The following is a 144179-nucleotide window of genomic DNA, read 5'->3' as shown; positions in this document are numbered from 1 at the left end:
ATGTGGGAGGACAAGAGCCCCTTGCAGTTTATTTGAGAAGACAAATTGCTTTTTCACAGAAGATGAAAGATTACCAGAAAACAGCATTCACTGCTAAACACACTTCAATGTTAGGATGGTTACAAAGGAATTGGCATACCATTGGAAAAACAAATTCCAGAAGGACTACAGAGGGAGACAAGTGGCTACAGCCTGTCAACCTGTGCTATGATTTTCTCCTTGCTGTGAAAGCAATAACAAAGTCCTGAGCTATTCAACTAGATCTTAGAGAACTGAGAAACATACATAGGCTTGAAAAAAGAAAAAGAGCTAGAGTTTCAACCTAGTTTTCCTCTCCCATAGCCAGTTTTCCCTTAAGGATCCTTACAAAGGATGGCTTATCCTTATAGTCAGCAAATGAGGCATTCAGGTCCAATAACATACTTCTAATGGGCAGCTCCTTAAAATAGAAGGATGATACTTTTGTGTGTCTCTCATAGAATGAAGTTAGAATAATGAATTGTTTCCCCACAGAGACTCAGTTAATAACTCTAGATTATATTTCCCAAATAGAGGGTCTTTCCGAGTATTTAAACTGGGTAACAAAAGACCAGACTGACAATCTTACATATTTAAGTCTTCAGTTATTTTTCATTAGACTTCATGGAAGCTGCAGAAGATACTACAGATTGGTACACTCAACACCCACCTCAGGTTCTTTCTAGTATGCGCCTTCATGTGCTAAAAAGCTAATATCTACATCAGCCAGGTTCTCTTGTAGAAATTTACAAGGTTCTCTTATAGAAATATATTTCAAAGACTTAAAATATATAACAAATTTTTTGGTACCAATTTTAAATACAGTTTTATTTAAGGCATTGCATTTTCCACTTATAAAACAGTGCTTATGAAGTGCAATGTTATTTCCTTTCCCGGTGCACATTTTCCATATTCAAGTATCAAGAATGCCCCGTTATTTACTATAGCAGCTGAAATTTAAAACTGCCATGGAATTTGCTACAAATTTGGGTCCTGCAATGTTCTGTGTGGAACAATGCTAAATCTATGCTCAGGTTGGCTTATTCAACCTCTTCAATGGTGGGCCTAGAGGAGGCATCACCAGATGGAGAAGCTCCACCACCAGGGAAACCCCAAGGCATTCCTCCTAGCATGCCTCCTGCACTCTGGTACAGCTTGGTAATGATGGGGTTGCAGACTTTTTCCAGCTCTTTCTGCTGATGTTCAAATTCCTCCTTCTCTGCAGTCTAGTTCTTATCAAGCCAGCTGATGATTTCACACTTGTCAAGAATCTTCTATTTGTCCTTATTGTTGATCTTGCCTTGAAGTTTTTCACCTTCAACAGTTGTTTTCATGTTGAATACATAGGATTCAAGTAAATTCTTGGAAGATACCTTGTCCTGCTTCTTGAAGAAGAAAATGTTACAACATTCTCTTGTAGAAATACCTTTTAGAGACTTGTAATGCATAACCAATGGTAGGTGGCAGCCCCAAAGGGAGATCAGAACTTTTGACAAGAAGAGGCATTTGGCTTTCCTGCAGTAACTGTGGCTGAGGTTCTACTCTCATGCCACTAATATCATAAATGTCAAGGAGCATGCAACAGCAACAGGAAAGTTTCCATTAAAACAATCCCAAGGTGGTTTAGAGTTTCTCTACACTTATGTTTTTCCTGATTGTACAGTATATCCAAACTTAGCTCCCTGGCCCTCCTACAAATGTGGCATGTTACATAATGCTCTAAAATTAATCACTTTCTGCATAAACAACTTAAAGTAGATTCTGTTGTCTGCAACTAATAATACTGGTCCATATGGGAATTCGTACTGGAAATGCTTACAAAAAGTGCATCCTTTAAGGAAATGGGAATTTAGTGTTGGTTATTGTGTTAGCCTGCTTCGATTGCCATAATAAAATAACAAAAACTGGGTGTTTAAACAACAGATTTATGTTCTCCAAGTTCTAGAATTTGGAGGGTCCAAGATCAAGGTGCCAGCCAATTTGGTTCCTTGGTGAAGGCCCTCTTCCTGGCTTGCAGAGAGCTTCTGTCTCACTGTGTCCTCACATGGCAGAGAGAGAGAGAGACAGCGAGAGAGAAAGATCTGGTCCCTCTTCTTATAAGAACACTAATCCCATCATGGCAACTCCACCCTCATGACCTCACCTAAAACTAATTACGGTCCAAAAACCCCACCTCCAAATAACATCCACACTGGGATTAGGGCTTCAACACATGAGTTTGTTTGTTTGTTTGTTTGTTTGTTTGAGAGGGAGGAAGGGAGGGAATATAAACATTCAGTCCATATCAGTTATCTATTCTAATTAGGTGTGAAGTCAGTCAGTGCTGGTTAGCATTAGAGGTTGGAGCACTAATTATCTAATGAGTTTCCATGGAATTCAGGGTCAAATTGTCACTGTGGTCCCCATGAATGAAGAAACTACTAAAGGCTTTCATAGGCCAGGTTAGTGCTATGAAAAGCTATTCTGAAGAACATCGTGCATACAATGATCATGTTGGAAGTAGGCTAGCTATTTCTAACTGTGCTGGAGAGCTTTAACAAAGAAAATGACATGCTTGGGCTTTTAAATTCTTGGCCAAAGGCACAGTCAGAGAAACATGACTTCCCTAATACGGACATTACCTCTTGCAGCTGCTGGGCAGATGTAGCCCAGAAACTACAAGGTCTGATTCTATTGATTACTAAATTATAATATAAGGTCAATTCCAACCTCACTCAAAAGTCTTATATGAGAGTTAGGGCACTAATTTGCAAAGAGTAAGACCTCAAAAATAGAAAGAGGGAAATGGGAGGAATTTGCAAGACTTCAAGTTACCCATTCTCTTAAACCGCACTGAGTCTCTCTTATCAGCAAAAGTAGCCTTTATTGCATAAGACTTCTGCTGCCTCACTTGAAGACTTTATCATGTTACTTTAAAAGGAGTTGTCTGAAGTCAGGGAGCATGATTCCTTCAGCTCCGTCTTCTTTTTCAAGACTGTTTTGGCTATTCAGGGTCTTTTGTGTTTCCAAACAAATTTTAGAATTTTGTTCTCTGTACTACAAAGCTACAGTAATCAAAACAATATGGTACTGCCACAGAAACAGACATATAGATCAATGAAACAGAAGAGAAAACCCAGAAATAAACCCACACACTTATGATCAATCTACAGTTAATCAACAACAAAGGAGGCAAGAATATACAATGGAGAAAAGACAGTCTTTTCAAATAAGTGGTGCTGGGAAAACTGGACAGCTACACGTAAAAGAAAGACAAATACCATATGCTAACACATATACATGGAATTTAAGAACAAAAAATGTCATGAAGAACCTAGGGGTAAGACAGGAATAAAGATACAGACCTACTAGAGAATGGACTTCAGGATATGGGGAGGGGGAAGGGTAAGCTGTGACAAAGCAAGAGAGTGGCATGGACATATATACACTACCAAACGTAAAACAGATAGCTAGTGGGAAGCAGCCGCATGGCACAGGGAGATCAGCTCGGTGCTTTGTGACCACCTAGAGGGGTGGGATAGGGAGGGTGGGAGGGAGGGAGACGCAAGAGGGAAGAGATATGGGAACATATGTATAACTGATTCACTTTGTTATAAAGCAGAAACTAACACACCATTGTAAACCAATTATACTCCAATAAAGATGTAAAAAAAAAAAAGGAATTGACAGAAAAAAAAAGAATGAAATTAGAATTCTCTAACACCATGTACAAAAATAAACTCAAAATGGATTAAAGACCTAAAGTTCAAACCCATGTCATTCAAGGGTCAACTATAGTTGTAGGGCAAAGAATTCTGCCAACTGACTCTTGGAGGGCTCATGCCAAGGAGTACTTCCCAGAACTTCTGCTGCCAGTATCCTTGTCCCACGGTGAGCCACAGGAGACCCTCTAACACTAGCAGACATGTGTATGACATAATCTTCGTGCTCCAGCCTAGTGTCAGGCCTGAGGCTCTGAGGTGGGAGAGCCAAGTTCAGGACATTGGACCACCAGAGACCTCCCAGCCCCATCTAATATTAATCAGCAAGAGCTCTCCCAGAGATCTCCATCTCAACACTAAGACCCAGCTCCACGCAATGGCCAGCAAGCTCCAGTGCTGGACGCCCCATGCCAAACAACTAGCAAGACAGGAACACAACCCCACCCATCAGCAGACAGGCTGCCTAAAATCATAATAAGCTCACAGACACCCCAAAACACACCACCGGACGCAGCCCTGCCCACCAGAGACACAAGATCCGGCCCCACCCACCAGAACACAGACACCAGTCCCCTCCACCATGAAGCCAACACAAGCCACTGAACCAACCTCACCACCCGGGAAGACAACAAAACCAATGCGAACTATGAACCTGCAGCCTGCGAAAAAGAGACCTCCAAAAACAGTAAGTTAAACAAAATGAGAAGACAGAGAAATATGCAGCAGATGAAGGAGCAAGGTAAAAACCTACCAGACCAAACAAATGAAGAAGAGATGGGCTGTCTACCTGAAAAAGATTTCAGAGTAATGATAGTAAAGATGATCCAAAATCTTGTAAATAGATAGGAGAAAATACAAGAAATGTTTAACAAGGACTTAGAAGAACTAAACAGCAAACAAACAATGATGAACACCACAATAAATGAAATTAAAAGTTCTCTAGAAGGAATCAATAGCAGAATAACTGAGACAGAAGAACGGATAGGTGACCTGGAAGATAAAATAGTGGAAATAATGACTACAGAGCAGAAAAAAGAAAAAAGAATGAAAAAAACTGAGGACAGTCTCACAGACCTCTAGGATAACATTAAATGCACCAACATTACAATTATAGGGGACCCAGAAGAAGAAGAGAAAAAGAAAGGGTCTGAGAAAATATTTTAAGAGATTATAGTTTAAAAATTCCCTAATATGGGAAAGGAAATAGTCAATCAAGTCCAGGAAGCGCAGAGAGTCCCATACAGGATAAATCCAAGGAGAAACATGCCAAGACATATATTAATCAAGCTATAAAAATTAGATACAAAGAACAAATATTAAAAGCAGCAAGGGAAAAGCAACAAATAACACACAAGGGACTTCTCATAGGTTAACAGCTGATCTTTAAGCAGAAACTCTGCAAGCCAGAAGGGAGTGGCAGCACATATTTAAAGTGATGAAAGGGAAAAACCTACAATGAAGTTTACTCTACCCAGCAAGGATCTCATTCAGATTCAACTGCGGAGTTAAAACCTTTACAGACAAGAAAAAGTTAGAACTCAGCACCACCAAACCAGCTTTACAACAAATGCTAAAGGAACTTCTCTAGGCAGGAAACACAAGAGAAGGAAAAGACCTGCAAAAACAAACCCGAAACAATTAAGAAAATGGGAATAGGAACACACATATCGATAATTACCTTAAATGTAAATGGATTAAATGCTCCAACCAAAAGACACAGACTGGCTGAATGGATACAAAAACAGGACCCCTATATATGCTGTCTACAAGAGACCCACTTCAAACCTAGGGACACATACAGACTGAAAGTGAAGGGATGGAAAAAGATATTCCAGGCAAATGGAAATCAAAAGAAAGCTGGAGTAGCAATTCTCATATCAGACAAAAGAGACTTTAAAATAAAGACTATTACAAGAGACAAAGAAGGACACTACATAATGATCAAGGGATCAATCCTAGAAGAAGATATAACAATTGTAAATATTTATGCACCGAGCATAGGAGCACCTCAATACTTGAGGCAAATGCTAACAGCCATAAAAGGGGAAATTGACAGTAACACAATAATAGTAGGGAACTTTAACACCCCACTTTCACCAACAGACAGATCATACAAAATGAAAATAAATAAGGAAACACAAGCTTTAAATGACACATTAAACAACATGGACTTGATTGATATTTATAGGACATTCCATCCAAAAACAACAGAATACACTCTCTTCTCGAGTGCTCATGGAACATTCTCCAGGATAGATCATATCTTGGGTCACAAATCAAGCCTTGGTAAATTAAGATAATTGAAATCATATCAAGTATCCTTTCCAACCACAAGGCTATAAGACTAGATATCAATTACAGGATAGAACTGTAAAAAATACAAACACTTGGAAGCTAAATAATATGCTACTAAATAACCAAGAGATCACTGAAGAAATCAAAGAGGAAATCAAAAAATATGTAGAAACAAATGATAATGAAAACACGACAAGCCAAAACCTATGGGATGCAACAAAAGCAGTTCTAAGATGAAAGTTTATAGCAATACAATCCTACCTCAAGAAACAAGAAAAATCTCAAATAAACAACCTAATCTTACACCTATAGCAACAAGAAAAAGAAGAATAAAAAAAAAAACAAAGTTAGCAGAAGGAAAGAAATCATGAAGATCAGAAATAAATGAAAAAGAAATAAAGGAAACAATAGCAAAGATCAATAAAACTAAAAGCTGCTTCTTTGAGAAGATAAACAAAATTGATAAACCATTAGCCAGACTCATCAAGAAACAAAGGGAGAAGACTCAAATCAACAAAATAAGAAATGAAAAAGGAGAACTAACAACTGACACTGCAGAAATACAAACGATCATGAGAGCTTACTACAAGCAACTATATGCCAATAAAATGGACAACCTGGAAAAAATGGACAAATTCTTAGAAAAGCACAACCTTCTGAGACTGAACCAGGAAGAAATAGAAAATATACAATCACAGGCACTGAAACTGAAACTGTGAATAAAAATCTTCCAACAAACAAAAGCTCAAGACCAGGTGGCTTCACAGGCGAATTCTATCAAACATTTAGAGAAGAGCTAACACCTATCCTTCTCAAACTCTTCCAAAATATAGCAGAGGGAGGAACACTCCCAAACTCATTCTACGAGGCCACCATCACCCTGATACCAAAGCCAGACAAAGATGTCACAAAAAGAGAAAACTACAGGCCAATATCATTGATGAACAAAGACGCAAAAATCCTCAACAAAATACTAGCAAACAGAATCCAACAGCACATTAAAAGGATCATACACCATGATCAAGTGGGGTTTATCCCAGGAATGCAATGATTCTTCAATATATGTAAATCAATCAATGTGATATACCATATTCACAAATTGAAGGACAAAAGCCATATGATAATCTCAATAGATGCAGAAAATGCTTCCGACAAAATTCAACACCCAATTATGATAAAAACTCTCCAGAAAGTAAGCATAGAGGGAAACTACCTCAACATAATAAAGACCATATATGACAAAACCACAGCCAACATCATTCTCAATGGTGAAAAACTGAAACCATTTCCTCTAAGATCAGGAACAAGACAAGGTTGCCCACTCTCACTGTTATTATTCAAAACAGTTTTGGAAGTTTTAGCCACAGCAGTCAGAGAAGAAAAAGAAATAAAAGGATTCCAAATTGGAAGAAAAGAAGTAAAACTGTCACTGTTTGCAGATGACATGTTACTATACACAGAGAATCCTAAAGATGCTACCACAAAACTACTAGAGCTAATCAATGAATTTGGTAAAGTAGCAGGATACAAAATTAATGCACAGAAATCTCTTGCATTCCTATACACTAAAGACAAAAATCTGAAAGAGAAATTAAGGAAACACTCCCATTTACCACTGCAACAAAAAGAGTAAAATACCTAGGAATAAACCTACCTAGGGAGACAAAAGACCTGTATGCAGAAAACTATAAGACACTGATGAAAGAAATTAAAGACGACACAAACAGATGGAGAGGTATACCATGTCTCAGATTGGAAGAATCAACACTGTGAAAATGACTATACTACCCAAAGCAATCTAGAGATTCAATGCAATCTCTATCAAACTATCACTTGGCATTTTTCACAGAACTAGTACAAAAAATTTCACAATTGTATGGAAACACAAAAGACCCTGAATAGCCCAAGCAATCTTGGGAAAGAAAAAGAGCTGGAGGAATCAGGCTGCCTAACTTCAGACTATACTGTAAAGCTACATTAATCAAGACAGTATGGTACTGACACAAAAACAGAAATATAGATCAGTGGAACAGGATAGAAAGCCCAGAGATAAACCCACACACATATGGTCACCTTATCTTTGATAAAGGAGGCAAGAATATACAATGGAGAAAAGACAGCCTCTTCAATAAGTGGTGCTAGGAAAACTGGGCAGATATATGTATAAGAATGAAATTAGAACACTCCCTAACACCATACACAAAAATAAACTCAAAACGGATTAAAGACCTAAATGTAAGGCCAGACACTATAAAACTCTTACAGGAAAACGTAGGCAGAACACTCTATGACATAAATCACAGCAAGATCCTTTTTGACCCACCTCCTAGAGAAATGGCAATAAAAACAAAAATAAACAAATGGAACCTAATGAAACTTAAAAGCTTTTGCACAGCAAAGGAAACCATAAACAAGACGAAAGGACAACCCTCAGAATGGGAGAAAATATTTGCAAACGAATTAATCAACAAAGAATTAATCTCCAAAATATACAAGCAGCTCATGCAGCTCAGTATGAAAAAAACAAACAACCCAATCCAGAAATGGGCAGAAGACCTAACACACATTTCTCCAAAGAAGACATACAGACTGCCAACAAACATGAAAGGATGCTCAACATCACTAATCATTAGAGAAATGCAAATCAAAACTACAGTGAGGTATCACCTCATACCAGTCAGAATGGCCATCATCAAAAAATCTACAAACAATAAATGCTGGAGAGGGTGTGGAGAAAAGGGAACCCTCTTGCACTGTTGGTGGGAATGTAAATTGATATAGCCACTATGGAGAACGGTATGGCAGTTCCTTAAAAAACTAAAAATAGAATTACCATATGACCCAGCAATCCCACTACTGGGCATATACCCGGAGAAAACCATAATTCAAAAAGAGTCATGTACCACAATGTTCATTGCAGCACTATTTACAACAGCCAGGACATGGAAGCAACCTAAGTGTCTATCAACAGATGAATGGATAAAGAAGATGTGGTATATATACAATGGAATATTACTCAAGCATAAAAAGAAATGAAACTGAGTTATTTGTACTGAGGTGGATGGACCTAGAGTCTGTCATACAGAGTGAAGTAAGTCAGAAAGAGAAAAACAAATACCATATGCTAACACATAAATATGGAATCGAAAAAAAAAAATGGTTTTGATGAACCTAGGGGCAGCTAGGGGCAGGATAGGAATAAAGACGCATAGGTAGGACGTCCCTGGTGGCGCAGTGGTTGAGAGTCTGCCTGCCGATGCAGGGGACGCGGGTTCGTGCCCCGGTCCAGGGGGATTCCGCGTGCTGCGGAGCGGCTGGGCCCGTGAGCCATGGCTGCCGGGGCTGCACGTCTGGAGCCTGTGCTCCGCCACGGGGGAGTCCGCGGCAGTGGGAGGCCCACGTACCACCAAAAAAAAAAAAAAAAGACGCAGATGTAGAGAATGGACCTGAAGACACAGGGAGGGGGAAGGATAAGCTGGGACAAAGTGAGAGAGTGGCATGGAGATATATACACTACCAAATGTAAAATAGCTAGCTAGTGGGAAGCAGCTACATCGCACAGGGAGATCAGCTCAGTGCTCTATGACCACCTAGAGGGGTGAGATAGGGAGGGTGGGAGGGAGACGCAGAGGGAGGGGATATGGGGATATATGTATACATATAGCTGATTCACTTTGTCATACAGCAGAAATAACACAACACTGTAAAGCAATTATACTCCAATAAAGATGTTAAAAAAAAAAAGAGCCAAAAAAAAAAAAACCACAAGCAAAGAATTCTGCCAATTGGCCTGTATGAACCAACAAATTCAAAGATGCTTAAAACATCTATCATAAACCAGGATGTTTTGTGGTAATTGAAGCAAGTTTAAAAAGAAGGATCACAGTATAAGCTTTTTGGAATTTGGAAAAAAAACATGAACTTTTTAGCAAATTACTATTTTCCTTCTAAAATAAAATTTCTGACTTGGTCCTGGACACTGAGAACATGGATAATGAAACACAAAGTAACCATGAGATCTGAAATACATATGATGAATTGGGGTTATTGATCCACCAAGCCATAAACTTGAGCGTGCCCAGCATCACCTCATAATCAATGAAGTTTTATATTTAATATCAGGCTCAAGTATGTCATGAAAGCACAAATAAGTTGCATGAACATATATTTTTATATAAATACTTCTTATATGCCTACTTCTCCTATACTGCCACATATATGACCTGGTGGGAAGCTGCCTTTCAGAAGTTTATCAAGGAGGGGGAAAAAAATATATTAGCTTGACTCACAAATGGTCTTGTTCAATATACTGGCATCAGCCGTAAATGGACTACCGCATAATCACAGCCTTAATCAGGCCTGGCCCTAAGGACAGCAGATGGAAAATGCCTAGAGGACAAATGCCTGGGGACTCAGATCTACAATAATTCACAGAAGGTTGTGGCTAATGGTTTGTCTGGATGGTCATGGACTTAAATTAATGACTAGGTATCAGGAAATAAGTATATATATGATATTTTCAGAATGAACCCAGTATTATTACATATATATATAGCAATACTCATCCAAAATCCCCTCCTTATAGCATTGAACAATAATTACGTGGACAAGATGACTTACTCTGTGGATGTCAGTTGGCATCTTTATCCAGACACTTTTCAATAGGCTCATCTATCAAGTAACAATAGTGGCAAGAATGGAAAGCATGCACTGGTATAACAACACCAAGGTTTATCTGGCTAATACCATTGATGACTATCCAAAATTCCAATCACAGAAACCAGCTGCTAGCACCGTACCTCTGGGAGATCAGCCAGGCACCTGGTGGAGTGGAGGAAGTAATTTGTCTTCTCTGAAATAGACATTTATCCTGGATATGGATTTGCCTTCCCTGCCACCCATGCTTATGCCAACATCACCACCCTTGGACTCTCTCATTAAAGGAGACCACAAAATATTGCTTCTGACTAATGAATTCAATCTTATAGCAAAAGAACTAAAGCAATGGGTGCCACTCACAGGAGTCACTGATCTTATGATGTCCTCCATCACTCAAAAGCAACTGATTTTATTAAGTAGTGGAACTGCCTACTAAAGAGTCACAACATTAGCTGGGAGTTTGGGTTGCTCTTCTACAGTTTGTTCTAAACAAGTAAATAATATATGGCACTGTTTCACCCATAGCCAAAATATATGGGCTGCTATCATAATGTAACATAGACTGGGTGGCTTAAACAACAGAAATTTATTTTCTTGTAGTGCTGGAGGTTAGAAGTCTGAGATCAAGGTGTCTCTGATCTGAGACACCTGAGAAGTCTGAGATCAAGGATCTGTTCCAGATCTCTATCACTGACTTGTAGATGGCTGTTTTATCCCCGTGTCATCACATCATCTTCCTTCTATATGTGACTGTGTCCAAATTTCCTCTTCTTATAAGGACACCCATCATCTTGGATTAATGCACACCTTAATGAATTCATTTTAACTTGATTTCCTCTGTAAAGATCCTCTTTCCAAATACAGTCACATTCTGAGGTACTAGGGGTTAGGATTTCAACATATAAATGTTTGAGGGGACACAATTCAGCCCATAACAAGGGTTAGAGGGGTAAATGTTTGAATGGAATTTCTCAACATTACCTCTAATAAACTGACAAAATTTTTGTTTTCCATTCTTGTGTCTTTGGGCTCAGTTTGTGTAGCCATCTTAGCACCTAAGGGAAGGACAACTTTTGCTGGCAAATAGTTCCACTGATCAAGAAGGTAAGAACGCTACCTGATCATTTTGAGCTCCTCAGTCTCCAAAATGTGTTGGAGAAAGGGCTGGGGGAATACTTTGTTGGTTGAGGTAACAAACCCTAATAATCAAAAGGGAAGAAGGTTGTTTCTCTACAATGTAAACAAAGAAGCACATGTCTAGAAGCCAATGATTCCTTTGGATCCTCCTAGTACTGCCACGTTCAGTAGTAATAGTCAATGAGCAACTACAACAACTGCATAGAGACAGGACCACTGACGTGCAGACCCTTAAAAATGAAAGCATGGGTTATTCTGCCAGGGGTATTATACCCTCACTGAGGGTAAAAGAATGGGAAGTGAGAAAAAGAAATTGTTAATGTGTTGTAGAAATGATGACCATAGCATACACTCATATTGCTCAAATATGTTAACTAAGCTTTTCTTTTTCAAAAAATTTCCCTTTCCCCTTTTATTTCATATATGGTACATTCATGGTAATTACTTTAACAATTTAGTTATGGGATATCAAGACAGGATTACAATTAGCTAGAATAGGGGTCAGCAAACTTTTTCTGTAAAGACTCCAACAGTGAATATTTCAGGCTCTGCAAGTCATACTATATCAACAGCAATTACTCAACTCGGCTATTGGAGCACAAAAGCAGCCACAGACAATATTTAAACAAATGAGTATGGCTGTGTTCCAATAAAATTTTATTTACAAAAAAAAATGAGTGGTGGCTGAATTTAACCTGGAAGCTGTAGTTTGCCAAATCCTGAACTAAAGGATAAATGTACATCAAAATATTTGCATTAGGGACTTCCCTAGTGGTGCAGTGGTTAAGAATCCGCCTGCCAACGCGGGGGTGACAGTTTTGATCCCTGGTCAGGGAAGATCCCGCATGCTGCAGAGCAACTAAGCCCATGTGCCACAATTAATGAGCCTGCACTCTAGAGCCCACGAGCCACAACTACTGAGCCTGCGTGCCACAACTACTGAAGCTCATGCACCTAGAGCCCGTGCTCCACAACAAGAGAAGCCACTGCAATGAGAAGCCCATGCACCGCAACGAACAGTAGCCCCCGCTCACCACAACTAGAGAAAGCCCGCACGCAGCAACAAAGACCAAATGCAGCCAAAAGATTAGTTAATTAATTTTTAAAAAGGTATTAAAAAAGATATTTGCATTAAACTGGTGAGACTTTGATTCCCCCCTTTGGGAGGAGGGTAAGAAATAGTTGCATTATGTTTTTCAAGAAAGTGTTCTTGTTGCCTTTATTGTTTTGAAGTTTAATTATAGGTCTTTGTGGACCTAGCCAAAGAGGTAGACTGTGGAAGGTATTACAAACTTGCTCACTAAATTCCTAATGCCAATCCCTTTATCATGCTTTTCTGTATAACACAGGGTGGAAAGCTAACACTTCATTTCTATGAATCCCTTTTACCTGGGGCTTTACATGTGACCTAAGTTCTACCAAGAAGACACATTCATTCAAGATCTGGAGTAGAAATGAGTAAAGGTAAGTACACAGTACTCAAGAAGATTAGATATTCAGACAAGCACAGCAGCAGGACTGTTTGGTTCTCTTAGGGCTAAAATGGTGAAGATTTTACTGTGTGGTCCCAGAATCACTGGAATTGAGCAGAAAGCAGCAGTGGAGGAAAACTCTACTAGAATAGTTTTTGGCAGGATCTGAGGTTTCTTTAGACTGCATTCTTTCCAACTGTTAGCATCCAAGGTTACTTTACTGCCTTCCAGGAAAGAAGAATACTAAAAAATAATAGTTGTTATATGAATCTCTCCTCTTCTGAATCAGAACTCTGTTTTAATAAGTTTTTATTTCCCAGAAATTTGTATAATGACTAACACATAGTTGGCATATATTAAATTGTAGTGAATTGAAATTAGTGCCTCATTTTTTACTTTTTATTTTTTTGCAGTACGCAGGCCTCTCACTGTTGTGGCCTCTCCCGTTGCGGAGCACAGGCTCGGGACGCGCAGGCTCAGCGGCCATGGCTCACAGGCCCAGCCACTCCGTGGCATGTGGGATCTTCCCGGACCGGGGCACAAACCCACGTCCCCTGCATCGGCAGGCGGACTCCCAACCACTGCGCCACCAGGGAAGCCCTAGTGCCTCATTATTATCCTAAATAGAAGGGATTCTTGCCTGAAGCATGTAGGGCTGAAGAACACTGTAGTGGTATGCCAACTTTCTTCTCCCCATATCAACCAACTTCTGGGACTTTGGCAAGGGACACTAATGACACAAAAACTTTTGAAATAAGGCTCAAAAGTGGAAGGCACAGATTTTGTTAGGTTAAAACTCCACCTTTCACAAACAAAACAGATCTCTAGAGGTAGCAGTGGATATCCACACAACAGCACAGAGCCTGATACACAGTAGGCCCTCAGTAACTATTTCTTGAATGAATGAATGAATGAATGAATGAATGAATGGATAGATGCATGAATGACTACCCTGTGCCAGGAATATTGCTAAACACTTTACCTTAATTATCTCATTCAATCCTCACAACAAACCTATGAGTTATGTCCCTATTTTTAATCCCCATTTTGCAAATAAGGAAGCTGAAGCGCAGAAATATAATAACTTGCCAAGGTTTACATACATAGTGAGTGACAGAGCTGAGATCAAAGTCTGGTAACTTTCCACTTCACCATATTGCTATTACTATGTATTTCAATTAGCATCTTCAGATAGATTTTTATTACCCTTCACATGAAAGTGAAGAATAGGCACTTTAAGACAAGCAAACAATCACAAACATCATTTTATCACATGTGAAGGCTGCTACAGATGGATAAAAACATAGTATCAGGGTCAGACTTGAGACTGTTTTCACACTTTTATGATAGGAGGCAAAATCTGGGTATTGCAGAAAACAAACTTTGCACTGTTTGAACTTTAGAAATAGCTCAATAAATCCTACCGTATACACTGAACTTCTATAACACCATAATTTAAAAGAGTGGTCATTTTACGCTTTTGCAAAAAAAAAAAAAAAAAGTCACTAAATAAAAAGCTATAAATAGATGAGTGTTTTCCACAGAGTTTTGCTTTTCTGGGAAATTATCTTCACAAATTCCATCATCTGGATTACTTACTTGTAAATTAACTTTTATTTATGAATATGTATATATTCAGACAGGATTTTATGTAAATGCATAAATGTAGGATGTTTTTGTTGTTGTTTGACTTTTTCAAGCTTTTATCTTCCCTCTATACATACCAGCCCTTGTTCCCACCCCAAGGGAATTCACTTTTAAAACTTAGTCCATATCCTTTCATATATTATTTATGCTCACATAATTCTACTTAATCATATATATATTTATACATACACATCTATACATCATAATGACAAGTTTGGGGGGCATTGTTTTACAAGAGGGAGTGCACATTATTTATGTTTTGCAAGCTGCTTTTCTCCCTCAGCTCCTCATGGAAATCCCTCCAAGTCGACTGGGATTGCTCTAATTCATTTGTACATAGTGAAGTAAGTCAGAAAGAGAAAAACAAATACCATATGCTAACACATATATACGAAATCTAAAAAAAAAGAAAAAAATGGCTCTGAAGAACCTAGAGGCAGGATGGAATAAAGATGCAGACGTACAGAATGGACTTGAGGACACAGGGAGGAGAAGGGGAAGAGAGAGTGGCACTGACATATATACACTACCAAATGTAAAATAGATAGCTAGTGGGAAGCAGCCGCATAGCACAGGGAGATCAGCTCAGTTCTCTGTGACCACCTAGAGGGGTGGGATAGGGAGGGTGGGAGGGAGATGCAAGAAGGAGGGGATATGGGGATATATGTATGCATACAGCTGATTCACTTTGTTATACAGAAGCAACTAACACAACACTGTAAAGCAGTTATACTCCAATAAAGATGTTTAAAAAATAATAATAGAAAAATAAAATTAAATGGCTGCATCGTATTCCACGGTCTGCATATATTGTATAATGTATTCAGTCCCACTCCTATTGATAAGAAATGTTCTTTTCCTACTGGCCACTAGAGAGCACCAGTGAAGCAGTGTCAAGTTCGGCAGTCTAGTTTGGGGTGGAGATTTGGGGAGAGACTTGTTATTAAATTTGCCTCTTTATTCTCACTGTCCTGATCAAGGTTTTATTCATCCTCAGCTCAGGGAGGGAACCCAGAACTCTCTGGCTGTCTTCAAGTAGTATCTTACCATTCCACCCCAGGGGATGTAACAAATTCACCAGGATTCTTTTTCAGATTCCGTGCAGTTGTTCACAGGCCCAGAGCGAAAACATTGCAGAAATACTATAATCGGCATAACCAACAAAAATAGCCACTATCACTGTTGTCACTGCAATTACTACAATTTATGGAAAGCAAATAATTGGCAATAATCAGTCTAAGACCTTGACACATTATCTCACTTTATCTTCACAGCAATCCTATGAAGTAAGCACAACTGTTATCCCATTATACAGATGAAGGGTGGGTATAGAGATAACGCACATATCCAGACCCTTCAGAGGACCCAGGGATTTTCCTCATGCCTGTGTATTCAGTCTGTCACTGGGTGGCCCCTCCTGTATCTCTGTCTTCAACTGCTGGCACCAACCATCTCAAACCAAATCCAATCCAAATTACCTACAGTTTTCCAAAGACTGCAGCATTCCTTTGAATTTGCATTTGCTCTTACTGCTGTCCTGTAAGCCTTCCTCAGCTTCGCAAGGGGCATCACCGGACCCCAGTCAACCCCTTATCTTCAATGCAAACTCCTCCTCCTAAAAAGGAGCCAGACTACATTTTGCCCTGTCTGGGGAGCTTCCCCAGGTAGACTTAAAAAGGTTCCTTGTACCTCAAGATAACGGAAAAAGTTACTTATCTAATTCCCCTTCTAGAAAGAAAGTTCTAAAGCCGAGTTTTACTGTTCTTAGTAACCCTGTGCCTGGCACATTGGCTGGCACGTAGCAGGTGTTCAGTATATGTTCATAAATGAATAAATGAATAAATGAATGATCTGTAAGGGTTCTCTCTTAAAAAACTAGAGTCAAGCCCAATTCTTAGCAGCATTAAATAAATAAATAAAAGCCAACAGACTTGGGTCACTTCCTTTCAGGGAGGATTTCTGTGACAAATCCATTTACCAAGCCAATCAGTATCAAATAAAGAGCCCCAGGCTTTTGTTCTGCAGCTGAGCTTGCAATGCTTCTTTGCCTGTGGATCTTGACAGTTAAAACTGAAGAAAGAGTGTGTCAGGCTATTCACATATGCCGAGGGTCTACTATTAGTTGCTGCTGAGAGATAAGGTGCAATTTTTATTAGAACAGAAGCACTTCAAGCTCCAGAATTACAAAGCAGTTGTTGGGAGTGGGGGGCAGAGAGAAAATTCATCTTTCATCAGAAAAATTTGTGGTCAAAGTGGGTATTATTTTTCTCTTAAGAACACATGCAGAAACTGGCTTGGTTACTCTATTTCCTCTTGCAAAAGACTTACCAGTCCTCCTGGGGAAAGAAATGAAGATCTAGCAATGTGAAAGTCACTGGGACCGCTATTAGAAATGTTCCTTTTCATCCTTTTCACCCAATTATTACATCTATTGACCAGGGGCAGTACTCTTTGCTGCCCAATAATACAACCTTCTCTGGCAGCTCATTCTAATGAGAAACTGGGTTATTGCAGGATTCTTTACCCAGGAATACAGTTGGGAAGTTACAGTCTAAGTTGAACTTGCAGCCACAAATGCATACATTCAGAAGTATTACAAGGAAACGTTTAGAGTTTTTTGCATGTTTCAAGTCAAATCAAGTAGAAATACATATACAGTGTTTTTCCTTTTTGTACCTCCAACTTTTAAATGCATTTTTAATATCACAGAATCAGAGATTTGGAATAGGAGCTCTAAACTTTATCTGCCCCCCACATGCAAAACTCTACTTAACTCATCAATGGAAGAAAACCACCCACCCTTTCCTCAGGAATATCTCAAAGGGACATCATACACTGGTGCATCCTGCTATCTCTTGGCACAATTTGCTTCCTTGAGGCTCAAATACCATTGTCTTCATTTCCTCTATAGCTCAAGTAGGAGCTTATCTTTTCCACTGCTTTCATTTCCTCTTCTGCTCAAGTAGAAGCTTTGTTTTTTTCATCGCCTCCAGAGTCACTGTGGGCTTTTAGACTGTAGAGAGAGCTGTCTATTCCTTGTACACTTTGTGCTGTTTTATGTCTCTGTGTCTTTGTATATACTGTGCCATCTGCCTGGAAATCCTCTCTTTACTTACGATTCACCCTCTCCCACATTAAGCGCTCCTATTGAACTTGCAAGACCCAGGTCCTTTGTGAAGAGCCTCCTCGTATGCATGTTATGCCACTACCCAGTCTAGGATATTAATTACTAGTTCTGATGCTGAAAACTTGGCCTCTGTGCACCAGTGCTGAATCGAATCTCAGAGACAGAGTTTTGGGTGACGTAGGAAAGAACAGCTTTTATTGCTTTGCCAGGCAAAGGGGGACACAGCAGGCTCCTGCCCTCAAAAACTGTGTGTCCCCAACCCGGGAGGATTTGGTGAGGAATTTTATAGCAGTGGTTCAAGGCCGGAATTGCTAAAAAGGATTAGGGTGTGTGAAGGGCTTGCACTCCTTTAATCTGGCTTCAGGCAGTCTCTTGAAGAGCTTCCCTGGTTCCTTTAATCTGAAATTAAGAATGCTAACATCTTCCATTTTGGGGGGGTTTTAGTTCTGTAAAGAGTTCAAAGATATTGTTATGTGTATCCCTTGAGGCAGAACCAGGACCTGCCCCAAGGCTGCACTCTTGTTTCTTGGCTGCTCCTCTCTTGTCTCTGCATCCCCTCCCTTCCCTGATTAGCAACTGTTTGAACCTGCCCTTTTGGGACTCAGGGAAGGTCATGGAGGCTGGAATCTATTCCCTACAAATAAGAAACGAAGGACACAGAAAGGCTTCTGTGCCCAGGAGCCGCATAGGGTCCTGCTCAATTTCAGTTCCTGGGTGCTACCAACAGCTCTTCTAAAACTGTGCTATTCAAAATGTGGTCCTTAGACCAGTGGGAATAGCATCACTTGGGAGATTATTAAAACCAAGCCTTCATAGGCCCCACTTCTGACCTACTGAATCATTATATCTAGAGCTGGGTGCTGGGAATCTGGGTTTCGACAAGCTTGCTTAAATTTAAGAAGCACTATTCTACAGTAGTTTAATCTCAGATAAACTTTGGCAATTGTGGATTTAATATTCTTGATCGACCAGAAGAAGGTCCGTGACATAGAATTATCATTTTACTGAACAAAACTGGAACAGAAGCCTGTGGAGGTCATTTAGTGAAAAGGAATCTATAAAAGCCCAGGCTCTATGTCTCGCTGAAATTGTTGCTCTTCACTCTCGATTACAAACATATTTCGGGGGTGGGGGGATTATATGGAAAATTTGGAAAGCCACAGATACCTCTCTTGAGAATTCCAAGGGGCAACACTTTTGCCCTTTTGACATTATATTGGGATTATTCCTTTGCACATTTGTATATTGGGATTATTCCTTTGCACATTTGTCTCATTTCAGCCATAAAGTCTAGATCCATCTCTCATTCATTTCAGAATGAATATGCACAGGCCCTGACACATATATAACATTTAAGACATTAATTCAAACAGTGAATGGATGAATGTCCTCATGAAGCATTTCTTTCTGAAACTTCACTGCCTATTTTGGAAAACACAGCCGCCAAACTCAGTTTTGGTTTGGTGGCTGCAAATAGTTTTGGATTATGCTACTGTTTTTCAAACTGAGGTTCCTGGACTGACCAGCTGCATCAGCATATGGGATGTATATCCTGTGCAGATTACTAGACCCACCCTATAATACTGTATCTGAATCTCCAGTTTGTGGGATCTAAAATCCCGGGTGATTCTTATGTAGACAAAGTTAGAGAACCAATGGATTATGTGGTTACCCTAACTTGTAGCACTCTAATATTGGTCACTAACCATGAAATAAGGAAAACACATCCCTAACCAGAAAGTTCATTATCTAAATTCAGCATAGGAGGAGTCCTAATGGGATAGGGAAGAAAGCAAAAATCCCACAGAGAAACTTCATTATGCAAAGATTCCAAACAGTCCCATGAGTTCCACTGTATGTTTGGATTGAAATCCATACCTTTGTCAACAGTTGCTTTGGGAAGTGGGAAAAGAGTTTAAGAAGTTTCTTTTGCTAAGCCACCTCTTACATAAAAAAAAAAAACAGTGAAATATACTCCCATGAATTCAAATCAAGGAAGGAAAACAAGTGGAGGAAGTAGGGGAATTGTTTAAAAAAGAAGAAAGAAAAGAAAAAAAACTAAACATAGAATTATATATATTCTTCCCAAGCCCCCTTTCTCAAAAGAGTCTGATGCACAGGCCCAATAAATACCAATTTACCATGGTATGATTTCAAGGGGTTGAAAACTCGATACCTGCTCCCTGAGAGCTCTGGAGATGTGTTTTCCTGTTCTGTAATTTGAGATAATACCTAAAACATAAATATCCTGAAAAATAATACACTGGCTTAAATTCAAAATAGAATATAGGAAGATAGTGGTGAGAGAGTATAGTTTTTTAATCTCCCTGAATCACCCCATAAAAATAGAGCCAAACCAAAAAGCCACAGACAATACCTATAAGTTAAGGAATAAATTATTCTCATGAACCCAAAATAGGAATAAGTGTGAACAAATCACAGACCCATATAGTATCAGCATCTATACAGGAAGAAGCCAAGGAAAGTAAGGAGGCATCTATTCTCATGAATGCAAAATAGGAATAAGTGCGACAAGTCACAGACCCATACAGTATCAGCATCTATACCGGAAGAAGCCAAGGAAAGTAAGAAGGCATCTAACAGATCTGAGAACAAAATAACTCCAAAATTGCCAACATATATTGACTGGAAAGCATGGGTAGCCAATTTGAGGACTGCAGCTGAATTGGAAGGGGTGTTTGCAGGTAAGTGCGCTGGGATGGCAGTAAGAGTTTAAGAGGCTGGATTAATCTGAGACTTAAAAACTGTGGAACTGAATTTGCCAAAGTGTTCTTCCAGAGCAAAGCTCTACACGAGGAAGAAACTACTGGGAATAGAACGTAAATTGACCAAGAGAGGGAAGAAAAGAGCAAGTCCAAAGAAAGTGGAGATGAGGAACAAAACCAGGAGGTATCCAAAAGTATGCGACCATGTTTTTGAACAAAAACAATAATTAACAGAAAGACAGAACTCCACAGCAACGGAGCTAGAAAAGTTATCCTAACTCATCCCTTCTTCCTAAAAGTTGAGGCAAACTAATCTCATGTAAAAAATAAGCAACAGAAAAGAATCATAGTTGAATTCTATACAATATTTTTATAAGAAATAGAAAATGAGGTGCAAGAAAACATCCCTATAGATGATTAAAGCACTCCAGAAAATTGACCACAGAACAGATGAAAGCTGTAACTTAATATTTTTCAAATTAACTAATGGAAATTTTTTAATGATAAATTATATGAAATAACAGCAAAAATCAGAATTAGAAAAACTCAGAAATTCAGTGATAGAACTAAGGACAAAATAAGAAATTTTTTTTAAAAATCATTTCAAAATATAACATGAATCACATCACAAAAGATATCCAAATGGCCAATAATAATATGAAAAAAAGCTCAGTGTCACTCGTCATCAGAGAGGCAAATTTAAACCACGAACTATCCCTACATACCCATTAGAATGCTTAAAATTGAAAAGACTGATAATACCAAGTTCTAGCAAGGATGCAGAGCAACTGGAACTCTTATACACTGCTGGTGGGAATATAAACTGTTACAGCTGCTTTAGAAAACTGTTTTGACAATTTCTAATACAGGTAAAAATGCATCTGCCCTATGATCCAACAATTTGGATCCTAGACATTTTCCAAGATAAATGAACGCATATGTTCTCTCAAGGGTTGATATAAGAATGTTCATCACAGCTATAATTTATAACAGGCAAAATCTGGAAACAACACAATGTCTATCAACAGAAGAAAGAATAAATTATGGTACATATATATATGAACTGCTGATGTACACTACAATAGATATTCTATTGGATATTTTGGATATATTCGATTTTTTAATGCATTTCAAAAAACATTACCTTGAATGAAAGAAGTCAAACATGAGAATCATACTATTATGGTTCCATTGATTTGAAATTCAAGAACAGGCAAAAGCAATCTATGGCAATAGAAGTCAGAAAAATGGTTAGCTCTTTTTGGAAGTAATAATGGTTAGCTCTTTTTGGAAGTAAGGGTTTTTACTGCAAAGAAGCATGAGGAAACTTTTTGGAATGATAGGAATGTTCTATATCTTGATCTGATTGATAGTTACACAGGTGTAAACATATGTGAGTCAGGGGACCACAAGACCACTCGCAGTTCAATGATTTGCCAGGAGGACTCGGAGGACTCAGCATAAAGTTAGACTCATGCCTGTCACTTATCACAGAAAAAAAAGATGAAAAGTAAAAGCAGAGAAAAAGCACATGAAGCAAAGTTCAGAGTAAACCAGGAGCAAGCTTCTAAGAGTCCTCTCCCAGTAATGTCACACAGGATGTTCATTCCTGCAGCAATGAACTATGAAATTCATTTCATAGGCTATGTTGTCGCCCAGGAAAACCCATTAGAGATTCAGTGCCAGGGTTTTTACTGGGAGCTAGTCAGAGAGGCAGCTTCTGCAGAGCATGTACCAAAACTTCAGACTCCCAGAAAAAAAGTCAAGTGTTCAGCACAAATCTGAACATACACACACAGTGAACCATTCTCATCAGGGAAACAACACAAACCTTCCTGAAATTGAAGTTCCTAGATGCCAGATGAGGGCCAACCTTACAAGCAGGGCTTTCTAAGGATAGAATTCAGGCCTACTATGTTAACTCTTTACTGCACAATATGTAGGAAAAAAACGTCAAGCTGTACATTTAAGATTTTGGCGTTTTACTGCATGTAGATTATGTATCAATTTTCTTAATTTAAAAATACAGATAATATGAATGAGGGGTCCACAGATTCTCTTCTACGAGCAGGTTGTCATGAGTAGTTAAAGTAGTTAAAGTTAAACCACAGCAACTTTTGAGGCCTTCAAACAGGGTGAAGTAAAGAGGCACAACCTCCCCCAACTTGTTACAGCTCAACCCTCTACGGGGCATAATGAGTAGTTCCTGTTCCTGTTCTTAAGCTGGACAATGTTAACAGAAAGAACATGGACTTTAGCATCAGACCAAACTGGTTTTAAAATCTGTCTCCATCATTTGCTACCTGGGAGATAACAGTTAAGATAGTTCACTTCTCTGAGCTCCAGTCTGTTCATCAGCAAGATGACAATGTTCATATTTATCATGGAAACGTTTTAAGGATTAAATGAAATAGCACACACAGCTAGCACTCAGAAAACATCAAGTTCCTTACAACAAGAGCTAAACCTCTAGAAGATATATATATATATATATATATATATATATATATATATATATGAAAAATTATAAGAGAAAAATGCGTAAGAGCCATGAGGGTTGTTCAAAGGTTCAACATCTATAGGAGGCCAGATGGAGAAGTTCCTGATGGCCTGAAATAGAAATTTATGAAAAAGGCAGAATCTGAACTGGTCGTTAGATATTTGGTAGGATTTCGATATTCAGAGATGAAGAGGAGGGCATTTTAGTACCAAGGAAGGGTACATTCAAATTAGCAAGTTGGATTTGTCTTGGGCTTTTGCCATCTCAAAATTTGCTGAAAGAACTAGTATTTATTTTATTTACCTACATGACTTGCCAGGACCAGGCCATTATGGGTATCAAATAATGCCATGCTGAATGGGGTGACACAATGGGATCTTCCAGTCTGGATCTAAGGCAGATGCTACTTTTTGCCTCTTGACACACAGCAACATGGAGCATGAGTATGACCTCAAGAAGGAACACTATTGAATCCACAAAGCAAAATGATGTCTTCTAGAGAAACATCAAATACATGCACAATTGTCCCTTTGTTTGTTACAGTCTGGTCAGACTCTACCTTTTTTTTTTTTTTTTTTTCAATTACTCAATAGATATTTATTGAATGTGTAGTCTGTTCTAGGCATTGTGTTACACCCCAAGGATGAAATATATGGGTCCCAGCCCCAAGAACTTCACAGACTGGTCAGAAAAGCTACATGCAAATGCATGGATTTCACTACAGAACAGTAGGAGCTTTAGGTGAGAGATGAACAAAGGACTTCGGGATCACACAGGATAGGACTAAGCCCTAGTTTGATGCATCTGGTTTCTACTTTGACAATATACTCACTGCTGACTGTTAAACTGAAGAATGTACATGATAAGCTAGCTCTTTTCCAAAACTGGGCAAATGAAAAAAACACTGGGCTCTAGGTAAGGTCAGAGTGCCCTCTGCTGAAACAGAAAGCTGGAATTAGAAGACAAACTATTCTGAGTTGGTCTATGTAAAAACACTCTCCATACCATTTTATTTGAAGAAATGAATAAATACCTTCCTCTCCTAACAGTAATCCATCTTGAGCCTTGTTGGATTCTTATGTTTATTGAGTTGGGAGGTAATAAAAGAGAACCACACAACATCAAACAGTTCTGAACATCCCAATGGCAAAAACAGACAGGCAAACAGGAATACAAAAACTTTCCAGGTTGACTGGTGGGTTATCAAAATCCAAGGTGTGTTAGCCTAAGGTGTTTTCACAGAATGACCACAACACTGGAGGCCCAACTCCTGGAAAGCTACCATGTGTTTTCATTCTCCCCACCCCAACACAAACAAAAAGAAATGTTTACATGAATAAAAAGAAATTCAGCCAGGAAAGACATGAAGGAAAATTAACTTCAAATTACTAAGTGATAGAAGCCAATGTGAAAAGGCTACATACCATTTTACATTCTGAAAAAGGTAAAATCATGGAGACAGTAAAAAGGTCAGTGGTTGCCAGGGATTGGGGGAGAGGGAGAGATGAATAGGTGGAACACAGAGAAATGTTAGGGCAGTGAACACTACTTTGTGTGACATTATAATGATGGATACATTTGTCCAAACCCATAGAATGTACAACACCAATAGTGAACCCTAGTGTAAACTACAGACTCTGGGTGATAATGATGTGTCAATGTCGGTTCACTGACTGTAACAAATGTACCACTCCAGTGCAGGATGTTGATAGTCAGGGAGGAGGCTACGTGGCAGTAGGCCTAGGGGTATGTACATGGGAACTCTGTGCTTTCTGCTAAATTTTGTTGTGAATATTGCTCTAAAAGAAAATCTATTAAAAAATTAATTCTGGCTAAATTCATTCTAAAGGCAGGTCTCAGAAGGCAAAAGAGGTAATCTGTCTTGCCGTATAAAGGGGCTGTAGACAGGGAGAGAGGATGTGTGTGTGTGATGGAATGTATGGTAGTATGAGCTTCGAAGCAAGCCACCTTACCTCTTTCCTCTTGCCCAACCTCCCTACAAAGCAGCAAGTCCCAGAGATAATGACCATCATTACATGTGGTTTAAATTCCAACTCATTTAGTAGAAATGGAAGCATTCGCTCCAAAGTCACAAGGATTATAATCTTAACTTTCATTTTTAACATACATCTCAAACTGTAGAACTCAAACCAACATTCAGATTAAAATGTGACACCAAAAGAAAAGAGACTTGTTTAAGAACCCACCTCCAACAACCTGGGAGTGCCTGGGAGGCCCCAGTGATTGGCATGTGCTAAGTATACAACATCCACGTAACAGAAAAGAAGGGGCAATCCTGTGCTTCATAAAAGTAGAAGATCTACAATAAGTGACTCTTCAGCAAATGAGTTACCTTATAGCAGCAACAGGGGCTACTAAATGTCAATATCTTTCCTTTGGGTTGGATTATTTGGTCTGAAGTCCTTTTTCTACTCTAAATTAACTTGCTAAAGTGGATCTCATATTTTGAAACAGTGTGATTAATAACTCTTCAAAAATATCCCAGGAGGAGCTCTATAGTCATTTACTTAACTGGCATTTAGAGTAAAGTAATTAACAGTTTTAGAAATTTTCGTAGCCTCTTTAATTATGTTGTGAGACTAAATATTTCGTCTCTCCTGCATGATTAACATGCTAGAGCACATGAAAAGGTAAGGGGGTGGGGAGGTCTCTTTGGACAGGTGTTGAATACCTTACTTGCAATAAACATCTCCAGCCAGTTTGGATATCTGGTTGAGATTCTGTAGTGCTGAAAATCTAGAATTCAATTTGCTACATGTAATAGAAACTCCTTCCGTGAAAAAAAAACAAAACAAATCAAACAAACAAAAAAAAACTCTTCTTTATTCAAAGTAATTTGCAATCTCTTAAAATCCACTCACACCCCCAACCCAGCACCTTGGAAAAAAAAAGTCTCCACAATGCCTGTTGTTGAAAACCCTAGGAATTTCTTGGCTTTGCAAAATGGTAACTTAATGCAGTTCAAGCAAGGTTATTCCAGTTCTTCCTCCCTCACTTCAAGCCACTGATGAGCTCTGGCTTTATAATTAAAGTGATCCCTTACAACACTTCAGCTTCATTAGTCGATGCTGTCATCTATTCCATAGCCTGTGGATTCAACAATACGTATGACGACGTGTTAAGAGGTGTGGGGAAGAAAGGCAGCAGGGAGTTTATTTGTGTTTACTGCATACAATGTTCTTCTTCCTGTGGAAAGGGGGTTTTGTGACTGTTCTTTTCATATAGTTCATTAGACTGCTTGCTCCACTGCAAATGACTGCTACCAATAAACACCCTTACTTTCATTTATGAGACCCAACCACCATTTCCGGAGATAAAGATGGCTTAGATTTCAGCACAGTGTAAAACATATTCCAAGACATTTCTTGAATGGAGTCAGGATATTTAAAGAAAACCTAACAGACAGACCTTAGATAAGATGGCTCTTCCTCTTTTATTTTTTGCCATCCTCAAATGCAGGGCAAACACACCTCCAGAAATCAAGAAGGAGCCTTGACATAACGTCAGCCTCTTCTTCAATCTCAAGGGTGACAGGTTGCCCTACAGGATGAAAGGCTAGAAGCTGACATTTAGATCCTGATTGTGTCTTTCCCAATCCTTTCTAAACTTGGCCTATGGGCAGTTTCATTTGCAATATAAGCCAAAAAGTACTTCTCAGGATGATTTCCTCCTCCATTGAAACAGATCCCAAAAGGAAACGTTAACTCTGACTCTTCCCTCAATTATTCATATTCAACATTTCATTTCCTACCATCACTAACACCCATCTCATTAAATGGGAACTGTCCTCAGTTACGGCTGTTACAAAAATTTTATGTTCCATTCTTTCATCTATTTCTCCTTATAACAAATTTTCTCTTTAGAGCTAAAATATCAGATTCAATCTGTGAAAGCTCTTATTATTTTTTAAATAATTGAAACATGAATTAATTGCCTGTGAAAAACATGTTCAATCCAGAAAAACACAACCCTGTAATTGGAACCTTTTGAAATGGAAAGTCATATGGGAAATATACAATATGGGAACATTTCTCTAAGTCGGTACCAGATGAGCTTCCTGTAGTCTTTAGCTTTAACACAAAATGAAACCTTTACTCAGTCCTTGGCTGAGTAAAGGAGGACTTGTGGTGGTGGGCTTTGTATATATATTAGATTGGGAACATATGTTTTTAAGGAAAAGAACCCTGACACGGTGAAACCTTTTCACATGACAAAGGAAGGAAATCGATCTGAGTGTCTTGTCTGTAACGTGCCATTTGCTGTGATCAGTCTCTCATCCAACCCTGATCTCTGGTGTCCCTGTTTGTATTGGAGCCATTTCCTGAGTGATAGTACATTCCTGTTTGACACACCATGCCTGGGAAAAGGCAGTATCACTTACCCCCACCCAGCAAGCACAAGCTGTAAGACGTCATCAACCCTCTCTGTTTCCGTTGCTGGGCGTGGGTTATTCTGCAGGGTTTGCATCTTTCTCTATTTACTTCCTGCTCAGTTAAGGGAAAACTATAGAAGTGTCCAAAACTTGGTTTCAAAATGAATTGACAAAGCTCAGAAAAGGAAGGTGAGAAGGAGGAGGAAATATATTTCAAGGTTCGAGATTTTATAATCAGAATTTTTAAGCCTATAGAATTTATCTCTTCCTTGCTACTCAAATATGATCCATGGACCAGCAACATCAGAATCACATGGCTGCTTATTACAAATGCAAAACCTCAGACCCCACCGAAGACCTGCTAAACCAGAACCTGCCTTTTAACAAGATACTCAAGTAATTCATGTGCACGCTAAAGTTTGAGATGCATTGATCTAGTTCAACCTTTTTATTTACAGATAAAGAAACTGAGTCTCAAGTAAGCAGCTTGTGCCAAACCACACAAATGTACATCAGAGTGGCTAGGACTAAAACCTTAATATGAATGTTCTGTCTAGTCTATTTTCATTGTTTATGAAAAGACGACATGCAGATCAAATGCCCAGGGATAACATTCCTTCAAACTGGTCATCATCTTTCAACCCACAGGCCAAACCAATTTCTCCTTACCCATCAGAGCCTCCTCACTTCTCTCCTCATCCATCTCAGATTCCACTACAATCCTTCTCCTGTAAACTCCTAGACCTCCCTAGGACCCTTGTCTCAAAGTACCCACCCTGAGTGAGTTCAACCACCCACTTGCCCCATTCCTGCACCCAAAGAGCTGAGCAAAGCTAGAGAAAAATCATTCAGCTTTATAGATTGCTATCACTTTACATTTATAATCAGCAACATCAACTGAGCCCTCAACAGTGCCCATTAATCTTATTATTTTTCTCTAGTAGTAGCTTTTCTATTTTATACCTTTTCAATTTCCTCAAACTCCCACACCCATTCTCAAGTGATGACTTGTCTCCAACTTCCCTGAGATAATAAAAGTAATTAGCTATCAAACCCCTCAACTTCCTATCACTGATTCTAAATATACATACCATCCTGCATCTACCTGCACCCACCTTCTCCTTTTTCCCCCTTTTACAATAAATCACCTACCTCCTAATAAAGGCTAGTTCCAAATGGGCTGTGAAACTCCTTAACTCTCCTCTTCTCTGGAAGGGACCTTGATCCATAGATCATCTCCCTACATATGCCACATGCACACATCCTTGCTTCTAAATCCATTTCATCTACATTCAGATATATTCTAGTACCTCTCTTGTTAAACAATAAGCAAACTAGCAAAGTTTTAGAGAAAACCTCCCTGGTTTCATTATATTTCAATTCTCACCTTCATAGTTAGCTTCTTGGGAGAGCATGTTCTCTACACGTGTAGTATGCACTTTTTCATCTCCCATTTATTATTTTTCAGAATGACTTCATTTTCCATGATTTTTTTTTTTATGTGAGCAACAGGGGAAACGAATAAAGAAAAAATCACCAGAACTCTCACAACCCCAAAATAATCATCTCTTTTCTCTTTATAACATTTTTTCTATTACTATATACCAACAAGAGGGTGGATACATAGGGGGAAAAGAATGTAAAATAGAATTGTATTCTAAATGCTGTTTTTTAAGTAAAATTTAATTGTTCTTGAATTTAACAGAAGAAATGTTTAGACTGAATGAACTTAAAAGACTGACTCTATACTTTGAACAATAAGGAAGTTATTAGCTTTTTATAATTCCCTTCACATTCTTAGTTTTATGAGTTATATTGTGGTTTTAATGTTGTCAAGATTTTTAATACTTAAAATTTCTTTTGTAATTATAATCCTCCAAGTGTTTACCCTTAGTTTTCTATTTAAATGTACTTGATCCTCAACACTGATCATTTTTACCATAGGTTTTCCATTCCTGAGTATATTCAACAAATATATTTGAGGCCTCTAGACACTGGGGAGATAAGACTGAAAAACAGGTAAGATTCTTACACTCATGGAGCTTACCTTCTAAAGGAGGAGAGAAAAAATAAAATACGTAAGAAAAAAGCCCAAGATAGTTTTCAGATTGTGTGTGATTGGTGCTATGTACATAAGGACACATGGTAAATAAGTGGAGAAAAGGCTATTTTAGCCAAGAAAGACCTCTCTTTAGATGTGACATGTGAGCTGAGTCCTTGAATGATTAAAAAAAGTCAGAAAACTTCTTTAAGGGGTAACATTCTGCATAGAAGGAACAGAAGATGCCTCAGGCAAATATATGTGTAGCATGTTTGAGTATCAGAAAGAAGGCCAATGTTGCTAGAGTTTACTGGAGATTAGGAGAGGACAGTATATGGCTAGAGAGGTAGACAGAGTCATTTCACACAGGGAATTTTAGGCCAACATATGAGACTGAGACTTCATTCAAAATATAATGTAAAGACTTTAGAAGGTATAAGCAAGAGGAGGAGAGAAGGACATGAACTAGTTTAGTTTACATTTTTAGAAGACCAAATTTTGATTCCTGTGTACAGAATGAATTGAAAGAGATGGTGGAGTGAAGAAGTAGAAGTAGGAAGTCCAGTTAGGAGATTACTGTAGTAATCCAGGCAAGAGATGATGATGGCTTGGACTAGAGCAATAGCAGCGAAGACAAAGAAGAGTAGCAGATTTGAGATACACGTTACAAGCAGAGAAGAAGGGACTTCCTAGTGAGATGGAATTCGAGGTGGAGGAATGAGAAAACTGGAACCAAGGACAAATTCTAGTGTGTGTTTGGTTGGTTGGTTGGTTTTGTTTTACTTGAGCAACAAGTTAAAATTAGTGCCCCTTTTTTTTTTAGCATCTTTATTGGAGTATAATTGCTTTACAATGGTGTGTTAGTTTCTGCTTTATAACAAAGTGAATCAGTTATACATATACATATGTCCCCATATCTCTTCCCTATTGCGTCTCCCTCCCTCCCACCCTCCCTATCCCACCCCTCTAGGTGGTCACAAAGCACCGAGCTGATCTCCCTGTGCTATGCGGCTGCTTCCCACTAGCCATCTATTTACATTTGGTAGTGTCTATATGTCAATAGTGCCACTTATTGAGAGAGGGGAAAGGCTGGAGAAGTAATAGGTTGGATTGGGAACAGGAGTTTAGGAATGTCTCATTTGAGATATCTATTAGAAATCCAGTAGACAGAGCTATCGATATCTAGAGTTCAGCGGAGAAAGAAATTTAGGAATAGTCAACATATGGATGGAATTAATACCAAGGGGGAAATCACCTTGGGTAGAGAGTGGTCCTTAGTCCTCACTCTGCAACAAAACCACCTGAGATGCTTTAAGAAATACTTGTGCCCAGTTCCCTACCCCCAAATACATCAGCACATGTGAGGATGGGATGTGGCATCAGTGTAGGTAGAGAAGTGGACCCAGGACCAAGCCTTTGAATACACTCACATCTGAAGTGGAAGGAGGAGAATCCAGTAAAGAAGACTGAGAGAGAGTAGCAGGGAGGGATGAGGAGAACTAGCAAAGCCCTAGAACAGAAAGTGTTTCACGAAGGATGGAGAGGCCACTCTGCTGCTGAGACACTGAGAAAGATAAGGACTGTGCAAATATGAAGGAGGAAGTCAAGTCACCATCTGCTTGCTTTTATCGGTCATGTAAAGAGAAAACATCAGCTAAGAGAGTGCAGAAAGAGAGGGATACTGAAGGTTGGAGGAGAGGAAGTGTGTAAAGGTTATTTTGAAGAATCAGAGAGTAAAAAGAACACACAAGAAAAGCCAGGAAGTATCAAGTGCTCTTTTGAAAATTATGAGCACAAATTTATAGTGAGACTAGTCATTCCATTTGTATTAGTAATTCCAACACCATTCAAGTGCTCAAAGTAGAAGATAGCTGGGTTTAATCATGCAGGGCTTTTGTTTTGAGTTTTAATTTTTGTTTGTTTATTCGTTTTGCCAAATGAATATAATGAAGGGAGAAGAGGGGAAAGAGAGTGAAACTCCTGGTTTCCCAGGGGTTGACTGCAGCAACAGACCATAAAATCAAAGCTTTCAATATGTGAAATCTTTTGCTCTAAACCAAGCACCATCCATAACAGAAGGGCTGTCATTCCAGTGGGAATATGCCAAAAAACAAAATAAAAAGCATTATTCAGATTTTCAAGGAATGTGTTTTTAAGTAAATCTAATCTGGATAAAGAGGAAATAAGGCTAGAGAGCTTGACAAATAATGAAAAGTGGTAGGATCAATGGACTGGGGATCCCAATGGGGTAGAATTCGTAGAGTGTGAACATGAGCATGAGGAGAGGACCAGTGGCAGTGAGACTCTTTGTTCTAATTGCTTTCAACTCTTGCATTTTTCCTCTATGCTCACTATGACTTCCTCCAGCTTTTTCTCTGTGTAAATAATGTGATTTTCAGCTGTGTGTACTCTGTTCTTTGTTGTCTCTAATTTACGTATAAGTTTGGTAATGACGTTTCGGTTCTTAATTTGTTCCCTTAGCTCTGAAATCTTCCGCACTTCAGGCTGTTGTTTTGTACCATTCTATCCTTGAATTCTTATTTCTTATAACCCTGTTCTTAATAAGGAATTCCTGTTCTTAATTCTTTTATGACCCATACCACTCACAGAAATATGGACTGAACTATTCATCTGTTTTGCCCAGTATGTTCCCACTTCCTTCCCTCCTTCACCCTCTTCTTTCCTTCCTTTTCTTCTAGTCTGCCTTTTCCTTCCGTCCCCCCTCCCTTGCTCTTTCCTGCTCTTCCTCCTTCCCCTTCCTTCCCTCCCTCCTCTCTTCCTTTCTTCCCCTTTCCTTCTTTCTTTCCCTATTATCAATCTATCTAACACCGCGGATTTTTTTTTTTTTTTTTTTTTTTACACAAGCTTAAGGTAGACAACTCTAACCAAAGCTCTCTTTGCTCTGACAGAACACAAGTCAATTCTTGGTGACACTATTTGCAGCTCATCTGAACCTGCATGGTTTTCTCCTCTGAGCTACAGGTTAAAGAGTGATTATTGTATTAGATTCGTTTTCTATAGTCTGTGGTGCAAGGGGAAGGGGGAAGCTCTGCTGGGGCTCTGGGCCATAGCCCAGAACTCACGGGCTATTGAGTGAGTTCTATTTCTTCAGAGATTCTCTTAATATCTTATCTGAGAATTCACATCACATAGTTGTGGGTGCCATTCCTCTAAAAATATTCCCATGGGTCAAGGGTGCCCAGAGTCTTCAGATTATTGCTCAATTTATTTGAAGCCCTGGAAAATGTAAAGTTCTCGGAGCCCTTCTTTTCTCTACTGAAACCCTGTAATGATAGTTAAGGGTTTCTCTTGACTTTTTCCAAAGCTGCCTACTGCAGCTTTGCTACTACCTTTGCTAGCCTACTGCTAGCTGCCTACATGCTAGAATCTTCTGATTTTTCTTTGGCTACCAGGTTTTCACAGTTAGAGAGTGAGACTGTAACTATTTCCTTGTTTGACTGCTGGTGGTGAACTTATTGCTGGTTTCAACTATATTTGCTGTTTGAGAGACAGATTTTTGTGATCCTCTTTCACACTACGGTCTAACCAGGGAGCACCAAAAATGAAGTGTCTGTCTTCATGGAGCTCACATTCTAGTGGAGGGAGACAGACATTAAATAAATACGTAAACAGGAAAGTTTCCAAATATTTCAACAGAAATAAAATGCAGAGAAAATAGCACTCTTTAGAATCCTCTCACTAATTTTAACCTCTGTTACTCCCTGGATCTATACTTCATAGGGATCTAGCCCTACAAAGAGCATATTAAAGGCAGTTCCTTTGGCTGGATGCACTGAAGCTTTAAGTGAGGCTGCTCTTAAGTGAGTTGTGATGTAACATTTAATTGAAACTTTGTTATTTGGGATAATCAATGGGAGCAATGACAGGTCAGACACACTAAACCAGTTCTGTAAACTGGCTCTCCACAGGTGGAGGGAGCCCTCACTTACAGTGTTTGCAGATTCCTGTGATAAAAGTACTTAACACCATGCAATTTCAAACTACTAACAACTTAATAATCAGCTTGGAAAGTCCTGAATATTTAACAATGGGCTCTTGAGAGCCAATACAAAACAGGAAAAGGCAAATCTTTCAACTTGTGACCACGAGGGCTGCTGCTCCCCAACCCAAGCTCCAGTCCTTATTTTCCCAGTGGCCTTGAACAAGTTATTTAGTCTTGTTCAAAGTGTCCATACTTTCATCTTTATTAAAGGATCAATGATTTTTAACTGATGGGAATTTGTGAAGGTTAAATCAGATAATGTTTAGTCCATAAAATCTTCCTAATTCATCAAGCACATACATTGGGGGTCTACTGTGAGCTGAGCTCTGAACCAGACATTTTGAGAAACCTCATAACAACTGAAGACAAGTTTCTGCACTCAGTCTCTATATAACTCAGTGGCGAGGGTGCATTCCCTTCTCTTGGGCCCTCTTTCTCATACACATAAATATCTAGTTTAAGCCTCCTGAATGTCCAGTGGTAGAAACTCAGCTTTTAGTGCTGACTTCCTTGGGGACTTTGGACAAGTTATTCTGGCTCTTGGCCCTACCACTTCCCCACGTGTAAGGGGAAGCTCATTCTCAGCACTCATACCCACAGACTCACACAGAAACTTTCCATGGTATGTGGTATTAAATAAAAAGGTTTACCTCCCTCCATAGCCTCTGGTCCATTATTATATGTGACCCTGTGAATCCTCTTCCTCAAAAACTCCCTAATAGGGAAATCTGCAAAAGGCAACCAAGAGGACAGGAGGGAAATGCGTCTTGGCTGTTGTGGCCCAATGGAGGACAAGCCCTGTCTGTGCATACCTAGAGAGCCAAGCTCTGTCCCTCGAGGCAATAAACCTCCTTCCTGGAAGAGAGAAAGCACTAGGTTTGGATCCAGCAGATCTGGCTTTTAAAAAGGGCTTGGTTTTTCTCATCAGTAACCTGGGCATAATAATTATATAGACTTCATAGTGTTATATAAACATTAATTGAGAGCATGAATGTAAAATACTCAGTATAATACTGGGCGCCCCTAATACTCATAAATGTTCGCTAAAATTATTATGATTAAGTGTAGCTTCTTATTATTAAGGATATCTTTCCAGTCTTTGAGAAGTTCTGCCTATAACTTTCTTAAAACATGTGCCCTTAAGTAAATTTCAAACTTGCTGTTTCAGGACTTGTTTCACTATATTGCTACTTTTTAATTTATCCAAAAAAATATTCCATGATCCTTTATGTCATTTTGCCTGATAGGAATTCTTCTGTCTTTCCTTTACATGTCAGTTTTTTGTTTGGTTGGTTGGTTTTTTTGCAGTACGCGGGCCTCTCACTGTTGTGGCCTCTCCCATTGCGGAGAGGCTCAGCGACCTCTAGCAACCAGGGTGGCTTCTGGCACATTGTATCTGGTCCATCAATAAATGCATGTTCAACACAATTGAAGTCAAGGGCAGAAAGACATTCAAATAAGAGGAAATAATCAACTCTATGAACTACTTCCAAGAAGCCAACTCAAAACATTATACTTACAAACAAGACATCAGTTGGCAAATTCTTGGCAAGAGAACTTAGTGGACTAAGAGGGGCAGCAACCAAACCACCATGGAAGTGGATTGAGACAGTAGCAAAAGGAAAAGTAGATCCCTCCTTCAAGAAGTTTGACAGTGAAGCATTATGTTACCTCATGTAATAGATGGTCAGGAAAGGATTTTCACCATAATGGCTCTTCACTTAGCAATAAAGTTTTCAAAAATGAATTGAAGTTGTTGAGGGAGGAGTACACGTAGTGGAAATGAAAGGATCAAGGGGGATTTTTTTTTTAAGTTAGAAGATAGTTAAGCATAATTACATACCAAAAGGAAACAAATACACATAGAAGAGAATAAAGACACAGGAGCCAGAGGCACCTATGATAAAGTGATATTCTGAGAAAGTAAAAGGAAAGGAGGTCCAGAACACGGATGGATGAATTAAAGTAGAAGAAAGGCCGTTGTACTCACAGAAACTAAGGGGAATAGAGAGAATAAAGGCTCCAGATTCAGATCTGTGGGTCAGGAGAAAGACAGGGAGAAGCTCAGGGAGGAATGCCTACTGACCTCTTTTTCCCTGATTAAATGCTGGAAGGTATCATCTGCTGAGAGTTTGGGTGCTGCTGAGGAAGGCTGGATACTGGGGAAGGTTTGGGTAGTTACTGTGGACAAGCCAGAGGCTGCTAATTGGAAATGTGCAGAAACATTACTGGACATTTGTATGTAAAAGATACTGCCGGCTTGAAGCTGCTAACAGCTGACTACTACCTATGGGCTCCTGTTGCTGGAGTTCTTCATGTTTTCACAGCATCTATATGAATAAAATAGTTGATTTGGGGGGATGGGGGGAATGGGGAAGAATCTTCTGTGTGTAACTGGTTTATAATAATTATGTATATGAGGGAAAGAACACATTTTTTTCACATATTTTTTACCCATGTTCTATAACCTAAATAAAAATACATGACAGATTATCTTTTTAAAATCCAAGTATCCAAATATCCAAGTACTTACCACCTATATTGAACAAAAGTTATTTTTGCCATATTTTCACCATTTGTTTTAAGAAATAAACATGACATGGTGGTTACCAGGGGCTGGGGAGTGGGGGAAATGGGGAGATACTGATCAAAAGGTAAAAACTTCCAGTTATAAGATTAACAAGTTCTGGGGATCTAATATACAGCATGGTGATTATAGCTAATAATACTGTATTATACACTTGAAACTTGCTTAGAGATCTTAAATTGTTCCACCACACACACAAAAAAAGGTAATTATGTGATAGGATGCAGGTGTTAGCTAATGCTAAGGTGGTAATCATTTTGCAAAATACAAGTCAAATCAACACACACATGTACACCTTAAACTTACACAATGTTATATGTCAACTATATCTCAATAAAGCTAAAAACGAAAGTAAGAAATATGACAGATATCATTGAAGACTCTTGTTACCTCTCACTTCCTCTCTCCCCAGAAATCACCAGATTCTTTGACTACCCTCCATGTTTTCATAATTTATCACCATGGCACATTATCTATAAGTAATATTGATATTTACTTGATACCACAGTTTCTGGTAAAAAAAACATATGGAATACATATGGCATTGTTTTGAAAGTTTTGTTTAAATAACTGTCATCTTACTGTACATATTCACCAATTTGCTTTTTTCACTTTACTTTTTGTTTTTGAGATTTACCATGTTAATACATGTAACTGGAAAATTAGATTCAGCATCACAGTTTTAAGTTAATGTTAGAAGCACTAATTTATCCTACTTGAAAAAAATCTTTTTGGGCTTCCCTGGTGGCGCAGTGGTTGAGAGTCCGCCAGCCGATGCAGGGGACACGGGTTTGTGCCCCGGTCCGGGAAGATCCCACATGCCACGGAGCGGCGAGGCCCGTGAACCATGGCCGCTGAGCCTGTGCGTCCGGAGCCTGTGCTCCGCAACGGGAAAGGCCACAACAGTGAGAGGCCCGCGTACCGCAAAAAAAAAAAAAAAAAAAAAAAAAATCTTTTTGCAGGGAGGAAGGTTTTAATTACACTTTCCTAATTTAACTGAGCAGTTTTTATATACTGGTTGTATTAATTAAAACAAGAACAGAGCGACTAACATAGTTTATTTCTTTCAGTAATAAACGTAATTCTCTATTACAAATATTTGAACAAATGTAGTTTCTTAAACAGACATTGTCTCAAGTTTACAAGTCAACAGTCTTTGGACAATAACTATTAAATAAACTTTTACATATTATAGGAAAGTTCTTTGCCCTTTTAAGTAAACAGACTTATGTAGAGACAATTCTATGATAACAAAATACAAAAAAAGTGTAGATTAATTTTAAAATATGATTACTGGAATGTAAATATTATTCAGCCTTCTGTGTTATCATTCTAATCTTCACAAAGAATAATGGCTAACCCAGTGCTTTGGATTCTCAAAATCACTTACGTCAATACATTTCACTGAAGTTTCTTATTTATCACTGAAACATTATAGTTTCTACTGTAGTATTAACTGATGCTGATTCAAGGTATTTGGGGTTAATAATGTTGTATAATATAAAACATTAAAGAATCTGTAGGTAGAATTTATCTCTGCATAGTACCAATTAATTCTAATTCTTTGGAGTACTCCATTTTATGAAGATCCTACATTTTTATCACTCCCTAGTGAAAGAATTAGGTTATTTCCAGCTTTTCATTATCACAAGCAATGCTTCCAGAACATTTATGCACACACCTCTGTACACACATACATGCAAGAGTTCCTCTGGGTTCCTTGTAAGCAAAACTGCTGGGTCACAGAGAATGTGCATCTTTACTTTGATATAACATGAGGATTATATCCTTACTAAATATAGTCAAATTGTTCTCTAAGGATTGTTATCAATGCACTCTCTCACCACCTTATGTGTGAGACTTCTGTCTTGTTTCTTCACTTTCCCCACTCACATTTAGAATTATGAGACTTCTAAGTTTTCACCTATCTGTTGGGTATGAATCCATGTCTTAATTTTGTATTCCCCTGGTTAGTCGTGAGACTAAGCACTTTTCACACACTTACTTGGGCATACTGCTTTACTTTTTTGTGAATTGCCTTCATATCCGTTGCAAATGTTCTCAGGTTTTGTCTTTTTGTTTGCAAAAGTTCTTAATATAGTCTGGACATAAACTCTTTTTCAATTCTATGTGTTGCAAAGACTGTCTTTCTGTCTATGGGTTTAGTTCTACCATTTTAACTTTTGCTTACCAATCTCTTTTTCCTCCTTATTCTCTTATGTTTTCTCCTAGCCTGCCTTCTGTTGTACTGTAATTTTTTAACCTATGATTTTAAAGTTATACATAGTTTCTATTCTATTATCGGTCACCCTTAATTTTTTGATCTACAGAGTCAGCTACATTATTTTTCTAATCAAGTCTGGAGGACAGGTTCTAAAAGTGTGGACTCCAGGCCAGCAGTACAGGCATCCTCTGGTAATTATTAGAAATGCAAATTCTCAGGTCTCACAGACCTAATGAATCAGAAACTCTGGGGATGGGACCTACAACCTGTGTGCACCAAGCGATTCTGATAGATGCCACAGTTTGAGAAACACTGGCCTAGAATTATTTAACATCTCTATCCACCTCCTAAACAACCAAAGTCTTCTTTTTCTACCCAATGAAAAGACCTTGACTCCCACTTCTGCCTCCACCCTCTTTCTTGGTATTTTTATCTAGAATTTTGACAGAGACAGAGAGAGAGAGAGAGAGAGAGAGAGAGAGAGTGTGTGTGTGTGAACAATGTCAATGGTTAATTAAAGATAACAGCACTTTAAGAATAAGTTTCTCTTATTTTTTGCATCTTGATCCTTGCATATGTGTTCATGGTTCTTTCATTGAGGATCTTAAGTGGTAAATTTTTCTAATGATGTCTGAAACTGTCTTTATAAGGTCCTTATTTTTGAGTCATAGCTTAACTGGATTTACAATTCAATGTTTGCAGTTATTTGCTATCAGCACCTTGAAAACATCTGCTGTAATCTGGCATCTGTTGCAGATGAAGAGTCTGTTGTTCATCTATGGGTATTCATTAACAGGAATTCTGTTTTTCTCTCTTGTGGCTTTTAAGACCTTTCTCTTTATGCTTAGAGTTCTGCAATATTACCATCTTGGATCTACATGTGAACTTATTTCTATTTTTCCTTTTCATTATTCTTTGTGCTCTTTAAAATGTGAAGATTTGTGAATTTCTTTAAACTCTGAAATGTCTTCACTCTCCTTTGAATATTTTTTCACCATCCCTTTTTTCTTTTGAACTTCCTATTGGATGTATGCTGACACCTCTCAATCTACATCTTCCAGGTCTCTTCCCTGCTTTTCCTATTTTTTCTCTTATTCTCTTTGTGCTGCATTCTTGTGGAATTGCTAATACAATTGTCCAGAGCACTATATTTTCTTCAACTGTGTCAGCCTAGAATATATTGTGTCTCTTATTCCACTGCCTACATTTGTCATGTACAAGATTTTTATTTCATATGCATCTTTTTGTTTCATTTCTGCCTGTATGAAAGTTTTTCTTTCATTTACTACTCTCATGATCCTAAACACATGTATCAAAAGACTTTTTCATATTAATCTATTATTTTAATTGTACCTAAAATGAATGTCTCAAATTGTTGGCTGTCCTTCTAAGACTAGATTTCTTCATATGTTTCAGAGTTTGTAGTTCAAGCTCATTTTGGTAAAATGTCTTTTTTTTCCTTCCTTTCCAGCCACTCCCAGGTATAGTGGCAAACAGCAACTGCTTCTCTTCCCCTATGTCCCTGATGGTATTGCAGATATTAAAGATTTGCCATTGTGTGGGGCTTGCCTCATTTTCAGGTTGTGAATGTGTACAAAGTATCTTTCTTTCCTGGGCACTAAGTTCACAGAAGTGACAGCGCTAAGGAGCTCTCCAGCCTCCTTTCTTAACCAGGAGAACCCCACTCAAGGTCCTAGTTTGAAGAAGCTTCTGCCTGCTTTCAGACATACCTCTCAGCATGGTCCAGCACTAACCCCCAATGATAGCTTTGTTGTTCTGTTGTGCTTCTGGTACAGGGAAATGTTATTCTTTTTTATTAGTATATCTATTACTTTCATTTTCTCTTTTTAAACTGCTATATGTTTCAATCAAAGGTGGAACTTCAAAAAGTAAATTTATAATGCCTCCTTGACACACAAGATCCGACAAGGAATCTGCTTTGTTATCTTTTTAAGACCCAGTAAAGTATACAGAATGATGTGGACTTAAAGTCTCTGGTCCAGCGTGTAAAGAGTTTGAAAGTTGCCATACCATCCTAACAAGTAAAATGCTAAAGTAAAATAAAAATTGACAATTCTTCTTATATTTATCAGAGAAGTGAGGTCACAGGGCAAACCACTGCCCCCAAACTGGAGAGACAGACAGGTAGATACAAAGAAATCACAACTTAACCAGAGCAGAAACCCCACAGGAACCAATACCAGGGTAGGAAAACCTAAGCTGTAATTGAAAAATTGCTGGAGGCTCAGTCTGGACAAGTCTGAGAGTTAAACCTCCAAGGGGACCCAGTCATCAGGAGGGCCTGACACTTCTGTGAGTTCTACCTACCAGGTTCTCACAGTGAATATTGGAGAAAAATTCTCTCATGCTTCTAGGGAGGGGAAAGGGAGCCATTCTGAAATACTCTATTCTTTTCTTAACAAGGCTGCCCTCAAGAGAAACTATTTGACCAGAGCCTAACAAGTTGGGAGAAGGGAAATATCCAACTCCAGCCTACTCTGGTTGTCCTGTCCCACCTATGGGGTAGAGTTGGGGAACTGAGAAGCCCTTGTGAAGTTCACAGTCCAGAGGCACAAGCTCACCAGAAGACTGAGACTTGGGCTTCACTGGTGGTGCAGTGGTTGAGAGTCCGCCTGCTGATGCGGGGGACACGGGTTCGTGCCCCGGTCTGGGAAGATCCCACATGACGTGGAGCGGCTGGGCCCGTGAGCCATGGCCGCTGAGCCTGCACATCCGGAGCCTGTGCTCGGCAACGGGAGAGGCCACAACAGTGAGAGGCCCGCGTACCGCATTAAAAAAAAAAAAAAAAAGAACAGATGAGTAACATAAGCAGAGAGAGTTGATTCTAAGAAAGAATCAAAAATAAATGCTAGCAATCATAAACACTGTAACAGAAATGGAGAATGCCTCCAATTAGCTCATCAGTTGACTGGACATGGCTGAGGAAAAACAATCTCTGAGCTTGAGCATATGTCAATAGGAACTTCAAAATCTGAAGCAAAGAGAATAAAGACCAGAAAAAACAATAATAATATCCAAGGACTGCAGAACAACTACAAAAAGTAACACAAGTGGAATGGGAATACCAGAAGCAGAATAATGTATAATAATCAAGTTTGCATTTATATGACCAATCAAATTTCATCTTCTAAGCAGTTCTCTAGGAAGATAAGACAAGTACTCTCACTGTAATTCTTTGTGAAATTTCTTCATAACTAAGTTATAAGCCATCCAAGAAAAGCATCCTTGAAGTCACATCTCATGCAGCAGGGACCAATATAGAAACTGTAAAGACCGTAAGTGTAAAGTAGTTTTCATAAGGTGTAAACAAGTGTCGGCAAACGCTCAGCATACACACCATGGCTGATCTAGGTAATTAATTGCTGTACTCTTCCCCACTGTGCCTCGGCAGTACCTCATGACCATTCTCAATGCAATGCACTGGGCAGTCACTTCCAATTTCCTAGAGTTAGCATGCAAAATGAATTCTGTTCACCAACATTTCTTAAGGTGTTTATGGGCAACTTCCTTCTATAAAACATTAATTGGTGAGAATAATAAGGTCAAGTGAATTTTAAAATACTGAATCAAAATTATACAAGTTTTTTTTTCTCAGACTTAACTTAACACTATACATTATAAATTTCTATTTTCTGAACTTCCTAAACCAGGAACAGCTCACAGAATTAGTGTTCCCTGAAACATACTTTGAGAAATAGGGCTCCAGGAATATTCATGGACATACTGTTTAGGGGAAGGTAGAAAAGTTTAGTGGTAGAGAAGGGATCGGCAAATTTTCTCTGTAAAATGCCAGATAGTAAATATTTGGGACTTCGCAGGCCAGATGGTCTCTGTCACAACCACTCACCTCTGCTGTAGTAGCAAAAAAGAAGCCATGCTCAACACTGACTGTACCCGTATTCCAATAAAACTTCATTTCGAAAAAGAGGCCTTTGGCTATAGTTTGCCAACCCCTACTATAGAGGAAAATGAAGATGCTTTGCCACAAAACATTCCTTCATTCAACAAATACTAACTGAGTGCCTACCATGTGTGTTCTAGGTCCATAAATATTGTTGGATGCCATAGTGTTTAGGGCACAGAGACTACAGAGTCCTGGAACCTTCATAGTTTACATTTACATGTGGTTTTTCACTTGACTTTTTTTCTTAATCAGTATTTTTAGTATCACCATTGCACAGAGGAGGACACTGAGAACTTCTTTTGGTGGCTGAGCCAGAGATGGCATCTAGGAATGGTAGGTGCATAGGCATACCCTCAGTATGGCATTTCTAAGTCACTTATGCTTCCTGTGTCAACTTGACATTGCCCCCAACTTATAGTGTAAGTCCTGAACTACTGAACCACAATAAAAACATGAAATATTAGCTTTTTCCTTAGGCAGTAGAAATCAATCCAAATCTGCAGTGTTTTATGTTCCAGGATGGGATAGATTCTTGAACTGCTCAAAGAAACTGATTGCATCTTTTTCCACATCCAACTCACTACTCCTCTAACTGAATTCAAAACCTGGCCAGAAGCAAGGAAAGATAGAGGCACCCTCTGCTTTTTTCAATGTTTTGTTTTGAAATCCTGATAGAAAAGCTTTATTTAGATATGGCTAGCCTGCAAACTTTCCAAACAAAGGCTTCACAGCTTGGTTCTTTTCCAGGTTCTGTTGACTCCTGTAAATCAAGTTAACTTCAGGCGTGTTTGGGCTTTGTTCAAATCACCAGCAGCCTCCACGTCCATGCCTGTTTCCCATGCCAGCTGTTTGGACTACAGCATTCAAATATCTGCTTCCCCCCCGTTACACTCTGCCCTTCCTAAGAAAAGAGAACCCAAGAATATTCAAGCATTTAGCATCTGACAACTACAGAAGCAAGGAAAAGGAAGCAGTTTATAGTGAAAAGAGAGTTTGGCGCCCATGATCACTTTCTCAAGCTCTGTTCCACAATCTTTTCTAATTGTAACCTTTTTTAATAAATGCTAGCCTGTATTTGACAAAAGAAAACACTGATGTCCCCACAGCACTATATATCAAGTTGCTGATGTGACACAATTAGCATTATGTCCAGACATAGGACTCCAATTTTAAAAAGAGCTATGCTCCTTGAAATTCCTTAGGTTTGGCTGCCCTGCTGGCCACAGACCCAGCCACTGGAATGTTTAATAGAGCAAATGTTGCTCTCTGCCTAAGCCATTTGTTTCTTTTCCTAGGTTCCCTATGGAAATTTTCCTATGAAACAGATTTGAGAGACAGGATGAACAAAGAACCTCCTTTTGAACAATTGACTCCCATTCCCCCACCCCTAGTCACACCAGATGAAAGCAAAAAATGTTCTCAGATTGCACAAGTGAAATTTGGGCCTTACAGGACTTATAAAAGCTAGAAAAAGTGGGGGCCATTCTTCACTGGGTTCAAATGTCTGATCTACATGAAAGCAAATTTCTGGGATTCCCTTTCAGCTGCCATCATTCAGTATAGCTGGTTCCCAAATAAATGTACTGCTACTACATCTGCCTACAGGGATTGTCACCACTCATAAACATGTGTAGATTTAACTCACACCAGAGCTCTGAAGAGTGGGAAATCAGGCATTAATTATTTCCATAAAACAAACCTACCTTGACCCAACAGGGGAAAAAAACAAAGCAAAGCAAAACGAAATGACAAGAGACAGGTGTGACTAATGGAAGGCAGAATACAGAGACAAGGGAGGGGGTTTGTTCTTGGAAATGTGTAATAGACAGTAACGAATGCCTGACCAGCTTTTAGAACCATGCCTTCTTTTAAAGCCATTGAACAAGGAGACCATTAGGCCAAGATGGTTCTAATGCTCTGGTGGCCTACAGAAGCAAACCAAATCTAAGCCTACATTTGCCTCAAGGTTACAAAATCAAAATGCTAAGGACAACCAATCACAAATGGCCAACTAGGCTTTAAGCTATAGCCAATCGGTAATTTCCTTACTTTGCTTCCACGTTTTCTCTACGAAAGCCTCTCCCAGTTCCTGTCAGTGGAGCACTTCTAACCACTTCTGGTTTGGCACTGCTTGATTTAAATAATTATTTGCTCAAATAAACTCTTAAAATTTTTAATATGCCTCAGTTTATCTTATAACAGTTCTGATGTCAGAAGAGGGGACTAAAGAAGCTCCCCCACCCCACAGTGTCTACGGGGCAATGGGCAATGAGGCGGAGATACCTGCTGAGTCCCTTCAGCTTGCTGCTTTCTCGCTGCCTCTAGAGGTGGTGGGTAAGTCCCTTTCGGATCCTAACACCACGCTTTTTGCATTATGAGCTTTCGAACTTTATTTGACCGTTTCCTTTTCTGAACTGGGTCTGACTGAGAAATCAGGCTGAGTCTGGGGTCAGACTGAAACCTAGCAGGACTCTGCAGGGCCCTCCCAAGGACAAGTCCCTCCATGTCCCCAGCTTCTTATTTGCCCTTCCCAAGAAGCGAGGGAACACAGAAACAAAGGAAAAGGAGTCGAGCAAGAAAAGTAATGATAGCTTAAACAACAGTTCAGCAGTAAAACAGAGTCACAGGACACCTAGTTCATCCTCAAGGGATATACATAACCGTGTGACCCGTATCTTTGAGTAGTTCTGCAGAAACTAAGATCCCCATCCAGGTGGAGGATGGTGACTACATGCTGACCACAAGCACACAGACCCCAGACTAGTTGGAACCAGAAGGTTGATGATTAAGATTCCTGAAACATCACCTGTTACCTCACCAACAAGCAACCAGAAGAATGTCCATGAGCTGATCACACACCCTGCAACCCTTACCCCTAAGGTTATCTTTAAAAACCCTTGCCTGAAAGTCATCAGGGAGTTCGGGTCTTTTGAGCATGAGATGCCCATTCCCCTTGCTTGGCAACCTGCAATAAATGCTGTACCTTCCTTCACTATAACCCAGTGTCAGTAGATTGACTTTGTTGCACATCCAATGAGCAGACCCAAGTTCAGTTCAGTAACGGCAGTGGCTCTTGGTCTTGGTGTTAGGGGAAACATTGACTGAAACTGCCCACCCTGGCCAGGCAAAGACAGTAACAATTTGCATGAGTTACTTTACGACAGGAGCTCCTGGAAGGAACAGAGAACTAACAAGCCACCACCAACCAGAAGAATACAGGAAAGGTCAAAAAGAGAGACAAGACGCCGGTCCACATGTCCTAGCAACCACCAAGAATCCTCCTCACTGGAATCCATCTTGGCTTAGTGGTTGCACGCACCACCAGAAAGGACCCTGAGTCAGAATGACTGGCCAGAGACAACCCGAAAACTAATCCCATCACCATAAAACCCGAGACTGCAAGCCATGTGGCAGAGCAGTCCTCCTGGGTTCCCTTACCCTCGTGCTCTCCACCCGGGCGCCCCTTCCCAATAAAGTCTCTTGCTTTGTCAGTACGTGTGTCTCCTTGGACAATTCATTCTGAATGTTAGACAAGAGCCCACTCTCGGGCCCTGGAAGGGGTCACCCTTCCTGCAACATTTCGAGGATAGTATCTTCAGTACTTCTTTGGGAAATGCCTCTTTCATTCATGAGGTTGTTCAACACTCCAGGTATATTAATTGTTTGTCCTGGCTTAAGTCTGACAAGATATTCAAAAAGATTTTTTTTTAAGTAGCTCTATAGCAAAAGTTAGCCAAATTGGAAACTGATATTCAGAACCTGAGAGGAAGTTCTTTTTTAGGCCTTCTCCCCTAAACTAAATGAAACTATGTACCCAGAAAGAAAAACATTCCGAAGACAAACAGCTCTAAATCTAGAACATAGGAATCTTTTGATTTCCATCTTAGTTGAAGCTCTCCCTTATATAAAAAAAGCAAATTAAAAATGATGTAGTTGAATGAATCAGTCAGCCTTGCTACCATTCAGGTTGCAATTCAATTCTTCGAGGAATTAAAAACAACTGTACTTGCCTTACAAATCTAGTCTTTACAAGAACATAAGTTGCCCACCTAACCTTTCTACTAATCCCAAAATCTCCCCTATTCACTTCAGAATTCTTGTAGGTATTTCAAAATTCTGGATTTAGGAAACAAAAGTCCTTCTTGGAGGAACCTGCATTCTTTCCCTGTGCCTTTGAGATGTAAATGTTCTGTCCAGTCTTCTCTAGGAGCTGTGGAACATTTTTTGATATGCAAATTTCAAGAGGTAATCCTTATCAGAAGGGAAGAAAAAGAAAAAATGGGGAAAGACTATTTGAAAACTAGACAAATGAAAAATCTTAACGAAAGCTGAAAGATCTCTGTTTTCATCTGTCTATATATTTGTGTCTGTGTACACATGTTATGGATGTGTTATATTTTTCTACCTCTGGATGGTATTGCCAAAACTAATTTACTGTTTTTGTTCTTTTAATTTTTGTTTTATATTGGAGTATAGTTGATTAACAATGTTGTATTAGTTTCAGGTGTATAGCAAAGTTATTCAGCTATACATGTATCTATTCTTTTTCAAGTTCTTTTCCCATCTAGGTTATTACAGAATATTGAGCAGAGTTCCCTGTGCTATACAGTAGGTCCTTGTTGGTTATCTATTTTAAATATAGCAGTGTGTACATGTCAATTCCAAACTCCCAATCTATCCCTCCCTGCAACTCTTCCCCACTGGTAACCATAAGTTCATTCTCTAAGTCTGTGAGTCTGTTTCTGTTAATTTTTAAAGAGCTCTATTTGTTAGGGAACCATTGAATGAAACCACCTGTCTCAGCCAGGTATGACAATAACCACTGGCAAGAGTTGTCTCACAAAGGAGGTCCCAATAAGGAACACAGGGCTGCCACTGACAACTAACCAGGAGAAATCATGAGGGACCAAAAGGAGGCAGGAGACCCCAGCCCATAAAATGTCCTGCCAACCTTCTAGAAACCCTCACACTAGAATCCATCTTGGCTGAGAGATGCGTGTGCCACCAGGAATGACCCTTGAGTCAAATCAAACAAAGGCAAGATGACTGGCCAGAGACAACCCAGAAACTAACCCCATTACCATAAAACCTGAGACTGCGAGCCATGTGGCAGAGCAGTTCTCCTGGGTTCCCTTACCCTACTGCTCTCTGCCCGGGCACCCCTTCCCGATAAAGCCTTTTGCTTTGTCAGTACGTATGTCTCCTCGGACAATTCATTTCCAAGTGTTAGACAAGTGCCTACTCTCGGGCCACGGAAGGGGTCCCCCTTCCTGCAACTTATTTAATTGGCTTAAAGTCAAACAAATGCTACGTAAATTAAGTATGCTCTCAGAACTATAAACAGTAACCCAAACGTTTTTCAAGTGCATGTGATCTAGGATAATCTTCAGTAAATAAAAGCTAGTTTCAGTTTGTTGCTTTAATTAAAACAAGCATGTCTTCAGAATTACCAGCATTAAATTTAATGCAGACATGCAACTTTTATTCTCCCTGGATTTATTAGTCAAATAAGTTATCTGTTACAAAATTTGCCAGCAAGAAAATAACTTTTAAAAAGATGATAGTTAGCTCTTTAACATCTGGTAGAATTTTCTTGACTAATGTAAACATGATTGCTACGAACGTGTAAATCAAATAGATGTAAGTGGAGTAAAAGTTTATAAAACTTTTCAACAGTGATGAGATTTTATAAAATATGTCTACTTAAAAATAGTTTCTAAAGTCTTTTGGTAACTTGGAAGCTTAGCGTTTCACCAAGTTAAGTGATGGAAATTCACTGACTGTCTAGGTCATTTTCAAATAAGATAAAAATACTGAAACATTGATTAATCAATATAGGTTTATCTACTTCTGGCTCCCTATTACAGAAAAAAGAGTGGTTATAATTAAGTTTGAGGTTTATTTGAAAATTTTGATTACCTATTTCTGTAAAAATTTTAATTTGCATATTTCAGCAATTCTAAGGTACACTTCTTTTTTTTCAAATTTAATACATTGAACTTGGATTTTCTTACAATCCAAGGAGTTGCATTCACAATCCCTGCCAGCCAGGCAGCGTCACAACTGAGCTGTCATTGCTGGCATATGCCCCATTGGTCACAGTTGTTCATATGAATGTCATCACCTCTGTTGAGTTATATGCAATCTGGCACTACAGTACTGAATTTAACTGCTGTCTAAACGTTTTCAAAAATCTTTCACTACGATTCTGCATTTAAACAAAATGTTTGGAGAATGCAGAAAGGCACAGAAACACAGCAGAGGAATATAAATTTGACATGAGTGAAACAAACAGTCTATTGTGTATGCAGAAAGACATGGAAACTAAGCAGAAAATATTCCTTGTAGGAAGAATGACCACGCTTCCATATTTTCTTATAAAGGAATAACTGAGTGCTTTATAGGAACTAAGAAAAAAGATGTTTACAAGTAGATAACGTCGTATTTCATTACTTAAATGTGTGCAAAGGACTAGCTGTCACAAGTCAGTGAATACCAATGGAAGAAGGAGAAATTGCCACACTCAGAAAAGCTGAGACATTTCAAAGCAATAATTGGCTTCTGAACCAATTCATATGGAGTTGTTCCTTTCTTTTTTAGTAGCACCTAAAATAATGGTGAGTCTTGCAATTATGGAATCGTAAAGTTGATGAACTATATCTTCATCATGGCTGAGTATCAAGTAAACCTTGATAAGAGTTTGAAGTAATATGTTGTACTGTACTTAGGACTCACGCACAGAATCTCTTCCTCTTCTTCAAGACCTCCAGGCCTACAAACCCTCAGAGCCATAATACACACGTCCAATCTTGCAAACCATCTGAAGGGACAGTGTGCAAAGCATACCTATGCCTAGCCAGCTACATGGGGAATTGTGTGTTGCCTTTCATGCCTCAGGCCTAGCGAGCTTCTAGAAAACAGGTTCAAGTCATCAACCAGGTTTACTTACTTAATGCAAGAGATGAGTAGAACATATCCACCCCATAGCATAGCCTAAAAGTCAGCCTGGAAGAGCATTAGGTGCTACAAGTGAATTCCCCAACCTCACAAATCAGATAAATCACTCTTACTCCTGTGCAGAGAGTGGCGTAACTGGAAATATTATTCTAATACTGTTCCCCCTTGAGAAGTGGAGCACAAGTCTGCTATTAATTTTCTAGGACTACTATTAGAAATTACCACCAGTTTAGTGTCTTAAAACAACAGTAATCTGGCAGCGTGGGCGGAAAGAGGCAAGCAATTGGCGCAGCGCCAGAGCAAGTGGAGCGCTCACGCCCGGAGGGCCGCGAGGAGGAGGAAACCATGTCCAGCTCTGGCTCAGGTCTCCCGCGCGCCCAGACCCAGGGCCCTTGCATCACACCAAGGCCCGGCCACCAGTGCCCAGCTCAAAGGGTCGCAAGAGGGGACAGGGGAGGGCTGCTGGGTGACCCTAGTGGACAGGGCGACGTGTACAACTGGGAGGTGGCCATTTTCGGGCCCAACACCTACCACGAGGGCAGCTACTTCAAGGCGCGCCTCAAGTTTCCCGACTACTACCTAACTCCCGCAACCACCGCCGGACTTTCGTTTCCTGACCAAGGTGACATCTACAGTGACAACTACAAGACGGTGACATGCGCGTCTCCAGGCTCCACACATCGTGTCGGGTGAGGAGCCCCGGGCTGGCAGCTGCCCTCAAAACACCGGAACCGCACCTGAGCCTCAAGACCACCCTCCTGCGCGTCACCTCCCTCCTCAACAACCCGACACCTCCTCACCAGCTGTCATGATGTGCAGGAAGTGGAAAGAGAGCAAAGGCAAGGAGCCGGAGCACAGAGGCTGAATCATCCCGAAGCAAATCCTATGACCAAGATGGACGCGGAGCGCGGCGGCACGAAAGTCTCTGTCACGCCGGCGGTGAGCGGGGCGTGAAGACCAAGGCGCACGCGCACGCGCACGCGCAGTCGCAGGAGGAGGCTTTGAGCTCTTAGGCCCGCCCCGCTGCTGCGAGGACCGCGAGGCCGAGGCCAGGCCCAAGGCTGCTAACGGGAGGATGAAGATGACTCCGCAACCAGGAGTCCTGACTCTGAGTCCTCCACCAAATAAACTTACAAGTTTTACCTAAAACAAACAAAACAACAAACAGAAATGTACTTTGAAAGTTCTAGAGTCCAGAAGTCCAAAATCAAGGTGTCAGCAGCATTGGTACCTTCTGGAGGCTCTGAAAGAGAATCCATTCCTTACCTTTTTACTACTTTTTTCATGGTTGATAGCAATCCTTGGCATTCCTCAACTTGTAATTACATAACTCTAGTCCCTGCCGGCATCTTCACATGGCTTCCCCCTGTAACCCTGTGTCAAACCTCCCTCCCCTTTCTCCTACAAGGATACCAGTCATTGGATTCATAGCCTATCCTAAATCTTAGATAATCGCATCCCAAGATCTTTAATTTAAGTACATCTGCAAAGATCCTATTTCAAAATAAGATCACATTCACAAGTCACAAAGACTTGGACAGATCTTTGGGGGGCATACTAAACAATCCTTATGGAAGCATGAGAACAGGATTCTCCCCCTACCTCTCTTTTATTCCAGGAACTGTGCCAGGTACCAGAGATCCATAAATTCCCTACTGCCAATGGCCTATTAGAATGGTCTCCTAATTTTTCTCCCAGCCTCAAGTCTAACTGATCTGTCAGATCTGAAACAAAATGAAGCAAGACAAAGAAACCCTATAATAGCAGAAACAGGCAAGATTTTGCTACAATAACCACTGTATCTCAGTGTCTTATAACAACAAAGATTTGTATCTTATTCATGTCTGTGACAAATAGCTGAGGGTTTTCTTTATGTCATTCTCACTCAAGGACCAAGGTTCATGCTTCCATAAGACCTAAGGCAGGAAAAGACTCAATGGCAAATCAGATAGTGTCTCTTAAAGTTTCCGTGCAGATGTGGCATACATTAGTATTGGTCACAGTAAGTTATGTGGCCATGCCTAGATTCAAAGGCAGATGGGGAAGTACAATCCTAATATAGGCTTAGAATTGGGAAGAACTGAAAATATTTGGTGAATAGCTCAAATAACTACCATAATCATGCTACCGTTTAAATATTTTTAATGGATTTATCTCACCTACCAGCTCAAGTTTACACTCTTTAGTGTGGCATTCCAGGCTCTGTAGAGGGATCCCAATCTCGATTTTCAGCCTCATTTCTCCCTCCTTCACTGCCACATATATATGCTCCAGCTACACTAAATTTGACTACTCACAATTCCGTGCCATGCCATGCTCTCTCTAGTCTCCAGGCATTTGTTCACACTGTTCCCTTTACCTGGAACAACCTTTGCCTTAATTCATTCTCCAAGTTTTTTCTTAAAGGTGTCTTTCTCTTTGAAGCTGTCTCCTTAGGTAGAATTAATCCCTCCATCTGCGAACACATTTCATTTTTACTTATCTCATTCCTTCACTGATTTATTTACTCAAGAAGTAACTCATGTGCCAGGCACTGTGCTGCAATAAGAGAAAAGTACATAGCTCCAGTCCTGGAACAGTTATCATGTAGTGGGGGAGAAAGAAAAGTAACAGGCAATTACAACTCAAATTTGTACATGCCACTCTAGGAGAAGTATGAGGTGCTATGGGAACCCCTGGCACAGTGGCAGTTTCCCAGAGGATAGGATGGTTGAAATGAGATCAGAGGTATTATAGTTAGCCAAGAAAAGGAGTGGGGAGGAAAAAGATCTGGGTAGAGAGAAAAGCCTGTATGAAGCTCAAGAAGAGAGAACACATGGTGAGTTTGGAGAACTGAAAATATGTACTTAAAAAATACAGGGGAAATATGTGGCATACGCTGTAAAGCAAATTGAAGACCGAACCACAGTTCCTGAATTGGAGAACAAGTCAGTGCCTATTTCCTACTTTTGTGATTCAACATGGGGATTGTTTCCTTAATTTAGCTTCCTTAACTTATCAATTTTTCTAAAAGAGATATTTCTCTTTGTCCCTTAATGCTACCTCCTATCATTATGTTTCCTTCTTTTTTCACTTTGCATTTTCTTGCTTAGTATTTTAGTAGTATTCTATTAATATTATTCAATATTAATATTGTTACATCAACTTTTTTGTATATAATTCTTTTCATTTTTAATCATTCCATATCATTTTGTGTAAGGCATACCTATAAATAGCTTATATTTTATTTTTTTAACCAGATTTTTTAATCCAGTATTAGAAAAGTGAGTTTAATCTGAGGCTATTTACTGTAATTATTGATATATTTGGATTTCTACCATCTTACTCTATATGTATATATTTTTTAATTTGGCTGCACCAGGCCTTAGTTGCGGCACGTGGGATCTTTGTTGCTGCATGCGGTATCTTTAGTTGAGACATGTGAACTCTTAGTTGCGGCATGTGTGATCTAGTTCCCTGACCAGGGATCGAACCCAGGCCCCCTGCATTGGGAGCATGGAGTCTTAGCCACTGGACCACCAGAGAAGTCCCTATGTCTTATTTTTTGCTATTTATTTCTACTTTTTTGCTATCTTTCATTAAATAGATTTCTCAAACTTCTTTCTTTTTGCTTTCCAGTTTGGAAGTTATGCATTTTGTGCTTTTTTTTTTTTTTGCGGTACACGGGCCTCTCACTGTTGTGGCCTCTCCCGTTGCGGAGCACAGGCTCCGGACGCGCAGGCCCAGCGGCCATGGCTCACACGCCCAACCGCTCCGCGGCATGCGGATCCTCCTGGACCGGGGCACGAACCCGTGTCCCCTGCATCTGCAGGCGGACTTTCAACCACTGCGCCATCAGGGAAGCCCCTGTGCTTATTTCTTTTAGCAAGCATTTATAATATGATGACAAAGCCAATCAGTATCTCTTTTCTCTACTGAAAAAAACAAAGACCTTAGCACATAATAACTTCCTCTGCCTCATAACTTCCAAGTTATTATGTGGTATTTTATTTCTAGTCTGTTTTCAAACACAAACACAAATACGGTTATGCTTGTTACTTTATGGAAAGTATTTTTTATAATTATATTCTATGTTTTACTGCTTCCTTTGTTTATCATCACTTCTTTTACCCCATAGCTTCACTCTACAATCATTTTTCTTTTTCCTGAAGTATAGTCCGCATGGCTATTTAGAGTACCACCCTCAGACCTAGGTATATGGCCCTGATGTCTGACCTAGCACTTTAAAGGGTCCCTCTGGCCCTCCATCCAGTGTGCCCATCTTTAAGAACTAAGGAATCCAGGAGCCGAAGAAGATATACCCATCTGGGCATATGTACCTCTTGTTTTCTTCTGGACCATTTTCCAAAGATTCAGGACCCTGGAATTTCTTGCCTGCCTGGGTGGCAAATGTTAGGGGCAGACTTCTGGTCCCCATGGAACTTTAGCTCCTGCTCTTTGTTACTAGTTCCTTTCCAGTTTCCAATATGTATAATTTTTCCAGTATTCATTTTGAGCTCAGCTGTGTGTGTATGTGGGGGGGGGGGGTGTATGAAAAATATGTTACTTAATAAATCTATATGTTCTGAGTAGAAGGATTGTGGAGGGCAAGGGGACACTGGACTTTGCAAGTGCTAAGTGCACTTCCTTAACCTTAATTTTAACATGTAAATTAAGTGTAAAATTTAAGTGAAGTAAAATTAATTGAAGCACATTGATTAATTTAAAAATTAAATTAAATTGCTATACATTAAGTAATCCTCTTACTGTGGCCCAAATCATACCTTGGACTAGGTATGATTAACTGTATGACTTAGGGCAAATTACTTTATCATTCTCAGCTTCGGTTTCTCTTTTCAAAAAGGAGATTGGTATGAGCTGCACATCATGACTTCCTTCCAAAGAGTACAGCATGGAAAGAGGGGACAAAGGGATAACTTTACAACTGAAAAACCTGACAAACACTATTTCTACCAGGTGATCAAGGTTACCATCAAAGGTGATAACTAATGTTAATAATAGGCACTCTTGATACAACATGATGAGAATGGTACTTTACCTCTATGGTCTTCTTCTCCAAAACCGAATCTAATCATGAGAAAAATATCAGACTCCAATGAGGGACATTCTACAAAATACCTGACCAGCAACTCAAAACTATCAAAGTCATAAAAAAACAAAAAGTCTGAGAAACTGCTACAACCTGGAGGAGCCTAAGGAGACATGACTAATAAATTTAACGTAGTATCCTAGATGGGATTCTAGAACAGATAAAGGAATTAGTTAAAAACTAAGATAATCTGAATAAAATATGAACTTTATTTAACATATTAGTTCATTAATTATAGCAGATATACCATACTCATAGTGTAAGATGTTAATAATAGGGGAAACTAGATGTGGGGTATATGGGAACTCTCTTCACAAATTTTCTATAAATCTAAAACTATTCTAAAATTAAAAGTTCATTTTAAAAGATTTTTTAAAACCAATAAAAAAGGAAAAGATTGGATGAAATAATAAAGTATGAATGATAAAGCAATTTTAGCCTGAATATTGATATCAAAATATAAAATAAAAAATCTCCAAGGTTAGCAAGAATAGAAAGAAAACCTCTTGTTAGAGATAGGAAATTGGATGGTGCAACTTCAACAATGTTTGTATCCATAAATATTGTTATTGTTTCATATGTATCAATTTGTACCTTGTCTACCCAGCATTAGATGTACCTATACTGATACACTAAGACACAATTCATTCATTTTGACTGGAGTATGGTAGTCCCATGTATGAGTATACTATAATGTATTGATGCAGTCCCTCAATGATGAGCATTCACATTCTTCCCAATTTTTCACCCATATAAGCACAGCAATAAATATCTCTGCACGCCTCCTTGCACATATGAACAAGAGATTCATAGGCACATATATAATTAGGATAGCATACACACAAAGCTATTAGATACTGCCAATTTGCTCTCCAGAGTGTTTGTACCTGTTTATATCCAGCCAACGTGTCCAAAAGCTTCATTTATCTGCATATTCATGAACGCTTTGAATAGTATTTCATTTTAATTGAATTCCCCTTAAATAATAATACAGTTAGACATCTTTTCATACATGTATTTGCCTCAGATTTCCTGTTCTATGAGTTGGATATGATTAAAACCTGCCCATTTTTCCCTTGGTTTGCTTTTATTTTTCTTAAATGATTTAGAGAAGTTCTTAGGTTCTGGTTATACTTGTTAGAAATATCCTATCTGTTTACTGCTTATGCTATTTTATGTGGCATGTCTCTTGACTGCTTATGGTAATTTTTGTCACACAATATTAGTAAATTGTAATCTAGTAGAATTCTTTTGTTTTTTTAATGATTTGCATTTTTCATGTATTTAAGGTCATTCCAACGTCAAAATTATATTCTTCTATATTTTATCTAAAAGTTTTATTTATTTATTTATTCTTTGGCCATGCCATACGACTTGCAGTATCAAACCCGGGCCCATGACAGTGAAAGCGCTGTCTCAACCACTGGACCGCCAGGGAATTTCCACTCTCTAAAAGTTTTAACACTACTATTTTCCACATTTAAATATTCAATCTACGTGGACTCTTATTTTTCTTCATGGTATAAGGTAGGGATCTAACTGCATTTTTTTTTATGTGGAAAATCAACTTTTCTCACATTATTTATTGAATAGTTTATTCTTTACTCATTGATTGTAATGCCATCTTTGTTACAAATTTATTTCTGGGTTCTGTGATACATTCCACTGGTTATGTCGCTTATTTAAATGCAGACTTCTGGGTTTTAAGCAAAGATTCTAATTTAACCCATCCAGAACGGAACTCATGAATCCAGTTTTAACAGTAAACCCCATGGTTCTGATGGAAACGGCCCACAAAATGCATTTTAAGAAGGATAGGGCTTCCCTGGTGGCGTAGTGGTTGAGAGTCCGCCTGCCGATGCAGGGGACATGGGTTCGTGCCCCGGTCTGGGAAGATCCCACATGCCGCGGAGCGGCTGGGCCCGTGAGCCATGGCCGCTGAGCCTGCGCGTCCGGAGGCTGTGCTCCGCAACGGGAGAGGCCACAACAGTGAGAGGCCCGCGTACCACAAAAAAAAAAAAAAGAAAAAAAAAAAAAGAAGGATAATCCTGTACTTTGGGGAACAATAGAGAATGGCAGAATCCAGGACAGGGATTCCTTCCTCTTTATTTATTTTTAAATTAATTTATTTATATTTTATTTTTGGTTGTGTTGGGTCTTCATTGCTGCCCACGGGCTTTCTCTAGTTGCGGCGAGCGGGGACTACTCTTCATTGGGATGTGCAGGCTACTCAGCACAGTTGCTTCTCTTGTTGCGGAGCATGGTGTCTAGGCCACGCGGGCTTCAGTACTGCACCACACAGGCTCAGTAGTCGTGGCTCACGGGCTCCACAGGCTCAGTAGTTGTGGCGCACGGGCTTAGTTGCTCCGCGGCATGTGGTATCTTCCCGGACCAGGGCTCGAACCTGTGTCCCCTGCATTGGCAGGCAGGTTCTTAACCACTGTGCCACCAGGGAAGTCCTGATTCCTTCCTCTTTAAAACCTGTTCTTTTTCTATGTGGTATCTGAAACCTTTTCATAATTCAACAGCCCATTTCAAAGCAATTTGACTCACAGAAGTCTAATCAGAGGGAAAGGTTAAACCCTCTTTCCCTAGTTCTAAACTTAATACCAAGCAGGTGAGTATATCTAAATAGCTAACTTCCCCATGGTAATTAACCGTAGACTTACCTTCACCCTTGAACCACTGACAAAGGCTGTGTCCTTGACCAAGCTTGAATCAGGCTCCTTTAGGTCCTTTTTCTGATGAGGCCCCTGACCTTGGGCTCTGTCCTTGGTCTTTTTAATTCAGTTTCCACAAAACTCCAGTTTAGTGAAAACTCCCCATCCTTGATATCTAATCAAATTTCTCATCCCCCCTCCCTGTTCTCAGGTATCTTATTACCCTGGGCCACCTGCTGCAAAACTCCCTTCAAGCCAGCATCCCCCTACCCCTGCTGTTTTCTTAGTCATTTTACATCCACCAATCCCCACCCTGCTCCTTGGGTATAACTCCTCACTTTTCCTTGGTGTATTTGGAGTTGCACTCCATCTCACTCCCCTACTACAAAACTCCATTATAATAGCCCCCTTGAATAAAGTCTACCTTACCATCTTTAACAAGTGTCCTGAATATTTCTTCTTTAACACCACACTCACAAGTGTAATATTCTCTTTGTAGCTAGCCCTCACCAAAATAATGATATTGGTACAATGAATAAACTTTCAGACATATGAGAGCAACACACACACACACACACACACACACACACACACACACACACACACTCTAACAAGGAGGGCAGGATTTGTTTAAAATAGTATTATCTCACTAAGCAAACTCAGAAATTCAATGACTAGATAGATTCTACTGGCTCTGACTTGCTAACTTAAGTATGGAAATAGTTAATGGAAAAAGTTAAAGAAAGCCAGGGTGGAGTCATTCTTCTCCCTCATCATCCTTTACTTCCAAAGTTACTAATCTTTAAGTCTCTCATTGGTTACCCTTATGCTTCATATTCATCATTTACCTTCTGTAAACAGATAAAGGACCAAATAAAATTTAAAGGAACTCTCAGGTTATTTCAATCAAATAGGTAGCAACCATATAGGTATTAAGTTGATAAATTAGAAGTTGACTGTCCAAAATACCCAACAATTATACTTGTCAGTAGATTTTAAATATATTTTAGATATCACATTAAAAATTTATAACTGAAATCAAATTAACTCATTGCAAGGAATTGGAAATAAGACACAGTAAGTATACATCATCAGTATAATAAAATCATACTCCCACCAGCAAAAAAAAACAATTGGGGGTTTGTAATTGACCTTTTTCCTCTGGATAAAACTGCACAGGAAGCCCCCAATCCTCATGATTCCTAATCTTGTTTATGTATCATCTATCCACTTGTATTCTTACTTAACCTTGCTGGCATATGCTTTCAATATAAAGCTGCAACAAAGGAAAGCTATAATTACCAAATCTCTTCCTTTCAGCTATTGAAATAAGGTGATTTACAGAAATGCAGGACACCATAAACAAAAGGGATTTTCCAGTGCTCACAGAGCACAGCTTCCAGGAAGATGCTGGAACAAACACACTTTTTTGCGGCCAAGCCCCTGGGCCTGGAATCCAAATGGATTATGTTTCAGAGCCAGGTAGAGTTACTCATCTAGTCTCCATGTTGAGAACATTGCTTAAGCAGGAGGAAAATCACAGTATTATTCATAACCTTCCTGAAGATGGTCAAAAGGGACTCTATTCAAATACAAGTGCTCATATCCTGTAGATGGTAGTGACTCCATTACCCAGGGAATGATTATCCAGTTTGTTAATTTTCCAGATTTGTAACTTCCTCCAGGCTTCAATGGAATCAGCCTCATATGTAGGTGAAGTATGTAGGAGGGCAAAATTGCCTTAAAAACTAACCAAATCAGATAAACAAAATTTCCAGCAACATATTACTTTTAGCATATGGGCACTGTGGGCAGATATTAAAATGGCCTTGCTGCCTGAGAGGGAATATGTTTCAGACAAGAGGACCAATCTGACTTTGAATTAGTTTACAAAGGGCTAGCTAAGGATGCTGAGGATTGGACATGGAACACGTGAGCGATGATGGGGAATGAAAGGTACAAAGAGGGCTGGGAACATGGTCTTGCCCAGTGTGACAAGGCTGCAGCAGTGGACCCTGGGCAGTGATGAGGAGGTGGGGGTGTGACTAGAAAGAAATGGGGTGCAGAAACATAGGAAGATTTGTTGCCAAAGGCACTCATTTTCCAAGTCCTCTAACTCAGCTTCAGCTCATCATATAAACCTTCACTCTGAACCATTTCATTGCATTGTTAGCATTTTTCCTACTTGGTAAGAAGGAAGAATGAAATGTGGGTAAAGTACCAAGAGAAAACCAGAAATGAGTTGTTTGCATTCCATGTTAGTTTTCGCCAAAAGGAATTGGAAGAGGCAAACCATGAACTGCAGTTTTCCCTCACGAGAATGGAGAGCAGAAAACTGCACACACCAGCTGCAGAACAGGGTGCAGCCACATGTTTTCACTTCATAGTTGTCTTTCCACATTTCATAGCTTGAGTCCGTACACATCTGTTTGCTGAGTTACAGTGCTAGTGCAAGGAAGGGCCTAAATGCAAACCTCATTCTGGATGCTCAAACCAATTCACTAAACAAGCACTGCCTGGCCTGAGGGCCTCTTCTCTAGATACAAACAACTTAGTAAGGGAAGTCTGTTAAAACTAGGAAAACTAGGGCAGGGGCTTTCATAGGGCATTCTCAGTGGTTCCCAAATCTCGCACTATCTCTGAAGTTTGTTTAAAAGATACAGATTCCCTATAGCAGAAACTAACACAACATTGTAAATTAACTATACTCCAATAAAAATTAATTTAAAAAATAAATTCCCTAATCCTTAGCCCTCAAAAAAAAAAAGACTAAATTAGAATACATGGTATAAGCAGATAAGGTAGGGGGTCCTGGGAGAAAGAGAACCAAGCATGGCTTTCTTGACATAAGAGAAGCCATTTTGGGCCTGTCATTTTGTGATCTGAGCCTGTCCACAAAGCTTGGCCTTGAACAGGTCTCAAAAATAATGAACTTAAGGGAACAAAAGAACTGTTATCAGGCAAGAGAAGTAACAACAGCAAAGCTAACAAATCAGTTGTAAAAACTCCCAGATTTGTTTCAATGGTGAAGACTAGCCTGAAGCACTTTCTTGAGTTGTTTTGCAGACATTAAACCCCTCTCAGGCACTCAACCTAGGTCAACTGGAACCTACAGGACCATGATGTTGACCTTCTCTGACCTTTGTGACTTCAATTAAAGCTGGGGACTCTTGTCAGCCGCCCAAGCCTCTTCATGAATATACATGTACCCTTAGCTTAAAACTTCCCCAATTTTGCTGTTGGAGGAGACACTGCCTTGGAAAAGATCCCCGGTGTTCTCCTTAATTGACTCAAGTAATAAAGCTTCCTTCTCCCATCTTTGGCTTGGTTGTGTCTTTTAGCTCAACACCCAGCAAGAGGCAAACCCAGTCTTCGGGTAACAAATTGCCTGGAAATCCGATTTTCTTTGTAAACAAAGCACCCAGGTTTGTTGGCTACTCTCATTTGATCCCTTTTGTAATTTTACAAAAGTATTAGTAGTCCCATTTTATATATGAGAAAGCTGAGGACCAGAAGTAGGAAACTACTTGAAGTAACACTGCTAGTAAAGAGCCTTAGGTGGCATCAGACAAAACACCCACCATACCTTCAGCAACGAACTGCATTAGACACTTCACTCTGTCTGGAATCTACTAACTACTCACTGAGCCATTTTCCTTAGAAGAAGACTGTTCACATGCACATTTTTGAAGGAAGCAACAAGTTCTGGCATGGTCTTTCCCTTGTGAGAACTCCCTCCTCCTCCGACCCATATGGAGCTAATGATGTTCCTTGCCTCCTGAGTTTGCAAAGCCGACATTCCCCCACATAGAAACCTATCTGGAAAAAAAAAAAAAGAAAGAAAAGAAACCTATCTGACCAAAGCCTTCCTCCCACAGGAACTAGGTATTCTGATCAGTGCAAGCTGGTGGGAGAAAGTGGAAAAAGATAAACCTCCCATGCCCTCCCAGAGTGTACCACCCTCTTTCCTGGCAAGGACCAATTTCATTATCCCCCTAAAATCCACCCAGCCCCTCCCACCCCCTCCAAGAAGCTCATGTATTAAAAGGCTTTTGTGTACAAAGCAAATTGCTTATATAAAATAATTCATTCTACCTTAAAAAAAAGTAGACCTGCAATTGCCAATCAATACTTCGATAAATGTGAAATAACTAGGGTGAATGCAGTTCCATCCAAAAGCAAAGAAACTTATGTTGTTAGTCTGTGCAGCCTGATTGTGGCTTATTGTACATTTTCCTTTAAACTCCTTAAAATAATAAAAAGAACTCACAAGGATGGATGGGATTTCATTGTAGGAACAATTGTAGCCAAAGGAATAATTCAAACAGAATTTCAGACAGTGGAGAGATTTCATGGGCTCCAAACTTCTGCCCCAGAAACAGCCAGGTACTGTGTTGTGCACCAGATCCGCCCTGCATTAGTGACCAAAAGTTGTGCGGAAGACAGTGTAGATGGAGCTGTTCAAGTTAAAAAAAACATTCACATTTGTTCAGATGTATTCTGTTAAAGAAGGAGAGAGATAACAGGGGCTTACTGCATGCTATGGGATTCTCAAATGTTACTGCTCATAAGAAACACCTGGGGAGCTTGTTATACCATTATATTCCCAGCTGCAATTCCCAGAGATGCCAATTCTCCGGTCTGAGTTGGGGCTTGGGATTCTGCATTTTCATCAAGTACCTCAGGTGATTCTGATGGAGGTTTTTCCCTTAACTTATTATTTTAAAAATTCTCAAGCCTTAGGAAGGTTACAATGAACACCAATATACCCTTCACCAAGATCAAGGGTCAGCAAACTCTTTCAGTAAAGGAACACTGTTCAGGCATACATAAGAGATACTTCAGGTCTGGTTCCAGACCACTGTCATAAAGCAAATATCACAATGAAGCAAGTCACACAAATTTTTGGTTTCCCAGTACATGTTATGTTTACACTATACTGTAGTCTATTAAGTGTGCAATAGCATTGTCTAAAACAACAATGTACATTCCTTAATTTAAAAACTTTATTGCTAAAAAATGCTAATCAACATCTGAGCCTTCGGTGAGTAATCCTTTTGCAGTGGTTAACATCAAACATCACTGATCACAGATCATGATAACAAATATAATAAAAATGAAAAAGTTAGAAATATTGCAAGAATTACCAAAAAGTGAGACACAAAGTGAGTAAATGCTACTAGAAAAATGGCACCGATAGACTTGCTCCACGCAGCACTGCCCCAAACCTTCCATTTGTAAAAAACACCATATCTGGGAAACGCAATAAAGTGAAGCACAATAAAACAAGATACACCTGGAAATATTTTCAGCTTTGTAGGCCATACAGTCTCTGTGGCAACTACTTAAACCTGCCATTGCCATATGCGAGCCATAGTCAGTATGTAAGCAAATGAGCATGACTGTCCTCCAACTAGACTTTATTAATAGACACTGAAATTTAAATTTTACATAATTTTCTCATCATAACATATTACTCTTCTTTTGACTTTTTCCAATGTGTTATATTTGAAGATGCGAAACCACTCTTAGCTCAAAATTAGTATATAACCAGTCTGGGGGACAGGTTTGTCCTACAGGTCAGTTTGCCAATTCCTGACTTATCAATTTTGATTATAAAGTCTAAGCTTTTCTGAGGATGAATTTTAAATCTGTTATTGCTTTTCATATCCAGAATAATCACAATATCCATCTTAGAAAATTTTTAAAAATGTATCTGTGAAGTTGCCTTCTGACCCACTATTGGATTTTCAGGTATAACATTTTCACATCTTGCTGTGGCTGACATTTTTGGATGCCCTGTGGGACACCGTTCCTCATTTAGAAATAATCATAGTTCAATCAGTCATTCTCTAATTTTATCACATAAAAATAAAGTGGTGTGTGCCCTTCCCTACAACACCAGTGCCTAATTAGCATCCTTTTTTCAGCTTCTCTCTCATACTGAAGATAAATATGAGTAAAAGACCTTCAATCTTCCAAATGATGCCAAGAGTCCAGCAAGATGTGAACAGCATTTTGCTATTTGTGAACAAGGGACTGGAGATGCCTTTTCTTGATTTTTTTTCCTCCCTGAATTTTTGTTGAAAATGAGCTCCAATCCAGAGTGTGTGCTCATATTTCTAAAAGACTGGGTTATTACCAAGTTAAGACCAACTACAGTGATACAATCTGTTACCCAGTTACTCCCATTCATGGTCTTCACTTCTAGGGGAATTTCTCAAGTTATTAAACATGAATTCATAAGTATCTGAAAGCCAAACAAGAATTCTGGAGGGTAAACTCCAACTCTGCATCATGAAATCAACAAACATTGTCACAATGGAATCTAAGTACTTACCTCTTAGGACCAAATGAAAAAACAAACAAACATGAATCAAGCACATTCCTGCTTATTGAAATGCCTTTCAACTGGACTTATCCAAACATTACTGCATCCCTTAAGGAATGAAAACTTAGTTATGTGAAGCATTCAAGTCTCTATCCATCACTTCATTGCCCAGCCCTCCTCCCAAACCAAGTACTCCATTTAATAGCATGAGGGTATGTTCTCTTCTGATCGAGCCAGAGAACAGAGAAGTCATAAATACCTCCTCCCCACACCCAGGTCTAAACATCAGTTTAGCGGCTGCTTTGGAGTCATATTCTACAAGACCATGAGCCTGCCTTTCATCTTCTCACAAGCACTCTCTTCCAGCCTCTGAAGATAATATACGGCACACTGATTCAGGGGGAGAGGCAGAAATCTCACAGGAAAGACTTAAAACCCAGGTCTGTCGACATATGAGAAGGCCCTGCGTTTCTCATCAGCTGGCTGATTTGTGCACGGCCACATTTCTGGAGCTCAACCAATTGCCTCCCCTGATGGAAAATGCTTACGAACTTATATATCATCTTTGAACACATTTTCTCAGTAAAAATAAAACAGATTGCTAGCTCCCAAGTGCTGAAACGTGGCTATCAGCTTCGATAACCAATTTAACAATTTGAAACAATTAAGGACTAAAAATTCTATTTGAAAGTTCGATTAAAAGGAGACCATAGCGAAGTGCTTTGTTTAGGGCTGGGAATTCTGTAAGTAATATAGGAACCGCAAATAAAAAGAATAGATAATCTTAATTTTGTTTTCCTCACAAAAAAATTATAGACTGAAGTTAAACAGTGGGCCTATTATATGAGTGCAGTGGTTCTTAAACCTGGCTACATGTTATTAGCATCACCCAGAGCTTTAAAAAAAACTGCAATGCCCAAGCTGCACCCCACACCAATTAAATATGAATGTAGGAGCTGGGGGGTGGGGCCCAGGACTTCACAGTTTTTAAAGCTCCTCAGGTGACTCCAATGTGCAGCCAACATTGAGAACCTCTCCATTGGCCTTATGAAGATTACTTATTAGTTTTACAAAATCTACTTAGTGGAGGACCATTTCCCTTCCTTATGTCTGCCCATAGGTTCTTTACAGCTGGGATAGGGAATAAAAAATGACAGATTAACTGATTGACTGCTTGCTAGATAAATAGAGTCACACACACATATAAAAAAATATACATGCACGCATATTTTTATTTATTTTACTTAGGCCCTGATCATTAGCATATAAAGCAGAAAAACTGAGTGCCTTAGAACGTACATATCCTCTCCAAATCTTTAAAGAGCCAAACTCTAAAAATCACACATAAAAGATATTGGTCATAAAACACACACACACACACACACACACACACACACACAAACTTTAATCACCTTGAGGAACGATGATCCAATAATATATTTAATAGGTAAGATTTCATTCATTGATATACAAAAAAAAAAAAACACCCCAAAACCTAAACTTTAAGACATGTGCCCTTAGCAAGAGCACTTACAGTTAGAAAGGTTTATCGGTAGCACTTTGAGGTAGCATATTTTATAAAGTAATAGAAGTCACAGAGCTGCTCTGCAGTTTCTCTTGGACAGAAAAGGACAGGCCATCAGCCATTGCTCTTGGTAGAGAAAAGTGAATTTGTCTGTACTCACTGCCAAAGTCAACCTGAACATACTCCCTCCCGTCTTGCCATGGCCATCCCTCCACTACACTTCATGCATTGTGGGTTTAGGAAAAGGTAAAGGCATTACAATGCTTCTTTCCTCTTGGTGTGGTGACATCCCAGGCTGTGGCAGCAATCTTTCTGCCACATGCAGTGCTCACTGGCAGGAGATGCATGCACCTAGGGGGAAGAAAAATATGGCATCACAGTGTCTTTTTTTAATTGGCTCTAACAATTTAGTTAAGAGTAACGGATTCCTCTAAGGCTAAAAAAAGGTTTCTGAATATTCCCTCCATGATTCTGGCCCTTAAAAGGCTCTCCTTTTTTTCTCCCCGAGTACAATATTTTGTGGGTATCATTAAGCTTTCTGCAATTGTCCTGCCAGGTTGGTGAGCAGTAAGGCTTAAAAAAAAATCCACACACAAAAACAACAACAAAAAAAAACTGGGTGCAGGAGAAACTCCAAGAACAGACTTCCTTTGTGCAAGTTGAAACGACCCAAGTTTATAGTTCAGGAAAATGGCCTGCTTCTTTTTTAAAAAAATGTAAATATTTAGCTCAGCTCTGCATTTTAAATACAAATATACAGTCAAAACAGGCTAAAGATTAAAGCTGCAAAAATGGCCCCACCAACATCAGACCATGGTGCAGGTCAAATTTTTTCCCAATGGTCACAGATTAAAGGGATGTCTAACTCCTAAAAGCCCTTTGTCCCAATATATTCCATACTTCTTGTTTGAAAGTTGAACCCTTAGAAGGAATCAATATACAAATGAATAAAAATAGCACATGTCCAGGCAAAAAAGGGCATGAGCTGGGCCTGAGTTGCCACTTAAAACTCTACCATTCAGTATCATACCAAATCCTCAAAGGCTGCCTGGAACCAGGGCCCAAGGCATTCCTGAACATGCCAGCCACGCAGGTCAACTGCTGACCCAAAGTCAACAACACAACTGAGCATTAGACTTCAAGTATCCAAGGTGCTACAAGAGCTGGTCCTCTCAAGGACTCAGGCTGACTCTCAGAAGCCCCCTCCCTCCCCCAAGACATCCCATTGTACAAAAGGTGAAGCACTGCTTATGGTCACTACAAAACACAGGAGTGGGAGGTGAGGAATAAGAGAACTGATCTCTGAAATATACCAGCCTAACAAATACAAATAAATTCTTTAACATTTTGTACAACTAGAAGGTGCGTGAGCCCATATTCAAGCAATCACTTTAAATTCTTTCTTTTCTCCCCTTTCTGTATCAAACAGGAAAATAGTTCCGTTGGGTTAACAGTGTCATTTTAAAATGCCATAAATTAAATAAGTTAGTTCACATTTTTTCCCCCAGCTAAGTTACAGTTAGTCTCTAATGTGCTTTTGAAGTTTGCTTCAACAGCTCCAAGTCTCTTCGGCGGACCGTGCCAGCTCTGGGACAACCATATCCGTCCAGCTGCAAAGGTACGAATTGTTCAAGCAGCCCAAGGCCCTCTCTAGCAGGACTAGTAAACAGCTTAGTCCATGATGGTTTGAAGTTTCCACTGAATCCCAAAAATATGGTACTCCCTTAAAAAAAAGAAAAAGAAAAAGTTCAATTTGTACCTCTACTAGTTCCATGCAAGATAATGTGGGAGGTGAAGCGGAGGTGAGCAAAACAAAGATGGCTGTGAAACAAAAACAAAAAGAACTGTACTTCCTTACGTCAGAGAATGAACTCTCACCACCCACCTCTTGCCCCAAATAACAAGCCACGTCCCAACACACTTCCTCTACAACTGTCTCCTGATTTAGAAATTATTTTCATGATACCCACCCCAGCCAAACAAGCTCATGAAAACAGTCTGGTAGCTATACTCCACCGTAAAAATGCATATGTTGCTGGCCTCCTAAGAACTTCACAGAAGAATACAAATACAAACCTTTGTTATAAAGATTGGCTGGTTTGGCTAATCCCAGAGATACTAACGAATCTGAAATATTCAACTGCTTTATCTCTCCTCTTGTGCTCAACAGGACAATTGACCTGTGAAAGTTAGAAAATCAGAGCAAATTTCAGTAATTCAGCATGTATTTACTGAGTACCGTTCTGAACTAAATACAGTATAGAAATACTAGATAAAAGCAGAACTCAAAAAAACAAACAAGGGCTTCCCTGGTGGCACAGTGGTTGAGAGTCCGCCTGCCGATGCAGGGGACATGGGTTCATGCCCCAGTCAGGGAGGATCCCACATGCCGCGGAGCGGCTGGGCCCGTGAGCCATGGCTGCTGACCCTGCGTTTCCAGAGTCTGTGCTCCACAGCGGGAGAGGCCACAACAGTGAGAGGCCCTCATACCACACACACAAAAAAAACCCCACATTCCTTTTCATCCCTGCTATTACAAGTGTCCCCTTCAATGCCCCACCTAGAGCTTATGTTGCTATTACAAGGGGTCTATAAATGTAGGGAAAGCAAAAGTCATTTAGGTCAGTGGACCTAGTGGATGGCTTGGGACACAGCTCTGTCATGGAACAAACTATTTTAACAGAGGAGGTTAGTTTTGTTAGTTTCAGATGCTCTATATACCTACTTAAGTTCTATTATCTACTTACTAAGTAAATGGATAAATGCCAATTCTAAAAAAAAATGAAATAAAATCTGTTCTCCATGGTTTGGTTTAAATTGCTACTTTTATTGTGAGTATATCAACATACACATTCAGATCTTTTTGTGGATTCTCTCTTCTGATCTCTCTATCCTCTGCCACTACTACATCGGCTTATTTACTATGGCTTTACGGCTTATTTTAATACCTTTTGTGTCTGCCCAAAAGAAAAAAAGGAAGATTTCTCTCCTGTGAACCTTTGTTCAGAGACTAACAAAGAAAAATGAATCAGACTAGCGCTCTTAAAAGAGAGACCACACACTCATTCACTTAAAAATCAATTTACTCCTGGGGAATTCCCTGGCAGTCCAGTGGTTAGGACTCCACACTTTCACTGCTGAAGGCGAGGGTTCGATCCCTGGTCAGGGAAATAAGAGTCCGCAAGCCACATGGCGCAGCCAAATTAAAAAAAAAAAAAAAAAAAAAAATCAATTTACTCCTTTCCAGTCACTTCCAAGTGACCCAGGTGACAACCTCCTATACCACAGTCATAGCACAATGCTGTCTGAGGGTTCATCAGTGGGAAAGATGGCTGCAAAGGTAAAATTGTCTATAAAACTATCTATAAAATTGTTTTAGGAATCCTAAATACCCTAAAAGGGTAAAAGGGCAGGTAGACAAACCAAAGCTCAGAGTTAACCGGATGTCATCTTTAAGGTACCTTATCCCTCATACAGAGCAAGCTTCACCTACCTTGGAGGGATGCTTGTTTTTAAATACTCTTCCATGAGACTGACATCAGCAAAAGAGAAAACCTTTTTCTCCATCAACCGGAAGGGAACACTGCAGGCATCCACAACCAGGAGGAAGACGCCCTCACTTCGGAAGGTAAAGTCAGTGCCGTTGATCTGAGAATACAAAAACATCTGCGGTCATCACCATTTCGGCATTTCCAGGATGACTCGTCTTTCCAGCCCCTTTCCCTCTGTCTTCTAAACCCATGAATCAAATAATAATTCCCAAACTCAAACTGTATATTCCATTACTCTTCCTCTGCCAACATTTGAGATTGAGCCTGTGTTCTCACAGACTTTTGCCTTCACTGGTCTTTTCTGACTGGCTAAGTTGCTACAAGCAAGGCATGGCAGCCCACACTCAGCTGAGCAGGGTGACTCTCTCTGCAGGCTCAGGGTCTTCATTCTTACACACGTAGTCTCTCAATGGGGTCAGAGCTTTCCAACTCAGTGATAGGGTGGCAGCCTCTATACTGCAGCTCAGATACTGTCACATTGGTTCAGGAAAAATACATGTATCTATATGAAATAGATATCTAGTCAGATAGATAGATAAATAGATAGCATGCTTTAACCCACATAAACCCCCCCATTATAGCTTAGATTTAGAACAACAGAGGAGCCCGATTGCTTCATCTCCTTTGTTCCATATATAGCTCTCCTTTAAAATCAAAATGGAAAAATGGTAATTTTACCAGGATTTAAGCCACAGGGTATTACTATATCTTGTTCACCATTACTGTGAACTGAAATTTCCAGTTGTCCTCTTTAAATTAATGGTTTGAGACCTTTTCAAGAAAAAGGAATTCCAGATACATCCAAATCTCATTAATTCCTCAACCAAAAAGGAAGGGAAAAAACCTTATTAGACTGAAAAATGATTTAACATTAATTTAAGTCATAGGCACTCTTTCTCTTTAAAATGTGTGAAATTATAAACTATGTTAAAAGCTAACAAAGGAGAAGGGCTTCCCTGGTGGCGCAGTGGTTGAGAATCCGCCTGCCGATGCAGGGGACACGGGTTCGTGCCCTGGAGCGGCTGGGCCTGTGAGCCATGGCCGCTGAGCCTGCGCTCCGGAACGGGAGAGGCCACAACAGTGAGAGGCCCCCGTACCGCAAAAAAAAAAAAAAAAGCTAACAAAGGAGAGATGCTCTCTTCACTACACCTGTCCTTCCTTGGAGAAGTTATACTTAAATTTTATTTCTAATCACTAATGATCTCATAGGAATACAAAATGGCTTTTTGCCTATATTTAAATAGCCCTAGTCTAGAGAATAATTCCAGAAGTGCTTGACATAAAGTGCCATTTTATATTTAGAAAGACTGAAAGTGACTCACTTATTTTTAAAAATCTGGATACTTAGAACTGAGACACATTTGATAAAACATATACATAATGATCCCTAACACACCCAAACTGTCCCCTTGAAAAGTACCCCCCCCAAAAAACCTGTTACTTAAAGGAAACACAAAATTTTCCGTAAAAACTAAAGCAAGGCCATGTCCAGCAAAGACTCTTCAGGTAATGCATGTGAAAAGTATTGGAGGTAAATGTGACAAAACACAGTCCTCTGTGATCTCTTTTAGGGTCCCAGGCACCCAGTGTGCAGCAATGGAGTCAAACAATGTCTACAGACCCAGAGGAATACCCTACCTGAGATAGTCTGGGCAAAACAATATCTTCTTTAATTATCTAGTGAGCTAGCAGAGCAGAGAGACTCGGCACCAACTTGCTTACCTTTGCAACTGACACCCACCAGATTCCACGCAAGTAGGCTGGGATGGGTTCCTCATACAGCTGACTGCATTGAGATGTTGAGCTAACAAACTTCATACCAATAAAATTACATCATGAACATACTACAAAATGAAGAAATGCTAATGCAGGGCAATAGGTATATATACTTGAGAAATCTTTGAGTTACATAGGGATCTTTCACTCTTTCTCTCTTTCTAATTGTGGTAAGAACACTAACATGAGATCCATCGTCAAACATTTTAAGTGGACAATATATTACTATTGACTACAGGGACAATGTTGTACAGCAGATTTTGAGAGTTTATGCATTTTACTCAACTGAAACTTTATGCCTTTTGATTAATAACTCCCCATTTCACGCCCCCCTCCCTTAAGTAGCAGTATTTTTAATTCAGGGTTGTTAAAAAGTTCTTAATTCAGAGTTAAGTTCTAGAGATGGATGGATAATGGTTGCACAACAATATGAATGTATTTCATACCACTGAACTATATAAACTTACAAGTGGTTAGGATGGTGAATTTTATGTTATGTGTATTTTAACACAATAAAAGAGATTGGGAAAGAAAAAAAAGAGTAAGATTTAATTTTGCTCACATATATGGGGATTTGTGAATGTGTTGTCCACCACTTAAAGAAAACCGAGCTCCTAAGGAGACCACATGAGACTGAGCCCAGACCGTAGCTGGGTATCAGCTGGATGGCTAGATACCTCCTACCCAAAGAGCTCTTTATATAGATGCACTCGATTTTGGACAGGCCACATGCCTAGAGCTGGTTACCTTGCGGGCTAGCTTGGCTCTTAGCCCAAATTCCAGTATTGATATGAGGCTAAGGCTTTTAACTCCCATTAACCTACTTAAAAAAGACAACTAACACTTTGCATCTTCACTTTCTTCATCTGAAAAAAATGGGAACCAGGCAACTTCAAAATAAAACGCCGAGGAAATTTTAAAACCTTCACTTCCCATATTTTAAACAAATAACTGGGGAACTTCTTTTAAGCTTCAAAATCCAAGGTTAAAATTTCTGCATATTGATTATCTATGACAATTTTTTTTTTTTTTTTTTTTTGCGGTACGCAGGCCTCTCACTGCTGCGGCCTCTCCCGCCGCGGAGCACAGGCTCCAGACGCGCAGGCTCAGTGGCCATGGCTCACGGGTCCAGCCGCTCCGCGGCATGCGGGACCCTCCTGGAATCTGGGGCACGAACCTGCGTCCCCTGCATTGGCAGGTGGACTCCCAACCACTGCACCACCAGGGAAGCCCCTATGACAATTTTTTTAAACCAAAAACGCCTTGTCTCCTACAGAAAAGAAATCTGAATAATTACCTGAATAATTTTAACATTCGCCTAAAAGTAATCAATAAACATAATTGACTGAGAAAAAAATTTAATAAATTTATCTTATTTATTTAAAACGCAAATGTTTAGGAGGTATTTACACCTCTACTGTATTGCTCACCACTAATAATCAAAATGTGATTATAAACAAGTGAATGTTGCCAGAGAGAATTCATGTTACCAGGATAAAATGTAAAACTGAGAAGCTGAGGCAATGTACACACCAGATGGTACTCACAGAAATAACAGACAGGTCTCCACGCTGAGTCTCTGCTTGACTGGGTGACTGGAATTGCACAGGGAGGTAGCTTTTATGAGGATCACTTGTAAACACCACCTAAACAGGGAAGAAGTTCCATATCTATGTCAACTGCATCTTCCTCCAAAAAGATCCTTCAAAATAAACTCAACTATACCAAAGCCAGTGAGTGGGTTTTTGTTTTTATTTCTGTTTTCTCTGAACTTTCTGTACGTATTTCATGACCTGGAATTCTATCTTTTGATACAGGCTTTATACGAGAAGTGTATGTTCCTAACTTTCTGGAGCAATCTCAGTTTCAAATCATTGTAATCTTGTTAATAAAATCAGTTCTACAAATGACTACATAAATATGCTTTATATCTAAATCTTTGTAAACATTTCATGCAAAAACAGTCACAAATCTTTTCAAAGGTCCTTTTCAGACTAGTTATTCTGAATTGGGACTCAGTCACTCCAGGACTGAGGAAAGAAGTGTAGATGACAAGGACTACCCTGTTTAAAAACTTTCAGGGGTCTGTACATCACCAGGTCTAAATTCCTCCACCAGACCTGCAAAATGTTCCACAAATAGAGTCAAGTCTTATACACTCAGGACCCTATTTCCCACTATTCTATCACATTCAACATGCAGGGCAGTTCCCTCACTTTCCCACAAGCACTTTACCTCCTCTTCTGCTACCCTGCCTTTTCCAATGCTGTTCCCTTCCCAAGAACACCCTTCCCTTTTTCCTTCTACTCCAAATCACTGCCAGTCTCCAAACCCCAACACCCACCTCCTCCCTAAAGGCTGTCTTTTCATTCAAAAGCACTCTTAACTCTTCACACAATTTAGCACTTAAAAGCATATGCCCTGGGGAATTCCCTGGTGGTCCAGTGGTTAGGTCCAGCGTTTTCACTACCATGGCCCAGTTTCAATCCCTGGTCAGGGAACTAAGATCCCGCAGGTCACGCAGCATGGCCAAAAAAAAAAAAGTGTATGTCCTTATAAAGCGATGCCAACAAGAGCAAATAATCATGGCAAGAGCAGATAATCATGATATTAAGCACTCAGAAGCTGGACACTGCTTTGAAGTCTCAGGTCTGAAGTCAAAAACTTCATGTGAATTTTCCTACTTATTTCTAATACACATGTGTTTTTGACATTCAAAACAAAAATTCCCCTCAAATTTCCAAGTAAAAGTGATGTCCCCAGATGCTTCAAATACTTCTCAACTGCCAGGTCACTAGTCGATACAGCTTTAAGAAATGAATCCTGATCAATGTTTTAAGCCCAAAGAATAAAGAACGCTAAACGTCAATGCATGGAACCATTTAACAAGATAGGCCCAGAATAGTTCTGAAGATGATTAAATTATTTTATAAATTGTAGTAATTCTTATAATAATTATAAATTATTTGAAGTCTTTTCAGTAATGAAGGACTTTCTTAACAAATTCAACTTAAGAATTAGGCTGGAAAATTTACTTCCCCACAAAGACTATCTGAAAATTTCACTTTAACAGTCAAAACATTACATATGACAGGCAAGGATTCACGTAAACTTCTTCATGTACCTGGTTTATTTTTTGGTCTGTTCGTTGGTTGGTTGGTTTAGTTGAATTGGAGAATAGAGGTGGCTCAAGGGTATGAGCAACCAAGACTATGACAGTGAGTTGTCATCAGAAAAATACTTATCATATATCACGATAGGAAGCCTAAAACCCCCTTCCTTTCCCTGTTCTTACTGCCTCCAATGGACAGAAACAAGAAAAATTAGAAATAAAGAACCTGTGCAATGGAAGAATTTTTGTTTTCTCAAATCACTTATAATGATAAGAAATAAAGATTTAGAGGTTTTCTCCATATTAATAGCAAGCATTTCTGTGGCAATAAGGACTTTTTAAAAACTCCTCTAGGCCAGTGAAACTAAAATGTGAACATGTATCAGAATGATCTCCAGGGCTTGTTAAAGCACAGACTGCTAAGCCCCATCCCTGAAGTTTCTGATACAGTAGAACTGGGTAGGACTCAAGATTTAGAATTTTTCATAAGTTCCCAGGTGATGCTGATGCTGCTAGTCTGGGGACCACAAGTTGAGAACCATTCTTCTTGACCCATGTTTGTTTATATAGAGGTTAAAGATCAATTAGGGCAATATTAATTCTGTATTTCTTTTTCACCTGGAATTAGTCTGACTTCCTTCGGAAACCCCATGCCTGATTTTAGCTCATACTTTGGATTTACTTTCATTGCCATGTTTTCTCAAGATCTAGAAGGAGACCATCTCATTAAGAATATGTCACAAGAAGCATTTCACTTCTAGCCAAAGTCAGTTTGTACTTTTAATTACAGGTAAACATAATAGCACATGCTTCAAATTAATGGCTTTTCATCTTGAAGGAAACAATTTTCCTACAAGTGCCTTTTCTGAAGATAAATTTCACACTTCCAAGAAAACAAATTATTTTTTGATATCACTGACATGCAAACGAAATAGCGATACTGTAATGGAATCACATCTGAGAAAGAAAAGATGACAACCAATAAATCCACAATCATCCAGGGCAAACTGATATATCACAGGGGGAAGGTGGTTTTATTATAAATTTGGACTGGTTGCTACTTATGAGCATCACATTCTACAATGGGCCAAAATTCAGGGGAAACCATGCAATATTTATAAATTGGCAGCACAGATGTTTCAAAAAAAAAATGTGCTGATTGCACAGAACCTTTTGACTTTTTCTCCTGGACCACAGACCACTTTTATTCCCTGTTTACCTGATGGGTTCCGCAGCCCTGACAGAGTCCCTTGAGCATGGATGGCATCGGCTTGAGTGCTGATGGCTTTCTGTAATACTGGGGATACGCTTTGGCCATGCAGTTACTGATGTCTTTGGAGTCCGTTGCTGCCTGGATCTTGACTCTTTCGCATCCCTGAGATGAACAGTAACTGTGACCATCCCTGTGGCTTTTGGCTTTTAGATACAAAAACAGCAACCTGCACAAAACAGAAACCAGTCCAACAGATGTTAGATTAACTCTCAAAAACTTACAAAAATTCCTCAAATAAGCTCACGGCCAGAAGGGATATTCCTCCAATAAATTAAAATTTTTTTTAAAGAAAAATAAACTACAAAACCAATAAAGTTGTTTCTCTTTCCTTTCTACCCTCCTAGGGTTCTAAGTCAAATGCAATACCACTTTAGAAAATATTTTGATAACCTGATTCAGTCGTTATGGGCAGTATCAAAGTCGATTTCTGGTTTGAATTAGTTCAATTGGTAATTTAGGAGGATGGAATTTGGCTTGGCTCAAGAATTCCTTGGAAAACTTTACACTTGAGTTTAGGATTTGGTAAATTAGTGTGGTTTATTCTTTTTTTTTCTTTTGGTTTACAAATTGTTTTGGTTTAAGGCACAAAACTGGAATAATTAAAACACCAACTGTGAGACTTGTTTGGTTAAGGCCAAGATATGGTATCAAATCAATTCCTGTGATATTTACTAAGAGCAGATGGGCCTGGGGTCCTTCTGTCTGTACTTTGGCCAAAATCAAGCGAAATGAACAGTCCTACCCATTCTGAATTCTCCTCCTACTGCCAAGATGAATGGAAAAGCAAGTTCCAGGCAGTAGTCCAATGTCTGTCAGCAAACCTAGGCCTTCTAAACCAAAGGAAGTCAAGATTCTAAAAAGGACTTGATCAAATGCGATTGATTACTGGAGTTCAAGAGTTCACATTTTATTTATTTGTTTGTTTGTTTGTTTATTTATTTATTTATAACAGTAAACTTTTATTGAGGACGTACAACATCCCAGGCCCTATGCTGAATGATTTGCATGAACTGTGTGCTCTTCAACCTCACAACAACCATATGATATAGCGTTTTTATTATTCCCAAATAACAGATAAGGAAACTGGGGCACAGAAATATTCACTAAATTGCCCAAGATCACACAATTAAGTAAGGCAGAATATTATATAAAGTCAGGCAATCAACTGCAATTCTCCAATTGCAGTCATGAAGAACCTTCTATTTATAAACTCAGCTCTGCTTGGCAAAGTAAGAACCAACAAAATAGAAGATCACCCTGGATCAGTAGAATTTCCTGGTAATAATTGCTTTCCCAGAGGGGGACCCACACTAGCTCAACTTTCAGAATTGAGGAAGGCAATGCAACATCTAAAGTGCCTGGTTTACTGAACGCTTACATGACAGCCCATAGCAGTCCTTTCTTTGGAGACATCACTCTTAAAGAGTTCACATTTTAATATGAGGTCAGTGAACAACACAAAGTTGTGATGAGGTGAAAATCAGCCACTGTTCCAACATCCAGTAATTTTAACATATATATAAGGAATGACAGGGACTTGATTAGGCATGGGACTTTTGATATATAATTTAAATCATCAAAATGAATAGAATTAAAAAAGAATTTGAACCTCAAAGGCTGAAGGACTCTAGAAATATCCAGATGAAGAAATACTTCCCATCCTTTTACATATCAATCATTAATTTGTGATCACCAGACTGTCCTTACAAATTTGGGCGTTCCATTTATTTTTGTGGAAAATCAACTGAGAATGTGGCAGTTCTATCATCTATAGAATAAAAGCCCAACTAGGTTGCTGAAGTTGAAATCAGAGATAATGATGATAAAAAAAAAGACTTAAGCTGATAACACTGGCTGCAGCACCAGCCCTGAAGGGCAAATGAGTTGCATCTTCTTCAAAGGTTAACAAGACACTTGACTGAACCCTAACCTCATTCCCCCACAGTCAATCTTGCCACCCTTCTCTCCAGTAGGAAATTTTGTCTTTCCCCAAACATGCCGTGCCATGTTCTTCATGCCTCCATGCATTTATCCACACTGTCCTTGGAACACCTTCCTCCTAGTCACTCCTCAAGAGTCAGCCCCAGTGTTATCTTCTTGGGTTGTCACTGGCCACCCAAGGCTGAACCTCTGGGTTACCTCAAAAGGCACACTATAGGACTTGCAGCATTTAAACCTTTCGCGCTCTGACTACTTGCTTTACATGCCCACATCCTTCAATGGACAGTGAATTTGCAGAAGAAATGTGCCTTATTTACATTAGTATCTTTATAGTACCTAGACAATGACATAGAGTAGAAATGCCAGGTTAAGGGATGGATAATGAAGGAGCATGCTACTTCCTGGAAGAGTACAGGAGAGAGAGCCTACCATAACCCAAAGGCTGAGAGACTGTAACTGGATAAAAGCAGACAAAGCCAACAGGACCCCAGGTGAACAGGATTAGAACTAAAAAGTGGAAAGATGCAGGCTAGAGAAAGTTGAAAGCAAATATGCCATGGTTACACAGTGATTTTTTTAAAACCCAAGGTCAACTTGAGAGATAGTCTTAAAGGAAGAGAAAAATGAGCTTTCACTAAAATATGAACTATATCATATGGAAATAATCATCTTTAGAGTCGTTATGGAAAACACTATTTTAATTTTCAATTGGGCCTACTGGTTCTTTATTGACAAGGATAATTTCTCTTTCTAAATCGCCTTAATAGGTAAACAGCAAACATCTCACTCGATTCCTACTGCCAACTGTAATTACGAGTCATTCTAGTTCTCTTCTAAACCTCTAATGGTGATGAGCAGAGAATTACCCACATCAGCTGCTTTTCTAAGCAGCCGTCACATCACAATCTATTCTTAGTTACACTGAAGAACTAGTAATTTCACCACTAAAGAAAAACAGCAATAATTCTCATTCACTGGTTGCCCTGAATTACCCCGTGCTGGAGTCAAAATAGAATTTCCTCTCAGACTGTTTCCTCTGCAATTCCTCCAGCGAATGCAAGGGCTCATACTCTTCCATTTTGGATAATGAGCCATTATGCCGCTGTAGAAAGCCAAAGGTAACCTGAAAACTTGTGTTTGACGGATAGCAGAGCCCAACTCGAATCCAGTCATTCCTATAAAGGAGAGACGATAAAAACATGAATTCACATTTGAGCCAGTACATTTTGAGTATTACAGCATATGTAAATTTTAGCCATGGTCTTCTCCTTAAATTTCTGCTGTGTATGGAGCCACTAACAATGCAAGCCCTGAATCCTAACACACTAATGAATCATCGACTTTTACATGTTACCCAAATTCCGCTCCTCAATATATGTACAACAATGATATGGCTTATAAAAAATTCTTGGTTTCAACAGGACTTCAGGGAATGTGAAGAGAAGCTGGATAAAATGTACTTAGATACTGCAAGCAGATAATAAAATTGAGACAGTTGGGTATGGGTATACTAAGATGGAAGAAACACTAATAGCCTGATAGTGGAAGCGTACGCTGGTAAAATCTTTCCAAAGAATTTTTTAATTCATAAATATATTTTTATCTTTTATAATTACATTAGGATAAATTGTTAGTGGTAAATTTGCTAGAGATAAAGGTGTATGCATTTTTAAAGTCTTTGATGAATATTACCAAATTGCCATAGTGTTGTTTCTTACCTAATGTTCTAAGATATAAAATTAATACTTTTTGAAAACCATTAAGAATATTTTCCCCTTTTTTATCATTTCTTTTTTTGGCATTCTTTAACTTATGGCAAAATATACATGTGGTAACATATAAAATTTACCATTTTAGACCTTTTTTCACTTTACAGTTTAGTGACATTAAGTACATTCACAAGGTTGTACAACCATCACCACTATCCATTTCCAGAACTTCTTAATCGTTCAAAACAATTTTAAAACAATATGTAACAATGCCTTAAAATTGTTCACACAGATTTCATCCAGTAATCCCACTAAGAAATTAGAAATACAGACCAAAAATGTATAAGAAAAGATGCTCTATCCAGTATCATTTGTAATACCAAAAGGGGGAGAGGGGCAGGAGAAAAATAATCTAAATGTTCATAGGGGAATGGAGTAGTTAAATAAATTTTGGCATATTTATATGCTCAGAGAACACTTGAGGGTGGAGAGACACGAGAACCCTATAAATGTTTATAATCCCTCAATTTGATTAGAAGAATTACAGGTTATTGTAATTTTTTAATGTTTTTCTGTATTTCCTTATTTTGTTTAATGCATAAGTACAGCTTTTATAACTTTTAAACTGTTATTTTCATAAGTGCCACTATGACAAAATCCATGACCTCTCTATAATTATATTAAATTTGGAAAAAAATTATCCATCTCCTCCTCTTGCCTCTGCCCATGATGTAACTTTTACAAACTTTTAGATAATTAAACAAGGAAAGTTGGACTGAATTTCAAGCCCATATAGAGTTTTGAAACTTCTGAGCTCATCTTTTTTTTCACTTTAAAATCTTTTTACTTTCTTAGTATTTATTCAAAAGTTATGCCTTGTATGTGCAGAACTCTGCATACCATTTGATTATAATACCTCACCTCAGATTCATAACCTGCCAGATATAACTTTTTGTATTGCGGATCACTCTTTCATATATCTCCTCCACCCTCTCTGACAATCGTTTGTTCCTTCATTGACTTCTAGGCAGCTCACTGATGGGGGTGACGATATCAGATTGGCTTTTAGAACCCACACCCTGGACACAATGTGGACCAAGGATTGAAGGTGGAGGGAGGTGGGGAGACCGAATAGGAGGCTGCTGCAGGGATCCAGGCAAGAGAGGCTAATGACCTAAACGCAGTCACAAGCAGTGACGGTGGAAAGAAGTGGAGAGATTTGAAAACATTAAGCACATAGGATCAACAGGGCTTGGCCACTGATAGGATGGAGAAATGAGAGAAAAGAAAGAGGAAAGGATGAGTCCTGAGATTTTTTTGGCTTGGTTGACTCAGTAAGTGAAGGTGCAATTGTCCAGCAAGGGCATAGAGAAGCAGCAGCCAGTGTTACAGGAAAATAGTAATGGTTCAGTTTAGAGCATGTGCCAGAGGCCTATCATCTCAGAATAAAAGCATCTACCATGATGTTCAGCCATCCTTGGAGGGGAATTCCTATACGTTCTATGTCCATCTCTGTTCATTCCAATTGGGTATTTTAAGAGAGTTCTGACGAGTCAGCCTTTATGAACCGTCAGGTGAACAAACCAATTTTTCAGGTACATATCTGAGCAGTTTCATGGAGTCCCATGGGTTAACCATCACACGTCTAGATAGTCCCAGCTCTTGTTTCTAGTCTCATCTTCTGTAACTTCCCCCACCTACGCTCCCATCACACTCAATCTATCAGTCCCTGAGCAGAACTAGCCCTTTCCCAACTCTGCTGCTTTTGTAACAAAACTGATCGCTTGTTATCACTTCTCAGTGCAGCCTGGCCCAACTCCCTTAGGCAGAATAGCTGCTCTTATCTTTTGTCCTTTAAAAAATAGTACTGGTTTATTTACTTAAATTTTGTTCTACCTGTATACTGTGAGCTCCTGAAGGGCAAGTACTTCTCTCAGTCATCTTTATATCAACTGGCACACAGTAAACGCTTAAATAAATTAATGTAAAAATAGAGCCCTTGATTGAAAGTAATATTATTAGAGCAGACAACTGAGAAATCAAGAAGGGATAGAAAGGTGCTTTCACATTCTGGTAGGGATGGCAAATACCTGGCATTATCCATGCCACAGTTCTTCCACTTCTTGCCCATTGCTGACATGAATAATCAGTCATACTACTCTCCTCTGTCAAGTCTAAACTTGGCCTCAAAAATCTTTTTACTTTCTAGGTAACCGAGTGCTCAGTTGGAACACCAGATACAATTTATTCCCATCCCAGCTACAGAGAATTAAAGTATTCAGCAGACGGTATTAAAACCTACCGTTAAATGGCTTTCTGCCCACAATTCCTTGACCATAGAGAAAAAGACATGCTTTTAATAGGACAGAATTCAATTTATACAATCTCTTAATTCCATCAATATAACATATATAGCCTCCCCATAGGAGGAACAAAGTACATAAAGTTGAAGTTCTTTACTTGCTACAAAGGAGATAGGTTGTTTTTCTCCACTAAATTATTAATTGCCCAACTATTTGAAATAACAGTAATAGAAGCATACTTGTTGAAGTTTATGAGGTATAGAAAAGCAGTCTTCGGTGCTGGCCCATTCCAATGGATGGTGTAGCCCTTCTCCAGCATGATCACAGGCTGGTACTGTGGAAAGGTTGCCTTCTGGTTAATTCCCCGGAGCACCATAGGGTAGGCTGGATACTCATCTCGTGTGATGGTCATAGTCAGATTCTGAGTGCTCCATGTCTGCACATAGACCTTCAAAACATAATTAAGGATTAAAGGGAAGAGAATGAAAATTTAAATAGCTAAAGAAAACATATCTAGCACAAAGTCAAACGTCTCTACTTTCAAAAGAGAGATTCTATGATCCGTGCCAGACTGACTGAGTAGTAGCCAACTTCATCCTAAGCTCCACTTACAATGAAGCCTGCTTAAGCTGAAATAGTAAGAACAGACCATGTGTTCTGGTAGCCAAGATCTTCATCATCTCTTCCACAACAGGCCAGCTTATTCGTTAGAATATAAAACCTTTGTGGGTTTACATAGCCTGTCAAAGAAATCCCTCAATCTGAAGTACACACATACAAAAAATTAGTACATTAATGTGAAAACTGATACCCTCTAGTCAAATCTGAAAGACTTTCCTCTGAAATAAGAGATGGAAATTTAAAATATCTCAGAGCTTTGGCTTTCAATTTTCCATGACCTACATCAGCCCAAGAAGTCATTTTCCACCCATTAAAAAAAAAAAAAGTTATAAAGTGTTCTGCAAAAACTGGAAAAACATATTAAACTGAGGCAAATTTGAAAGCCCTGAATTTATTCCAGTGGCATTTGAGCCCCATACTGTGCCAAAACAAAATCTTCCCCAAATGCATCCTCCAAAGAACAAACCTCAGAACAATTTCCTAAAACAAATCAGTATCCTGTAACAGAATCCCCCAGAAGTATTAAAACATTTGCAGAATGTTGCATTTAATCCACGCTACTTCTCTATGTTTTCTGTTTCTCTGATTTCTGCAGTTTTATCCATATTGATTCCTCAATTATAAATTCTTTGAGCCAGAAAGTCTTCTTAACTCTCATTCATGTTTGACTATAGTACTCTTCTCTACTGACACCACTTAAAGATTAAAATAGAGATAGGAATTTATTGATTGTTTGATTGATTGATTGGTACGTGGGCCTCTCACTGTTGTGGCCTCTCCCATTGCAGAGCACAGGCTCCGGACATGCAGGCTCAGCGGCCATGGCTCACGGGCCCAGCTGCTCCGCGGCACGTGGGATCTTCCTGGACCGGGGCACGAACCCGTGTCCCCTACATCGGCAGGTGGACTCTCAACCCCTGCGCCACCAGGGAAGCCCAGGAAATATATATTTTGAGACTACATTTAAATATATATGCTTAATATATTATATTTATTTATTCTTTATTTAAATGTTTATATTTGATCTGTATTTCATTATATAATAGGTTAAAATATAATAGAATACACCCCCGCACCAAACACATACATATATATATCCTGCCTTCTTCCAAATCCAAGAAGGATTTGAGGTGGCACATTCTCCTTATGTTACCACCTTTCTCCCTGAGCACCTTTACCCTTGGGTCAGCAAAGAGCAGACATCCCATTAAAATATATTTACAAATAGCTAAAGAATGATTATTCTATCTTGAGATCCAGTTGCTTCTATCTTTTGTTAAAAAAATACAGTATTATACATCATCCAAGAAATAACAAATGGCTACATATCTGGGCTCCCAGCCCAAATTCTCAGGAGAAAATTTCTGTCCTACCATTCCCAGAGCCGCCTGGGCAGTATTAGACACTTTTTTCTTTCTTCATCTTCAAATAAAAATAGAATTACTACTTTGCTTTTTAAGTTAGAAGTTATCAGGTTCACATTCTCAAATACCTTAGAAAATCCAAAGACTATATAGAGACATTTATAATAAAATATAAAGTTTTCATGAGTGAGCACATACCACTTTAAGACAGATACATGTACCTTTGAATACACATGGCTAGCAATTTAACTAAAACTGTAGCTACTAAAGAATTAAAAGCTTTTTATCTTCTAATTCTAGAATTTCTATATCTTCTTAGGCATTAATGAGTCAACTTAATTTTAGAGGGCAATTCTGGTTAAGAATAAAACGAATGGAAGAAGAAATCACATTTTCAACCACATTCTTCTTTATTTTACTATAATTATTTCTCCATCCTTTTCTTGTCCTTCCCAGAACTTAGGCAAGTATGACTCCTCTCGCTCCCATGGGGATGAGAAATCCCACAACAAAGAAGCTAATACGCCATTAAAATAAACCAGAAAAAGCTCTCTAATCTTTACCCCTCTTAAGCCCTTTGTCTTGTCTATACCACTGAGCCACCAGGGAAGCCCCCCTCTATTCTTTTATCTCTCTTAACATCTATTATTAAATATGACCATGTAATTGTCTAAAATATGGAAATAAAATTCTGCTCTCTTCAAAATTCTGGGCAACTGGTACCTCCATTCTGCAATCTGTCATCCATCAAATACCACTATTAAAATCATCTTTGCAACTTAGAGCCCTGCTCTTCAAATAATACTAATTGCAGCAAGCACTTCACTATGTGCTAGGCCACGGGTGAAATGCTTTACCAATACTCGTGCATTCTATCCTCACAACAGCCACGTACGAGAGGATCTAATATTACCCTCACTGAGCAGAAGCACAGAGCAATTAATTAACTTACCCACCTCATATTTAAGGAAGTAACAAAGCCAGAATTCAAACCCATGCAATCTGGTTCTGGCATCTGTGCTCTTAACGTACTACCTCCCTAATTATTCCATCCTCTTATACTGGGCATCCAGTTAATAAATTGCACACTAGCTTAATGTTTTCAAAGAAGTGTTTCCCAATCTATATCATTCCCTTCATATTTTCATAGACATTATATCATAATATAATTTGCAGAATTTCCTTGGATTCCTTCCTTGTCCACTCATTCCAATTCCTAGCTCTGTTTCTGAGAACATCTCACTTTCCGTGTGATCTATTGATATTCTGCCTCACAAGTCAGAGTCCCTAATTTAGAGGTAAAATAGAGATAATAACCCTGAAAGCAAAGAGTGAAACACCCTCTCAGGGGACACAGCTGTAGCACAGCAAAAAAACCTGGCCTAGGAGCTCAGGAAATATGGGTTCTCACCCCAACTACAATCCAACCATATTTAACCAATAGCAAGTTATCTTACTTCTCTTGGGCTTACTTTTTCATTTTTAAATTGGTTTGGAGTGGGGGAACTTTAAATAAAATTCTGTGAGTCTGTGATTCCTAATGAATTTTTTTCTTTTTTTTCCCCTAAAGAACCCCCCAAAAAACCCATGCTTTGGAAAGTATCAATCATCCCGAAGAGCTGAAGAGTACTCCTCACAGAAGCAGTGCTGTCAGGAGCTGCTAAGGAATCAGGCATCACGATGTGTTCTGGCCTACCTGGGCATAGTTCCCACTGCACACCACTGCATTCCATTTGGTAACATTTACACAGCTTGGATGGCGGATCAGGTAGTTGTCAATTCTTCCCACGTAAACATCCTTGTATCCTGTCACAGAGCCATCAATGTCATGGAATATGGAGTTCTTATCACCATCTAGCTCACAATCTTCAAACCAGGGACCAGGCTTTCCAAAGAAGACATTGAGAGACACCTGAAAACAATGAAAAACAGGGACATCATAAAATGAGGGCTCCTGCCATGTTAGCCAGCATTCCCTGCAAGGACCCAACTTCATATCCATTACAATTACTTTAAGGTTAAAGCAGTTCTGAGTCACAGCATAATTGTCAACCAACATTTTTGATTAATTATGACATGCACGGGGAAAAAAATTTCCCAAAGCCTTGTAGAGTTCAAGCAGCAAGCGTTCAATTTCATCTTCCGTGTTTTCCCTTTTTTTAACTTAAAAACTATTACCTATTCCCCAGATAAAACTAATCCATGGTAAGAGAAACTAGAATAGTTGTGGGAAGGGGAACTATGCAGTCATATGTATTTGTTAAAACTTATAAACTTTATACTTAAGATCTCTGCGTTTCCCTGTATGCAAACTATACCTCAATTAAATAAAAATCTATTATAAGTTCTATCTCCTGAGCTAATCATTTTATTTCACTCCAAATGCTTTAGTTAACTTGTTAATGACTCCTCCCACCAAAAAGTAAGTACAGTTCCAAACTAAAACACAATCTAAGTGTTGCCTTGGTATGGTTGCATGACTCACTACAACTTGTTGAAAAGTGTGTGTTATCTTCTATCTCCTCAACGTAGACCAAGTCCAGCTCAGTAATTTTCATGACGGGTAATGTTAATTCAATGCCCTTATCGAACACATAGTACACAGCTGCAAAGCAGGCTGCAGGTTACATGCTTTATTATCTTCAGCTGCTTCTTATTAGTGGTAAGTTACTAATGTTATTCAAGCCATGCAGATACACCTCTATAATGCTTTTATTGGGAAGTTTTAAAATCAGCTGAACATCTAAATGATAAGCAGCTCAATGGAAAATCAGTGATGTGTGGGACAAGTGGCTCTAAATTCTTAGTTCTAGGCTCTTTTCTCTTTTTCCTTATACCTCTTATGGTGAAATCTAAAAGAAGTCTAGGGCATACTGTCCACCTTTTTAGGAATAACAAATATGACAGACCATTCCCTTTATGAATGGTTTCAGAGCATTGCCACGTTAGAGAATTCTAGGCTGATGAAACACTAAACTTAAACAGCATGGATTCTCTTAGGCTGTTAGAACTCTAGAACTCTGCAACAAACGAAACATCTAAAAACTTTTTTTTTCAGTATGACCATGTCAGTGATCACCAAACTCTGTGCATGGGGAGAGCCACGTGGGCAGTAAGCGAACATCTAACCTCTACACTGGAGAGGTAATCCAAGAACCACCCTATTTATTTAAGTGGGACCCTATCCACAGTGTAGCTCTTCCTCTTCCCCTGGAGTTATGTGGCCTAGAAGAGAACCAGTCAACCAAGCTGACAACCCAGCTTTGCACGTGTGCCTCTGTTCCATGCCTCAGCTATTCATGAAAACCACATATAGACTTTGGTAAGCTATCTTAAGTTCTCTTTAAACTGGGCAACCACGGAGTTTGCCTGTGGACGTGAATGAGAGAACTACGAGCCACTTTCCAATTGTGGCTGTGTCTGTGGGAGCAGAAAGCAATACGGTCTGAGGCTCAATCTCTACACCACTGTCATCTTAGAAGTGGAAAGATGGGGCGAGGCCGGGAGTATATAATCAGATTGTCCTGTGTTTTAATGGTAAAGAGGGTACTGACGAAACTACTAAGAAAACTATTGCTGTGGCCTACGGCATTGTAAACAATTATCTCTAAGTCTTCTTTGCAATCTTCATAAAACCCTTCCAACAGTTCATATAAGAAATAACCTCATTTGTTTCATATCACCCCACTATTCCTCTTCTTTCCCAATCTTTTATCCTCTAGTTCCCCAGAAGAATAGACCCCAGAAAAGTAAAATACCAGGTAAAACCCAAATCTCTTCATGGATTATTATACTGAATTTCAACAAATTATATGTCCTCTTGTTCCTATGAAATTCTACAATTCCCATCCCCGTGTCATCACTTTAAGTCATTTTCCCTTTGAAGATATCACCAGGATATCAGAAATACCCCAGGTCACATGGGACTTCTGTTCTCACCTTGAACTCAGCAGGACAGAGTACCTGGAATTAGGAGTTGCTCTTGCATAGATTTCTCCTCCCAATCGTAAAAACTCAGTGCGAACCCTTCGTTTGTGTTTTCGTCCTTGGAAATGTGCCATCCCTCCTCTACCCACCATACTCACTGTGTAGGAACCATGAGAACATACTTACATGTGGACCAAACTTCACAAGGGAGATGTTATTCCTGGGGGTTATCTGCCAAGAATTCTTCATGAGGAAGCCAATAGCACTGGTATGCCTATCTGGAGTTGGCACATATTGTTTGAAAGTGCACCTGGTGACATGAATGGGCCCATCATAGATCTGAAAGCCTCTAATTGGGAATGTCCTGTTGAGATACAAGATTTTGTTTAATGCATATGGGCCCGTCCCTTTAACAGCACTTCACTTGTGTACTTGTTTTATAAATACTGTTGAATATCCCATATACACCCAGCACAATCCTAGGATACAGTGGTAACCAAGCAAGATCTCCAATCAAATGAAACCTACACTGCAGTGAGAAAGGCAAACAGAAAAACAATGGACAATTTCAGATAATAAGTGCTTGAAGAAAGTAAAGACATAGTAATACAATAGACTGGGTAGAAGAGAGATGCTATTTTGGATAGAATGGAGGCTTGTCTGAAAAGGTGACTTGGCTTCCTTGAATCAACTCGGTTAAGATCTTTTCTTTGATAACTCATACACTTTAGCTTTAGTTCCAAAATTTCTAGCATGAGAACAAAAGACAAATCTGTGCTTAAACAGAGAGAACCTCCTTTCAAGCCACTAAATGATAGTAAGGAGAAATGATATGCTTAAAAGTACAAAAGTGTAAGTCTGCAAGGCTTACTATGTCAAAGGGGATGGCTAGATTGAGAAATTCGTTTTATTCATTTTACTCCTTTCTGTTCCAACACAAACTCCTTAACCTACTAATCATATATTATTAACCGTAATTAATGTACAAAACCCATAATATTCTGGATCCCTTAGGTTTTTCCCCTATTACACTCTTAATGGCATTGCAGAGGACTTCTATAGCAACTAATTAGTTTACAGCTTGGTGGTGTTTTACAATAAAAACATAGATGCTAGCAAGCAAATCAAATAGCCTACTTAAAAATCTATGCCTCTAGACATACATACACTACCAAACGTAAAATAGATAGCTAGTGGGAAGCAGCCGCATAGCACAGGGAGATCAGCTCGGCGCTCTGTGACCACCTAGAAGGGTGGGATTAGGGAGGGTGGGAGGGAGGGAGATGCAAGAGGGAAGAGATATGGGAACATATGTATATGTATAACTGATTCACTTTGTTATAAAGCAGAAACTAACACACCATTGTAAAGCAATAATACTCCAATAAAGATGTAAAAAAAAAAAAAATCTATGCCTCCTGATGTTTTTCCAAGGATACATCACAAAACGGTCTTCTGCCATAGAAAAGGTTGTAAAGATACAGTAAAATAAAAACTGGATCCATTGACCAACTAGGAATCTTCATTTCGAAAATTCCTCCTTGGCAAAGAAGCAATAGCATTTTGAAATAAAACTAAAGGCCAGTGTAAAATAAAAATAATGGAATTGAATTGGCCACCATTTTTACTGCAGCCCATACCCAACTAATACAGCCTTTTTTCTTTAATTTACATATTAGAAGAGGCAGCTTTAGCCTAATTGTAAAGAGCAGAGCACTGAAGCCAAACTAACAGGGTTCGAGTCCCACCTTAGCTATTTTTAGTAAGTTACTCACTTATAAAGCAGGATGATGACAGCACCTACCTCACTGGGCTTTGCAAGGATTAACTGAATAATAAAGTAGTTTAGAACAGGGCCTGATACATCATAAGCATTTAATAAATGTTTGCCATTAAAAATCCATGAAGTTCCTTTCCTAGTGGCTTCCACGGTCTAACAGGAGTTCTACATATAGCATAGCATATAGTAAAGACGTTCAATATTTCCCAACAACAAACACAGGCGAGAGGAGCCAAGCATAGGCTGCCCTTTGCCAGAAGCTAGTTAAGCCCTTTGGCCAACACTCATTACCTGTCCCCCAAAGCCAACTATGTTTGCCCCATCCCCCTGACCTGTCCTAGCCCAATATCCAGACACAGGGTATAGCTTTAAGGGAATTGATGTTTGATAAATTCTGACATTACCTCCAATGTAAGGCCTTTAGAACACTAGTTTTTCTCTACCTGGTTTTCCTGCGAGTAAAATGACACCTCCAAACTGTGTCTCAGAACTGAGGTACAGATTAGTTAGGTAATAGTTCCCTAAAAGTTCTGAAGAATCTTTCTAGTACTAAGTACTATTTTAATGACTGTGATTATTTTGGAAGAAAACATGCCAAAAGTCTACCCCCATACCCTTTCAACATGTGAAACATTGTTAATTATACACCTGTGGTTAGGTTTTGAGTCAGCTTTGGCATCTATCATCTCATTTTCTAGGACTCTTTTCAATAGGTAATTTCCTTTTTCCAGTGGCTATTTCTGAAAACTAACATCACATATTGAGGGAAAACTGACTCAATGTCCATAGTGTTTATGGTTTGGCAGTTCTCTCAAGAAAGAAAAAAAAAGATTACCAGCTTATATAAGGCCTTATACAGGAAGGATAAACAAGATAGGTTCCTTCATTATAAAATTGATAATGAAATCTATAAAGTGTTTAATAGTTAACGCTCCAGAATTCCAGAGAATACACACAATAGTAATAGCAATAATAACAACAAGAATAATAGTTTTAATAATAATAAGGTCCGAAAAGTGTCACAGTGGGAACCAATCGATACAGGATTATTACAGAAACTTTTGTAAGGGGGTTAGGTTTTCATTTATTGTTTAAATTTAACGCTCCTCTGATAAAGCAATGCTTACCTGTTCCTGGGTAACGTCCGAGGCTTCTGGTCTATTCCTCCAGTGCCTACATACTTGTTCTGACCACCCTGAAATCCGTAATTCCTGCTCTCCCCAATAAAGAGAGATTCAGATACCTCTTGGCTGGAACCTTCATCACTTGGGAAGCTTCCATCACTGTTAAAATGAGAATAATCATTAACCACACATCTCTAGGAAATTTAAATTGACCCTCAAATGAAGGCAAGCTATAACTTTAAAAACCTAAAAATTTTCAAAGTAGCCAGTAGCTTTTTCTGATACGTATTAGTGAGTCACCAAAAGGTGCCTCAAAATTGAACATACCTCTTATAAATTAATATGTGCTTGGCAAATTAGATTTAAACAAATGAGATTTAATTTACAGGAACAACTAATCATTTCAGTCCCAAGCAACAATACTGCAAATGAGGAGAATAAACTTGCCCTGGACAATAATTAGAGGACAAGCATGTTTAAGATGGCAATGAGAATAACTGTTATCTGGAGAAAAATAGATAACATAAAAAGTTTCATTCTTAAAGACCACTGTGAAATTAGACCAACTTCTAAGAAAGAAAATATTTAATCTGCTCCCAACTTTTACTCCCTTCCTCTTTATTCCCCTACTTTTTAAGATCTTTAATCTAAAGATCAAGTGTTTTCTTTTAAGCAAAAAACATGGTGGGCCTACCCTTCTGTTTAATTCCAGCTAGATTCATCTCCTACTTTGGTATAAATTCAATTAATCAATAAAAATGTATTTTTGGCCCTCAAGTGGCATCAGGAAGTGAGTGCTAATTTTTTTAATGTTAATAAATGATATAACATTCTTGTGTTATCAAAAAATATATATCACGGTTATTCTACCTTACAGCTTTAAAATAATCACGTAAGTATTTTTAAAAGTAATTACAAACCTGGCAAAGGTCAGTCCTATTCCATTATCTGCAAATCTATAAGAAAAAAGAGAATGAGGGAACATTTTAATTTATCACATCATATAAGAAGAGGTAATTCGCTCAAAATATTTAATTGTCATAAAATCCAGGAAGTTCCAGTAATGTTTACTGTCCAAGACTACACAAAAATTTCACTTTCCAATAATGAAAAGCATAGGCTCCACGGTGAAGGCACCTGGTTCCAATCTCAGCTTTGCCTATTACTAGCTGTGTGACCTTGGGCAAGTTATTCAACCTGTTTGCCCCTCAGTTTTCTCACCTAAAGGTTGAAATAATAATATAAACTTCCTCATAGTATACTTGAAAGCATTAAAATGCTAATTAGTGTCAACCATTTAGAACAGTGTCTGGCACAGAGTAAGCAGCAGGTGTTAGCTGTAATTATAATTTTTATCATTATACTTGGCCCCCATATCTTTGGGTTCTGCACCCACAGATTCAACCAACTGTGGATCAGAAATATTAAACAAAAAATTCTGGAAAATTCCAAAAAGCAAAACTTACATTTGTCCAGTGCTGGCAACTATTTACATAGCGTTTACATTGCATTTACAACTATTTAGATAGCATTTACATTGTCTTGGATATAATAAGTAATAGAGATGATTTAAAGTATACAGGAGGATGTGTGTAGGTTATACATACATATGTATATGTATATGTTATATGTAGGTTATATATATATAGTATGCAAATACTATGCCATTTTACATAAGGAACTTGAGCATCAGGATTTTGGTACCCATGGGGAGTCCCGGAACCAATCCCCCACGGATACCAAGGAACGACTAATTTTTAACAGTTAGATCATGGTATTCTCTTCAAAACTTTTCAACATTAATACCCAAGCTATTTCTACAGATTTTATACAATATCCATTTTTTTTGCATGATAAAAGTCAGAGATGATGGTAAAATGCCAAGCAGCTAATGTCAGTACCAGCCAGAAAAAAACATTTTTCTAGACTCCTGAACACCAAATCTTACCTCAACATACATCAGACTTCTCCTAAAATTATACAAATGGAAAAGAAGTGAGATGCTTACTGCCTCAAGTCATGTTAACATAAGTCAACAGACTTATTAAGGGAGAATTCAAAACTTTTGTTTTGAATGGCAGTGGAAGAGCATCAGGAAACTGAGTTTCCAAAAGGAAGGAAAAAAATGCAGGTAGTTTCAAAATCTTTATTTAGCGCTCTGACATAGACCATGTTTGTTACATAAAGTTAAAGTCCCAGTTTCTGTTTAATCTCATCAAAAAGCTCTCATGTCACCAGACAAGTTCAGTTCCAATAAAAGCAGCAGAATGAGACGATTCCAAACATTTGCAGTCAGTTAATGCTGGCATATTTCCTCAGAGCTTTTCTATTAGTAATGATACTATGATTCCAGAAACCCCACTGTACTTTCAGTCTACTGGGTTTTTTAAAAAGCCTTAAAAAATAAATACATCAGTGTCATCAGATAATAATTTCATAGACAATACCCACGCCGAATTCTGAACGACAATGTCTCCTCCTCTGACCCAAGCTCCGTTATCATTATTTTTAAAAGCAATGAGCCTGTCAATTAAAGCAGCAACACGTGGCTTTTCAGGGTCTGCATCCTGATGAGGCCGAAACCTTGGGGTTAGGAGAAAAAAAAAAAAAAGGACTTTTAAAAAGAGTAATGAAAAGGCAATGTAAATAAGCTACTTACGATTATAAACTTGTGTCAAAAAGCAGAATTTAACTTTGAACAAAACTAAACTAAAAAAAAAACTCCTTAAGACACAACTTAATTATTTGCATTTCAAATATTGAAAAAAAATACAAATTTGCAGAGAACTGCTTTCATATTTCATAGTTTATTTTTAATCAATTTATATTATAAAAGGGACATTACAGAACACTCTAAGCACTGAAACCATTTCAAAAATAAACAGAAAAACCTCAGACCAGGAAATATAGTATGTTTTCACAAATTCTCAAGCTACATGATATTAATATAAACTTACTGAGTAAATTAATCATATATTTCAACATACATACATGTGAAGCAGAGTATTATTTGAGTTGTGTGCTGGTGAAATGCTTTAGATAGAGAGAAAACTGGATTCAATATCTTTAAAAAGCCTAAATTTTAAATAGATTATACTTATGGAATATTACTCAGCCATAAAAAAGAATGAAATTCTGCCATTTGCAACGTGGATGGTCCTAAAGGGTATTCTACTTAGTGAAATAAGTCAGACAGAGAAAGACAAATACTCTATATTATCACTTATAAGTGTAACCTAAAAAATAAAACAAACAAATGAATATAACAAAACAGAAACAGACTCACAGACACAGAGAACAAACTACTAGTTACCAGTGAGGAGAGAGTAGATGGGGAGGCAACATAAGCGTATGGGATTAAGACATACAAACTACTATGTATGAAATAAATAAGCAACAAGGATATATTGTACAGCACAGGGAAATCTAGCTATTCTTTTATATAACTTTAAATGGAGTATAATCTATAAAAATATTGAATCACTATGTTGTACACCTGAAACTAATATTGTAAATCTACTATAATAAAAAATACAAAGAAAAAATGTATCAGCACTTAAAAAAAGATTGTATTTCATTGACTTATTAATTATAAAGACTGAATGTTACTTTTTCTTTCTTATCCTTGTAAAATATTTACAAGGACCTTATTGAAAAGGCAAAAAAAAATTGGTATCAAAAACTGTTAACCAGGGGCTTCCCTGGTGGCGCAGTTGTTGAGAGTCCCCCTGCTGATGCAGGGGACACAGGTTTGTGCCCCGGTCCGGGAAGATCCCACATGCCGCGGAGCAGATGGGCCCGTGAGCCATGGCCGCTGAGCCTGCGAGTCCGGAGCCTGTGCGCCACAACAGGAGAGGCCACAACAGTGGGAGGCCTGCGTACCACAAAAACAAACAAAACAAAACAAAACAAAAAAAACTGTTAACCAGGGAGATTGGTTCAAGATGGCAGAATAGAAGGACGTGCGCTCACTCCTTCCTGCGAGAGCAACGGAATCACAACTAACTGCTAAACAATCAATGACAGGAAGACAATGGCACTCACCAAAAAAGACACCCCACATCCAAAAACAAACGAGAGGCCACAATGATACGGCAGGAAGGGCTCAATCTCAAGAAAATCAAATCCTATAACTGCTGGGTGGTTGACTCAAAAACTGGAGTACACTTATACCACAGAAGTCCACCCACTGGAGTGAAGGTTCTGAGTCCCACGTCAGGCTTCCCAAGCTGAAGGGCTGGCAACGGGAGGAGGAATTCCTAGAGAATCAGACTTTGAAGCCTAGCGGGATTTGACTGCAGGACTTTGACAGGACTGGGAGAAACAGAGACTCCACTCTTGGCGGGCACACACAAAGTAGTGTGCGCATCAGGACCCAGGGGAAGGAGCAGTGACCTCATAGGAGATTGAACCAGACCTACCTGCTAGGGTTGGAGGGTCTCCTGCAGAGGCAGGGGGTGGCTGTGGCTCACCGTGGGGACAAGGACACTGGCAGCAAAAGTTCTGGGAAGTACTCCTTGGCGTGAGCCCTCCCAGAGTCTGCCATTAGCCCCAGCAAAGTCCGGGTAGGGTTTAGTGTTGGGCTGCCTCCGGCCAAACAATGAACAGGGAGGGAACCCAGCTCCACCCATCAGCAGACAAGCAGATTAAAGTTTTACTGAGCTGTGCCCACCAGAGCAACACCCAGCTCTACCCACCACCAGTCCCTCACATCAGGAAACTTGCACAAGCCTCTTAGATAGCGTCATCCACCAGAGGGCAGACAGCAGAAGCAAGAAGAACTACAATTCTGCAGCCTGTGGAACGAAAACCACATTCACAGTAACAGGGACAAAATGAAAAGGCAGAGGACTGTGTAACAGATGAAGGAACAAGATAAAACCCCAGAAAACAACTAAATGAAGTGGAGATATGCAACCTTCTAGAAAAAGAATTCAGAATAATGATAGTGAAGATGATCCAGGACCTCAGAAAAAGAATGGAGGCAAAGATATAGAACATGCAAGAAATGTTTAACAAAGACCTAGAAGAATTAAAGAACAAACAACTAGAAGAATTAAAGAACAAACAAACAGAGATGAACAATACAATAACTGAAATGGAAAATACACTGGAAGGAATCAGTAGCAGAATAACTGAGGCAGAAGAACGCATAAGTGACCTGGAAGACAGAATGGTGGAATTCACTGCCATGGAACAGAATAAAGAAAAAAGAATGAAAAGAAATGAAGACAGCCTAAGAGACCTATGGGACAACATTAAACGCAACAACATTCACATAATACGGGTCCCAACACAGGAAGACAGAGAGAAAGGACGTGGGAAAATATTTGAAGAGATTATACTTGAAAACTTCCATAACACGAGAAAGGAAATAGCCACCCAAGTCCAGGAAGTGCAGAGAACCCCACGCAGGAGAAACCCAAGGAGAAACACAATGAGACACACAGTAATCAAATTCACAAAAATTAAAGAAAAAGAAAAATTATTGAAAGCAACAAGGGAGAAACAACAAATAACATACAAGGGAACTCCCATAAGGTTAACAGCTGATTTCTCAGCACAAACTCTACAAGCCAGAAGGGAGTGGCATGATATATTTAAAGTGATGAAAGGGAAGAAACTACAACCAAGATTACTCAACCTGGCGAGGATCTCATTCAGATTTGACGGAGAAATCAAAAGCTTTACAGACAAGCAAAAGCTAAGAGAATTCAGCAACACCAAACCAGCTCTACAACAAATGCTAAAGGAACTTCTCTAAGTGGGAAACACAAGAGAAGAAAAGAACCTACAAAAACAAACCCAAAACAATTAAGAAAATGCTAATAGGAACATACATATCGATAATTGCCTTAAACGTGAATGGATTACACGTTCCAACCAAAAGACACAGGCTCGCTGAATGGATACAAAAACAAGACCCATATATATGCTGTCTACAAGAGACCCACTTCAGACCTAGGGACACATACCACTGAAAGTGAGGAGACGGAAAAAGAAATCCATGCAAATGGAAATCAAAAGAAAGCTGGAGTAGCAATACTCATATCAGATAAAATAGACTTTAAAATAAAGAATGTTACAAGAGACAAGGAAGGACACTACATAATGATCAAGGAATCAATCCAAGAAGAAGATATAACAATTATAAATATATATGCACCCAACATAGGAGCACCTCAATACATAAGGCAACTGCTAACAGCTATAAAAGAGGAAATGGACAGTAACACAATAATAGTGGGGACATTAACACCTCACTTACACCAATGGATGGATCATCCAAACAGAAAATTAATAAGGAGATAGAAACTTTAAGTGACACAACAGATCAGATAGATTTAATTGATATTTATAGGATATTCCATCCAAAAACAGCAGCTTACACTTTCTTCTCAAGTGCACATGGAACATTCTCCAGGACAGATCACACCTTGGGTCACAAATCAAGCCTCAGTAAATTTAAGAAAATTGAAATCATATCAAGCACCTTTTCTGACCACAACACTATGAAATTAGAAATCAATTACAGGGGAAAAAAAATGTAAAAAACACAAACACATGGAGGATAAACAGTATGTTACTATATAACCAAGAGATCACTGAAGAAATCAAAGAGGAAATCAAAAAATACCTAGAGACAAACTACAATGAAAACACGATGATCCAAAACTTATGGGATGCAGCAGTTCTAAGAGGGAAATTTATAGCAATACAAGCCTACCTCAAGAAACAAGAAAAATCTCAAATAAACAACCTAACCTTACACCTAAAGGAACTAGAGAGAGATGAACAAACAAAACCCAAAGTTTGTAGAAGGAAAGAAATCATAAAGATCAGAGCAGAAATAAACGAAATAGAAAAAAAGAAAACAATAGCAAGGATCAATAAAACTAGAACGTGGTTCTTTGAGAAGATAAACAAACTTGATAAACCATTAGCCAGACTCATCAAGAAAAAGAGGGAGAGGGCTCAAGTCAAAAAAATTAGAAATGAAAAAGGAGAAGTTACAACAGACATCACAGAAATACAAAGCATCCTAAGAGACTACTATAAGCAACTCTATGCCAATAAAATGGACAACCTCAAAGAAATGGACTAATTCTTAGAAAAGCATAACCTTCCAAGACTGAACCAGGAAGAAATAGAAAATATGAACAGACCAATCACAAGTAATGAAATTGAAACTGTGATTAAAAATCTTCCAAAAAAAAAAAAAAAAATTCCAACAAACAAAAGTCCAGGACCAGATGGCTTCACAGGTGAATTCTATCAAACATTTAGAGAATAGATAACACCAATTCTTCTCAAACTCTTTCAAGAAATTGCAGAGGAAGGAACACTCCCAAACTCATTCTATGAGGCCACCATCACCCTGATACCAAAAACAGACAAATATACTACAAGAAAACAAAATGACAGACCAATATCACCGATGAATATAGATGCAAAAATCCTCAACAAAATACTAGCAAAGAGAATCCAATAACACATTAAAAGGATCACGCACCATGATCAACTGAGATTTATCCCAGGGATGCAAGGATTCTTCAATATATGCAAATCAATCAATGTGATACACCATGTTAACAAACTGAAGAATAAAAACCATATGATCATCTCAATAGATGCTGAAAAAGCATTTGACAAAATTCAATACCCATTTATGATAAAAACTCTCCAGAAAGTGGGCATAGAGGGAATCTATCTCAACATAATAAAGGCCATATACGACACAGCCACGACAAACATCATTCTCAATGGTGAAAAACTGAAAGCATCTCCTCTGAGATCAGGAACAAGACAAGGATGTCCACTCTCACAACTATTATTCAACATAGCACAGTAATTAGAGAAGAAAAATAAGTAAAAGGAATATAAATTGGAAAAGAAGAAGTAAAACTCTCACTGTTTGCAGATGACATGATACTATACATAGAGAATCCTAAAGATGCTACCAGAAAACTACTAGAGCTAATCAATGAATTTGGTAAAGTAGCAGGATACAAATTTAATGCAGAAATCTCTTGCATTCCTACACACTAATGATGAAAAATCTGAAAGAGAAATTAAGGAAACACTCCCATTTACCATTGCAACAAAAAGAATAAAATACTGAGGAGTAAACCTACCTAGGGAGACAAAAGACCTATATGCAGAAAACTATAAGACACTGATAAAAAAATTAAAGACGATACAAACTGATGAAGAGGTATACCATGTTCTTGGATTGGAAGAATCAATATTGTGAAAATGACTATACTACCCAAAGCAATCGACAGATTCAATGCAATCCCCATCAAATTATCAATGGCATTTTTTACTGAACTAGAACAAAAAATCTTAAAATTTGTATGGAGACACAAAAGACCCTGAATAGCCAAAGCAGTTTTGAGGGAAAAAAATGGAGCTGGAGGAATCAGACTCCCTTATTTCATACTATACTACAAAGCTACAGTAATCAAGACAATATGGTACTGGCACAAAAACAGAAATACAGATCAATGGAACAGAATAGAAAGCCCAGAGATAAACCCATGCACCTATGGTCAACTAATCTATGACAAAGGAGTCAAGGATATACAATGGAAAAAAGACAGTCTCTTCAATAAGTGGTGCTGGGAAAATTGGATAGCTACATGTAAAAGAATGAAATTAGAATACTCCCTAACACCATACACAAAAATAAACTCAAAATGGATTAGAGACCTAAATGTAAGACTAGACACTGTAAAACTCGTAGAGAAAAACACAGGAAGAACACTCTTTGACATAAATCACAGCAATATCTTTTTTGATCCACCTCCTAGAGTAATGGAAATAAAAACAAAAATAAACAAATGGGACCTAATCAAACTTAAAAGCTTTTGCAAAGCAAAGGAAACTACAAACAAGATGAAAAGACAACCCTTAAAATGGGAGAAAATATTTGCAAACGAATCACCAAAGGATTAATCTCCAAAATATATAAACAGCTCATGCAGCTCAATATTAAAAAAACAAACAACCCAATCAAAAAATGGGCAGAAGACGTAAATAGACATTTCTCCAAAGAAGACACACAGATGGCCAAGAAGCACATGAAAAACTGTTCAACATCACTATTAGAGAAATGCAAATCAAAACTACAATGAGGTATCACCTCACACCATTTAGAATGGGTATCATCAGAAAATCTACAAACAACAAATGCTGGAGACGGTGTGGAGAAAAGGGAACACTCTTGCACTGCTGGTGGGAATGTAAATTGATACAGCCACTATGGAGAACAGTATGGAGATTTCTTAAAAAACTAAAAATAGAATTACCATATGACCCAGCAATCCCGCTACTGGACATACACCCAGAGAAAACCATAATTCAAAAAGACACATGCACCCCAATGTTCATCACAGCACTATTTACAATAGCCAGGTCATGGAAGCAACCTAAAAGCCATCAACAAATAGATAAAGAAGTTGTGGTACATATATACAATGGAATATTACTCAGCCATAAAAAGGAACGAAAGTGGGTCATTTGTAGAGAGGTGGATGCATCTAGAGACTGTCATACAGAGTGAAGTAAGTCAGAAAGAGAAAAACAAATATTGTATATTAAAGCATACATGTGGAACCTAGAAAAATGGTGCAGATGAACCGGTTTGCAGGGTAGAAACTGATACACAGACGTAGAGAACAAACGTATGGACATCAAGGGGGGAAAGCGGTGGGGGTGTGTGTGTGTGATGAATTGGGAGATTGGGATTGACATGTATACACTGATGTGTATAAAATGGATAACTAATAAGAACCTGCTGTATAAAAAAATAAAATAAAATTCAAAATTTTTTTCTTAAAAAAAAAACAGAAAACCCTGTTTACTGGGAATTCCCTGGTGGTTCAGTGGTTAGCACTCCGCACTTCCACTGCAGGGGGCACGGGTTCAATCCCTGGTCGGGGAAGTAAGATCCCACATGCTATGCAGCATGGCACCCCCCCACCAAAAAAAACAACAAAAAAACCTCTGTCAACTGTAACAACTCAAATAATTCCATAAGGCCACCTAATTTTTAAAAAGATCATTTCCATCATAATCTTACAGAGCTGGGCAGGTTGGGAGAGAAAAAACTACACAGCTTTACAAAAACCATTTCAGCCAGTTGAGATTTTCAATCATACGTGAAAGAAACATCATTTGCACAAACATCACTATGAAAGTTGCTGGCACATGGTAGGTGCTCATCAAATATGTATGATTTGAGAAGCAGCTATGCCCAGAAGACAGCAAGTGCAAAGGTTCTTAGGCATGAGTGAGCTTGGCATATTCAAGGGACAACAAGCAGATTGGCTGGTAAGTAAGAACCAAGAGGGAGAGGATAGACAGGAAGGCATGTGCCAGGCAAGGGTGTGGTTCTTTATTCTAAATGCAAAGGTAAAAGTAGAATGGTGGTTGCCAGGGGCTGGAGGGAGGAGGAAATGGCGAAGTGATAGTCAAAGGGGCACAAAAGGTTTAGTTATGTAAGATAAATAAAGTCTAGAGATCTACTCTACAGCATAGTGCCTATAGCTAAAAATACTGTATTGTATACTTAAAATTTGCTGAGAGTAGATCTTCAGGTAAGTGAAGAAAAATTTATTTTTTAATTAAAAAATTTTATTTTTTAATTAAAAAAATAATGACCATAAAGGAGGTAGAAGGAAACTTTGGCAGGTGATGGATAAGTCTATGCCCTTGAGAGTTCATGGGTGTGTACTTATCTCCAAACTTACCGAGTTCTATACATTATATATGCACAGCTTTTTACATGTCAATCATACCTCAATAAAGCAGGTGGATAAATAAATAAGTGTGATGGAAAGTCATCAGAAACATGGAGTCAGGGCAGTGATATAACCGTATTTCACTTTTTAACTGGTCACTAGCTGCTACTTGGTGAAAGGATAATGGAGAACGGATGGTAAGGAGACCAATCTAGAAAGCGCTACATCCACCCTTAGATTGTGTACATAAGGCCTTACACTAAATGGCTCTGACCTAAGGGGTAAAAAGTCTGACTCTGAGCCATCACCCACTCTTCTGGCATTGTAGTTGCTGCCAAACAGCTTTGCAGTCATCACATAATATCAAGCAGATGGAAGAGTTCTGGTAAAGAAACTACACAATGTTCTAAAAGAAAGCCAAAAAGGAAAAAAAAAAAAAGTACAGTAAAGCAACATCTGATTTTCTGCTGTAGCCGTCTCATTTTTTCTGAGATTTCTATCCATATAAATCACTGACCACTTGCTCAGATAACCTTTATTTTTCATCCTCTTTCCCACTTGGTATGTAGAAAATGCAGTTAATTTTCTATCACCTTCATGTATAAGCCTTCAGCACACTTCCCAACTCTCCCTTAATTGTCCTCTGCTTTAAATGCACTTGTTGGTTCTCATGCTCTTTTACCCTTTTAGATGAAATTTCCCAATCTTAAACTGGGAGCTTTCTGGATTTAAAATATCCCGTCTTTGGATTCCTGTAATTTCATATCTTGAAGACACAAGGAAAGGCTCATATGATTAACTATTAGGTCAACTTCCCCTTTGTTGAACAGACTAAATATCTTCTGGATCCCATGAGTCTGATGTTTAATTCATGGGCTGGCTTATTACTCATTTGTGTTTAAGTTTTATCATTTTTACTCATGTCTGAACTGCATGAATGCATGAGGGCATATCTTATACATCAGTTTATACAAAATTAAATGTATATACTAGCTGTCAAATGTCTTGTTACTCCTCTCCTATAATCAGTTCTTTTCAATAACAACTTCCAAATGGAGTCTAATTCCTTACCAATATGTATGTATTTATAAACTAGTAACAAAAGTAACAGAGAGCAGAGGAAAGAATACCATTATCATAATATCATACACTCACACACGGTAAAGAACTTCTTAGGCCACTATGAACAAGTTGTTTTATTGTCAAGTATAATGAAAATATCAATAGATTCTGAAATATATTTTCTCATCCATCCATTTATACACACACATGTAATTTTTTAAGGCAGATAAGAGAGTCAATTGTGCTGTGTATAAAGATTTTTCTGTTAATACTAACTTAGCAAAGTACACATTATTAGTTCTACCAGTTATAACAAACTCTTTTAAAAAGCAGCAGCAATCTTCTAGCAAAGATTTGTTTTGTCAGTTAATATTCTCTTTTTGGTTCATAATTTGTTGTCATCTGTATGCTCCTTTTTCATCTCAAGTTTATCTCCTCTTTTTCCATGTCATACCTTGCCCAGCTATTAGGTGTCCAGTACCTTCCTTGTGTTTTATTTAAACAATGCCCACAATTTCTCCACTTGTCAAATGTTTTCTGATCATTGCTTTAATATATTTCAGGCTCATCTTGACCTTTAACAATGACTAATTCTACTAACTTATTTGCCCAGTTTTCTCCTGACCTTTATTACTGTGTCACAAGGATTCTGCTTTACCAACCTCCATTGTGACTCCTACTTTATTCCCTTGTGAACAATAGCGCCTGTCATCGTTTTCGTAAATAACTGTCAACAGAGCCTATTAAATCTAGAACCCTTTCAGATCCTTTAGTTGGTCAATCAACTTGAAGTATAGAAAAATAACATGTACACAACTTCTACTGAATATGACCTTAAGTTGCCATCTTTTCCAGAAAATTTTGTTTCCATTGGAGATATTTTATTTATTTTGGCTCATACACAGCATGTAAAAAAAAAAAACTTTGTTGAAATGCTGATCCATATCCTAACCACATTTTGTGGTTATAAAGGAGAGTAACACATAGCCCAGCTATGATATGCATCTGAGACTACGAAGAACTGAACCAGAACTAGCTTAATCATCAAGTTTGAGACTTTTCCCTTTGAAACAGATTTAACGCGACATTCCACTTTGACCACTAACAATAAATTATATATGCCTTGGTTTTCAGGGATTATATTAAAACATCTTAGCTTAACTTGTTTTTCAATGAATCATGTTCTACTTTTGGCCAAATTTTGAAACCTTTTTCAACATATCTCTCTTCTTTTTCTTTCTCTTTCTACAACTCTCTCTAACATCAATTTACAACTGTCAAAAAGAGAAAAAGCATCAATTTCTTTGGCATCTCAATAAGATGAAAAGCCCAGCCACAGGACCTAGAACAGCAAAATAAATGTTTTTCCAAAACCCTCCTACAAACCCTGAAAACTTCATTTTAAACATGTTACTGGAGAAAGAGCGCAACAGCTTAACTCAGAAAGTTTTACTTTGGCAAGATATGGCTTGAGTGTGATTTAAAAGGACCAGTTCTACCTTGCACTGTTATCCAAACAGAGGTACTCCCTTGGGTCAGCAGCACTAGCATTGGTTGTTTTGACACCTTTGTCAATAAATAAGCCAGCCTGGAAAATATAATAATGGACTGAAATGAATATGAATCCCAAGTTATAACTATATATATAATGATTCATGAAATAAGTTTTAGCTTATCACATCTACCAAAAAAGGAGGGAGAAGGGAATAAACAGCAAAGCAAAGGTATTACAAAAAGAGCTACTTTACTGTATTTTTTTTAATACTTTTACTCATTCGGTCATTCAGCAAACATTTATTTAGTGCCCACCTTAGGGTAGGCACCAAGCATTATACGTCAACCAGAAAACTATGGTCTTTGCTGTTACTGACACATAAACTAGCAGGATGACATGCAATGAAATAAACAATTACCATCCAATATTATAAGCATATAACAAAGGAAGCAGATGATGCTTTGGCAGCACATAAGAAAAGCACCAAGATAAGAACTTTTGTGAAGGTAAGAGAGAGAGAATTCAGGGAATGTCTCCAAAAAGAAGTGACATCCTAAAGCTGAAACTTAAAGGAACTAACCACACAGAACAGGTCAGAGATGAAGGGCAGGGAGTGGGTGGGAAACAGTTGAAGAACCCAGCGGAATGTACTCAAGGGAATCATTTGTACAAAACATCTGGGGATGAGAGAAAGCATGGCACATCTGAGGGAAAAAAATCTTAGCTGGACTAACAGGAAATGTATATAGGGAGGAAAGGTAAGGAAGAAGACTAAAGAGAAGCAAATGCCAGATGGTGCAGAGTTGATACGCTAAAGAGTCAAGACAATGGGACATTTAATAAAGGCAATGGAATCAAGTGCATTTTAAGAAAGAATACTGTGGCTACAAGATGGATAATGAATTAGAAAGGGGCAAAAAGAGAGATAAGAGAAAAAATAGGAGCTGACTACAGTAATCCAGAAGAGAAATAAAGGTGATCTAGACTCGTGACAGTAGTAACAGGTAAAATAGAGTGAGAATTCTTTACTAGGTAGAATTGATACCATTTGTAATTAATAAAATGTCTAAGGATAAGGGAAAGGAAACAAACAATAAAGGTTCATATATTTCTAGTCTGGGCAATTAAGTGGCTAATGGTTTCATTCACTGAAACGAAGACACAGAAATGGGTCTGGGGACAAAAATAAGGATTTTCGTGTTGAACACATTTTATTTATGTGTCCCTGAGACACCCAGCAGGCTGGATGTCTGATATCACTCTGGATAGTCAGTCCCAAATTTAATAAGTTAAAACCTAATAATCCACTCATTATTTAGATCTAATACCTTTTATTTTAAATTGATACAGTAGATTACTACATGTCCTCATGGTATATGACATTTAAAAAATTAATTAGAATAAGGTGTTTTTTGTAATACCACTTATAATTAGAAAATTTTGAGGATTTCTGCTTTGAAGTGCTGCTTTCAACAGTTACTAGCCTTAATCAACTATTCAGTTCATAAAAACCACAATTCTTTCTAAGTTTTTTCCTCTCTCAAGTCTTCATCAAGTGATTCTAAGCTCTTCAAAGTACATCACACTTAGGTTTTTAAAGGATCCTCTGAGTATCATAAATGGAAAGTATTAATTCAACTTTGATGGGCACATCAGAGTAAAGAATCTGGGCATTGTATCACATGATGAAAATATCAAGATGCCTTGGGAGCATAAAATGAACCAGATGCATTTATCACCAGGGAGGTGGGGACAAGTGCCAAATATCATGAAAGTTAGAGTTCTTAAATGGCCTTTCGTCTCCTTGACCTATATATCATTTTAAATTGGGTCAAATATTCTTAAACAATATTTCACTATTTACATAACTAGTATTAAGTGTCCAATAGGACACCCTATTAGCACTGAGAGAAGAGAGAAAATATGCTTTTTAACCTCCAGAAGCATATAATACACTAATGTGTACATCCTTAGAAACATGTAATGATATTAAAGATTGGAAAGAAGGCAAGGGGAGGGAAGGAAGAGGATGAGGATTCATAGGTCAAGTCCATTATTATAATTATTCAGATTGCATGTACATGTGTGCCGTAGCATATATTCCTATGTGTGTATAAACAGAAAGCTGTCTATACATCCTGAATGTGGCAAGGTTAGGAGTCTGCTTATTTAATCACAAATTACTTTCTCTGATGACAAGTTCTACCTAATATTAACATTTCTCAGTTGTAATCACAGTAGTCCATCCTTTACCCTGCAAATCGTTATGTACTGATTGTTAAAATTTAGGAACCTACCTTAAAACTTGAATGGACCCTGTTGTTATAAAATATTCCCAATGGAGTGAGTTCTGGTTTTGCTAAGAGCTGCAATCCACTGGATTCCCCCGTAGGTTCCTTGTGGAATAAATACCATATTCCAGCATCCTATAATTAAAAGGGAAAGATTATTAAAAAGCCTCCTTTTATAAAGCCACTCTATGAAACACTCTCACATAACCTAAGCATTTCACAAACAAGTTTCATCTTTTTAACACTAATTATTCATTGGTTCAGGTTCAGAATTGACTCTAAGAGTTGTGCACTCATCTAGTACACTCAAAGCAGTATATCAGGCTTAAAAAAAAAAGGCATATTTAACTTTGCTTGTAAGATGGGACAAAAGATAGAATTGGCTGATACCAAAATTTATTTTCGAAGTAACTTTCCCATCATTATCTACTTTAAAAACTCATGCAGCCAGGACATGGAAGCAACCTAAATGTCCATCAATAGAGGAATGGATAAAGAAGATGTGGTATGTACATACACACACACACACACACACACACACACACACACACACACACACACACACACACACAATGGAATATTACTCAGCAATGAAAAAGAACAAAATAATGCCATTTGTAGCAACATGGCTGGACCTAGAGATTGTTATACTGAGTGAAGTAAGTCAGACACAGAAAGACAAATATCATATGATATCACTTATACGTGGAACCTAAAAAAAAGGGTACAAATGAAGTTATTCACAAAACTGAAGTAGAGTCATGGATGTATTTGGTTGGCCAAAAAGTTCATTTCGCCAATCCAATAGAAAAGAAACTTTTGGTTACCAGGGGATAACGGGTGGGGGGGGTGGGGCAGGGATAAACTGGGAGATTGGGACTGATATATACACACTACTATATATGAAATAGATAACTAATAAGAACCTGCTGTATAGCACAGGGAACTCTACTCAGTTCTCTGTAATGGCCTATATGGGAAAAGAATCTAAAAAAAAAAGAGCGGTTATATGTACATGTATAACTGATTCACCTGAAATTAATACAACATTGTAAATCAACTATACTCCAATAAAAAAATTTTTTAAATCAAAGTATTAAATAACAGCTGGGGGGAAAAAAAAGTCATACAGAACTAGAACCAAATCCTCCCTTCCGTTCCATGTGACCAGGACAGCACAGCCTTTTAGCAATATGGGTTTTTTTCTGTTTACCTCCAAACCTGATCAATAGATGAGTCATACCTATTAAACAACTATCCATCACTGACTTCTTTCAAACAACTCCAGTGCCCTTCTTGTCCCGAGGCAAATTTTTGCCAAACAGAAAAAACCACCACACACATGAATCAGGATGCTGTCTCAGGCTAGGTCCTGTCTGTTCAACTTCAGTGTTACTTACCTTAACCAAAGCAGCAGAACAGTTTGAAAATTTCTGACACTCAAAATGAGATATAAAAATCAAAATGAAATGTTCTTAATCTCTGTGATAATTTTTTATTTTACAATTTAATTAAAAATCAGCCCAATGTGAAGGACAACTTCACATGAAGGAACTCTGATTAAACAGATTGTTAAAACTCAAATATATAGTCGAAAAGTATGGTATCAATTCAAATTTAGCAAACATTTATTTAGTGCCAGGTCTCAAAGAATTCATACTCTAATGGGAAATACAGAGAGAACTAAAATATAATATATGTAATAAATACTATATTAGTTGTAACGAAGTCCTTTAGGAGCATAGAGATATGAATTGTGGAAAACATATCACCAAAACAAATGCAATATGTGGCATTTTTCCATGATAAAACTTTACAGATGGGTCTTAGTAAAACAAACTACTCTGAAAAATGTGTTTGCCACCTCTATTCTTTTGGGCACAAAACAGACTTGGAGGGCTGTGAAGAAGGCTCCATACCATAGCCCTATAAACTGTGGGCAGAGTAAACCCTCCCAAGATGCAATGGAGTTTCAGGTTGGGGGATAGAAAAAGCGGGCTAAGGAGGTAGCAGCTGTTTCCTGTTAAAACTCTGTGGTGTCAAAACAGGCAAAGGGAGCTTTGTAAAACGCAGTGGAAAGGTACCAAGAAGAAAGGGTTTGATTTACTTTGGGAGGAAAACCCTTGCCAAAACATGAGCTTTACTGGAACAGTTTTTCTAGAGAGAAAAAAAGAACTCACAGAATGCAAAGGACGAAGAACATACAGGAGATGGAAAAGATAGAGACCTGCTTTCTGCTTTTCTCACATGAGGCCTAATAAGGATGTCTGGCAACCTCACCTTACATTTTTTCATGGACTATTTGCAATTTGCTTTGATCTTCTACCCATGACTTCTGAAAACAGCTGAAAGGAAGCTCTGCTCTGACTGTTATTTGTAATGTAACAGATCACAAGATGATCCTGGGGTAAGACTGCACATCAAACCCTTGGTCACCTTTACCCAAAATCTCATCTTCCAATCAGAAACTCTCAACACAAATCCCGTATGGGCTCAACAAATATTTGATGAAAAATGAATGAATAGAAGCCTGAAATGATTGAATGTCCAGGTCTCTGCTCTGTCAAATAAGAATTTTATGTTTTACGTTTTTAAGAAAAATCACAGATGTGAATTCTACCATCACCCAGTGATACCTGTTTTCTGGTTATCTTGAAGAAATACTCCCTTCAACTATTTTTTATTTCATCCTGGAAAACAATGCTAGGTATCTCTTTCCTTTTTAAATGTTAATAGCCATGATGTATATATATGAATATTCAGGTTTTGCTTCAAAGCTCATATTTCTGTGCTATAGTTTTCAGCACAGATATACTCATAATAGTATCATGTCTTAAAGATTCATTTTTATGTTATAAATTAGCAGCCCTAAAAACACACAATTACAAATGTAAATTTCTCCAAGCTTATCCAGGAGACATTTCTGTCATCCAAAAACAGTTCATTTATTCTCTTAAATTATCCCTGTGTATGTGTATGTGAAACAATTTAAGGCACACAATTGAGTCCTTGCTTTACCAAAGAGACGAAATCCCTAAGTGTATACAATCCCTGTATTTAACAAAAGGATGTGCCCCTTTGACCAGAATGACCATTGTCATAATATTCTACAGAATAATCCACTCTCATAAGGCTTTCTTTGCTCATTAATATATGACTGAAATAGGGAAGCCAGAAAGATCGTACATAATACACTAAAAATACACTCTGGAGATGGCATGATAACCCTAGATATGAGCCCATCTCTTTTCTGGCATTTAGCGCCTGTCTTACTACACTCATAAACACTAACTGGCACAAATGATTTAGAAAAAATAGAAGAACCATCTCAGCTATAGCCTGCTCTCAATGAAATAAGCTGTACCAGAAAGCAAGGTGCTTGAGTTAGATTACCACAAACTACAATGCATATATATAAACCAGAATACTTACAAACTTAAATACAAAAAAACTGAAGCACTTTATTATTTACCTGTGAGCCTGCAGCTGCATTATTAATCAGATTATTGTTGGGATGAGCAATCCAGAAAGTTGAAACAGCCCTGAAAGGCATTTTTTAAGGTTATTTAAACATTCATCAGGAAAAATCCCACCTATTAAAAACCTCCCCCAAAACATCTTCCCCAAAAGCCAACAGCCCTTGACCATCACAAGTGAGTTTTTCACTCCGCCAATTACTCACATACAGTCAGTGGCAGGCACAGGGATGTAATTTCCAAACACTTTTTCCCGCATGGTGGTACACATGGAGTTATTCCTATCAGTGGGAAGTAGGGTGCCTGGTTTGGTGAGGAGTCCCAGATTGTGGAACAAAGTGTTTCTCTGTTCAATACCATCTTCCAAAAAGAAACAATGACCTAGTGTGTCAAATCCGATGGTGTCTTTTATCTGCAGAAATACAAGTGTATGATGTCACTGGTAACAAGATTGACTGCGGTTTAAGCGACAAGTGCTATTCATGAGGCATGCTCAGTACAAAAGCAAAAACAAGTTTTGATCTTAGCTGATGGGGCAAAGTCAAATGTCAGGGTTCATTGATCTCTTAAAAGAACAGAGAAAAACAGCAGAACTCTCAGTAAAGCAGGATAGAGTAAGACACGTGGTATAACAGCTTACTTATATAAAATTGAGAAGTCATGAGAATGAAGGAGAGTTAACTGTTTCCATAATATGCATCAACATAATGTGAGGCTACTTACCAGCAAGCCATTTGTCCCATGCACAGTGATGCACCTTGAGAAGCTGTGATGAATAGATAGGCCGTCCACAAACGTTGCATGTCTGTACCCTCCTTTATAATCCACGTCTCCACACAGGTGAAAATGAACAGGATACCGCCCCAGGTGCTGCTGACCCATATGTTTCAATTCCACATGAGAAAGATGGACTGAAGTAAAATTTTTCTTTATCTGTAAGATAACCAAAATCAAACTAATACGTAAGCAAAGTAGCTTCAGCAAAGTAGCTCAGAATAGCAAAGTAGCGAAAAATATTGTTTTAACAGAAAATATCTGAAGGAGACTAGACTAGACTGTTTTCCCAGATCATAATTTAGCAAATGCTTCTTTACATAAGTGAATGCTTTGAAGAGCAATAAAAATAGCCTCTCATTAGGAATAAAGGAAATGTAACATGGAAAACTACAGAAATGGTTTCTGTATATATGTTTCGGTTTGTTCAAATATTTTGGCCATTTCCAGTCTTGTCTTATTCTTTCATTTCTATAATCTCCACCAGAGTTTGATAAATAATTATTTCTAAATCCTTCCTCAATGTTTTAGTTAGCACATACTGTTGTTTACTTGAGTCCTTTTTAAAAACGCCTCTGTTGATCCACCACTGGAGCGATCTCAATATTTACAAACACTGGATTTTTTATCACACTACTAAAAACAAAGAAATGACACTGACCAACATTTTAGAAATCAGTGCAATAGAAACGTAGCCAACAATAATAGCCTACTCAATGCACAAAAACTGATTTTAAGACACATGTAGCCAAAATGCAGCCCAGGAGTCCAATACACTAGTACATAGAGCAATGCTTAGCACACAGTAAGTGTTTAGTACTTTTACAGAGTAAAAATCTGCATACAAAAAATATCTTTACAGAAACATATTTTGAATGTGTACTGCTTACCGTTTCATAATATGTTTTTAAAAAAAAAAACTGATTCTTTCAGAGATTGCATGCATGATACTGAGATTGTTTCTTTGTCTGTATAATTGGTTCTTCCCAATGTAAATTGATTTAATCCTTCACAGGACAATTCTTAAATGGTTTAACTATAGGTCCAGATCAACTAAATAAAGATATAACCTTATCTTTTAATCATCTAAAATCTCATTGTTATTGGATAAAGAAATAAAATATGATTTCAATAGCCATAAAGATCTCATTCCAAAACTTGAAGTTTTTTCAACATGCACTTAGCAGCCAGGGTTTCAAAGAGTTCATTAAATCCTTTTGCCTACCATGACATGTCCCCCAAAGGTATCATAATCAAAGAATTGGCACTGGTTTTCAGCGTAGCATGAGTCTTCCATTTCTCCTCGGATTACGATATTCTGGGTAAGAATTCCAACCTCAGCTCTCATGTCTACACCATCTATAATCTCACCCATGTGCAGGAACTGAGGCGTTTCTGGTTGATGAGAGCAAAGCAAAAATAACATTAGAACAATGAAAACATAAAACTTATGTCAAAAAGATAGTCCTCTTTATTCTGTAACTCCAAGACATTATTAAAATTTATTGTTTTCTTCCATTCTTCAATACCTCAGAACCACAGAATCCCAGGAAGTAAAGATTTTAAGGATTATATAGTCTAATCCCCCACTCAATGCCTTAACCCTCACTACCAACTATCAAATCCACACACAGAGACCTTACTCCTCCCTGAAGTAGTTCAGTCCTCTCTTGAACAGCACCAATAATCCAGAATCTAACTAAGAATCCATGCTGTCTCTCTCTCTCTGCTTCCTGTCCATGTGCTCTTGTTCTACTCCCTTGAGGACAACACATGAAGACCCAGATGCATGTTGGATCTAGGAAAACGAATGGTTCTGTACATGTTGATAACAGAGTGTCAAGTTGTTTTTGCTTCTACTTCAAAGCTAAAGTAATCTGCATTTGGACATTAACAGTACAGAAATAACCATCTTTCCCTTCCCACTTCTTATTGTAATATTATTATGCACTTTTAAATTCCCACATTTATTGGAAGCTTAGAAACACTTTAATAATGAGTTTTTATCTGATCTTTACTATAAAAACTCAGGAAGGAAAAATACAAATAAATCCAGGAGTTGAGATTATGGAGACTCATTATCACGTAGACTTGTTAACAAGAGTGGGAATTTCCAAATGAAATTAATGCCAGATCGTATCATGGTTTTTTAGCTTTTTGTTTTCTGCTTAAAGTATAACACTGAATGAAACAAGAAAAAATTGCTAAGTGGGCCAATCCCATTTTTTTCTAAAGCAAAAAATTTTCCTTTAACCTTCAAAGCTCTAAATTACCCACTGAGTACTTATTAAATAGTTACTATAAATTATTTTGTTTTGTTTTTATTTTGTTTTGTATCATAAATGTATAATTTTTATTACAGAAGCAAGGAAATATAATGAGTGAAATGCACAATGAATCCCATAATTGAGGCAATGAAGGAAGAAGCTTTGCCTATTACCAGGCTCAAAATAAGTACCTGGTAAATGTCAGTCATCCTTTATAAACACTGCTTACAGTAAGAATCTTATTGTACATTGCTCTTTCTCAAAAAATATATTATTCAAGATTATGACAGGAAATGTAGTTTTATGAAAATATCTTTTTTTTTTTTTTTTTTTTTTTTGCGGTACGCGGGCCTCTCACTGTTGTGGCCTCTCCCGTTGCGGGATGCGCAGGCTTAGCGGCCATGGCTCACGAGCCTAGTCGCTCCGCAGCATGTGGGATCTTCCCGGACCGGGGCACAAACCCATGTCCCCTGCATCGGCAGGCGGACTCTCAACCACTGCGCCACCAGGGAAGCCCTGAAAATACCTTTTTGGTTCCATTTTAAATATATTAGTGAGATCTACTTTTTGCCAAGAAAGTAGACACTCAAAAACCATGAGTTTCATTTTTTTTAATTAAAAAAAGAAAGACTTCTATTAAAAAATGAATCTGGTTTACTATTATTTAATAGTGGAAAATTAATAAGAAAGAAGTTGGAAAGGATCTTGAAAAAAAATCAATCCATCTAGTCTGCATCTTTTTTTTTTTTTTAACATAGAAACTGGCACAAAAACACTGATTTGCCTATAACGCATCATTAACAGCAACATTATTGCTCAATGACTACTTTTATCTAACATCCTCTGGGACTCTTGTGTTCAAAACACCCCACTACTAAGAACTTCAATATTGATGAAGATGATGATGATGATGACGACTGAAGGAAAAACAAAGAATTCCAGGAGTCACATCTCAAAAAGAGTGTTTCCCAAGAAGCCTTCTGAGCAGTCTGATACCTTTGACTTTGACCTGGAAGCGGTTGCACTTGGGACAGGGGAGAAGAGTGAACTCCTCTGCTTGGTACATGGAATAGTCCGTGCTTGCGACCACAATCTGATCTCCGGGTTTCCAGCTACTAACGTCATCCAGCAGATGAAGTTTCACTCCATCCACGACCTCTACCCGGAAACCTGAAAGAGAAACACCTAAACCAAAAAGCAAGAAAGAAAGTGATTTTTTTTTTCTAAAATCAACCCCCTCACTGATTCACAAATCAAAAGTTAAAATAAACACAAGTCAGCAATGCTTCAATTTGATCCATGCACAGGATGAAACAGGACATTAGCACATATGTAATCTTAATATTAAGAATAAAAGCTCGCCTTAGGCAATCTCTCATTTCTGTGCCTTTGCTCATCCTTTAGTCTTTATCTACAGTGTCCTTCCACTCTTAATTCATCAACCAAGATACTATTCATCTGATAAAGTTCAGGCGAACCTTTAAGTACTTCCCAAACATCCTTGCTGGAAGTAACCTTTATGTCCGGTATTCTCATTCTGATATTCTCTCTGGTATGATTCGTATCATTCCAATGGGAAGACAGCTCACCTCCTTGGAAGCTACATCAGTAAAGGCAGCAAAGTACATGCATCTGTGTATTCACTGCTCTGTCTCATAGTGCAGACTCATAAATGTCTACTGAAGGGATGAGTATTCCCACCATTATCTGCAATGTGACCTAAAGGCCACATGACAGTGCCCCAGTCCAACTCAGCTCCTTTCCTGGGATAACGTCAGGCTTGCAATCCAGGGACTACTAATTACTGATCTCTCCTAATACCTCCTTTTGAAATTCAGAGTTGGTTCCCAACTAGGCAGATGAAAACTGAAAAGTTGATCCAGCATCTCCATAACTTATACTCTTCAACATGCAACCAAGTGTAGAAGTGTTTCCTACTTCTAAACTGTCCGTGATATAATCTGTCATGGTTTAAAAACTGATTTAATGCAAATGAATATGGAATAGATGGAAGCTATGAAAAATATGGAAATGTGGGAAAACACCACATTTCAAAGATATCTGTTTACTAACTGTACTTCACTATCATCCTTCTAATTAACTGGCAAACTACTCTGGGGCTACTTTAAGACACTGACTCTAAGAGTCGATGATAGGAGTAAAAAAAACTCATTTACTCAAGTTAGGGGAATAAAAAAGAGGGAAATTTAGGCAAGGCACAAAGAGTAACACAAATATCCTTACAGCCTTGAGGATATCCTGATAAAACCTAACCTGAGCAAGTCTTGAATTCTGCTCCTTTAGACTCTGATCCACCATGTTTTCCTGTTTCTACAAAGCACCAAAAAAAAAAAAAAAGAACCTAATAAATGTAAAGTGTTTTTTTATATGTTTCTTGCATATAAATACTAAAGCCTATAATGGAATTTTGTCTAAATAATAATAATAACTCTAACAATAACGATAGCTAACAACTGTGGGATTTCACATACATAATAACTTTTCATCAAAACAACTTTGAGATGTAGGAACTATTATATGCATTAAAGATAAAGAAAGCAAAGGTCAAGGAGTCTGACTGACAGCTGAAAAATGATAGAGCCCACAAATGAATGCTAATTTAATTCCAGAGTCCAATTTCCTAAAGTCTATATCATTCTGCCTTCCCAAGAATCAAAACAGGCAAGTTAAAAGCAAAGGTAAACAAAAAACTCATAGTAGCAATGACAATCACTACCCAAAATTTCAGATTTTACCAAAAAGAATTATCTAAAAAAAGAGCAACTAAGAAACATTAATTTTTTCATATAAAATTTCAATAATGCTTTAAAAAAAAGATTTCTAGGGCTTCCCTGGTGGCACAGTGCTTGCGAGTCCGCCTGCTGATGCAGGGGATACAGGTTCGTGCCCCGGTCCGGGAAGATCCCACATGCCGTGGAGCGGCTGGGCCCGTGAGCCATGGCCGCTGAGCCTGTGCGTCCAGAGCCTGTGCTCCACAATGGGAGAGGCCACAACATGAGAGGCCCACGTACCGCAAAAAAAAAAAAAAAGATTTCTAGATCAATAAGTTTTGGCTTAAAAGACCATCAGAATTTGTTTCTGTTTAAAAAAAAAAAAGCTAGGTTACGTGGAAAAAATCTGTATTGTTCGATTATTCCTCACTTTTTTCTGGCTGTAGAAGAAAATCCTACCTGAGATATCTCCTATTAGCACTACTGAATAGGAAGTATGAAAGGATGTAAGTTTTATCCTCCTTGCTTCCTGGAGAGAATTTCTACCTCTTCCAGAAAACAGGAGCCACTGAGAACATAGAACACAAACAATATCCTATAGTAGATAGCTAGAATGTACCCTCTTCCAGAAGAGAGGAGTCATTGGCAATGTGGAAATGAAAGCAAAATTTCCCACAAAGGAAATGTTGACTCAAGGTTTGTCAGTGTTATCCTCTGCCTGGAGTCTTCCTGGAAGCAGTTCCACTAAACTCTTCATGCAGGTCCAAATTCCTGCTTAGAAATACTCCTCATCTACCTATGCTTTTTGCCAGAGGCAACCAGGACGTGGTCAAAAGAGCAGTAGTCTTGCAGGCAGAAAGCTGAGGCATGATTCCAGCTTCCTTATCCATAACAGAAACCATCTCCTCACCTCAGACTCAGAAGGCTGCTTAGATGGAACATGTGAAAGTCCCTGTTACATACCAGGAACTCTGTTTTAAAGCAAAAGACTTTCTCTCTTTAATTACAAGGACACAAAATACACCCAGGTCAAGTTTGCATTATTGTTAAAATAGCTAACCTTTATTTAGTGCTTACTGTATACACTGTGCTAAAAAACTTCATATTCTTCACATTTGATACTCACAGCAGCTCTATGTGGTAGTTCCCATTATTATCCCCATTTTTCAGATGAGGAAACTGAGGGTTAGGAAGTTAAAGTCACATGCCCATCATCATATAGTAAGTAAAAGAGCTGGGGGCTTCTCTGGTGGTGCAGTGGTTGAGAATCTGCCTGCCAATGCAGGGGACACGGGTTCGAGCCCTGGTCTGGGAAGATCCTACATACTGTGGAGCAACTAGCCCCGTGAGCCATAATTACTGAGCCTGCGCATCTGGAGCCTGTGCTCCGCAACAAGAGAGGCCGCGATAGTGAGAGGCCCGCGCACCGCTATGAGGAGTGGCCCCCACTTGCCGCAACTGGAGAAAGCCCTCGCACAGAAACGAAGAGCCAACACAGCCATAAATAAATAAATTAAATTAAAAAAAAAAAAAAAAAAGAGCTGGGATATGAACCCAGGCATTCTGTCTCAAAAAATCCATTTCAGTGAATACTTTGCTACAATGGTGCTCAAAACAGAGTTATAAGCTCAATCTAAACTAAACCTTTCTGGCTAATTACAGATGTAATAAAGCACTTTTTAATGACTCATTTCACATTAATTTTGGTATAATATTGGGTTGGAAAAGAAAGCTGGTGGGCAAGCACAGACAGAAGGCTGCCTATCTACCTGGAGCCAAAAAAATCTAGCAGCAAAGTCGGTAAGTACAGAAATTCTGCAGCGAACATCCTTAAGAGAAAAAATCAGAGCATCAGTGCTAGACATGATAGTTCTTCTGAAAGGTGGATTATAATTTTTTAAATGTGCTGAAGAAAAAGTAAAGACCTAAGGTAACTTTACAATACATTATTTAAGGAGAGGAAAGCAGGTTAAAATAAAATGAACACTACGGGAGGCAACATAGATTGAAGAGTGCTAATTAACTCTGAATGATAGGGTTAAACATTAATTTTAACTGTACTTTTCTGTGTTTTCCAATTTGTCCATAAGATAAATGTAGTAGCTGGATTATCAAGGAAAAATTGCTAAGAAAATGAGTAATTTGTTTATACAGCATGTGTTCAAATGTAATATTTGTCGACACGTCTATATAACAAGAAAATCTAAAGTACAAGATCATTTCACTGTCACAGAACATAACTTAAGACAGCTCACCCGATCACATCCAGATTGGTTCAATTGGTACCAAATTCAGGAAGCAAATCCATTAACTACACCATATGACTCAAGAATGAAGAACAAAAGTCCAATTGGGGGTGCCTAAACTAGATCATTTTCTAGTCCAGAAAAAACCCTTGAGTCTAAAAGATTACGTACAGTAGAGAAACTATAGGTTTCATCTTTAACCAGTTGAGAAATCTAAACAGTCATTTGAATACACTTAAAAAAAAATCTGTCACAATACTTACCAATGTCTTACAAGAGTATAAACTGTACTCGCCTACCTTCAATCCATTCACTATAAGCTGTCACAGAGAACTTCTGACCATCCACAGTATAAAATTCTTTTTGGGCAAGAGCCTTTCCTCCACTACTATGATTCTCATAGTTTCTCACAGATTCATTGCAAGAAGTACTTCCACCATCAATGACACCAACCAAAGCCCAAGCTTGCCTAGAAGGAAAATAAGCAGGTGCATTTGATTATTTGTCATGGTACTGACCAAATTCCCCAACACAGATGTTATGACAGGTGCTTATTTATGACAGGTGTTAATTCATTTTTTCATTTTTGTCAATCCCTCCACCTCTTTTTCCATATGTGGTTGCAAGTCCAAACTTGACTGAAATAACTGAAATCACAGAAGAAAATGCACCTGAATTTTAAATCCTTGTTTGTCCAGCTCTGTAACAGGTGAAACACTGATGACTATGACTTCAATTAAGCACTGACTTCCTTCCTCAATGCATACCCATTTCATTCCTATATCATTCTGGGCACAAACCCATTTCTTTTTAAATTATTACCTGCTCTCTTTTCCACTATCCTCTCTGCTATGTTCTCAAATCTAGCTGCATAATAGAATCACATGGAGCTTTAGGAATATATCCATGCTTAGACCCAGCCCACACTGATGCAAACATCTCTACAGGTGGGGCCTGGCATTAGTCTGTTTTTAAAGTTCCCCAGATGCCACGACTGTGCAGCCACACTGGAGAACCACTGAGTTAGAACAGTGGTTCTCAAACTTTGTAGGCATCAGAATCATCTGGAGGGCTTGTTAAATCAGATTGCTGGGCCCCACCTTCTGACTGTTTGAGGCTGGGCCATAGAATTTGCATTTATGACAAATTCCCAAGTGATGCTGCTGCTGCTGGTCTAGGAACCACACTGAGAACCTCTGAGTCACAGGTCAGAGGTTAGAGCCGTAGGTATCAACCTTAACTGCACAAATTGCGGGGGGGGGGGGGGGGGGGCGTGTCCTAGCCTTCAGAGATCCTGAGGTAAATCATGTAGGGTGGGCCCTGGGCGTGGGATTTTTTTTAAGATCTCATGTATGCAAACAAGGCTGAGCACCACTGGATTATTGGTTTCTTAATATTCTTAAATTAAATCTGTAGAATCACTATCCAATAGATTTAAAATTTTACATGCTTTATATCTATTTGTTGAAAGCAGTATGTTTGAAAAACACCATTTTATTTCTGTGATACTGTGATAAACATCCCAGGGACTTTGCTCAAGCCTGTGGCAAAATCAATCAAAAAAAAAAAAAAAAAAAAGAACAAAGATAAAAAGTCAGAAAATTTGCCTTAAGACTCCTGGTTTCAAACATGAAAAGAAAAATGTCAACTTCCTACTGTAGAAAAAAAAAAAAGCCAAATGTAATCTATGCTACACAGATGGCTGGATACTCACAGATGAAAGTTAATCAGAGCATGCCTACAACCTTACAAATTCTACACCCACCCCTGCGTGGATTAGCTGCTCTTTGGCCGACTGTGCTTTATAGCTCTATTTATATTCCTTGATACAGCAGAAAGAATCAAACGAAGAATGTCTCCATTTATTATCTCCTGTGTGAGAGGGAAGAGGAAGAATATCAGAGGCTTCCTTTATTTACCAGAACTGCCTCAGCAACTATAAAACAATGTTCTATTCTATTGATATTATCTCCAAAACACTCCTACTTCCCTCCTCCACTTGAGGAAAATTTCAGCGTGCCAGAACATTATCTTCAAAGGGGCATGTTTATGTACCCTGGAGATAATGTCAATGCAATGGAATGTTGGCAAAGGATCACAACTCTAATTCCTCCATCAAATCAGCAGCAATATTTCTAAATTCTAAAAGGAATTTAGAAACAGTAGGGAGAGGATCCCAAAAAGAGTCAAACAAAGTATTCATAGCTAATGAACACACAAAACCTAGAACAATAATGACATAAAGTTGTAATCTCCGGTATTACTGGATAGTGAAACAAAGTAGGTGTCTGACTTTGAACAGACCACACTTCCATTCATAGGTCTATAAATTATAGAAATATGTGCACATGAGCATGAAGGGACGGATAAAAGAACACTCAGAGAAGCACATTTTATGAGAGGTCCGAACTGGACAACCACCCAGATGTCCAGCAGTAAATACACTGTGCTATAGTCATACGATAGAAAATAAACAACGATGAAAATAAGCCACCCTGCATGCACCAACATAAACGACACTCAATAACGAGGTTGAGCAAAGAAGCCAGACACAAAATATAACATATTGTCCGCTTCCATTTATATGAAGTTCAAAGACAGGCAAACCTGAACTTTAGTGTTCTCCACAAATCCAGGGGAGTGGTTTACCTCTGGTGAACAGAGGGAGTGGTCAGTGAACAGGATGGGATAGGATGGGGGCTTCCAGGACACTGGCAACGTTCTCTTTCTTGAACTGGGTGGTCACTACCCCGATATCACATGGTGATAAGTCATTAAACTCTATATTCTTGTTTTTAGCACTTTTCTGTATATGTATAATATTTAATTAAACCACCACCACCATCACCACCCCAAAAGAAACTACCTCTAAGCCCTCCTTCTCTACAGCCTACACAGTATACTCCTAAACTTCCCTCGGGCTTCTCACCTTTGGGGAGCCTCCAAGGCTCCTTCTATTTGCACTCCCATCATACCCTGTAGCTGCACTAAGTTTCTCACTGTATGATCCCCTTCTACTTAGGTCTCTGTTTATCCACCAGATTAAAAGAGGACTCTGAGACAGTGTCCTTTCATCTAAGCATCTATGGGTACCCGGCGCTAAGAATCCCCTAAGTATTCCCTGGGTGAGTAAAAAGCATTTTAAGAACATTACAGATGCTTTTTCTTCACTAATTTTTGTCTTCTTAACTTTCTCTACAATTTCTATAGATAATATTCCATTCCAACACTGACCAAAGAAAAAATAATAACTAGACCAACCAACCATCAAAGGAAAAAAATAATAACTAGATCATTTCAACATGGGAGTTTTGAAGTCCTCTTACTTTTCACTGCAGATATTCCCTGACTTTATTGTGAACAGTAAGCAGAATTAAAACTTGTTTTTTTTTTTAATTAAATGTTGAGCCAGCTGCTTCCCCAGAACCCAGAACTGCATTAGGAAATCATGATTAACTAGCCTATGGCACAAGAACACAAGAATAAACTGTAGGGATGAATCCCACTATCTGGATGAACCTCGTAGCCCTCCAACTTGTGCTTCCTCACATGTGCCAGGGCCCCAAAGGCCTGTGCCCATCAAACAAGCAGACTCAAATTAAAGGATTAAAAAAAAAAAAAGAAAGAAAGAAAAAGAAAATTGTGCATGTTCCACCCCTCCTCAATCTTTTCAGACAACTTTTCCACCTTAGCACGGAATTGGGCCCTAACCTTTCAACTCATAAGGTACCTCCAATTAGCCTGAGTTTCATATGATCTTCAGAAGATAATAAAAGAAGGAAATCAATCTCCTTAAACTGCCTGATTGCTTTCAGTACGTTTCTGTTCTTAATTTTTCACAAGCCCAACGCTAAGGTTCACAAAGTGCTTCATAAACCAAAGCCAAGAAAAGAACTTTGTAAACAGTCTTCTGTCCTCCAGTTCAAAGCAAGAGGCAACGAGACTTCCAAATGGTAGTGGCCATTCTGGCCCCTGAAGTCAGACTGTGAAGTATTTTGTTTCCTTCTCCATCCCGCTCTCCTCTCACACAGACAGACGCTAATACATAGCAGGAAGGAAAGTAGAGAGATATGTGTGCCCACCTGTAGCCCAGTCCTTGGATCAGCTTACTTCCCAGCCGGTCCTGGATCATTTGTATGGTTCCTTGTAAGAGGCTTTTGACTGCTGAATCTCCAACAGCTATGGCAACAATCCGTCCTGGATCCTGGTCTCTCAGGAATTTCTGAAGTCGCCTACTTTCATTGTGGTATTCGTGGGTATCAAACCTCTCGATTTCCAAAATTTTGGCTGTGTCTTGGTCAATGACCCTCACATTGAGGCCCCTGGAAAAGTCCTTTTCAAAGGCATGGGAGCCAAAGGTCAAGCCTGAGGAATTCAGAGTTCTCACCAACAGCGTCCACGATGCCTTCTGTGCCCCATGTAATTCCAGTGTCCCGCCGGCTTCCACACCAATAAATTTTTTGCCAAATGTTGGCATACTTTCACCTTCATCTGACTTGCCATACAAGGCAATTGTCGCTTTGGATTTATAGCGGCAATTTTCTGCTCCAATATGAAGCGCCCCACCATCCTTGATCAGGATGTAACGAGTCCGCAAAGTAATATTTCTGGATCCATCTTTATCGTCCCCAAATACAAGCAGTCCTGCAGGGAATAACACACTAAGTAAGCCAACTTCTAAAACATCTTTCTGAGGTACAGAGAAATAAATTTCATCTTAAGAGGGGAAAAAAGCACTTCCGCAGTTAAGTTGGGAAAAAGAATTTACTAGAAGTCTGCTTAGAAAATTGAACCTGTTTTCAAAACATATTAAAGGAAGAAATGGAGAGTTCATATCTCAACACCCTAAAGATGCCCATGTGTATGAATTTCAATCCATTCACTTTAAAGGTACATCATTTCTAGAAAAATATGTAAGACTCTACAAATCTGAATCTCATTTTCACATATGTTAACCCACATTAACTCTCTCATCACTGTTCATAGTTGTAACAAAGATTTAGCTATGAGAGATGACCTTCTGGAACTATTTCCTTTTCTATAAATCAAGGGTCTTGACTTGAGTGATTTCTACGGCCCTTCCAGCTCTTGAATTCTACTGTTCTACCTTAGGAACTTTTCCTGTCTCCATGGTTAGAGTGACACCACATCCTAAAAGCTAAGAATAGTTTTCTACATAAAGAACATCAAACGTTGCCCTGCAGTAAAGAGCAACCTTGCTGTTCCCATAGACAGGGACTGCTACTTACCTCCATCCTTAATGACTATAGAGTTCACCGTGGCATCTGAGGTCAGGCGGAACATATCTCCCTCCTTGATAACAACTTGTTTTGCAGAATCTTGTCCTGGATCCCAGTTCCTGAGACGAGGGTTTTGATCTGGGCAATTCTCTATAAAACAATGCAACGTCGATATCCCATTAACCAACAATATGCAAAAATACCTTTAGCCAAATCCAAGTACTACCATCATTTATTGCAACCTGCAAGTAACGGGCTGACATATTTTAATTTCCTTCCATAAGGATGGAAGTTCCATCCATCCCACCAAGCAGAGATGTGTCAAATCCTTTACTTCCTCAACGCATAAAAAAGGTTTCACCACAGGGCTTCCCTGGTGGCGCAGTGGTCGAGAGTCCGCCTGCCGATGCAGGGGACACGGGCTCGTGTCCCGGTCCGGGAAGATCCCACATGCCGCGGAGCGGCTGGGCCCGTGAGCCATGGCCGCTGGGCCTGTGCGTCCGGAGGCTGTGCTCCGCGGCGGGAGAGGCTGCAACAGTGAGAGGCCCGCGTACCGCAAAAAAAAAAAAAAGGTTTCACCACAAAACCAAGTCGCTATCCACTAGTTTGGGTCAGAGTCCACAAGGTGAAAACAGAGTTCGCCTGAACTATCTACTCTGGAAATAAATCAACAGTAAGAGGCAAAACTCTGAATTGTTCTTGGACCCACTGTAGAAAGCCGTTTTAGAAAAGAAACTATGTTCACAACACACTGATAAATAAAAAATAGAAATTGCTAACCAATATGTATATTAGGTCTTCCCAGGTTCCTTCCTATGCACAGTGAATCATAAAGTAGGTGAAAATAGCAATTCTTTCATTCCAAAGGCAGCCGCTGATAAACATCACTATCTTCAGAAATATACACTTTCCCAGCAAAGCTTCAAGAGGCAAATGGCCAAAGACATGACTTCTTATTTTCAGAGATGAGGAAACGGCAGATTAGAGAAGCCAAACCCTAGATTACTCAGCAAGTTGAGTGATATGGAAGTTCCCCTTTAAGATATGAGGTTTACTTTCCTTGTAGCGTTTCTTTACTAGAATTATAAATTTCCTCTTGAGGGACTTCCCTGGTGGTATAGTGGGTAACACTTCGTGCTCCCAATGCAGGAGGACCGGGTTCAATCCCTAGTAGGGAAACTAGATCCCACATGCATGCCACAACTTAAGAAGTCTGAACGCAACTAAGACCTGGCACAGCCGAAATAAATATTTTTTTAAAAAAACAGATGTGTATAGTGTACATAATATGTTAGTAACGTGTAAGATATGTTAAAAAAAAAAAAAAGGACTTCCCTGGTGGCACAGTGGTTAAGAATCCACCTGCCAATGTAGGGGACACGGGTTTGAGCCCTGGTCCAGGAAGATCCCACATGCCGCGGAGCAACTAAACCTGTGTGCCACAACTACTGAGCCTGCACTCTAGAGCCTGTGAGCCACAACTACTGAGCTCATGCACCACGACTACTGAAGCTCGTGTGCTGCAACTACTGAAGCCCGCGCGCCTAGAGACCGTGCTCTACAACGAGAAGCCTGCTCACCCCAACGAAGAGTAGCCCCCACTCGCCGCAGCTAGAGAAAGCCCACATGCAGCAACAAAGACCCAACGCAGCCAAAAATGAATAAATTAATCTTAAAAAATAAAATAAAAAATAAATGGAGTGTTTACAAAAAAAGAATTTGCCTCTTGAATAGATGATGATGAAAACATAAAAGTATTTTGCATTGCCACAGCTATTTAATGCAGGAGACATTTAGTTTCTGATATAATTTGGAAGAAAAGAGAGGAAAAAAAAAATCACACCAATTTTGACCAACTAATGACCAGGTAGTTATTGAGGATCAATTTGTCCATTCTGGACTAGATAGTGTAAAATTTATAAAGTATATAATTTATAAAATTTAGAATGAGCTCACAGCCCTCAGAGCATATAACCTAGCTTGGGAGAAAAAGCCACCATGTATGAAATAATACTGAACAATGTGGTAGTTACTTTAGATGAAAAAGCTCAGAGAAAGGAGGGGTGGGGCTAGAGTAACCGAGGCAGCTTCAATGGAGCAGATGACACTAGACATAGATCCTCAAAGGGTGGATAGTATTTAAATAAGAGGAGCATGAAGGGGAGATAAGAATACTAGTGATGCAAATATCCCTTACTATCCAAGTCCATTTGGTTACTCATTTAGAATAGCAAGATACAGCCTACATTTAAACTAAGCCAAGATAAGAATGGACAGGATATGCTTGCAAATCATATGAAGGTGGAAGGTATATGTTGGGGGATAATATGAGAAAAAGTAGAGACACTGGGTACATCACAAAGATATAATTTTTTATAGGAAGAAAATTGTGATCCCTCATTTTGAACTTGCACACCACTAATGCAAGCATCTATTTCTAAGCATTCATGTTGGCTCATGCTTTCTCTTTGAGGTGATAATAACCACTACAGTTAAAATTAGTCCCACTAGTTAAGACCTTGGCAATTATTTCATGGAATTAGTTTTTCTCCTAGCAGTTTCATAATCATTGATATTTAATTCTGATAAATCAATGATCATCACTATTATACTAAGAATAATGCTTAAACTTTTATTCCCATCAAAGAAACAAAAAACATCTTGAATTCGTTCTGACTTAATACTGAGGATTTCTTGAGCTTTTCTTCTACCTCCCTCTCTACCCATAAAACATTTAGCTGGAATGCTCCATGATATCATAAGCAAATGTAGGCCCCAGGTAACAAGCACTGTACCAACTACAGAAGGAAATCCAGAAGGAATCTAAGTCTCAAAAGATCTAGAGCCTACTATAATAGTTATATAATTCCTCTTAATTGTTTATAATTATTCCCCAGGAAAGCATGCTTCATTAGAAATTTTTTATCACCAAAAATTCCAGTCTGTTTTTTTCCAGTAAACTACACTTAATGAGAAAATATATAGTCTGCAGAAAGCATCAAAAAACTAGCTTAGCTAGTTCCACCTTCTCAGCTCCCCATTTGTTGAGCAGTGGATGCATTATCAAAGTTACATAACAGCAATAACCACAGTGAGGCTGATCCTGAAATATTTCAGCATACCACATCTTTCCACTGATATTCTGCCCTTACACTGCCAAAATGTGAAACTAAACGATGTTGATTCAAGGAACCACATCAGCAATTCAATGTCTTAGCTAGAATATGAAAACATCAATTAAAGCCACAGATTTCAGCTCTGATTTTCCGAAATCTAGCATCCCTTTACTGAAGATTACTTGGAAAGAATGAATCAACAGCAGTGAATTTGGTTATTTCTCTGGAGAAAAGGGGAAAGAAAGTCAATGCTGCGTGCAATGGAAAGCAATGTTGCAAGTTCTTTATGTGGTCTACTGGCTTGGCCAACAAAGATGTTGAATGAACATCTCTCTTAACTTTAGGTCTATTTTCTTAGAAGTATTGACATTACCTCCTCCCAAAACCTTAAAGTCTATAAGACCCCTAAATCACCCATGAAAACTAAATATACTAATATTTCTAAGTCTAATAACTGGTAAAATGCTTCTCAAACATTATACCCATTTAAGGAGGCACTAATTCAACAAAAATCTGTTGCAGACTATAAAAAGAAAATGCAGACCAGTATGGTACCAATCCAGTGGCCTGGTCTGCTTTTTCCACAGTGCTGAGCCCTTTGATTTTCGGAGAGACGGATAGGGTATATTATGAGGCCATTCTTCATTGGTACTATATTGAGGCTGACTGACAATAAACTTTTCAAAATCATTCAAAGTACTGCTATATTACCAACTTGAAAAGCAAAGGCCATTTAAGAAATTAAAATCTCCCTAAATGATGTTTAACTATGAAGACAAGTGTATCAGAACTTATACCTACTAATGGATCTTCTTCTTTAAGGATATGTCTTGTTCCTCAAAAATATTGGAAGCTTCTCTTTTGGAGCTGTCTCCTCAACTGGTTTCAAATGGCAGAACACAAAACTTACCACTTTCACTTATTTTTCAATTAAATATACTTTATCACTGCATTTAGTAATTTTTATTACTAAAAACTTGTGTCAGTCTGAAAATCATACCTACCACAAAAGATGAAATTGTGCTACGACAGGATTTCAAAAAAGACTCTTAAAATTACTATTTTGAAAAGAAATGCTCTAAGAAAGTCTTGAGCCCTGGGACAAAGTGGGAAAATGGAAAGGAAGAGCAATCCTTTAATTTTGTCATTTCCAGTGGATTCCTTTAACAATTGCTCTCATTCATAAGAAGATACACCTCATATTATCTAATTATATATTAGTAAGCTAGAGCCAAGTTAAAATAACAAAAGACTTTTCAGAATTTATTCTACTCTTTCCTTCCCTTCTTTCTTCTCCTAGAATGGGTTCTGTATGCACACATGCACACATACGCACTTACCATCTGGAGCATATTTTGAGGATATTCCTAAAATGACTGCAAGTGCAACAAAAAATGAAAAACTAGTAATAGCAAAGCAAATGAAAGTATTTTTGTGCCTCTTCTGCTTTCGGCTTTCTCTCTGGGCCTGTTGTTCCTCAGATGAGAAAGCAAAGGTGGCCCGGGCTTCCGGTCTGGTAGAGGTAAATTTGGCTGCAGCTTGGCTCTTTGGAGGAGGAGGGGGACGCAGTGGGACAACCTTCCCTGGAACATAGCCAGATGAGCGATGGCTGTTTCCATTCTGAGGTTGCAGGAAAGCAGGGGAGTGGCCCCTGGAGTTAGTGGCATGCATGATATACTGTCACTGTGAAAAGAAAAGAAAATTAAGGCTCAGAAATGTGAGAATTGTAATGGCTTTTTTTTAGTATTGTGGTAAAATATACATAACATGAAGCTTACCATTTTAACCATTTTTAAACGTAAAATCAGTGGCATTAAGCACATTCACAATGTTGTACAACCATTACAACCATCCATTTCCACAACATTTGCATCATCCCAAACAGAAACTCTATAGCCATTAAGCAATAACATTCCCCACTTCGCCCCAGTCCCTGGTAACCACTGTAATGACTTTTTGAAAATATCAAGTCAGCTTACATCCTGGTATAATGAACTATGTCAACAATCACCTCCACTAATCGTCTTCTAATGCCATGGCTCTTCCACCCTGCACATTATAATAAGCCACTAACGTTAATGCCCAGTGCCACACTCCCAAAATTAAGTCAGGAGCCCAGCATCTGTATCTTTTAAATGCCCCCCAAGTGACAGTAATGAGCATCTAGTTTGAGAGCCACAGTTCTGTGGCAACTGTTCTCAATTGTGCATAAGAATCACCAGGGAATCTTGTTAAAAATGTAGATTCCCAGGCTTTCCACCCCAGTGATTCTGGCTCAATTGGTGGAAAGAGTGCCCTGGAGTTCACATTTTTAAAATGTACCTTGGTGACACTGAAGCAGGTGGTCACACCTTGAGTATCATTACTGTAAATCACTTCAAAGAGTCCATGTGTCATATGAGAACCATAAGGTGGCCCTAACAAGTTCCAGGAGGCAAGCATGCATGTTTAGGTGTCTAATTTTTCCACAAAATTTATCTCCTTGTAAAGCAATCAAACTATTTTTAACCATGTTATCACTTAACAGACTGTGAATTCATTTAATGAGAAACTCTATATTATTCCTTTAAATCCTCAAATTTTGTTTAAAAAATAGTAGCATTCAAAGATTATGGTTAAGATGATTTTAAAAAATAGCTAACATTCATAGAGCACTTTACTGCCGGGCACTGTTCTAAACACCTTATGTGTGTTAACTCATCTAATACGTTTAATTTGTCGTATTCATCTAACACAACACATCTATGAGTAGGTGCCATTATCCCCATTTTACATATGAGAAAACTGAGGACTAGAAAAGTTGATTCGCTAGTTTACAGAGAACCAGGACTTGAACCCAAGAATTTTGAATCTAGAGTTCAGGCTCTTAACAGTTACACTCATGTGTCTTCCAAAACAATTGAGAGGCAATAATTTCAAAGAATCAATTCGGCAAGGGTATAACAAGAACTGTGTTGAGTCTGAAAGGGCACCTTAATATTCTCAGAACTTCTTCATGCAGAAGTTTACCAGACTCTACATGATTCTTTCTTATCTAAGAGAAGCTGACATACACACAAAACGGCAGTCCTTTTTACTTTCTATATTCTTTATAGTAAGCATTTACCAGTTTTCGAATAAAAGAATAAGTTTTGAATGAAACCTTACTCTGTAACTTTGCCAAGTTAAAGAAACAGAGGGAGGCTAGGAGGTAGGGAGGGAGAAAAAGAGAAAGAATGGAAGGAGGGAGGGAGGGAGGGAGGGAAAGAAGCGCTGTCATTTAATGTTCTTATTGCAGCAACTGTGAATAAATAAGAAACATGATGTTCATTACTTCCCTTCCTTAACAACTGCAGCATCTCAGAGTCACCTGACTTCATTCAATACTCTTATAATTAATCCCACTCACCTTCTGCCAAAACAACAAAAAAGGGTACTTCCAAACTACTCTAAATTACAGCAAATCCATTAAACACAAAATGTGGCCATTAAAGAAGCCACAAGTAAGTGTTCCCAGGACCCAAACGACCTGGAAATTAATGGGGACAGAAAGGGAATCTAATCAGGAATTGATGCTGATTTTACATGGGGCAAAGAACTTTCTCAGTGTGTCTGTCAAAAACACTTGCTTTGTGGGGTTTGATTTCTGAACAAAAGTAATTATTTAGATGAAGCTTAAGCTCTATGACAAAGGGAGAACAACATGATCGAAGGTGCTGTTGAAGAAACTGCTGTATGTGTCAAGCAGCCGACCAAAATAATAGATACATCCTGCTGGAACAAATGAGAGAGTATGACAAAGACCCCTTTATGATCATCTATTAACAAAGAAAGGACTAAACTAGATACTCTTGAGTGCCAGGCTCACCAGGGTGAGAGGGGAATCAGACTATAATCTCCTCTGAAAGGGAGCAGAAATCTTTTGTTTGAAGCTGAAATCACTTGATACTTTATTGTTTCAGGGTGAGAAAGGTTGTTATTACTTAACAGCCGGGGGGGCCCCTTTTGTGGGAGATAATGTCTCCAGATGTACCCAAAGCAACAGAAAAAAAGGCAGTGAGAGCCTAAATGAAGTCACCATCCCACTGGGAAAAATATTTGTCTTCACATTCACAAAATGGTATCCTAACATGAAAATTCAGATGGTGTCTGCCACAAACTAACATGACCAATAAATCAATGGTAATCATGGTATGTTTTCCCCAGGACCCTTCTGCAAAATTGTATATATTTTTTTCTACATATTATGAGTCCATTAGCTCTATTTTACTGAAAAACATGTAAATACATAAGCAACAAATACAATCACTATTTTCCTAAGTAACACATTACTGAAACTATATTAGAATAAATTTACAAGAAAATAATAATACGCAGATTTTCCTCACAATTTATTACAATTTTTTAATAAGACACAAATACATTGCTTTAGGATTTCACTTTACATTTAAGAGCTTGCTTTAGTAGTATTATAAATCAATTACTTTAAAATATATTGATTGCTAGCTAGATTTCAATTATTCATGGGGAAAAATTGTCATTTCACTCATTCAATAAGCACTTGCGAGCTCTTACTGTCATTAGAGAATTGTGGTAGGGACTATGGGGGATAAAGATAAAAGATATACAGCATCCCCAAGAAATGCAATTCCTAAATTCAATTTTATTATTTATTTATTTTTAATTATTCCAAGTATTTATTTTAACAGTATTTGTGTCAATGAAATAGTATAAAAAGTTAAACAATATTATACATAGAGTCCTAAATTCAATTTTAAATCACTTGCTTGAAGGAAGAGTGAAATTGACCAAGGAAATATCATGAAATACTGTGATAGGTTCCCAGGCTGTTCAGTCCATAAGGTTGTTACTACTCGTAGCATTAGTTTGAACATTAGTTTATGTTCCCAAGAACAACAGAGAAACCTAATAGAGGAAAGAGGATGAAGAGTTTCCCCTGGCTTTCAAGCTTTATTCAAGGCTAGCATTAGGTGTCGTTTTAAAATTTTTACTACAGATGGAAGTTTTTACTTAATATACTGTTAATTTGTTTATATCACCTGTCATTTTTAAAAGGGCTGTATTTCTAGTGGAAATCACATAGTATACAGAGGGAACACACCAGTATTTTAAGATATATTTTAAGAGTTATTTTGGACTGTGCTAAACCCCTAAACACAAACAATCCAAAATGAGGAATAACCCAAGTCATTCATATCAAATTTGGAAATACACTCTACAAAGCTTTTGGAGCATAATTTTTGGTATTTACATGTTCCTTAGAAGAATTATCTTGTGAGTATTTATTTCCTGGATGATTAAAAACCTAGTAGCCCAAAAGGCTTGGTAATAATTAATTTGAAAATAAAACCACGCAATTAAAAATTTTCACCAGGAATTTAGGCAAAATTTAAAGTAGATATGAAAGAAATGACTAAAAGTATGAAAAAATCGTATCAACTTAAAGATATGCAAATACTGAAAAAAGGGGTAGCGTTCAAAACCTAGTACTTTTGTCAAATTCTCAGTTGCCCTCACACAAAAAAATACCTTAAAATTTTCTGGTTATTTTAAATAAAATTCTTCTCTTGGATAAAAAGAGTGTATAAACTCAAACAGTAACTGTGGGAGGGGCTTACAGTTGGTAAGAGTATTCAATTAATTAATTTGATTATAAATTACAATAATCACAGAAAGTAATTTATTTTGAAATTTCAACAACATTAAAGGAGATCATAGTTGGGTTTTTTTGACCTATTAAAAAGGGGCATGATTTTAAGAAAACTGAGATAGTCTCCTATAAAGTTTTCAAATACTGTGCTATTTCATCCATGAAGGCTTCTCAGGATTCCACAATAAGTTCCCTGCCTGTTCTTCCCTGTACTCCGTTTAAAACTCTTATTGAATCACCTTGCTGTCTGCCTTATGTTTCAGTTAATGTAAGTATGTGTCCATCTCCTGCAGTTGACCAAAAGCCTCTTGAGAGCAGGGACAACACCCAGTAGGAACTCAGTAAGTGCTTACTGAACTTAGAACTTACTGTTTTCCTCTCTCTCTCACTCTCTCGCTCTGTCACACACACACACACACACACACACACACACACACACACACACACACTCTCTGGAATTTCCCATTTACTCCTTTTTCAACATCCTTGAGGCTCTGGGAAATTTGTCTAATTTCTATATTAGTTACCCTAATTTGGGAAAAATGGAGAACATTTACTACTTCAAGCAAAAAAGTCAACGCATTAATTTTTACAAAATGCTGATATGCAATCTAGTGGGTGACTAAAAGTTATTATTAACAACTGCAAATAGAAATTCTAAAGATACAGAGCAGCAAACCATCTAGACAAGCTCAGCTTTTCACAATATTTGTAAGTTTTAACCACACACTATGAAATACAGTAGGTACTTTGGAAAAAGGAGATGTTCCATTCCACTTTATATTGTTATGCTGACAGCAAATAAATGCTATGATCAAAGGTAAAGGCTTCTCAATACAGAGATAGTGGCAATTAATTCAAAACTCCTAAGAACCCTTTAAAAGGGTTGAGTTTTCATTTTCTTTCTACTGCTGAGCTACAAATACAGAAGGCCAATTGCCTACCACAAGTGCTTATCACTTACACAGTGGTTGAGGACACTTGCCCTATAGTGCAAAATCATCCAGCCCCTCCAACCCAATGTAGGGGTGTCCCACAGCCCATTGCTATGCCATGCATATTGGCCCCATCATACTGAACACCTAATGAAAATGCAATACTTTTGACTCATTTAAGCCCTTTTAAATCCTGCCTACACTTGGTATAAAAACTTATTTCTGAATGGAAAATTCAGGCTTGTAGGAACACTCAAGAAACTGGCATGATCTCCTCAAGTTTATCTTTCTTTGATCAAGGACATAATTCTTGAAACAGTATCCAACCTAAAGGTCAGTTCTACAAATTAGTCTACTTTCTGAGAGTTTCAGTACAACTGGCCAAAACCTGGCTAAGGAAACTTTTCCTTTTATTAAATCTTTAGTAGGTCTTCGTAACACACTGACTGGTATGCTCAGTCACAGCAAAAATAAAAGTAAATTGTGCCAGGAAAGAGAGGTGTTCGCGAATTATGATGAAAACAAATGATAATTTTGTTTATAATTACTAGTAATCACGACCTAACAAAATTCTTAACCAGCTCCTAATGGCCTTGAACTTTCAATTAATGGTTCTAACTTCCAATCTCCTATTTTTAAGAGAAGGACAACAGAGAATAACATCAAGGTGATTTTCAGGTTTGGGTTTTTTTTGTGTGTGAGGGGGAGTAGGAGGTAGGATGTTTCATCTGGTTTTGTTTTAGATTCAGATATGTCTGTAGTTGATAAACAATGAGCTCAACAACTCAATCATACAAAACTATGCAGTAAGAAACAAACTTAGCAAAGTTGACTTTTAGGATCTTCAATTTCACAAACTGTCAAATATTTAAGTGTGATCAATATTCTCATATAAAGATTTTCAAATGCAAAGGATAAAACAAAGAGAGTTTCGGAGAGGGGGAATTCTCTTATACATAGTTTAGCAGAATATACTTTATTACATATTCTATTCCCAGACCAAACAAGATAAAACACATTTTTCTACAACAATGACTGCAAAGGAATTCAGCATAAATGCTAGGTCTATTCCTATAGCTATTTGAGAGAAAATAGACAGATGGTGGGGAAAAAAATAAGTTCACTTTCATTCAGAGATCTGCTTGGTTTTGTGTAAGCAGACTCGCAAAGAAATGAATACTCTGAGACTTCTAAACAGGACAGTGCCTTCATACTGTCACATTCACACATTCTCCATTATTACCCAGCGCTTGTCATAGCCCTTCTGTCTTTGTCCTTCAACTCTCCAAATCAGAATGAGTCACTAGCCCCTGCAACTGTCTGGCACATTCCCAAGAAATAAGACACTTTGCAGAGTTAGTTTACCTGCATTGATTCCTGCTCATTTCACTAAGCTGATCTCACTGAGGCCAATGTTCAGAAATAGAAGGGGAATGCACCAACCTTGAACCATAAACAGCTCCCTATGAAGTAAAAGGATAAGGTACTGAGACACTTTAATGCTAATCTTCCACCTTCTTTTCGCCACTTGGTCAATTTAGACACATATGATGAATGATATACTCAAAAGTTAACCTAGTATTATATATAAACACCAATATGCACCTGACTTCCAGTTTGGTACCGTATATTGTTCACATTATCTCCCCCCTCAAAAGGAAATAACTCTCTCAATACACACTAACTCTATTAAACCACAATACCGAGAAATCACAAGGAATATTTCAAACATATAGTCCTAAAAAGACTAAATTTACTAGAAAGAAAATTTTTTCCCACTAAGCATTTGAGTTGGAATAATTATTATTTAAAGTTAGAAGACATTTTTTTCCCTGCTTAGAAATTCACTTTTCATTTAATCTATACTCTCTTTGCTAGAAAACTATAGCCAGGAAACAGTAAATCCCTGGAAAACAAAAATTAACTATAAATACTAAGAGTTTGCTTTCCTGGAAAACAACGAAACAATATATGCTCATGGGTCTGTATTTAAGGATTTCAGATTAGCAAATTAGCTACAACTTCACTAAAGTGTATATATCCTTGGCAAATTCTATTGGAATCTCCTGTTAAAATATGGTCCATCAAAACAGAGTCTTTATTTATAATATCTAATGCCCAAAGTAAACCCAGTGAACACTTTCCCACTTTAAAGTAAGTGACCTTTAAGAAATAGTTTAATTCATTATTTTACTCCTCTCACTTATGCAAGGTACAGGAGGCAGATGTCTGATTTTTCTGCCACCAAATATACTCATTAATCCTGTCTTTTTTCAGATCCGTCCATGAAAAGCAATGCTTGACCCTAAAGCCAAGATGGCTGATAGAGCGAAAAGGCTGCAGAACATTATCCCGGGAAACAAAAGAGAAACAAAAGGGGCAAAAATACAGATCTACAGACCAAGGCGGGTAGAAAGGGTAACAACTGAACAATATCTCACATTCCTTGCCCAATCAAAAATAAAATTTTTAAAAAACAGCAAAGTACATAGGCCTCTGGGTAGAAGTAAAGAACTAAAGGATAAGCAAAACTAGAGCATGATTGTTCTTCAACTTGGAAAATTGGAGAGAGGAGAGGGTCATTTTACCTACCAGTTCTCTGCTCTTCACTTCTGTTTCCTTTCTTCCGACTATTATTCCTCAGATTCCTTTTTCTCCTTAATTCTTTCTACTAAAAGCTGTTCTTTTTTCTCCCCTCCCTCTCAAGGGTCTTTAGACCATCCCGCTTCGCCCTTTTTCCCCACTGGCTGGGAGGACACAGCAGAGAGACTCCCAACCTGCTGACAGTGACGGATGGCTGTGCAGAGGCACACAATGGCAGACGGAGGCATGTCATCAGCCTTGCAGCTGGCCTTCGAAAGAAAGAACCAAAGCCTAAGTCTGACCTGAGGGAGGCTGATTTAATTAAGGTCATAGCAAAGGGCAGAGCTGCCTGTGGGCTACATTCTCTGCCAAGCGCCAGGGACAAAGATTTAAGATGCTTTTCCAGAAGAAAAATTCAAGAAAGTCATGTTGGTAGAATGTTGAAAGGTGGGGAAAAAAGAAAAGACAACAGAGATGTGTTTGATAAATCAGTACAGGTGTACCAAAAGTTTATGATCCAGTGACATACAGACATCAAAATGCAATGACAGTAGGAAACATATACCAAGTATGTTTTGACATGCCTTTCAAACTAAGAAATATTCCAGATGAATAATGAGATGCCCAGACTGAAGTGATCCAGGCTACTCAATCCAACATCAAAGCAAAGTTTCCATTAATGGCAGGTGCAGGATCAGAATCCAAATGTATATATATTTTTTAACCTACAACACATAGTGTATTTTTCATACAGTATATTTAAGAGAAAAGCCTTACCAAACAGGGGATGCGTTCAGGTTTGGGGATTGCTTATGAGACAAGGATTTTGCTAGATGATTGGGACCCAGCGATGCAAAAAATATACATGATCTCCACCTTCAAGAAGCGCATAGCCTAGCGTTGAGGGGGTGGGTGTCAGACGATGACACAGGTAAACAAGTAATTACAATATATGTTGAGGCAAAGACACTAGGCTGGTGTGTCTAAAGGGGTGATAGCCTGATTTTATTAAATCCCAAACTTACTTACCCAAATGTATACCATCAGACTACTACTAGTATCTTCCTTTGCATGTGTGAACTAAAATCTACCACTGAACTCTGCCCCTAAAATGACAACACACTGGGCTTCCCCGGTGGCACAGTAGTTGAGAGTCCGCCTGCCGAGGCAGGGGACATGAGTTCGTGCCCTGGTCCAGGAAGATCCCACATGCCGTGGAGCGGCTGGGCCCGTGAGCCATGGCCACTGAGCCTGAGCGTCTGGAGCCTGTGCTCCGCAACGGGAGAGGCCACAACAGTGAGAGGCCTGCGTACCACAAAAAAAAAATGACAACACACTGTCCAACAATAACCAATATAGGGAGAAAACAACAAACTCAGGATGTCTTTCGTATGCTCCAGAAGGCTGGCTGGCAGGTGTCACCTGCAGATGAGTTCCTGAGTTCCTGGCCAAAATACAAAAAAATCACAGCCCCTGTCCTCCTAGGGCTTGTGAAACCGAGGCCTACCATAGGGACCATATATACCCCATCCACGGTCTCCTTGACATTTGTCAAATTCAGGGGTACCAGAGAGTCAAAAGGCAGGACCCCCAGTGAACGAGCAATTACTCAGCACCAGAGCAGAGGCTGGACTTTGCATGGCTGAACAGGGATAGAATACTGCCAGCAGTAGCAGGACAGGTAAACAGGGGCTGAGTAATGAGCTCAAGTGATGAGGACTAAAGCACAAACAGGGAGCAAGAAGAAATACTTTAAGGCTAAAGCCAAGTTCAGACGACATGGTAACCAGGCAGCCGGGGAAGGTTATCCATGAACTGACCATATATTGTGAAGGGGGGCCATATGGTAAGGACAGGCACTTGGACAAACAGCAACTAATATCCATCAAAAGATGTCATTAATCATGCAGATAAGATGATTTCTCTCTCATTTGGCCTTTTCACCTATACCTTCATACACAGCCCACTTGCTACCAAATTGCTAGCTTCTCAACATTACTAGCACTTCAATCTGTCTGAGTATATGGCATTGGATGGCTGGGGAATGGCTATCACCAAGCACCTATTGAACAATTAAAGCCATATCTTTTGCATTAATGAAGTATAATATTTTTTAAATCCTCATACAACGTTGACTTTATAGTGGTGGCACTGGTGGTATTAAAAACAATGGTATGTATGTGGGGGTTTTTTAGCCACAATTTTTAAAAAAATAACTCATTTTTCTAATTTATTCTGTAACCGGAATCAGGCATTTGTCCTTGTGCTAAACTTAATCTTTCCAATCTCTTAAGTGTTAATAATGAATTTTCCAACCTCGTTGTATATTGAAAAACAAAAAAACAAACAAAAAACCTCACTCATTCTTAAGGGAAGTGAGTCACCATTAGCAGAGACCATTATGATAAGAGAAGGCTTGCAGTCTCCAAGCACAAGCCAGTAATTAGGCAAGAGCCCCCAAGTCAATAATAATTTCACTCTTCGGAGAGACTTAGTAATCAGACATGACATCTAGTTTGTGGTGAATATGCATATGTTTTAAGATACTAACATCAAACTCAAAGTCAATGAGGACAATTCTTTTCTCAGTTCCTCAATATGGATTGTCTTAAACTGCAACCTTTTCAGGCAAAAACAATGTTCCAGTCGCACTTCTATGCAATGTTAAAGTCATTTTTAGGGCTTCCCTGGTGGCGTAGTGGTTGAGAGTCTGCCTGCCAATGCAGGGGACACGGGTTCGTGCCCCGGTCCAGGAAGATTCCACATGCCGCGGATTCCACATGCCATGGGCCTGTGAGCCACGGCCGCTAAGCCTGCGTGTCCGGAGCCTGTGCACCGCAACGGGAGACGCCCCAACAGTGAGAGGCCCACGTACCGCAAAAAAAAAAAAAAAGTCATCTTTAAAATACATTAAAGCTAAGACCGCCACAAGCTCTCCCAGGCAAACTTTTCATAATATAAAATCTTATCGAACGTTGCCAAAGTTTTACTTATTGTCCAAACTAAGATGAGGCCCTGATAAAGTAAATAAAGTGAAAGGTTTATCACTTGTCACCATGTAATGAAAATAAATATCTTGTTACAAGTCTGGTTAGTCTAATAATAACAATTTCAGAGCAGATTTGCCTACTAGATCAAAGGACTGATTTGCTGGGAGATAGCAATTCTAAGTTTTAAGTCATACACAGCTTTGAGTCTGTTTCACTTTTTGTAAAGAGACATTTTAATAAAGACCCTATGCCTCACACATCTTTGTATCATTCACAGCAACTTGCACAGTGCCTTGTACATCTTGGGAATGTAACAAAATATTTGCTGGGCATAATTTCTAACAACCAGCATTAAAGGCTTCCCAAAACAAGTACAGGAAAAACAAAAGAACATGCAAACCTATTTCTAATATGCTTTTATCATATGTTTCACAACACAAATCTGAGTAATGTTTCTTACTTAGAAGAACTTGCTTCTTTTAAAAAATGTGCACTTCGACAATATTTTAAATTAGTAGACTATTTATAAAAAATGCAAGTAAAGTTAACGTTACTTTTACACTTAGTTCCTTATCTGACAAACTTATTACAAGTAGCTTCACCCCACTCTGTGCACCATATCACATCCAGATTCTCCCAAACAAAACAGAAGGTACAGTGTCTGCCTTAAACTTGGGCGCAGTGGATTTCTAAGCCAGAATGCAAATTATTTCACTATTAAAACATTAAAATAACTAAATTGCTAACAAAACCAAAGAGTAACAAATTAGAGTATATTGGAGAAAAAAATATGCTGGCTGGAAATTAGGGACAAAGGGGTTCTTGTCCCTGCTCAGCCATTAATTTACTACATGACCTTACCTAATTAGTTAGCCTCTCTGGGTCTCAACTTCCTCATTTTAATATTATTTTTGAGGCCCATTCAAACTGCATACTAAGATTCAGCATGTGTAACTGTCCTGCGAACTGATTTACAGTCATATCACCCTTCCCCCAAAAAGTCACATTTAACATGGCAGTTTTAAATACTGAGTATGGATTTCTATCAAAGGCAATTTATTAAAATGTCAGATGAGCTGAAGTCCATTTCAAGCAGAGAATTAAGGCAAGTATATTAAAGCAAGTACTGCTTACAGATTCAAGTTTCACCTAGACAGCAGCTGTTGCTATTGAGAGCACAGCCTTTCTTTAATAGTGTAGTTGAAAAATTACACCTCTATACAAATGGAGAAAACTATTAAGGGTGATTTTCATGGTCTCAAAAACGCAGATGTATAGTTTTTCTTGTCCTTTCTTTTTCCTTTTCTATATTCATTTTGTTAGGATCAAGACAAACAGAAGGACTAGCCTGACTTGGGAGGGAGGGAGGAGAGTACGGACATTACAGTACAGACCCAGACAAGCCCCTCTCAATTGATGTACTGTACTAGACAGCCCATCCTTCTAATTAGCGTTCACAACCCAAACGCGATGAAAAGATTTCCTATGGCTGAGATGAAGATGCCTGAACAAGTGAGACTCACCATATGACAACAGCTGAAGACTTGCACTCAAGATGGGATTCAGCACACTCAGGAAAGGGCCAATAAAATAGAAATCTGTGACTGAGACCAATTAGACTAAGTTATAAACTGTATCTATTTACAGCTTTTAAAAAGAACATATTTTGAAAGTACCAAACAGCATTAGCTTGTATGGTACTTTATCATATACACAGCAAATTAAATCAAAGTTAATCCTCAAAGAATTCCATAAAGTTATTTTACAGATGAAGAAACAATATGTGAAGAATGTGGGGATCTGCCCAATAAGCAAATGGTTAACAATTGTCAGAGCTTTGTTTTAAACTCAATTCTGACTTCAAGTCCTCCAATCTTTACATTTCAAAATGGTACGTCTAATACCAGTTTTCAGTCCCTACTATTACGTCTGATTTAGTAAATTTTACTTTTCACTAAATTGCTTCCCCCTCCCATTCCCAATCTGATCCTCCTCTGGGTTCTTAAAGCATTCTATGCATAATTCTCCAAACACTTATTGGGCTTTCTAATTGTTCATTTCCTTTTGTACCTAAATAGACTCATTTCTTCAACAGCAGAGATTGTTTTATCTTTCTTTATAGATGGAAGCCACCAGGTTATCTTTGCTCCTTGTTTTTTGTGGGTTTTTTTTTTTTTGGCCTCGAGGCATGTGGGACCTTAGTTCCCTGACCAGGGATCGAACAGGCGCCCCCAGCACTGGCAGCGAGGAGTCTTAACCACTGGACCCCCAGGGAAGTCCCTATCTTTGCTCCTTGTGACCTCTGGAATTTCAACCAATTCATCCAACTCCCTCTCCCTACCAAAAAGAACACTCCACAAAGAGAGTGGGCAATCAGATTGTTTCCAGAAAGCCTGACACACAATAGGTGATTAATAATTGTTAGCTGAAGGGATGGTGGGTGGGTGGATGATGCAATACTCATAAATATTTTACAGCACTTTACAAGGTACACATTTACATACAGCAACCCATGTGAGTAAAACTGTTAACTTGACAATGGTAATTTAAATTTTCTCTTTCTGACATGTGGTTCATCATTCTCAATTTCAGAAACTTGCCCAGAGGCACATAGCTAGTAAGTAGTAACTTTTCAAATTCAGAAATGGCCCACAAGACTACCTTACTCTCTGCTTTGTTTCCTCTTCATTTCCAAGATAGCTGGTTGAGAACAGGCTTGATTATTTCTATTAGAACATGAATGAGGTGTTGCCCCATTCTGGTTTCCTGTTGTGAAAGTTTCCTGACTTTTGAAAATTTGAGGGGTTATAGGCCAAACCAAGGAAAGAGACTCATGGGACTTCCCTAGTGGCGCAGTGGTTAAGAATCTGCCTGCCAATGCTGAGGGTTCGAGCCCTGGTCCAGGAAGATCCCACATGCCGCCCAGCAACTAAGCCCGTGCGCCACAACTACTGAGCCTGCGCTCTAGAGCCCACGAGCCACAACTACTAAGCTTGCGGTCTGCAACTACTGAAGCCTCAGCGCCTAGAGCCCATGCTCCGCAGCAAGAGAAGCCACCGCAATGAGAAGCCCGCGCACCATAACGAAGAATAGCCGCCATACGCCTAGACCCCGCTCGCCGCAACTAGAGAAAGCCCGCGTGCAGCAACCAAGACCCAATGCAGCCAAAATTAACAAATAAACATAAAAAACCCAATAATCCTTAAAAAAAAAAAAGAGAGACTTTTACTCAATTAGCTGTGACAAAGGAAATCTAAACAAGTACCATGTAAGAATTCACTGATTCAATTTTCCTGTCCACACACACACACACACACACACACACAGTGCCCAGTCCTCCCCTTGCTTGCTCATTCACAGACTGTTAAAGGGAAACAGGTGATGACTCAGAGTTCACTTCTAACCTTACTTTTCTGGGCCTGTAAACACATTCAGATAAGACAGCGTCAGGTGGACTGAACTGAAAACCACAAGACTTCCAGTTACACACACACACACACACACACACACACACACACACACACACATATCCTGTAGTGCAGGTACACAGAAAATTGAGAGGAGTGGTTTTAATGTAAAGGATAAAGCATCAAAAGGTGCTAGCCAATGTTTACTAAGCAGAGGAAGTGCACTACCTTCTGCTTTGCCCAGAAATGCACACTCAAAAGAACCCTTTGCATAGCTAATCAAAGACACAACCAAAGTATGATGCCCAGACCAATTCTGAAAACAGCAAGTTTCCTTCAAGGGTCAAACAAACATTAATAGTTCCTTTCTAGACAACCAAAGAACCATAAAGCTAAATATTTTAAATGTATTTGTTTTTATTTTATTTTTTTAACATCTTTATTGGAGTATAATTGCTTTACAATGCTGTGTTAGTTTCTGCTTTATAACAAAGTGAATCAGCTATGCATATACAAAAACCCGATATCCCCTCCCTCTTGCGTCTCCCTCCCAACTTCCCTATCCCACCCCTACCCTCTAGGTGGTCACAAAGCACCGAGCTGATCTCCCAGTGCGAAGCAACGGCTTCCCACTAGCTAGCTATTTTACATTCGGTAGTGTATATATGTCAATTCTACTCTTACTTCGTCCCAGCTTACCCCTCCCCCTCCCGGTGTCCTCAAGTGCATTCTCTATGTCTGCGTCTTTATTCCTGTCCTGCCCATAGGTTCATGAGAACCTAAATGTATTTGTTTTTAAAACAGAGACATTTCCAACAGGTAAGCCTGGCTGCTTTGAGGACTCAGTCTTCACTCAGCTCAGGTGAAACCTCCCTCCATCCCCCTTCCTCTAAATTCTTCTCACTTTGTACTGGGAAGAGCTCACGAAGATAGTATCTGCACACTCTCAACACGCGTAATTATGCAACATCGCATCACAGTCACACTGAAACAAGGGGAGTGAACACAAGCCAGTGAGTGGCTCCTGTGCGGAATGAAAGTTCTTAAAATTATTAAGCACTCTATCCTTAACCCTTACTGCTGATGAAAGGAGACATATATCAAAGTCTGTTTTCCTAACCTAATGCGGAGAATTTAAGTGAGCGGCTTCCGCTCCACGGGAAATCTGGGGACACAAATCAACCCTCAGCAGACAGCATCCAGGGACGTCAGAACCTTGGTTTTATTACAAGGGGTGTAGCAACCAGCATTAACCGCAGCACTTAGGGGTCCTCACAGAGCCGGACCCCCTTCCTTTGCCAAGACCTCCCAACTTTGCAGAGGAAAGCTGGAAGTGGGGGCCAGTGCTAAGCCTTTCCCCAGCTTTAAAGAAAGCTGCACGAGACCTTAAAGAGTTGCCTTACCTTAACTAAAAGAAACTGGGGTGGGAGACGGGGGGGGCACCAACCCAGGGTAATAAAGAGACAAAGATCACCCCCAAACGCGTACGCGCGCGCTCACTGAAGCCGAAACTCTGCAATGCACATTCCACCAACCTTTCACTGTAGTCGGCTTCCTGTGGGGTTTATTCCCCCAAGCCAGCCCTCTCCAGAAAGTTTAAGACTGTTCACACCGACTTTCAAAGGTCCATTGTTTGGTTCCCCGTAAAAGCAATGAAAAGAGCGAGGGAGAGAAAGAAATCAAGATGTGGTTCCCAAAGACCCTTTCTTATGGACAGGACTTACTCGGAGGAGTCTTGTTACTCCTAATCCAAAGAGGAGAAAGGCGGCGCGCGGTGGGAGAGGGGGGAGGGTGCTGTGGGAGGCGGGAGGATTTTGCCGTTTCAATAGAAATGCCCCAATGCCTGACTGCCGGGAGCCGGGAAGGAGCGGAGGACCATGGTCCGCGTCCTGGCAGTGGCCCCCAGCGGGCAGCAAGGGAGGCAGAGCGGAGGGGGCGGGGGCTGGTGACCCCGTTGCTTCTTACCTTCCCCTCCCCCGCTTAGCGTCGGCTAATTCAGGTGCCTACACAGCAGTCCAAAGACACAGAGCCGAGCTCCTGGCGTCCCAGGGTCTGGATCTTCCCTCCATGGTCAGGGAGCCCCTCCAGCCCCGGCCTGCCGCCGCTGCCGCTTTTACGCAACTGGCAGCCGCAGCCTCTGCCAGGAGGTGAAACACTCTCCTCCCGGGAATGACGCGCACTTCCCTCCGCCTCCGCCTCCTCCTCCTCCAGTCCCGAGCCTCAGGGGCAAGGGCCTCAGCTTGCTCTCTCCGGAGCAGCTACTCCGCCGTCTCCGTTCCTTCACCTCCGGGAGGAAGAGGAGGAGAATCGTGGCCCAGGCGGCTCGGGCCGAAGCGTCCGCGCGACAGTGAAGTGGGGGGCGGCCGCGCCGGGCAAAGCGGGGTTCCGGGAGTCCCGCCTGTCCCTGGTCGGCGGGCGCCGCGGCTCGCTTGGGTCGCGCTCAGCCTCCGCCGCCCAGACAAGCAACCCGGCTCTGCGGGGCCGAGGGCTGCTGATTGGGCGCTCGGGCAGGCGAGACGAAGAAGGCGGGGGGAGAGGAGGAGCCTGTGGCCGGAGGAGGCGGTGACCGCGCAGGGCTCCTCCCGCTGCCCCAGCTCAGGGCGAGCTGCGAACGTCGGCGCTCAGCGCCTCTCGCTGCGGCGCCCAGGAACAGCACCTGACCGCCCGGTTGCCGGAGCAGGCCCCCCAAGCAGCGCCTCCACGCTGCGGCACCCATCAACCCCAGGTTGAGCCTAACTCAGAGCCCCCATAACCTCCCAGCTGAGCTTGACTCTGCACCTTCATCACTTCCCGGCTGAGCCTGACACTGCGCCCCCCATCACTCCAAGGCTGGCCTGGACATTATACCCCTGTCACCTCCCGAGGGAGCCTGACTTTGCGCCCCAACATCTCACGGCTGAGCTGGACATGCCCCTTCATCGCTCCTGGCTGAGCCAAACTGCGCCCCATCATCCCCGAAGGGACTTCCACAACTCCCGAAATTTTTCTGTGCGTTCGGCCACCGCACTACGGCTGCCCCCACCTGGCCAATCACCGGCGCTGGTTTCTTAGCCTTTTCGGGAGAACTGTCTGCTCTCGACTCAGGACAGCTCCTCCGGCAGCGTAGAGCGGTCCCAGCATCCCGCTCTCACGCCAGAATAAATATACCTACGTCTCCCCACGCCCCCTGCCCGCGCCACTCTGGAGTGGCTGCCACTTGCAGGAGTGGCGCTGCAGGCCACTCCCCCGCCCACCCCAACTGCGATGTACCTCTCTATGGACACCCACACTAGGGCTGGAATAGCCTGGCCGCCACCACAGCTGGAGCTGCTCTCACCGAGGGAAAGCTTGGCTCCCGCTGAGGGCGCGGCCGGGGTTTTATCACTCAGACCTACGAGGTCCCGGGCTAGTGACAGCAGCAGGACTGCCAAATCCAGGCTGTCGCCATCCGCCACTTAATCCAGAATTGGAAGTTTTCCCGCTAGGGAGCTCTTTCAGGGAATACTGTACAGATAGACTGTTCAGTTTTCAGGGTTGCTCTTTTCTTTTTTCTCCACCCTTTTAAAAAAACCTCAGTCATGCAACCATGACACACCCAGCAGGCGGGAAGGGGAATTCCCTATTTCGAGGGTTTTGGTTCAGGACTTTGCTGGAATCAATGTTTCTAAATCTTGGCTGATAAAATTCCTGTGG

The 144179-nt window shown here is 39.0% G+C and overlaps 1 protein-coding gene across 1 annotated transcript; it reads right to left on the bottom strand.

Moving 5' to 3' along the window:
* Window positions 1-64431: 64431 nt before the first annotated feature.
* On the bottom strand, window positions 64432-142958 carry CEMIP2 (cell migration inducing hyaluronidase 2). Its single transcript, XM_060014635.1, has 24 exons — window positions 142473-142958; window positions 126283-126625; window positions 121836-121976; window positions 120669-121230; window positions 116886-117055; window positions 112605-112793; window positions 110567-110736; window positions 109291-109500; window positions 108774-108979; window positions 108564-108633; window positions 105098-105226; window positions 102805-102893; window positions 91950-92081; window positions 90419-90454; window positions 89502-89657; window positions 86781-86958; window positions 84364-84579; window positions 80922-81130; window positions 77663-77845; window positions 74676-74895; window positions 71892-71990; window positions 68511-68665; window positions 67094-67197; window positions 64432-66740 (listed from the first exon to the last, which is right to left on the bottom strand). Exons 2-24 carry the CDS (start codon window positions 126611-126613, stop codon window positions 66544-66546), a joined length of 4152 nt encoding a protein of 1383 aa, XP_059870618.1. The 5' UTR covers window positions 126614-126625; window positions 142473-142958; the 3' UTR covers window positions 64432-66543.
* Between the last annotated feature and the right edge of the window lie 1221 nt (window positions 142959-144179).

This window comes from Delphinus delphis, chromosome 6 (genome assembly GCF_949987515.2).
Source record: "Delphinus delphis chromosome 6, mDelDel1.2, whole genome shotgun sequence".
Classification (NCBI taxonomy): domain Eukaryota; kingdom Metazoa; phylum Chordata; class Mammalia; order Artiodactyla; family Delphinidae; genus Delphinus; species Delphinus delphis.
Note: the sequence above shows the minus strand (reverse complement) of the source record. Positions and strands in the feature narration are given on the sequence as shown.

What these genes read in the sequence shown, in the direction of transcription:
- CEMIP2 (XM_060014635.1), bottom strand. Translation starts at nt 126,613, where the DNA reads ATGCATGCCACTAACTCCAGGGGCCACTCCCCTGCTTTCCTGCAACCT. An exon ending in ATCCAAGGACTGGGCTACAG is followed by an intron (nt 117,056 to 120,668) that starts GTGGGCACACAT and finishes TTTTCCTTCTAG; the next exon opens with GCAAGCTTGGGCTTTGGTTG. An exon ending in AAAACAAGCATCCCTCCAAG is followed by an intron (nt 67,198 to 68,510) that starts GTAGGTGAAGCT and finishes TAACTTTCACAG; the next exon opens with GTCAATTGTCCTGTTGAGCA.